Raw genomic sequence first — 144,179 nt, 5'->3', positions numbered from 1 at the left:
CACACAGATGATCACAACAATTACAGAACTTCCTTCTGTACTTAAGTGAATTAAAATGTATTAACACCATGAATTTAAATTAGCTTCTTCATCCTCTCTATACTTATGCTCACTTTGAAAATAATTTTCCAAGTTCTAGACAGATGATATTTAAAATATCTAACAACTTGTACTGTTGACCGAGCAGAAGTGGATGCCTGTAGTGCCAAACCACGCTCCCAACCTCCCTCTCTGCCATCTCTTCAGTTGTCCCAGGCATAAGCCCTCGAGTAGATAAATCAGGGGAGATCTGCGGAAGTGCCAGGGAGGATTAAGGAGGCACGTGGCAGAGCTGGGGTATTTACCAACCTGAACAAAAATATTTCAACTTTAACCACTGCTATAGCCATCACTGTACTTACCAGCTAACTATCAGCCTTCTTATAATAATATTACAAGACTTGGAGAAGAAAAGCTATTTCTTCAGACCAGCCAAGGTTAACCTGAGTTATTGACCCACTGACCGATTGTATAGGCACAGTGTCTGGTCACACAGTCCAAGATGACTTGAACCCGCACCAAAGATGATCTAAACGAGCCATTTTGGATGGCTGGATTTTAAACATCATAGTTTTTCAAAGAATTCAAGGCTCTGACAAATAATTTTTGATACTTCACAACCTTTAGTTATGTTCTCTGTTTGATGTTTGTTTTTTTAAGATTTTTAAAAAGATTTTGCTTTATCATTATCTTGCCTAACTTGTGTCTGGACTGGTTTGATCAGGCTGGAATCCTCTGAAAAGTCTGGTCACAGTCCTCCCAATTCTTCCTACTCATCAATTACCAACATGGACACAGAGAAGTTGGTTTGAAGGCGAAAGCAAAGAGCTTAGTTTCGGATGTGCCGCTTGTGAGACAGAGTCATACGGAAATGACCAAGAGGGTTAAGTTTGTAAGGTGTTCTGTGAGCCTGTCAGAGTCACTGAGTTGCCATGAGACCTTTTGTTGGAGCTTGGGAGGCGAGCATTCCCTCTTTTTTTTTTTTTAACTGAGTTTATTCATGGAAGAGGTGTAACTGGACCTTCAGGAAGCAATTCTGATTTCATCCGCCCCCTGATACAGAAATAACCTACCAGAAGGCAGAGGAGAAACACGGGCTGAGTTCTAACAATGAATTTGAGCACTAATCCTCAATATGCTGAACCAACGATGCCCTTGGACTTTTTACCTGTAAGAGCCAATAAATGCCCCTTTGCTTAAATCACGATGGGTTTTCTGTCTCTTGATGCAAAACTCATCAAAAAGTTTATTTTTATTTGGGACTCTATCTAAGTAATATATGAAAGAACATCTTAAAGTCAATTTCACAAACAACCAAAAAAAAATTTTAGCATGGCCATTAATTTCAGTGTCTATCCTATAGCTCTTACCAGCACAGCTTGCTAACCAACACTGAAATAACACTGGGAGGTTTGAATTTCACCTCCTCTCCTTTCCTTGCCCTCCTCTCTAATGGAGGTGCTTAATGAGTAGTGAAAAGTCCTGAAAGGTGAATGAGAAAGAGAACTGAGTAATCAATCCCAAAGGCAATGATCTCCAAAAATATTGTCAGTAAAAAATTCTTTGCCCTCACTGAAGTTATCATTTTCAATAGGTGGTTCTCCCTGGCACACAGCTGGAAAGTGGAGAGTATATTTTCTTTTGAATGCTAACATTTGAAATATTCAATACTATCAAAGAATGACTTAATGAGAAATATAAATCTGTTTCTATATCATTTAAGAAGACGTAAGTTAAGGAACTTCATAAAACTTATGGGGTTGTATTGGGTTTATTTCATGGTTTGTACCATGCAATGATATAATTATATAATTATTGACACACATTAAAAAATTATGCAATACATATGTAAGTTATGAAACATAGTAATTAAAATGTTACTCTAGGTTGAATATTTGTTTCCCCCTGCAAATCTGTATGTTGAGAGCCAGCAGCCAACATGATGGCATTTGGTGGTGGGGTTTAGGGGAGGTGATTAGGTCATGAGAGCAGAACTGTCATAAATGGGGTTAGTGGCCTTATAAAAAGACCCTACAGAGCTCCGTAGCCCCCTCCACCATGTGAGGACTCAGTGAAAAGACGGAACCAGGAAGCAGGCTCTCACCAGACCCAAAATCTGCTACAAGTGCCTTGACCTTGGACTTCCCACCTCCAGAACTGTGAGAAATAAATTTCTCTTGTTTCTAAGCCACCCAGTTTGTGGTATTGTATTACAGCTGCCCGAATGGACTAAGACAAACACTCGGAACCACCATTCGAGATAGAAAACTAGAACATTGCCAACACCAGTGAATTTATTTGTGTTTCCTCGGTCACATCCTTTTATTAACCCTAGATAAAATTATTCCGAATTTTGCGTTCAACATTCCCATACGTTTCTATATAATTTATTATATATATATACACATTATCTATTATTGTATATTACATATACATATATCCCTAAACAATCGTAGTATATGTAGTCTTCTATTGCTTGGTTTTGCATACAACATTATGTTCCTATGACTCATCTATAGTATTGCGTATAACTACAGTTCATCTAGTTTTCCCTGCTGTATATTATTGTCCTTGTTTTCTAGCCTGCTAGTATTGCTGTTCATTTTTTCCCTCTTTCCTCATGCTTAATGTAACCTGGGGGATTAGGGGTGGGAATATATCCGGTGTCTGTGTAAACAGATCACAGTAGGAGCATAATTTCTCACTCAGGCATCACTGAGATAAAAAAAAAAAAAAAAGCAGCCAACTTTCTATTACAGCCTTCCTAGAACAGACTGCAGTGTTCTCTTCATAAGAAACCCCAGCAGAAACTACGAGGAGCTAGTCGTCTTACTCCATTATGGTTTTCAAAAGTGCTTTTCAGAAGTACCTTTCAGAAAGTACTTACTGTTCCTCTTTCAAACACTTCATGTGTAGCTGTTAACAGTAAAGTCAAAGTTAGGTCCCTTCGTTGGGTACCTGTTTCCATGCTATGCCAAATACGAAATGAATTTTGTGGTATGTAAATTATACCTCAATAAAGCTGCTAAAAATTGAAATGCTGTCATAACGTCTCTAAAATACTAAATCTGATTCTTTTGTTGTTGCTGTTTGATTTCACTTAATTAAGGCAATCTACTCATTGTTTGGACTTTTGAAAAAACAGCTTCAGTCTGCTAACTTTTAACATTTACAGAAATGGATTGGTGCCCATTTTAAAGTAAAACTAGAACGGGAGAGACCTGGCAACTTGAGAAGACCTGCTGTTGCAGACTGCGTCTGAGTGAGAATGAGGCGGATTATTTGCTAAAGGGCCTAGAACATGACATTGGGGAGATAATCACTACTCCTCATACAAGTAGAGAAATCCTAAAACAGCAGCAGATTTCCCAAGGGATCCTATGTCATGATGAGGAAGGATTACAGGAAACTTCTACTAACACTTTATTTTCCTTCCCGGGGCTCCGGGACAGGTTTCAGTAACTCAGTGGATAGGTCAATAGCTCCTTACACTATAGAGTTACCCACAGCCCTCATGATAACTTATGTCTTGCCTCCTCCTTTTAAAATCCTCTTTCCTTTTGTCAGAGGCTTTTAAGTTTTGTGTTTCCACCAGTTTGCAACTCTCAGTTGAGTTTGCTTCCTGACGTGGTAGTTGTTAATTGAAATAGGACATCGTGCACCAAACATATCTTCAAAGAAAACTAATTACAGAAAGCCAGGAATAAAAGAATGATTTAGCCAAATCGATCCCACTCTTTTGAACATAATTTTAAATGAAACAGAGCCTTTCTATCTCAATATGAACAGACCTCAAGCTGAAATATAAGAAAAGAAAGCTAAAATAATTAAAAATAGTTTTAAAACTTTATAATTTCTGTTTGTGAAGCAGAGAAGGAAGGCAATTGTTTAGATAATTGAAGCTCTTTCCCAAAATACCAGTTTTGTCTCAGTTATCTTGATATTTCAGGAGGAAAAAAATGGCATGGGTTGTCCTAAGGATGAAAGTTCTTCTACTGGTTTTGCATCTGTAGAAACAATGTAAGTGATGTGTGTTAGTGTAGAGTTTAACGTTCCAGAAATAAGCAGTCAGAAAAAGACATTATCATCTCAACATTTTCCCTGTGGAGAGAATTGTGAGGTGACAGAGCATTCGACCTTCTCACAAATAGCCCTCAGCCTAGTTTGCATGACATTTTTCTTTAATGTTATAAAAAAATAGAATCTTATTCCAGATTTTTGGTTTCTCAGCAGCTGTGAGTTTCTATGGAAATCTGAATATTTTTTAAATAGACATCAGTCACTTTATTTAAAAATTCATGAGTATTCTAGGATGTGAGAAAGACTGCTTTATTCCTTTAATATTATTCTTTTAACTAGCCTCATATGGTATGTGTTAATAGCACTTCTAGTATCAAAGATGGGAGTCTAATACAATGTGAATCGCTTTTATATGCCAGTGTTTTATTTTAAACACACACACACACACATACACACACATCTGAGCCAAACATCACTAAGTAATTTAGTGATGATATTGCATCTAGAAAATTCCTCAGGAAGGTCACTCTTTAGAATTACTCTAACTGATTCAGTGGATTTCTATGTTAGCATAAGATGCTGTTCAAGATTTAAGTCAGTTCTCATATCTCACCAATGAACTCATAATGACAAGAGAACTGTGGACAAAAAAGATTTGCTTGTCATTCCTACCCTGTCTTCAACCCATCAAGGCAACTATATTTTCTAAAAGAACACAAAGCATTAAAATATACATTCACAGAAGCCAGACAGCTCATTGCGTGATGGTCCCATGCCCTATCTAGACTGCTTAAGGCATTCCATAATTCTTACAAACCTGCAATGCAAACGAAGGGCCTTACAGCACCTCTGCAAGGAAAGAATAGAAACATACTTTTATTTCCGTGTTAAAACTGTAGAAAGCAGTCACAAAGGTCACTGCGATTAGAATCTGATTAAAATCATTACTAAATAATCATTTTAACAGATCGCCATAAATGCCATAATTAAAGACAAGTACCAGAAGACATATCTGCTCTCTTACTTTCAGAAGATCCTTAAATTAAGGTTTTGCAAACTTTTGTATTCACAATGGAATCCTTGACTCAAACACACTTTTCTCTCATTTGTAACTATTTGATTTACTTATTTTCAATTTTACAATTAATGGTGCTTTGTAAAGAACAGATATTATTTTCTTAGTATCTATTTGTCAATGTTAAGATGAAAACGTTGTGTATGTTAAGAGTTTGCTATACTATGACAAGAATGAGAAATTCAGGGTTAACTATCTCCTACTGAGCAGTGAGCTGGATGTGTGAGCAGAGATGGGACAGGATAACCATTGAGCCTGCAAGGTAGCTGAATGGAGTGAACTGAGAACCTCACTGGCTCCTACCCCCACCAAACAACCAAACAATGTGGACACTTGCCTGTGCCCAGAACAAATTTTTATTTGTTGTACCATATTCATGTCATCTTTTAGATTAAAGATTTATTTAAAAATCTTAAAAGGAGAGTATATGCCTGACCTTTTAGGATATGTATAAAGGTAACAACACAAATTGAAAGAGCCCAAAGGGAAAAAAAGACATTTGCTTGACCAAGCATCTCTTTCTTCCACAGTGAGAACTATTATCACAAATAAGAAGAAAGAAAGAAAGAAAGAAAGAAAGAAAGGAAGGAAGGAAGGAAGGAAGGAAGGAAGGAAGGAAGGAAGGAAGGAAGGAAGGAAGAAAGAAAGAAAGAAAGAAAGGAAGGAAGAAAGAAAGAAAGAAAGGAAGGAAGAAAGAAAGAAAGAAAGAAAGGAAGGAAGGAAGGAAGGAAGGAAGGAAGAAAGGAAGGAAGGAAGAAAGAAAGGAAGGAAGAAAGAAAGAAAGGAAGGAAGAAAGAAAGAAAGAAGGAAAGAAAGACCATTTAATTTGCATAATTTAAGTAATGTTTCTAAGGCTATCTCTTTATCGTTTGAGAAGTCTATGAGTCTTTTGGTCCAATAGATAAAAGTCCACCAGGGATGGAAAGGGACACTACATTTATTCTATGATTATCTAGCATAAGATATTGACTTTGTACACATTTTAAAGGGAGGCAGTTAACAGGGAGCTAAGAATGCAAAAAATTGGAATCAAATAGAGTTACTTGGTGAAAACAAAAACTTAAAGGTGAAACATTTAAGCCTTTCATGCTTTTCTCGACATTACAGGAGACTATACTTAAACAATTCTTTTCCTTTTAAAGGCAAAATGATAAGCAATACATGCAATTATTGGTTCAGTTCTTGGATGATTTTTTAAGATTTGGTATTTTATGAGACTTGAAATATATATGCACATGAATACCTATATGAAAATTAAAATTAAAAAGCATGTATTTTAGTAACACTAAAAATAAGGCTTCATGATTTTATTGATAGTCTCCATTTAATGGGAAATCATAGGTAAATATATTATTAGAGAGGCATAATTATCTTTTCCTCCTGTTCTAAAAGTTTAAAATGTTTATTCAACAGAGTCCTTCAAAAAGGCATTTTTGGGTGTTCGGTTGGTTTGTTGATTAGGGGTTTTCCCACCATCACCAGAAGTAAGTTTGGCTCCATTTTCCATATGTGTAAAGATCCAATGCAACTCTAATACATTTCTTCATGATGCAAACCAATGACTAAATATGTTCTTTACCCACTTTGATTTTCTCACTCCATTGAATCCCAACCTGAGACTTTTACTTGTGGTCATATGTAGCGTAAGTCACAAAGCAAAAATGGAAACATGTAGCGGGTTGAATAGTGTTCCCTGCAAAAATTCATATGCCATCCTGAACCTCAGAATGTGATCTTATTTGGATACAGGGTCTTTGCAGATGTAATTAAGGTAAAGATCAAAACAGAATCACAGTAGATAAGGGTGGGCCTTAAATTCAATGAAAGTGTGCTTGTAAATGATGGAAAAGGATACAGAGAGACACAGACAGACGGCCCAGTGAAGATGAAGATAAAGATTGGAGTGAAGTAGCCACAAGCCAAGGAACAACTGGGGGTCCCGGAGCTGGAAGAGGAAATGAAGTATTCTTCCCTAGAGACTTCAGAGAGTGTGGTCCTATGAACACCTTGAGTTAGGACTTCTGGTCTCTAGAAATGTGACAGGATAAACTTTTGTTCTTTTATACAATCCAGTTTGTGGTAATTTGTTCCAGATTCCCAAGGAAACTAATGCAAGTCTTGTGCTTTAAAATCTCTAAATTCATTCTTCAGTCATGTATACAAGAGATAAGGATAGTCAAGCTGTTGGACTTTATAAGAATGAAATTAGAGGCCAGGATTCTAAGATATGACCATTTTGGCTTTCCGTTAGAACAAGTTTTTTTTTTACTGCTATTTAATTTTCAGTTAGTAATACAATACCAAAGAATAGGCAGCAGATCATCTACGTTGTGAATTCTTTTCTACAGAATTCAAACAGTTATTTAGAATTGGACTCACACCTGAGCAAAAGTTAAAATCTTTTTTTTCATAGAAGTTTGTCACTTTTTAAAATCACGAAAAAAATCAAAAGAGATGCTTTTGATCTTTTAAAAGCATCAATTTTTAAATAAGTATCCCAAATAAATAGCATCATATCTGCATGTTAATCTTTGCTGACACCTTGTTTTTTTAATTTAACTATTTGCATGATAAAAAAAAGTTGTGATTTTTACCTCTGGGGTCAAATAGATGGTGATACCAGTGACCTACTGTGAGGCCTTTACAAACATGCTATCTTTATTCCACCGTGGTCTGGACTTTATAAATTTAATTTGGAGGAAAAAAGAATGATTGCTAGTGAAATAATCATTTAAATCACTAGAAAGTGAAGGGAAAGACTAAAGTAGTTACAGCTGAATACTGAATAGATTTTTAATTTTGTGTCTGCCATCATGAGCTGCTTTTCATCCAAAATAATAGGATTCTAGATTTTACTGAAATTACTCCTCTCCTCCACACACATTTTTAGGGCTTAGTTTTTAGAAAGGGATTTCTTTGTTGTTGTTGTTGTTGTTGCAAGTCATATTCTTTGTCATCTTACCGCTAGCCTGGAATGAAAATGGGAAAAAAAAAGTAGAATGCACCTGTTATAAAGGACCATAGAAATCATTGTCGTGGTAACAGCCACCATCACAACAACCACCATTATTTATAATTGTTTACCATATGTTAAGCACTAAACTAAGCCATTTTATATATATCATCTTAATTAACACACCCCAAACACTAATAGACCCATCCCTGCTATTACCAGGGTAAGCAGGAAGATACTGAGACCCAGTAAAGTTAAATTCAGGGACTTGTCCAAGTTCGTACAACTAGTTCATTATATAAGCAGAACTTAGACCCCAGTCCCTTGATGGCCTACTTGCCGCTATAACATAAGAGAAAAACATGAGAATAAAGATCATATTTCTGTTAAGAACATTCATGTTTTATAATTTAATAAAAGGTGAGCATTATATTATCCATCCAACGTTTAGTTCACTCTTCTACTCAAATTCACTTGAGAAGTGTTATATCCACCTTTCCTGAGCAGATTGCTTCATGGTGGTCAGTTTTGCAAATGAGTTAAAAGAAAAAAGAACTTATTCATGTGAGGGGCAGTTTAGTATTTGCCTCACATTCTAGCTGAAAATAATACTGGCTTTATCTAAAATATGTCAGAGTGACCAGTTAAAGAGACCCCAGTACAGTCAATCAACTGTTTGTTTTGTCTATAGAGTAACCAAAAAAAAAAAAAAAAAAAAAAAGCAAATTTTATTACTGAATTGATCTAACCCGTGTCCTGGGAGTTGTGTCCTGGGAGTTGTGTGGTATACTCAAATGCACTGGATGAAGAATTCCTAAATTCCTAAATGGGTTCTTTAGAATTGATTTCAAGTTTCTAACTAAAGAATGGTCCTCCTTTCCCTAGGAGGATTGCCCTTGGCAAATTTTAAGAATGAGTATCAGATGACACTCTTCATCACAGTCCATGAATATGGATTTAAAGCTCTTCATCCTAATGAGCCCTCAGAAAAGAAAACCAAGGCTAACAAAGCCTGAGGCTTGCTAGTCTTACTGTTGTCATTGTGGCTGATATAACAACATCGGAACAAAGTAAACCCTCAAATGACAGAAGCGTCTTAGGTATATCCTGAGTAGACTGAAAGTTGGAAATAATAATCAGTAAGGTAAACCATTTTTCCAGTTATAATTTCCAAAGGTAAATGCTATGGACCAGTTTGTATCCTCCCTGCCCCCAAATTCCTGTTGAAGCCCTAACCCCTGTGGTGATTGTGTTTGGTGACAGGGCTTGTAGGAGGTAAGTAAGGTGAAGCGAGGTCAGAAGGGTGGGTCCAATAGCATTGGTGTCTTTATAGGGAAAGGAGGAGAGAATTTTCTGTTTCTCTCTCTGGAAGTACTCAGAGGAAAGAAGACCACGTGAGGACATAGCAACAAGGTGGCCATCTGGGCGCCAGAAAGCGTTTTCACCAGTAACCAACCAAGCCGGCACCCTGAGCTCTGACGTCCAGTATCTAGAATAGTGAGAAAATAAATGTCTGTGTTTAAGCCACCTTATCTATGGTATTTTGCTGACTGAAATGGTAAACTATTATCAAGCCTTAAAAGTACGTCAGACAAATAATTTAAAAAAAAAACAGAAGCTTCCCACTTGCTCTAAACCCTTATGTGCATATCTGCTGCATGATCGGATCAATAGAAATTAAACAAGCAACTTAGAGGGCTTTAGTTAAGATCTATAGTGGGTAGTAAACAGCCTTAACATGTGCATATTTTTACTAGTCATTCCTCAAAAACAGTAACTAAAAAAAACATTTTACCAAGTTAATGACGTTAGTTGGAATGACTCACATGGACGAATGTTCTCAGTTCATGTAGTCAGAGGTAGGTTGTTAAATATCTTTCAACTAATTCTAAGCTCCAACTAAGAAGTGAAGCCCACTGATACTTGACTTGAACAAATTATAAACTTCACAGAGAATTTGTGATCTGCGTTTTCTATCAGAACCAAACAAAATATTCTACTCTCTCTATGGTTAACTTCATCCTTTATGCTACAAATACACTAGCAGAGACTAAATGGGCTCCCTCTCTTTTTAACTAATGGACTCAACTCTGAGTTTAGCAGGGCGTATTTAGAGATTAAATTTTGAAACTTTCCTTGCAGCTAAAGAGGCTAATAGGATGGGAGCAGAAGTGATGTGCATAACTCCCAGATTAGATTATTATAAAGAACCTGCTTGCCCTCCACCTTTTTTTCCCCTTCTTGAGAGCTGATGAGTAAGCTGACTTCATCTATGTATGTGAAGGCATCCACCTGCCAAAGGATGACAGAGTAATGAGACTGAAGGAACCTGGGTCCCTGGGTATCTTTGTGGAGCAAAGCCACCCTTTCACCTTGGACCACCTGCCAAGGTCTGCATTACAAGAAAGAGAGAAGTAAATCTGTGGCTTGTCTGAGCCATTGTATGCTGGAGTTGTGTTTAGTGCATTTAAATAATGCACATATCTTACACTTTACAGTGTGCCTTCCACATGCTGTAGTCTAGAACTTTCACCCACTCATTCAGTTACTGTTCATTAAGTACATATTATGCCTTAGCCCTGCTCTAGGCTCTGAGCACACAACTGAGCCAGGCACACAACGTCTCTGAACTCATGAAGCTCTCATTATAGTGAGAGGGGAGGAAAGGAAGCATGGAGACAATAACAAAGTAAATGCAATAAAACACAATAATTTCAAAACAGCAACAGTAGTTTAAACTGAGGGCTCTAAGAGTCTGATTTGCCTGTTTTTAAATCCAGACTTTGCCATTTATTCACTGTAGTGGCCAGCCTCCAAGAATGACGTGCCCCTCTCCCCCACACAGTAAAACATATCTCCTCTTGTATAGGCTCCTCCCCTTGAATCTGGGAAGGCCAGATGACTCACTTTTGACCAATCAAATGAGGCAGAAGGGATGCTGTGTGACTTCCAAGGCTAGGTCACAAGAAGACTTTCACCTCCTACCTGGGTGTTATGGAATGCTCACTCAGAAGGGGGTCAGCTACCATGGAAAAAGTTCAACTGCCCAAGCCTGCCAGGCTGGGAAGAGGTGTGGAAAGGCCGCATGGGGAGAGGTGCCCGGCCAGGCTCTAGCTGTTCTAGCCAGTCCCCACTGAGACCCCAGGTGTATGAAGAAAGAAGTCACCTTTGATGTTCAGCTTAATTAATCCTTCAGATGACTCCAGATGCCTTCTGGCTGCAACTGCATGAGAGACCCCAAGTGACAACCAACCAGTTGAGTCCAGTCAATCCACAAAACCAAGAGAAATGATACTAGCTTGTCATTCATTTGGGCTGTTACACAGCAGGAGACACCTGGAACACCCGTTGTGAATTAAACCCATTTCTTCATCTGTCTGTGCTTGAGTATTCTCATCTTTTCTTTAATGTTCCTACCTCATAAGGTAGCTATTAGAATTAAATGAGCTCATCTGGAAAGTGCTTACAACAGTGCCTGGGTTGTAGTGAACACTTAGTAACTGTTGGCTACTATTATTATGAATAAGTAAAATAGGATGATGGGAGAGCAATATGCATCGTGGATGCTCAGGGAAGTTCTTACATGGAAGGTGACCCTTGATCTTAGACCTGAAAAGTAAGGACTCCACCATGCAGAGAGCCAGAGACAAGTACCCAAACAGGGAGAGGGGCAAGGCCAAGGGTCCTGGGGTGGCAATGATACAGGGTTTTTGAGGGACACAGACATGGCCAGTGTGGCTGGAGGGTGGTGAACAAGGAGTCATGTAAACCATGATAAGGAATTTGGATTTTCTATTAAACACAATGGGAAGCTTTGAGGGATTTCAAGCAGGGAAATGACTTGGATCAATCTGTTGAAGTGGATTTTAGAAAGACAAGTGTGGAAGCGAAAAGATCCTTTTGGAGATTTTTGCAGTCATCTGAGTAAAAGCCTTTGGCTACTTGAACCAGTGTTTAGCAGGGGAGATGGAGAGAAGAGGGTGGATTTGAGGATATGTTCATTGAATGAGTGGCCCCGGGATGCCCATCAAACCCCCATGGTAGAGATGAGATTTTATTTTAAAAAGGTCGTACATTCCTTTAGCCTTTTAGACAGGTTTCCAACCATGATCCCCCAGGTGGGCTCAGATCTATTTCATTTTGTTGAGTTCAGAGTTCAATTGCTACAGACCCTTGTTACTAAATAGGAAACATAAGTTTTCTCACCCATTTTTCCTATTATTCAGATAGGAAAAACAATTCAAAGCAATCTTGGCTTAGTGGTAGGCGCATTACAAGGCAAATCAAGACACAGATTCAAGTGGCAAGACTGTCGCTGAGCACTCACATGACCTGCACAGAATTCTTGACCATTTAAGGCCTCCTGGGTTCTCAAATCCTCCCAATTCTAACAGTCAATTACTCTGGGGTTCTACTTTAGAACACTGCATCACTCGGGGATAGTTCATGTTCCTAAAGTCAGGAGTCACAGTCTAAGTACTTTCCTGCAGGTCCGGGGATCTAAATTCCATGACCCTTGGCCCCTTGAAGCCAAGAGCACCTGCCACAGGGACATAATTACAAGGTGATAATTACCAGAAGGAAGCTGTGATTTCAGGGCCCATCTTTTCCTAATCTGATGGGAAGAGGGCTGACAGTAAATTGGCCTCTATTTGCTTTATTGCCATCCATAAACCATAATTAATACATAATGCTTTGTAGGTATCCTTCACATAATCCACAAGATTTATTCTCTTCGGAAAAATTTGGGAGGTATTTGCTCAGGCTTTCCATTAAGACAGAGAAAAGTCATCACTCAAGCAAGTTTTTCTAGAGCTTTATTGTTATGAGCAGAAAGCCTCTGACACACATATCTATGAAGATTTCTATTATTTCATATAGCAGCTCTTTCTTTAGTGGTGACAACAGAAAGGAGACATTCTACATAAAATAGGAGAATGGAGGCAAAGAACTTTACCTGGTACCTGACTGGAGAGGTGTTCAGGTTTCCCTCCCACCTTTCCTAGTATTGAGTGGGTCTTATAAAATATGCTAGTGTCAGGAGACTTAAAGTGGATATTAAACTGGATTTGCCTGTCACTGTCTGCCTGAGTTTCCTTCAGCTCACTTGCTCCTTAAGGTGAACTCTGTCCTTCACGTGCACAGATTTGGTTGCTTTCAGAGTTACACTACAGAGTACGTGGGATGCAAGATTACCTCTTGGATATAAAAACCACGGTGAGTCTTTCTTTGGGCTTTGTTGTTGTTGTTTGCCAGCTTTAAATCAGTGCTGAAGCATTGGCTCTACAATTCACTGAATTAAATGTGAAAAGGAGAGGGAGTGTTAGGTGAACACCAAGAGGACTTCTGAATACTGATCATATGTGACACTGAGCGAGGATGACATCACCATCACTGACATCCTTGGGTAGTCACCAGTCTCACTCACTAGTGCTGTATTCGCTTCAGCTGCCAAAATATAATAGGTCAACACCATTATAATTTGGAAAAAGTAAGGGGGGATAATGCTTACTTGACAGAATAAGTTAAAATGTAATTAAATAGAGTCAGAGTTCAGTGGGTTTATGAGCAGAAGATGGAAAGTAATCAATCAGCAGCAAAGGATACAGTGCAATGATGTCCAATGGAGAAAGAGGCATCAATTTGCATAGAAGGTCAGCATATCGTTGAAGTAGTGGTTGCTACCATCAAACACAGAGGATAACACATCTGGAGGTATTAATTAGAAATAAAAGAAAAAAGAGAGGATTGGTAGTTTTGCCAGTTTGCCAGCTTGTGTGCCTCCTGGTCATACAGTGGGGAGTATGAGAAAAGGATTAAAATTTGATTTAAAGACATATTTCCCTCGCTTACCCGGGAAAGAGATTGTGATGGTGGTATATGAAATCAGTTCAAAAGGAGCCTTGATGTTTTTCTTCCCATAAAAAAGGAAGCAAATTATTCCATCTAAGTGCAACTGAATCAAATTTGAACTTCCTGAAAATGTATCAGTTGATAAACCAGGATTTACGTTCAAGGATACATTCCATGCCTAATCTGCATTTTACTACTTTTGGAGATAAATTTTCCTTAGCACTGAAATCTTTCAAAGATAGCCTCTCTTGCAGAACAAATTGTTAGAAGTGTGCAACAAATTGGCCAGATGTCTCTGGGGCCTAAGTTCTCTCTTAAAAGTAAGGTAAGAAATTTAGTAACTCCCACGTGCTCACAAGCCACTAGTTTTCAATTTAGTTCTTTGAAACTGTAACGTTCAAAATATTTCTCTTGTTATGGAAAGAGTTAATACAGTTTCTCAAAAATGTTCTCTTCTCACAGAATATAGTTTATATTTGGGGAGAATTTGGCACAGCTTAAGTTATAGCTTAACTGACTTTCTCAGTAGAATCCAACAATAAGTCATTTCCCCCACCCATTTGTCCCTAAGTGTTTATTCGCAGGAATAGACACAAAATGTCAAGAGGAAAAAGTATTATTCATATTAATCTTCTGTCATCAAGACTGCACATCAAGTTACCTAAATAACAGCCTTCTTTGTATCTTGATCCCAAACTGGTAGCTATCCCTTAGAGAGTTTGTACAAACACCCCGAAGTTCATTATTGACCCACCAGCCCTTCCCAGCCTAAATGTATCACTGCAGGATAAGTGGACTTAATACTTGTTTATCTAAAACAAAATAATGCTAATTGCTAGGCGCGCGCACACACGCACGCACGCGCACACACACACACACACACACACAACCAGCTTTATGGCATGAAGCTAGTTTTACTCCTTTCCAGAAATTGCTATTTTTAAGTTTCAGACCTCGGAAAAATAGACAGATAGCAAAAATCTATTCGGTTGTACGTATGAGGATGATTGTTACTATCTCCCCAAACAGCTACAGCAGCTGACCAGCTGAAGTGTCTCAGAAAACCAGACTCTCTTCCTCTAGTCAGAAGAGTGCTCCAAGCAAAATCTTCCCATTTTAATAACCTGGTATGTGGTAAAGCCATAGTTCTGATTCTTAAATATCATCCCATTCTAGAGCCCAAATGAATAAATTATCTGCGATTGTTTTGCAGATAGCTCAGAAGATGCGCGCGGGCACACACACACACATGCTCTCACGCGCTTCACAAAGTATTGGCCAACCCATTTTCACATAGCTCTTTCAGTCTAAAAATAACTTCAACTTTCATGTTTTACCAAGACTAAGAAAAGGGAGGGCAAATCAAAGAAAAGCAGTTTGGGAATCAGAGGGGAAACGTTTAACAGGCCTGCTGGGTGTTCTCTTAATGCTGTCTTGGATCTCAGATTAAATTATTATACTTTCTGTGTTGTAGTACTGGGTCATTTGTGCATGAGGACAAAGGCAACTTCAACTTGATAGTTCTGTCATCCCTGCTGTGGGAAGAGTCCTTTTCCTGGTTTATAACATCAATCACTCTCGCAATAAATCTTGGTAGTGGATATGGTCATTTAAATCTCCACCTGCACAAACAACAGAAAATAAGAGAGCTCATAAATCTCTACACTGGTGATTAACAAATTTTGGATCCTGGGCAAAGATATTAAGGGGGGCGGTGTCTCACTAATTCATTAATAAAGACTGATTTGCTGACAATCTGTTTAGTTTACAGCACAGGGGGAAAGCAAACAAAACCCTGCTAACAAAACAAAACGTTAGAGGTTAGTGAATTCCCAGCTGAGCCCAGGATTAGAGATATGGTATCTTAATGCAGAAGAGGGGTGCAGACCCGGAGCCGAAAGCTCAGAAGCCACTCTGGCATTTTGCTCCAGCTTCTTGTCTGCATTGCCTACTTGCCAAGAAAGAAAACCTGGAGAAGAGCTAGTAAGAAAGATGCATGCATTCTGTCTTTCTGATTTCATTTCATCAATGTCATTCAATCCCTTGGTTTCTGGTTCCCTTTGCTTTTCTGCTTAACTCTCCAGATTTTCTTCTTTAGGAAGGATGGTCAGGGCTGGCACTGGGGATGGAAAAGAACATTTCCCAGTGGGATAATATTGGTTAGTGTTTTGTAATGTCAGCTTCACATGTGGAACCCTGGTAGCCAAGAGGATGTCAGGAGAAGGCAGTCAGCAGGCAGCCCTGGAGGGAGGAAACAAGAAGTCTCAGGCAAGGTGATGTCTGAGAGCAACTAACATCCTTAAGACAATATTCGATGCATTTCTAGAAAGAAATTTAGGGGCAAATTTTAATTTCATGAAGAAACGATGATCAACTAACAAAATAATTCCCACACATCGGTATTATTCTATTTCACTCCCCGCACTCCCCTAAACTGTGTGTGGTTGTGTGTGAGTGTGCAATGATCTGGTCTGTCTGTGTACACACAGGCAGTTCCTTGATATCTTTAAAGTCACCAGGTGCAGATGGATTTTTTGGTGCTTTCTCTGCCATCACCCTAAAGGTCCTATGAAGCTCTTCTTGTTTTAATTCACCTCAGTTAAGGTGGGAAGGTACCTGGGAAAAGCCAGAGTCTTCTTATATAGGGTGTTGGCGGTAGGCGGTTGATCCTTGCCTGGATTTTAATTGATGTTTTCTGGGGAAAGAGGGACCAGGGACTGCTAGTGAGATGTGTGGGTGGAAGGCCCAAAAAGAGCAAAAGGTTGTGGTCATTTTCCTAAAGTTCTCAGTAATCACCGGCTATGACCTCTTAAGAGGGAAAGCAGGCCTTGGGAGATGGGCCCCGGGAAGGGGCTGTGGGTGGGGCCTGCTCCTCCCCGCCGGCCCGGAGTGCAAGTAGGTGACCGATATTTGCGTCCTGCAATTGACTTGATTTACATTACAACTTGGAAATCAGGGGCTTTGCGTGAGAGTTTCCCTCCGGTTGTGAAAGGGGTCTAAGACCGTAGCTGGGGCCCGGCAGGCCCCTCCCCTGGGCTGCAAGGATCCGCCTCTCGATTCCCCAGATAAATTCCTAGTGTCCACCAAATTCCTCAGCGCTCTCTCACACTCCTCTAAGGCCACGACTCCGGGGGTGGGGAAACAGAGCGTCGGTTTCCTGCCCGCAGAAGCCCTCGCGGCTCCTTCTCACAACTCTGCGACGAGGAAAGGGGTGTGAGACCCAGCCAGACCCCCAGCTCCAGCTCCCAAACCGAGGTGGCCGCTCCTCACTCCATATTCGGGGGGGTCCGTTGGTTTCGGGGTCTCTCTCCTCTCTCCCTTCCCTCTCATCCTCTCCCCCAAACATGTCCACCGGCTCCCTCAGCGATGTGGAGGACCTTCAAGAGGTGGAGATGCTGGACTGCGATGGGCTGAAAATGGACTCGAACAAGGAGTTTGTGACTTCCAACGAGAGCACCGAGGAGAGCTCCAACTGTGAGACCGGGTCTCCCCAGAAGGGCCGCGGCGGCCTGGGCAAGAGGAGGAAGGCGCCCACCAAGAAGAGCCCCCTGAGCGGGGTCAGCCAAGAGGGGAAGCAGGTCCAGCGCAACGCGGCCAATGCCCGCGAGCGGGCCCGGATGCGGGTGCTGAGCAAGGCCTTCTCCAGGCTCAAGACCACGCTGCCCTGGGTGCCCCCGGACACCAAGCTCTCCAAGCTGGATACGCTCAGGCTGGCGTCCAGCTACATCGCCCACTTGAGGCAGATCCTGGCTAACGACAAGTACGAGAACGGTTATATTCATCCGGTCAACCTGGTAAGTTCTCCGGTGCCGCTGCGGCGTCCCGGGGGCCAGAGCGCCCGCAGTGGATCCCCGCTGTGAGTGTGCGCTCCGGGCTGGGACCCACGAGTCTCTGCCACCGCAGCCAGTGCCTCTAGGGGACCAGTGCAGGCGATCCCCACCCGGCCCTCGCTCTCAGCCTCACAAGCCGCCGGAATGCGGTGATTTATGCGAGGGTTTGACGTGGCAGCCCAATTAGGAGTTTGCAAGCGTATTGAGCTGGCAGAGGAGGGATCCCTCACACTCGCGCCAGCGCCTTCTGGGCTAGTGCGTGACAGAGAGAACACGGACAAGATGCTGCGGGCTGAGGAGGTATTTTGTGAATCCCTTTATTCTTTTAGCTGAAGTGTAGAACTTGATTTGCCCCTCTAATTCTTGTAAATAAAAACACCCGACTCCTTCTTTTCCAAGATATATAGGACCATTAGATATGAACACATTCATGCTACCCCATAATTGTACAATAAACTCCCAACTACTTCAATATTCTGCGCTTTTCTTAAAGGTGGATTAATATTTTCGAATCCCAGAAGGTCTAGAAAATATCAACACGATCAGTACATCCTCACGAATATTACTGTAATAAATAATATTAAAATAGGTCACTTCACCTCAAAATTTAAGAACATGTAACTTTTTATCTTAAAAAGTCACGTTCACTGAGCCTAACATTTTTCTCAAATGCATCTTACTGTTTAAGAAATATATTTTAATTCCCTTTTCCACTTGACTTAATTTTAAAACTTCCAGGCTCTAAAGAAAAACAACAACTAACTACCCTTCTGTTTATGTATGATAAGAAGGAGAGGCTTTCCTCTTGAAAGTGGTCTTATCGGCCAGCACTAGTGAGAGAGGTTTGAAGGCTTGAATTGTCTTCTCCCTGAATTGGTTTCAGGGACTGGGGGCAGGAGGGGGATGCAAAACCACATTTTGCTATCAAAAATATTTTTCTCTCCAATTAAGAGTCAGTTTCTTTTTTTCTAACAAGTTAACAGCTTTTTAAAATCTGTAACTGAAATGAGAGTAGTGTCTTCATCCCCAGCTGCCTCTGCTGCTTTCATCTTTGAATAAGAAACTTAAGTGAACTTTGTTATAAACATCACGGAGAAGGGAAGAGAAAGCTATGCTCGCTCAGTCCAGTGGGAAGAGGATCTTAAAATACGCGAGTATATTCTTTTATTAGCACTATTTGTTTTGAAGAGCTAGCAATTAATTTAGAAACGGTGGTTCCAGCCCTCCTTTGTGATGGAGGAAACGAAAGTTAGATGTGGAGACATGGCTGGGAAGCCTGACCACTGCCTCAGAAGAAGGGCCAGAAGGGCGCTTCACCTGGAACCCTGTGCCCAGTGGCGCGAGATCCTTCCCGTCTTCCCTGCTCGGGCTCACGGTGGCATCTGCCTCCGCTGGGCTGTGCCGAAGGTGGGAGCCACTCTGGCTTTTCCAAGGGTCTCCTCTCTTGGGTTTCAGTTCCAGCCTCTCTCTGCTCCACCAGCTCGAGCTGTGACTTGGCGTCAACGCTGCTCTTTGCTTTATCCAGCCACAGGGCTCACTAGGACAACGAGGAAACTGCAGAGATAACGGGTGTCTCCAAATCACTGCCTGCTCCCACCGCGCCCTCTCCTTTGGTCTCAGGCTCCCAACCCGCCCCACCCCTCCTCCAAGGCCACTTACCTCCACCCTCTTCTCCCCTGCAGACGTGGCCCTTTATGGTGGCCGGGAAACCCGAGAGTGACCTGAAAGAAGTGGTGACCGCGAGTCGCTTATGTGGAACCACGGCGTCCTGACCTTGGAGGTGCGAGTCTGGGAAAGGCGCGCTCCCAGGGGGAGCGGGCCCCGGGAAGGCAGACGACCCTTGCCCTCCCTGCTCTCTGTCTCTGCTTTCCCCTTGCAGCGCTCCTCTCCCTGTCCCACCCCGCGAGAACACTTTGCAGCGACGAGGAGATTCGTTTCCAAACCAGAGGACATCAACTGTACTTACAACGATTCCCATCTATTTAACTTTATTAACTTCTACCGTGAATGATTCTGCGAGCCTTGCTGGTCCAAGTGCAATATGTAATTATAAATATATAAATAGATAATAAGAGCCTATCAATGTGTATCTTTTGTATAATACGTTGTAAAATGTAGATCATAGAATAGCTGACTTTGACAGTCACATTTATAAAGTAATTCATTTAAAAATATATTTTTTTCAAACAAGTTTTGCTACTTTCAAAAATAAATCTTCCTTTATGTTGCTAAAAGCCCTGATATTTGGTGTGATTTTTAAAATATATATAGATATTTGGAAGAGAAAGGTGGGAGCTATGGGGGAGCTAGATAATAAAGTTGTTCTTTTGAACCTCTATCCAAACTTCTAGAGGTAGAAAATGATTCAGTGCGATTTCCACCATGAAGGTGTGGACCATATTTTGCACTGAAACCTCAAAAAGAAACTGGTCTCTCGGATTTGTAGGTTACTTTCAAGACAATTAGAAATGATGTAACTGTAAACAAAGAAAGGGTAGGATTAAAGTCATTAACAGTTACACATTTTAAGAGAAAAACACAGCAGAAAAGGAAAATCTTGATTTTCAGGTATTTCACAGTCTAATTGCTGACACCAGCAGGAAGGTAAACCCCACAGTCTATAACTTAACAGGCGCGGACAAGAGCCCAAGCAAGCTTTATTACAAACTAGTGAAGAAATAATGGGTACTGTGAAAAATGTAAATTCCATCCCTTTGGAATGTGTTTTATGATTTTCAAAGGGCTGCAACCTATACCATATATTTATTAATAATTGATAAATTACTTTTAGTAACGCACATGCCTGCCTTTCGGTTACGTTAGCTAGTGCGTTCAGCTCCCCTCCACAACTTCCGGAGGACTGGATTTTAATTTAAACATCTTCCAGGCTACGGAACAGCTCGTTGGGGAAGATTAAGTTGAGATAAACAGAGAGGCGAGTCCGAGGAGCCTGGGACCGGGTTCCCTCGCTGCCCCAGCGCAGCCCGCGGCGGCCGATGCGCCAGATGCCACCGGGGCTGTTTAATGTTCGGGGTTATGACCGCAGTGTTTACAAGACGTCTTCGGTTATTTATACTGTTATTCCTCGCAGAGGGCCTTGAAACTTCCGCTTCATTTGCTCTTTCTTTTAGATTTTTCCCCCTTTTTCTTGTCTCAGTTTGGTACCTGGAGGAAGAGCTCCCCCGCTCCTGCACTTACCTCCAACCAACCCCAAAGGCCGCTCAGGGGGTGGAGCCCTCAGCCAGGCCAGCAGGGAAGGAGCAGGCGATGCCTGTCTTGACCCGGGGAACCACAGTGAGGGAGGAATGGTCTCTGCCGAGGGTAGTTACCACATTACCATCCTCCAAGAGCTAGGAACACCGGTAACTCCTATCCACGTGCTTGTGGTTTGCAGCCCGGTCGGAGGACCGCTCAGGGCGTCGGTCTTCTCTACTAATCCCCCACCCCCTTCCCCGACTTGACCTTCAAGAGAGCATTCTAAGCTACGGCTGCCACCTCCATCTTTCCCAAATTCTACCCGGGGGACAGTGCCTCGCCTCGACGATCCGGAGCTCAAGTCCGAGATGAGTACGAGAAAGATTCAGTTGTCTGCAATTTACGTTCAGCAAATTTTCCAAGCTCCCACTGACGTTTTTACAAACAAATGCTCAAAATTCTGAGCACCCCCTAGAGAAGAAACTTCTGCTTGATCATTCTGGGTCGACCCTTAACCGCAAATGGATTTGCTAAAAAAAAAAAAAAAGTCCTCCTGCCTCCCACCGACAGTCTGCAGCCTGTGCTTTCAGCGTGAGGCCTGAATCTGTGTATGCAAGACGCGCAGGTTAAGCCCTAGTTGTGCGACTAGTTTTCTCCTGAAAAGGTTTAGGTCCAAAAGTGGGGATAAATGTGATTATAATCATAATAATAATCATACTCACTCTTTTCGTCTTGTGCCTCACAAAGCCTTAGTGGGGCTTAAAGGAAATCATATTTTGGCAACTGCTTTGTAAAGGAAAAGATCCGTGCAAATATTGGTCACTTTAACTAAGTGGCTGGCGGTAAGCTGTCTATACACACCGGACCTGAAACTGTTCAGGCAGGAAGCTCAAAAGGGTGTGTTGATAACACACAGGAGATGGTCTTTTTGTTGCAGGAATCAGAACATGTCTTCGATGCAATGTTGAAAGTTACAATCTCTCTCTCTCTCTCTCTCTCTCTCTCTCTCTCTCTCTCTCTCTCTCTCTCTCTCTCTCTCTCTCTCTCTCTCACACACACACACACACATTTATCCCCTCTCAATGTTCTCCAAATTTGTCCAGAGCTTTCTACCAACATGACTATTTCCTAGAAATCCAGAATCCAGAAACATTCAGAGAGCAAAAACAGTGTTGGGGACCAGTAAATAGGACTACACTGGTGCCTGGCTGTCAGGAAGCCCTGAGCACAGGGGCCTCAGCCTTCGGGCCTGGGTACACTTGGGGACCCAAGGGCTGTCCACTGAAAAGAGCCAGCAACATGGTGGGAATGACTGGGTGGTGGCTCCCACTAGTCCCAGAAGGTGGCACTGTGATGGTCCCACACCCCTCCACACACACGTCCACAGTCTAAACATCTCTCCTTCCCATGGGCCCTTCTCTTCCACCAGATCGTCAGCACTGCCACACCCACTACGCCCTACCTCCCAGTGTCTGGTGCTCTTCTGCCCCTCAGTTGTGACTGCAGGCTATCATGCCAGGTACTTGGTATGTCTACATTTCAATAGGCAGCAAGCAGCAGCTGGGGGAGTAGGGGACCCCTTTTACTACAAGCCAGGTAGTTAGGGGTGAGTAAGGGTTGGAGACTGCCCTGTCTGTAACCTCTTCGTTATCAAAACTATCTTAGAAGGTGCTTTCAGAAAGAACCAGGAGAATGACCGAAGCAAGTTGCAGAAGCCTGGAAGGAAAATGATATGTCTCAAATAAGCATGTCTGCGAGTTCTCAGGAGAAGAGACAGATATTGAAAGTGGACTGTAGCCGGAGAAGTCCCTTTTCTCTCCCTCTCTCTCTCCCTCTCATGTTGTAATCGCCTGTATGACTTTGCACAGGCAACTCATTGTGCTTCCTGCAGGTTTTCCCACTGTCACATCAGAGACTTCTTTCTAAAAGAAGTAAACAATGTCGATAGTTACTGTTATACTTAGCAATTAATGGGAAATACTGCCCAGGGAGGCTTTTAAGCCAGTGGTTCTCCAGCTGTGTCGGAATCACCTGGACAGCTCCTGGAAATAGATTGTTGGGCTCCACCCACCTGTATTACAGATCAAGAGATCTGGGGTGGGGCCCTAAAATTTCCACTTCTAACAAGTTCCCCAGAGATGATGATGTTGCTGGTCTGGAAATCACACACCAAGAATCACTGTTTGAGGATCTCTCTCATTAGATAAACAAAGACATTAAGGCAGAGGAAAGAAAATATTGGGGAATTATTTTTTCTTGAGGTTGCATGTTCTGAACTCCAGTTTCATTTACTTTCCTATTCACTCCATGATGGCATAGTGTATTATTAAAGCTTAAGTACCAGTCAGGACAGCAAACCATTCGTCTTCTGAAAATAAAAGATTTGCGCGACCCTTATGGAAGTATGTACGCGCTCCTCTTGGGCCTTCAAAGAGATTTCAGTCATCGGGTGATGAAGTAAAGACCTGGATGGATTAGGGCCCAGCTGCTGTTGGCTCCGTTGCGACCCCTCAGGGGGAGAGAAATCTGGGCACCTGGCACTCGTAACCCCTGCCACTTCTCGGTTGGGCACCAGGTCTGCAAAGATTGCCCCTTCACTCCAGGGGGAGTAGGTGGGTTTGCTCTGGGGTGGGGACCTGTGCTTCCGGCTGGTGGGAAGTCGGCCTGGGGTGGAGTGCGGCGGGGTGATTGCCAGACGGAGCTTGCGGGCAGGTGAGGGACCCGAGCCAAGAGGCGGAGTAGGGAACGGCTCCTCCGCGGCTTTTCTATCCGGGAGACGAGTTTCTGGAAGTATGCAGGGGGAGAAGAATGGAGGCTCCGAGTACCGAGCTCCAGCCTACACCGCTTCAAGCGTCCACATCACTTTCCGGGCGCCGCCTCCGAAACAGCTGAGAGCGTGTGCCAAGGCGGACCCGTCCCGCGCGGAGACACCGCTCAGGGAAGGTTCTAGGATAATAACCCAGCTCAGCCAGCAAGGACAGGAGTGGTCCCCACCCAGCTGGCGAGTCGAACTTCCTTTCTTAGCTTTGCATCCTTTTCTCCAAATTCTGGCCATGCCCTTGGAAGCTTGCGGGGTGCCAGCGGCATTCTTAAGAGCCCGGCTGGCTTCCTCCAGGCGTCTAGGCTCCAGGCGCCTTTGATCTTCGGATCTGGCAGCCTCAGCTGGCCCACCCTCCAGCCCGTTCACGGAAAGATTAACCACCCCGAGGACAAGGCTAAAGATCCCTTCCCAGGACAGAGCGAGGAGAAAGTGGTGGAAAGGGCGGAGGGAACAGTTCAGAATGTCATCGAGTTATGAGACCAGACTCCTCCAGGCAACACCACCGCATCCTTGTACCCAGCACTCAGCGTAGTGCCTGATACCTCAATAAATGTTGAATCGTGAGTGAATCATTAACTCTCTGAGGCTACCGTGAAGTAGATAAGATAGAGGGCAAACGAGGCAAAGAAATTGACGGTAGGGCTGTTGCCACGGTCAAATTGAAATTGAACCTCTTATTTGAAGTCTGTGTGCACATTTGAGAAAAGAATAAAGCAAGCAAACGTGTTGGGACCCGATGGCATAAACGGGATGGGATGTTTGAACTGCGCTCCCCGCCCCCCGCCCACTCAGATGAAGTCTGTTCTTTCCCTTTCTGTAGAAGATGACATTAGAAGTTTTGAATTTATATGGCCCTTAGGTCAGAATCATTAGCTGAAAAGGTGGAAGAGTGATGTTAATTTGAGACTATAATGTAGACTACAAGACTAAAAAGACCTTATTTTAAAATTAATCCAGTGGATAATAAGGAAGTAATTTGTTGCCTTTTACAGACATAGGTTAAATCTATATCTAGTGGATGGTGTACTGGAAAGAGCTTTTGACTGAGCCCTTGCACAAGAAATTTGACCATTTAAGACCTTGGCTCTTCCATCTGAAAAATGGGTATAATGATGACCACTTTAGTAAGATAATGTATGTGGTTATGTCTGGTTATGTGACAGGCACTAATTAATATTGGTTTTTTTCCCTCTCTTCTCCCCTTCTTCTGGTCATTAAGGTATAAAAGTGCCTAAAAGAATGATATGCATTTCCCCTAAATAAATATCTAGTGAATAGCAATTATTAAATAGAATAGTAATTATTATATAGCATTATTGAATTCTTGTGATAATCTAATCGCTTCAGGTTGTTTTGAGTATAATTAAAATAGATTATCATTCAGGTCTTGTATTTCTTTAGTGAGATCTCATCACCTTATCTTCACTGGATCCCACTCTATTTTAGTGCTTATAACCTGATTAATAAGTAATCATAATTTTTTTCATTCAGTTTTTTTTTTTAATGGAGGTACTGGGGATTGAACCCAGGACCTCATGCTCTCTACCACTGAGCTACACCCTCTCCTCATTATTTCTTTGTTTCTTTACTCAGTTTATATTTATCTTCAGTAGCTCCATGAGGGCAGGGAGCATGTCTGGCTGGTTCACCTTGGTTTCCCAGCCCCTAGCACAATGACAGGCACATGGTAAATAATGAAGAGGACTGAGTGTACAAAGCTTAATAATAAGCTTCTTAAAACTACCTCTGTCTTCTAGGTAAGTTCATGTTGTGTTGCTATAAATATACAATCTAATTTTAATTTTAGAATTTAGTAATAGACACTTATTCTATAATAAAAATAAATCTATAATGAAAAAAATCACCATCAATTCTGCTGAAGGGAAATTAACCTGAAATATTGGTCCTCTCTACACGTGGATTCCCCCTTTAGCCCTCAAGAAAAGGTCTATATTAAGTACGGTGTCTTTCAAAACAGTGCGTATCTCCCTTCAGTATTCTTCTTATCGCTGGGGTCCAGTCACCTCTAAACTTTTCTGCTAGGTTCCTGGGATTATTCACTAATGAATCTTTTTAGAATTTTTTTTCTTCTTTTGCACTTTATGGGAATCCCACAATCTTCTGCTGCCCTCTAATCTCTTATTTTCAGGCATCTGTCACCCGTTCAATAGCTCCTTCCACTATCTTTTTTTTTTTTTTCTTAACAAGCATTCTTTCTCTTCCCATCAAGGACTAAAAAGAAATCCAAGACATCTCTAAACCCAGGGGAATTTTTTTAAACCAATAGGGACATTTGGTTACAAGGAACAAAATTCCCTTAAAATTGGCTCAAATAAAAAGCGGAATGAGGCATTGTAAAGATAGTCCAAGGAATCTGGCTGACATCTCCAGGCAGAAAATAAACAGTTGGGAAAATCTATTGGGAAACTGAAAGCCAGGAGTAAAACTCCCTTCCTCTCTCTCTGGGGCTCTCTGGTCTCTTATCTCTGCTTTCTCTGCCAGTCTTCTGTGCTTTCTCCTTTGATTCTCTGCACTGACTTACTTTCTACTCCCTCTGAACTGTCTGTTTCAGATGGGACTGGTTTGTTAGGTTGCTGACTATGATCCCAATTGTATAAGAACATGTAGTTGCAGACTTCGCTATCTGAAATTTTAGTCTCAGCACCTCTTAATTGGAATTCTTATAGTAAGTAATATCCGTATGGACTATTGTAGGCTTGTTCTAAGTGGCTCTGATGAAATTCCTCAGATCAGTTGTATGCCTTTTGTCCCATCAGCTGTGGTTGGCTGGGGATGGGTGGACAGGTTGGCTGATGGCTGGGGAAGGTTTTTTGAGAAGGAGGCTCAGGGTGAGACAAGAATCCCAGATCTGTTTGCTACAAATGTAATCTAATGCAATCAGGGCTGAGGTGCCCGCACAGGGGCCACCTGGTTTTATTCTGCTGCACCAGTGGTGAGCAACGTGTTTGGGAAAAGATCATGTTCACAGGTAGCACTGTATTTGTGATGCAGGAGGAGGGTAGAGATACCAGCATCAAGAAAACATACATTCATACAACCAATGACCTGTTTTATGGAATAGAATAATTTTATTGAGAAAAATCACCACCACTTGTACGCCAATGCTATTGTTGGGAGTATCTAGGAAAATACTAAGTCGAGTAGATTTAGTTTCATTAATCTTCTTCATCCATTTGCATTATACAGAGCTCATTCATATACACTATCATATTTTATCTTCAAAACAACCTTAACCAGGAGATATTATCATGCTTGCTTTTCATACAAGGCAACTGAGATGCTGGGAGAGGAAGTAAATCACTGCAAGTTAAATGGTGGACAAGTGGCAGAAAGCTGAGTACAGAATTTTTCTATTTAATTAAACTGAAATGAGCTCCTGCCTTGAACCTAGGAGACTCCCTAAGGTAAAACAAATGAAGGATGGTTATCACCCTAAGAAAAAAATATTTACAATAAAAGCATGACATGAAGCTTTTTCTATTATAATTTTTATTTTATATTTATTTAAAGATCTCTTTTAGACTTACTTATAAGTATACTTTTTATCCTCTATCACCAGGAAGGATACAAAAAAGCAAATCATAGGCAAAATAAATTAGTTAATCCAAAAATCTGTTTTATATTCAGAATCCAATTCATTCCAAATTATTTATTTACTGTCATTAAAATCTGTGATTTTTCTACCCATTATGTATCAGTTTTTGTCATATAATAAACTACCTCAGAATCCAATGGCTTTATACTGTAAGAATTTGTTATTGCTGTCAGTTGGACAGTTCTGCTGATCCGAACAGGGCTCCTCTGTTCTTGCTGAACTTGCTTATGTAACTGTGGTTGGATGGCAATTTGTCTAAGAGCTAGCTGGTCAACAATGGCCACACTCACATGTCTGATGGCAGGCTGGCTCCTGGCTGAGATGATGAGAGTAACAGGGCGACCTATCTCTCATCATCCAGTAGGCCAGCTTGTACTTGCTTTCACGGCAACTGGGAAGGGAACAGAAACTCACAAGCTTCTTGGACCTGGGTTCAAAACTTGTATAATGTCACTTCAGCTGCATTTTATTGGTTAATGCCACTCACAGAGCATCCTAGATTCAAGGGATGGAGAAACAGATTCTACATCTTGATGGGGAAAGCTGCAATCACATTGCACTGAACATGGATACAGAGAAGTGTGAGATTTGGGACTATTTTTACAATTAATTTTCCATATCAAGGTTTTCCTAAAACTTCTTCTTATTCAGAGTCTAGTCTTTCTGAATCATCTCCCACTTTGAATTGTAAATATCTAGTGATTAACTACCCAATTTTGTCCTCTTGGTTACCAAAAACATTATTGAAAGAGTTCCCCTCTATTATTACTGTGATTTTTTTTCTAAACCACTGATACTCATTCTGCAAATTTCAGTGCTTACCCTTTCTTGATTTTGTCAGAAGGAAGAATAAAGAAAAGAAAGAAAGAATAAAGAACAAAGAAAATTAAAAAAAAAACCTTTCTTTTGCCTATTCTTAGAAATTTGGAGTTTTTTCTGACTCTACTTGTCTTGCTGAACATATATGTAAGGGGCTGAAATGGTATCCCCAAAGATATCAGATCCTAATCTCTGAAAACTGTTACCCTAATTGAAAACAAGTCTTTGCAGATGCAATTAAGTTAAGGATGTTGAGATGGAGAGATTATCCTTGATTATTTGTGTGGGCCCTTAGTGCCACTGCAAGTGTCTTTATAAGAAAAGAGGAGAGGGAGACTAGATACACAGAGGAGAAAAAGTGATGTGAAGACAGAGGTAGAGATTAGAGTGATGCAACCACCAGGGGTTGCAATAGATAAGAATAAATAGAAAGAAATAGATAATAGAACCTCCAGAGGGAGCACAGCCATATTTACACCTTGATTTTGACCTAGTGAAACTGATGTTGAACTTCTGGCCTTCAAGTGAGAAAGGATAATTTTCCATTGTGCTAAAGGACCATTTGTGGTCATTTGTTATAGCAGCCACAGGAAACTAATACAGCATGTGACAGACAATCTGTTGCCTGTATCTCAGTAACAAAATGTAATGGGGTCATCTACTTATGGTTTACTTCTTTTCTTAAGTTCTGTATAGCATTTGGATGTGGCTTTGTAAGAAAGTATGGAAATATGGATATTCCTTCAATGACAAATACTTCTGTTCCTACATATTAGTTCACTCTATTTCTATGCCTTGCTCTGCATAACAAAATTATATTTATTATTTATATAACAAAATAACGTTTTTTTCCTGATGCTGCGTAATCTTTGTAAAGACATTTTCAATGGCAATTAAGCCCAACATGGATGATATCAACAATATAGAAAATTCAAACAAATAGACCAATGTTAAGATGCAGCTCAGTTTTAGACATGTGAAAATAATGCATCTTAGAATGATGATATAGAATAGTTCACTTCATCCCATGAATCATCACTTAGGGCCCACTTATACAAGATCCTGTGTTATACACTGAAAATTGATAGGATGACACCTTCTCGATTTCCAGCTTAGGTCTTCCTCTCCAGTAGTTGCAGAATCTCTTCTCTGCAAGGACCTGAAAGAGCAGGGTAGTCTTGTGTTCTAAAAAGCACATACTGTGCCAGTTTCCAGAAGAATGGGCTACCGGGATATACTGGCTGCTTCTGTCACACTTAAGTTAGTGCTGCAGACACCTCAGCCTGTCATTCATGAAGCTAGCCCAACACAGAGCATGGCCTCTACTCCAGACTATCCAGCCTCCCAGTAGTGGACAAATATCTGGGGAAGTGATTTCTAAATGGCCCTTTCTGCTTCCAAGGTGGTTGTCCTGGAGGCTTTTATTTTCCTAAAGCTAAAATTGGATATCAGACCATTTGGAGATGGGCTACACATGGTGGGCCATCTTTATGCCACACTGATACAGGAAGTCATTTTACAAATATGTTCTCTTGGTCCAAAGGAAAGCATTTTCAGAATATGACAGGTGCATTAGCAGAAACTTATCTTCATTACTGGAAGATCAACATCAAAACTACGGATGATGGACCGTAAGGGTCAGTCATGCCCTATGATAGCTGAGCTTAACTTTTTATTTCTTACCCGCCTTCCCCTCAAACAGTTATGAACTTCCCAAAGCTTTTTGTCTCCAGTACCTGTCTTTTGCTTTTTTCTTCTCTTTTGAATCTTATAAATCAACTCATAAATTATATGATACTGAATTACACTATCTTTCTCAATAACACATTATCAGGAACATTCTAATTTACTAGAATAAGATATTTTTAAGGTGATATTTTCAAAAGCTTGTAGATAGGACTGAGCTTTAGGGGTTCTGTCAATAAGTTGCTCTGACCCGAAGGTAATCATTTAATCTCTCTGTTCCTTGATTTCTTCACCAGCAAGGTTTCTAAAGATCCTTTCAGCATTAAATTACAAAGTCATAACTCTAGAAAACCACTTCATGTGGTCTTTGAGCCAGACTGCTGGTATTTGGCCAGGAAAATGCCCAACCAGTTTCAACTAAATGTAGAAAATCCAGAAAATGCTGGTACCATAACCAGTTTTAGAATCTCTAATGGCCCTGACCATCAGAACCAAGAAAAAAAGTGAGATTTCTTCTAAGACTCTCTTTTATTAGAATGATTTCCTTTTCCACATGTTACATAATATTTAGAGAAAATTTAGAAACAAACTATACGTTCACATCTTTTTAGTTACCGTTCCAACCCTGGTCTGGGCTTACCTCCACCAATGACTGGATAAGCAAAATATGGCTGAAAAGAGGATGATGGCCCAAAGGCATGGTACTCTCTGAAGTCCTACTGAACCTTTGAAAGATTTAATGTCTTATCAAATTTTATGTATCCCGTCCACAGTTTAGCTAACCATTCCACGATTTTCAGGTAGTTAGGTTGTATTTCACTTTAGGGGATATCCATTTTAGATCTTTGTCTGCATTTTCCAGAAGTAGAATTCTGGGCCAAAAGCATGACTCATGCTTTAGGTTCTTCATACGTATTACCAAATTGCTTCTCATTTTACACCCTGTCAGCAATTACCTAGATCACTACTTGGCCTGAGTTTTAAATTGAACTGTTTTTCTCTCTCACCTGCATAGGGGAGTCTAACCATCGAGCAGGGAAAGAGAATGAGGGATTCACATGAGTTAGTTTCTCTCGTCTCTACTAGCTTATATCATTGATCCCTTTTGGATCAACATACAACTTAAAAAAAAATAATATTTGTTTTTGGGCAAGGCTGAAGGAAAACATGAAAAAATTTAAATTATTATAACTGTGCAGATGTTGAAGGAGGGAGTAACGTTCTTTCCAAATTTTTGCCTTTCCGTTCCATCCCCAAGAACCTTTAAAAACAACATTTCACCTTGTATGCCATACAGAAACGACTTTTACTACCCCCAAACCAGATGGTCCCAAAATAGGTGTTGCCAAATTAAAACAAACTGCTCCTAAGTAATTTTTTCTGATAATAAAAACAATTTATGATTATTTTAAAACATTTGGAAAGAAAAGGTTTACTTCCAGAGATATAGGTTGATAAACATAACAAAATTAGGTTAATATTGTACATGCAATTCATACTCTACTCTTCATCATTTAATTTTATTAAGCAGGCTTTTTGCCATATCGTACAATTTTTTGGAAACATAATTTTTAAAGACTGGGCAATTTTCCATTTAATGTATAAACTATAATTTATTAATAAGTTGTTTCTAATTTTTCCTATGCTAATTCTGCATTAAATATCCTTGTATCTTTGATTGTCTCTCAGATGATTACTTTGGATCGATTCCTGGAATTGGAATTCTTGGTTGGAGTCAAGGGAGCGTCTGACTTACCTCTTTCTCTACCTATTTAAGAACTTATTTCTCTGGTGGTGAGGTTGAAAAGCAGGATGAGAGAGGATGTTTCTTTATTGACTGTCTACCCCTGTGGTCCTCTATTAGTTGTTGCTTCTTACTTGCCCTCACTGCCCTCTCTGTAGCAAGGGTCCAAATATGTCCTCTCACTTGGATGCAAGAGTAAGTTCTTCTTCAGGCTCTTTCCTGGAAGGGGGTATATTGGGAGGGGAGAGGATGCTGTGAAGCCACCCTTCTGCACAGTTCCTTAAAGTGGAGTTTGTCTTTACATCTTCATGTCCAGATTTCCCAACCCATTTAGCACCTGCCTGGTTGCCTCTGGTATCCTCTCACCCTGTGGGCAACTCTCATCTGTCTCCAGTTCTGTTTTCCTGTTCATGTGTGTGTATGGGCAGATTGGTGAGTGAAGTGCTTAAGCTGAAATCCCCCAAATTCCTTCAGGGGACAAGATGCCAGTCTCATAGTTTTTAAGGCACCCTCAGTGTCTATAAGCAATTTTCCTGACCCTCTCTCCCTTACTTGATTTGTGTGTGTTTGGGGTGGGGGGGGATGGTGGGTAAGCATCATTCTTCCTTTTTCCAAAGGAAGTCAGTGGAGAATAAACAGATCCTACATAAACCACCAGCGTCTGACTCCAAAGACTTTCCCCTACACTACCACTACCCCCAGGTCTTCTGTAAGGGAACATTGAGATGATGTTTGAGGTTGGAGGAAGGGGAGTGGGTGTACTGGGGTAATGATTGGAGGCAACAGAACTAATTTGCCCAGTTGTTTTAGCCCTAAGAGAGATGTCAGCCCACAAATGTTTGCACTTCCTTGGAGGTGTCACTGTAGAACAGGTTTCTTGATGAACTTTTGCCCATAGCCTGTAGCCTTAGTTGCCCAAATCAATGGAGAAGCCTCACTTAACAATTTTGCTATGTATAGAACATACTATAAATTTTATTTTTCAGCTTGCTTTTTAAAAAGTCATATAATTTCACTTATGGATACCATATTAACCATTCCTCTATTTATGGATTTTTTTCTAATTATTTCCCCTATTATAAACAATGCTAAAATAAGCCTATTCTTTACGTATTCTTGTTAGTATTTGCGAAGAATAGATTCTTACAAGTAGGATTGCTGATCTTGTTCAAATTTCTGTATGGCTACTATCAAATTGCTGTCGCCAAATTTTGAAAAAGTTTGTACTCCCAGTACTAATTTCTTCATACCTTTGATAATACTCAGTGTTATCAAATTTTAAAACTTTTGCTTAGGACTTCTGCTTCCAGAAAGATGAAATAGATGTATTTTTCTCTATTATGACTATTAAGTATAACTAAAAGCTCTGGACATTTTATATAAATCAACCATAGACTTCCAAACCAGCTAGAGACCTTGGAACCTAAGAAACAATATGACGTAACTGCCCTGCAGTGTCAGTGGGGACCGTGTGAGGAGCCTGGACTTCCATTCCCACCTGGCAGTAAAGAGGTCGCCCTCCACTTCCCTGCTGAGGTGATGTTAGAGGAGGTCTACTAGAGAATCAAGACTTTTACCACCACTCAGCAGTAACAAGTAGGAACTAGAACTCAATACCACTTACATTAGCAACCCCCAAAATGAAATACTTAGGTATAAAGCTAACAAAACATGTACAAGATCTATATGAGAAAAACCGCAAAACTCTGATGAAAGAAATCAAAGAAGAACTAAATAAATGGGGAGATAGTCCACGTTCACAGATAGGAAAACTCAATATTGTAAGGTGTCAGTTCTTCCCAACATGGTCTCTAGATTCAATGCAATCCCAGTTAAAATTTCAGCAAGTTATTTTGTGGATATCAACAAACTGATTCTGAAGTTTATATGGAGAGGCAAAACAGGCAACACAATATTGAAGAACAACAAAGTTAGAGCTATCATAATCAAGGCAGTATGGTTTTGCCGAAAGAAGAAATAGATCAATGGAACAGAATAAATAGCCCAGAAATAGACTCACAAAATATAGTTAAGTGATCTTTGACAAAAAGGTAAAGGCAATACAATGGAGCAAAGATAAATTTTTCAACCAATGGTGCTGAAACAACTGGACATCCACATGTGAAAAAGAAAAAAGGAATCTAAGCACAGGCCTTACACCATTCGCAAAAGTTAACTCAACTGGATCATAGACCTATATGTAAAATGCAAAACCATAAACTCTTAGAAGATGACATAGGGAAAAATCTAGATGACATTGAGTTTGGCGATGACTTTTTAGATACAACAACAAAGGAAGAATTAATAAGCTGGATCTTATTAAAATTAAAACCTTCGCCTTGCAAAATACACCATCAAGATAATAAAAAGACAGGCCACAGACTAGGAGAAAATATTTGAAAAATACATATCTGATGAAGGATTTTTCCCAAAATACACAAAAACAATTTTTAGAAAATGATTAAGAAATGGGCCAAAGGCTTAATGGACACTTCACAGAAGAAGATACACAGATGGCAACTAAGCATATAAAAAGATGCTCCACATTATGTCATTAGGGAAATGCAAATCAAAACAACAAGATACTACAACACACCAACAGAGTGGCCAAAATCACCGGTCTTGCTATGTTCCCCACCAGCCTGAAGTGATTAGTTTGATGGAATAGAGGAATGGCTTTTCGAAGTCACTTACAGCCCTGGCTAAGTGGCAATACCTGGCTGGGTTGCGGCAGCGACCTCCAAGAGGTTGTATGTGCTCTGAATCAGCATCCAGTACGTGCTGTGCTTCCCATAACCAGGATTCACAGGTCCAGGAGTCAAAGGGTGGAAATGGGAATGGCTCCACTCACTGTTACCCCTGATGATACCTATGCACACAGCCTTAGGCTCTGTGGGCCTAGAGGTCCTAGTTCCCAAGGGAGGAAGGGTTCCACCAGGAGACACAACAACGATTCCACTGGACTGGAAGTTGAGACTGACATCTGGCCACAAGCAAAGAAGGGGTTATTGTGGTGGCTGGAGTGATTTACCCTGAGTCACAGGGAAATTGGGTTCTACTACACAATGAAAGTAAAGAAGAATATACAGGAGATACCCTTGGGCACCTGTTAGTACAGTTAATTCTCTCTATTTGTGGTAGCAGTGTTCTAAAAGCTGATGCAAACATTGAGTTAGTAAATACTGAACCACTGCTTCTAGGAGAAATATGTATATATTTCACACGTATACATATATTTCTCACATAGTTTACATCTTAATCCTAAAACAACTCAGCCTGGTAAATTCTATTTTCCTCATTTCACAAAAGTAAAAATCCTACAACGATCTCAAAAAGTTTCATTTTTTTTTTTAAAGTGAAAATGAGGTTCAGAAGTGTTCAGTGACTTGCCTTAGGCCACCCCACTAGCAGGTGCCAAAGCTGGAATTCAAACCCTGTCCCGCTGGCCCCAGAGCTGGAACTCCCTGCACTACACTGCACTGCCCTGCTGCTCTGTCTCCTGGTTATCCTTATATGAGAGTGGAAACAAGAAGGCAGAGTGGAGCCTTTTGTCTAACCTAACTTAGAAACATGCCCGGCAAGTGGTTCAAATTTTTCTTTGCTCTGTTCTTGTCTGCCAATGACCACAAGGCCTGCAAGTATTGAGGATTATAAATACATTTTAGCATAAGTGAATTCACAAATTCAGAATCCCTCAATAATAAGGGTCAACTGTACTTCTGGGCAGAGAAACAGAATGTATAGGACTATATATATATATATATATATATATATATATATATCTTATATGTATATGTAATATATTATGAGAAATTGGCTTACTCAATTATGGAGGCTAAAGAGTTCCACAATCTGCATCTGCAAGCTGGAGGCCCAGGAAGGCCAGGGGTGTAGCTGCAGTCTGAGTCTGAAGACCTGGAACCGCAAGAACCAATGATGAAAGTTCTAGTCCAAGTTCGAAGGCCTGAGGATCAGCGGACTTAACGGCGCAAGTCCCAATTCAAGGGTGGGAGAAGACCTACGTCCCAACTCAACAGTCAGGCAGAGAGAGGGAATTCTCTCTTCTTCTCCTATTTTGTTCTGTTCAGGCCTTCAACGGATTGGACAGTGCTCACCCTCCTTGGGGAAGCTGATCTGCTTTACCCACTTTACTGATTTAAACGCTAATCTCATCTGGAAACACCCTAACAAACACATCCAAAAATAACGTTTAACCAAATAACTGGGCACACTGTGATTCATCAAGTTGACACATAAAATTAACCATCCCATCCTGTAATTAAATCACTGGAAAGCCGTAAAAGTCAAGTTCAGCCAGGACTACTAATGGCCCAGACCCTTCAGGGATGAAGACTTGGGTCACTTCACCAGGTAAAGAACCACGACTAGCTGAGGGCCTTGCTGAGGGAGAGGGGAAGATGAAATAGGTAATGGGAGGAGGTAGTTGTAAATGCCAGCTACAACCGTCTAACCAGCTACGCAATATAGGGCTATACTAGTCACAGTATTTCTTCCTAGTTCTGTTAAATACGTTTGCATGTGTTTTAAGGAATTATTTTTGTTTTCTTCCCTCTCTTATTCCTTTGTCATCTAAGATAAGATATATTAATGGCAATTACTTTTTATCACATTTTTAAGCATATCAAAGAGAAGATTGAAAATCGCCCAAGGATACTGCGTCCCCTTCTGGAGGAAGGGTTAGTGTGTTTTGGTTGTACGCAGGATGTGTGATGGCAGGTGGAAGTCTGACTTTGTTGTCAGGTTTATGTGGAGGTTAAGTGTGGTTTATGGAGGCATGTATGTGAGCCAAGTGGACAAACAGTGGACTGTAATGGTCTTTTTGACGCATCAACTCGGCTAGGCTGTAGTCCCCAGTCACTAAATTAGAAGTCCTTAATCAATTAAAGTTGACTTTAATTAAGGGTAACTGTCCTGGATAATCTGGATGACAATTAATTGAAAGATCTTAAAGCAGAGCTGAGGCTTCCTTGAATAAAAAGACATTCTACCTGAGTTCCAGCTGCCCTTCCTGACAGCCTGCCTGTGTATTTTAGATTTGCCTACATAGCCCCACAATCACATAAGCCAACTCCTTGCAATAAATCTCTTAATATTTATCTCCTACTGGTTCTGCTTCTCTGATATACACGCCAAAAGAGAATTTAGGGTACGGATAGAATTAAAGCTTGCCAATCAGCTGCAGCGGACTTTAAGACAGGGGGCTTTAGCCTCGATCACCCAGGTGAGCTCAGTGCAGTCGTAAGGGTCGTTAAATGTGGAAGAGGGAGCAGAAAGGTCAGTATCAGAGGGACGCACATGGGAAAGACTGGACTACCACTGCAGGCTCTGAAGATAGAAATGAACCACAAGCCAAAACAGTGTCAGCCTTTATAAGCCGGCAATGGCAAGGAAACGGATTCTCCCCAAAGCTGCCAGAAGGAATGCAGCCCCGCTGACATCTTGATTTTAGCCCCGTGAAACCAACCAGCTTCAAATGTCTGATCTCCCAAACTGTAAGAGAATAAATTTTTGTTGTTTTAAGCCATGAAGTTTGCTCAGCAATTTGTTACAGCAGCAATTAGAAACTAATACACCAAATCTATAAAAGCTGTCTTGAAATCTTCCCTACACTAAGAGAGCAAAATGTAGAGAGTGAAATATATATATTTAGTTTAGAAATATATGTAGCCTATAATTATATAGTTTATAAAAATAAATATCATTTAGATTATGAAATATATACCTTTGTTTATATAAATTTTGATATAAAAATTACAGCATTGGCAACTTATTTTTTATAAAAGAAATTCAGTAAAAAATAATTACCACTAGGATTAGTCTTAGGTGAAAGAATGTTCAAATAGAAGTTTTCACTGAGGCAGTACAATCTAACAGATGTTAAGATTCACAGCAGAGCCCCCTATGAAGCATTTATAAAGAAAATGGTCCGGAAAAATTAGTTTCATGATCCTTGAATCCCTCAACCAAATCAAAGACTATAAAAGGGAACAGGAAAGTGTAGAGAGAAAGGAGATTGTTGTGTGAAGACTATCTTTGGAAGAAGACAGTGTGTGTGGTACAGGACTGAGCTGTGAGCCCCATCCCACCCCAACCCCAAGGGGGAAGGGAGGAGCCTGCCATCACATGGGTAGCAGAGGTTCCCCAGAGAGCTTCAGAAGTTAGTTCTTTTGGGGGGATAGGATTGGCTCCCCCTGAGGCCATAGAGGTTAACATTCCCTGTGGCAGAGCCAAGAGTGAGATACTGCACCAGGTTCTACATACCCAGAGTGTGTCCCCACAGGAGAGTGAGAACAGGCATGAGGTGGCCACGGGTCCAGTCCCAGCTGACCACCTGGAGAGGTAGAGGGGCCCAACAGTAAGTTGAGTCCACAGCTAGAGCCTGAAGTGACCACCTGACGTGGAGATGCATGTGTCTGGGACAAGGGACAGTGCCCATCACAGAAAGACTGCTCTAAACATCTGCCAGGTCCAGAGCATGTGGTCAGGTTATCACGATGCTCTGTTCCTGTAATGTCTTTCCTTTCCCTCACGTGTCTCCAGACCCACTCCTTCCCGTTTCAACTTCTGGGGGTCAGAAACTGGCAGGGTTAAGGGGTTAGAGGAGGAGAAAAAAGGGAGGAGAGACCGAGATGAAGCCAAGTATCTGCCCCCATTTCCACTCAGGTAGGTCTGAGCTGAGGAGCTGAGGTTTAACACACAGTCCAGTTCAGAATTTGTACCGCTATCTTGGGTTGGATATTCTAACTACTGAATTGAGACTCTATGACACTTAAAACTGTCTGCTATCTAAGAATCAGCACGTACGTTATAGGACTTGCCAAATTTTCATTCAGGGGAATAAGAACTCCCACTGAACGCTTTTTAAACAGGCAATAGGAGAATGGATGGATTAAAAAAGTAAATAAAATGTTTATATTACATCAGCATAGCAGTTAGGGTTACAGGGACTTTCTGTTCCTCATGGCATTTTCCAGCTGGCTTGGAAAATCAACACTAACACCTTCTCCCTATGAGCCCCCGTTTCTGTTGTCACACATGAACTGGACACTTAGAATCATCGAGGTTTCCTCTCTTATATCCAGCCATTCAGTCTCTAAGGTATTCTGCTTTTTTAATAGTTTTATTTATCTATTCCTTTCTTTCCATCGCCCCTGCCCTCCACCACTCTACTGTGGGTCCAGATTGCCTCCTATCTTGGCTACTATAGTAGTTTCCTCATTAGTGTCTTTGATTAGGTCTTAGGGTCACTTTCCAATTCAGTCTATTCTACACCGAAGCCATATCTTCATGAAAACATAATATCTCTCCATGTTTCTTTGCCTAACATTCAAAGCTTTCCATGATCCGACTCTACCTCCTTCCCAAATCTATTTCCACGTCTCCCCTAACCAATGTGTTTGTTCTAGGTCAACAGTTATGCCTCTGCACCTTTTCCTTATGCCTGAAATAGTCCCATGGTTGTGGCTCTATTTTAGGTTTGTAAAATCCTATCTCCTTCCTTCAAAGTCTGATTCAAATGCCACCTCCTCCATGAAGCCTTTCCCAATCACCTCAGCTGGAAGGTGTAAGCTGCAGTCTGAGTAAGGAGGATTCTAGAAAGGTACAAATCAGCCTAATTAAGTCAGCTAATAATTGGAAGAGGCATAACATTTGCAGGTTCCCGTTATTTTTTATTTTCCCACTTAGTGAAATGTATGCATCCGAGCCAAGGATGGACTGACAAAAGCGACGCGATTGACATAAAAAAAGCAAACCCTCCATTCCATTCAGAACTTCCCAAAATAAAAGACAGAGGAAATTTTGTCACGAGAAAGGTATTTTATGGCAGAACAGAGTTCACTAGGTTTCCACAGAGGCTGGATCAGCCCATGTCCAATCAGAGGGCAGAAACCATATAAGTTATCTTAACAGGAAAAATTCAATTTAAAAAGTTACTAACTGCAGCAAAAGATTAACTAGAAAGGGAGAACCCTGGGGTTGAGGGAGTATACACACAGGGGAACAAACGGAAGAGAAACCCCTTCCCAAGGCTAGGATTCAGGTTTTAGTGAGAAGTCCACTGGACGGAGAAGATCCCCGTGTTGTTCTGGACCAAAGCTAGTCCATAGCTGCTTGGAGCAGAGGCTGGCGAGCAAGGAACTTCAGCAGGGACCAGCATGCAGGGAACACTCCTCTGGGGTGGAGGCAAGCAGAGGCTGTCAAACTGGCAACCTCGGCTGGGACTCACTAGGAATTTGCCCTCTGGGAATTTTACGAGGGAAAGCCATCCACAAGAAGTGCCACTCCTCGGAAGCCGGAAGCCGCAGAGCCACCAGAGGAGATGGTGGGTAGAGGCCCCCGCAGGGAGGTGCTGTGTTCTATTGGCCACCGGATGCTGCAGGCTGCCACACATGCTTGCCACAGGTGCTGCAGGAGCCTGGCCTGCAGAAGCTGACCCATGGAAGGAAAACAAATGAGTGGAATGGAAAGGGGCGCCCCTTCCGCCCACAGTGTCCCTCTGGCGCCCTCTACTGACAAAGCTTAACATCCCACCGGGGCAAAGGAGAGATGCTTATAAAATCCAGCACCAGATGGATGCGTTTTGAGCTGAGCAGTCAAAAAGAGGGGATTTGGAGCCGAGAGGCAAGACACTGATGACTGGAACACTGCTAAAACCATCCTCTTCCTTTGTTTCTATTTGTCTCTTCGTCATACAAAATGAATATGTAAATCACCCTCCCAGGTATCCAAATCCCAGGGTTTCTCCAGACACCACCACCATCACCATCATCAAGAATTCCAAGGAAATAAAAAACATTTCTTGAGACTTACTCAAGAATAGATGTTTGCATACATTATCTCCCTGATGCAGGGTAACACAGTCTGCACTGTTACATAGTAAGCAGGATGTAAGTACACACTACTGTTCTTTTCAATAAACATATGAGGAATTTGAAGTTAGAGAACACACAGCTAGTAAGTGATAGATCTAAAAATCTGAACCTAGGACCAACTGACCAGAAAATTGCTGCTCTGTTCACTAACTCAGCCTGACTTTCTCACCAAGAGACTGAATTTTTTGTTATGTACTAAGAAATTCCATGTTCTAGGCAAAAACGTGGTGCCTCAGCTAAGGTCCTGCCTTTGAGAAATTCTTCTGGCAAGAATCTGCTACTTTTAGGATGACGCACTTTTCTTGTGAATGCTTAAAAAATACAATAGAACTTACAGCTTTCTCTATGAAATTCGATAGTTCGGTTGTTAAGAGTGCTTAAAGTCTAGTTGTACATACATCTCTGCTGCTGAGTGATCCTATAAACCTAACGTTTATGGAGCACTGAGTACATGCTAGGCATTGTGTTAGGAGTTACCAGCCCCATTTTTCAGATAAGAAAACTGAAGAGTGCAGAGGTTGAACAATTTGACCAAGTCATCACGTGAGTGCTGGCACTAGAATTTGAATCCAGAATTGATCTGACCCCAGAATCGATCTGACCCCAGAGCTCAAGTTCATGACCATGAGGCCAGGGCCCATCTAGCTGCCCCTCAGTTGTACACTTTCTTTATTTCAAATATTCTAGATTTTCAAGTTTTAAAAATATAAAATAGGCTGAATATAATTTTCAGTTGCTTTCAATTAATAAAAGAGACAGCTCCTTGAAGATTGTTAGGCTCCTTTAAGAATGTCAATCTATTTTACAAAAGGAAGCCCATTTCTAACCCCATAGATTAGCAAGGGAAGAGTTACTGACATGCACCCCTTGCCCGTTTTCATTAGTTGCAAGTTAGGTAGGGCAGCCACAAAAAAAGAATAAAATAATGCCATTTTCAGGAACATGGCTGGACCTAGAGATTCTCATACTAAGTAAAGTCAGACAAAGGCAAATATCACATGATATCACTTATATGTGGAATCTAAAAAATGGCATAAATGAACTTACTTACAAAACAGAAACAGACTCACAGACATTGAAAGAAAACTTATGGTTACCAAAGAGGAAAGAGGGTGGGAGGGATAATTTGGGAGTTTGGGATTAGCAGATACATATATAAATAGATAAACAACAAGGTCCTACTGTATAGCACAGGGAACTATATTCAATATCTTGTAATAACTATTATGAAAAAGAATATGTATATATATGTATAACTGAATCACTTTGCTGTACACCAGAAACTAACACATTGTAAATTAATGATACTTCAATTAAAAAATATAAATAGAAAAAAAGCAAGAATAATAAAAGGGGGGAAAATATAAATAAATAAATGCTTCACTTGACATTCATTAAATTCTATTTAGCTAAATTATCTCATTTATATAACATGTCTATCATGCCAGAAGTATCTGATTGTTTTTTAAAAAAGGCAAGAACAAAGAGAATTTAAAAAATTTAATATCTTATATTATTTTACTTAATTTGGTTTTATAATATAAAATTGCACATATTTAGACCTATTTTTAAGATTAAAAAAATATAGATCCCTAAGGGTCTTCTAGAGACCTCTCAATCTGTGGACATCCATCAGTTATATCTTCCTGGGACTTTAGGCAGCTCTATTGCTAAATCTAAAAGCTATGCTAAGAGTTCTTAATGTAGCTTGAATAGGATTTCATGTTCTTGCAAATCCCTCTACATGAGTCAAAATAACAATTATAGAAGTTGGTAATTACTATTCTAATTAATGGAAATTGACCTTGCATAATTTCCCCAGTCTCACACATCTTTGTATAAACCCCTCCTTACTGTTCCAGTATCACACCACACGGTGGCAGCCTTGTTTCTTGTTTCCTCCGGTATTTCCACAGCAGGGATCCTCATTGTTACTGAATGGGTTGTGGGTGTAGGAAGAAACTAACTGATTTAGAACTATGTCTGGAGGAAACTAGTAGGAAAAATTGTCTGAGTCTTTGTTTCCTTATTTATAAAACTGAATTGATTTCCAAAGTCCCTTCAAGCTGAGATTTATGATTCCAAAGTTGACTTGACACTGTCCTTGAATCTACTAAGATTATGAGAAGAGGACGATGGGTCAGAGCCTTCAGGAGCCAGCTGACCAGCACAGGCAAAAAGTAAGGAAGTAGCGAGGGAGGGCGTGAGGTGAGGGTTTCCCAGCATTTTTCAAATGGAAGGTAGGAAAACAAGCTCAGCAAACCTCTTTGAACGTTTGAGGGTCTCTTGATCAAAAGGAATTGAGGAAGAGTGTGGTGGAAGCTACAAATGAACTAGAAAACACTGATTGTAAGTGTTTAATTTTCCATACCCTGGAAAATGTGCTAAAATCAATCCTTATGTATAAAACTACCATCTCAGAGGAAAACCAGAAAGAATCAATTCCTAATGAAAGTGACCCTAACAGCTGCTTCGTGGAGAAATACAAAAACACTCCAATCCAATCAAGGCATAGTTTCAGGGGGGAAATCCAATACCTGATAAATAGTATTGTAACAGCGCTGAAGAAAAAATAAGTTAACAGAAAGACAGCCATCTGTATGATGTCTGAAAAATGGGGAGACAAAGAAGAATTTAAAATGTCTTTTGCAGCATTGTTTAGGAATGTCTTTTTTTTCATTCTCAGTATTTATATTTAAAAAACACACAGGGAAATGGAATTAAAAGAAAAAAATTGTCAAAAATAATATGTTACCAGTAAGAGAAAGTCTTGATCACATTGCAAATGTATTTGGTCCATTTGAGGTAAATGTACTTTTTCAGCTTTTTTGGAATTTCTTCTGCTTTTCTTTCTCTAATTTAATACCTCACTCATGAACTTTCAGGCTTTATCCTTTAGAGCAAATAAAAAGTTTGTTAATTGTGTTAGTTAAAACTCCTATGGCTTTATTAATTTTTATCTGCTTTCTCTCTCAATAATTCAGGGAGATTCATTGGCATGTCTGCTCTGATATCAATTTATCAATTTCTCATCATATATCTATTCATTTGTTTTTGTTTTGCCAATATTAACCCAGTATTAATATGGCTATTCGTTGTCAATGGTTAGCATTTTTGTGGAATCATTTCCATTTTTTAGCTTTCATTCTTTTTATTCTTTACATATAAAGAATCTTTAGGAAACAAGTAGTTTTAAGAGTTTATTTTAGTTTTTAATCTACCAGAGCATCTCTATTATTTACCTGATGAGCTTAATATATTTATACACAGAACGTAGTTGAATTATTTTTCATCTATTATCATATTTTCTGGTTTTTTTGCATGTGAAGTTAATCCATTTACATGTATTATGTTTACTGGAAATTTTGAAACTTGTTTTCTCTGGCTTACTTTATGCTCTTTTTTGTTCTACTCTTTCTATGTTTTGTTCTCCCTTGACTTTCTTTATATCCATTTAAGTATTTACTTGTTTTATTATTTTTGCCTTCTATTAGATGGGAATTTATACAGTCTATTTTTTTTTTTTTACTGTCTTTTAACAGTATCAGTAGTCCAGTAATCTTATTTACCAACTTAACAATATCTCACGTTAAGCATACCTTCACTCCTCTTTTAAACAATACAAGTCTAACTGCACTTTGCATCAACTTCCACTTAATTGAATTGCTAATTGAATTGCTCCCCCAATTTAATTGAATTGCTGAACAGCACAGCGAAATCTCCAGAGTGGAAATAAAGTAGACAACTTTCCCACCACTAGAGGGCAAGATGTATTTTCAAAATAATTTTTTATTTTATATATTACAAAATAATATTATTATTTACATTAGTTGTGAATTGACTTATTTATCCAATGACCAACTAAATTTTGTTTCAAGAAGGTGGCCGGCAGGGGAGGGTATAGCTCAGTGGTAGAGCACATGCTTAGCATGTACAAGGTCCTGACTTCAATCCCCAGTACTTCCATTAAAATAAACAATAAACAAACAAACAAACTTAATTACCTCTCCCCTGCAAAAAAAAAAAAAAAAGGTGGCCTGAAGACATACTTACCTCATTAGTGTTTCAAAATTCAACTAAATTAACAGAAGAAATACAAATGAAAATTAATTCAGAGCACTAAAAAGGAGTCTAGGATGCCAGAAGATTAAAACAGTGGAGAATTTCTGAACCATATAAAGGAGGCGTCACACTACAGTGTTAATTCTGTGGAGAGGTGGGATGGCAGGAGGAGGGGGATTTAAGGAGACTTAATTTTGTGTGTGTATGTTTGTGTTGTCTGAGTTTCTACAGAGAAGTGTATTCGTGTATTATTTGTGTAGAACAAAAGATTACATAGTTATTTATAAATAAGTGGGTTGGGGTAACTACCTCCAAGAGGCTGGGCACTAAGGGAGCTGCATGTGTTGCAGGAAACATATGCTCAAGCTGCCAACATTGTAGGAGCTGCGTGCGCTACAGGAACCTGTCACCACTCAGCTTCCGTAAGCACCTTTCTACAATAAATCAATGCTGTGTTTCTCTGTATTAAGGTACTGCTGTCCTTCTTACAAATGAAGTTCTCACCTTTCCCCTCAAATGGGCAGACACTGAGTCCTCTGAGTCGTTGCTGCCTATATTAATTAATCCTCAAATTCAGTCACCATCCCACTGAATATTCTGTTACCTAAAGCCTAACTGCAAAGTTACCCTGGGTAGTGAGTTACAGTGTGGCCTCAAAAAGATCCGTCCAAGTTCTAACCTGTAGTGCCTGTGAACATGACCTTATGTAAAAATGGGGTCTTTACATAAAAAAACAAATGTATCGTTATAAAAGGGGAAAGGGTGTGGGGGAGGAATAAATTAGGAGTTTGGGGTTAGCGGATACAAGCTACTGTATATAAAATAGATAAACAAAAAAGTGCTACTGTATAGCACAGGATATTTAATATCCTGTAATAAACCATAATGGAAAAGTATGAAAACGAATATTCATATGTATAACTGAATCACTGCTGTACACCAGAAACTGACACATTGTAAATCTACTATACTTCGATAAAAATTTTTTAAAAGAAATAGTCTTTAGAGATGTAATTAAATTAAGGATCCTGAGATGGAATTATCCTGGATTTAAAGTGGGTCCTAAATCCAATGACTGGCATCCCTTATAAGAGAAAGATGAGGGGGCTTTGAGACACAGAGACACACAGAGGAGAAGACAATATGAAGATGGAGGCAGGGATTGGAGTGATGTGTCATAAACCAAGGAATGTCAAGGATCCCCAGGCAGTTGGTCACCAGAAGCTGGGAGAAAGACATGGAACACATTCTTACACAGAGCTTCCAAAAGAAACCAACCCTCTCAGTACCTTGATTTCAAAATCCAGGCTTCCAGAACTGTGGGAGAACAAATTTCTACTATTCGAATCCACCAAGTTTGCATTACTTGGTTATAGCAGCCCCAGGAGACTACCATAATTTTTGACAACTTGAGTATAAAATAAAAATGGGAAGGAGAGAAAGGAAGAAAATGATAAGTAAGTACAAATAAACACATAGTTAAAATAAGTCAGTGGAGAATATACAAAGATGCCGCAGTCCTTGTTTCTGTAATTGTTCACAAAACCGTAATGAATATCGATGGCTTCCATTTTCCTCTGCCCTTTCTGTATTTCCCCTGCTCTCAGCCAGGACCTCAGCTGGTTGGGATTCTTTGCTTGGTGAAATGACTCAAATCTTCATTTCTGAAGGTTCTGAGTCATCAAGAATCCTACCTTTTATTTATGGCTGCTTTAATTTTTCATTAACCTTAGTATTAGACATGGAAGACTAAGAGGATCCCCGGAGAATCTTCTGGGTCCCAGGCTGCCCTCCTTGCCTCCGTTGTGTAGAATAAGTGAGCCAATTTCTCCTTGGTAGTCAGAATCAATCACTCCAGCCAGCAGATTACCCCAATTTTGCTTTTTGTTTCAGTGATACAAGGAACCCCAAATGAGCAGTTGGCAGCTTCAACTTCCTGTTTAGTGGAACCATTGCATTTCCTGAAGGAAGCATTCTCCCCTTGGGGACTAAGATCTCTACACCAGCAGCAGTCAGAGTTTTTAGGTAAGGGAAGAAAAATTCTGAGAGCGGAATATTAGGCGAAACTGTGAGAAGAGGCACTCCCAACCCACACTTTGATTCAAATGTGCTCTGGCTCTGGGAGAGAGTATCACATAATGGCCTCTGATTCAGAATGCATCCGGTAAAACAGAATGGCGTTCTTCTGGGGTGTTGCCCCCTAGTTGGACTGTAACTGAGTCTTCAGTAAGTCATTTCACCGTTCAGTTAAGCCAGCTGCTTCCAAGTGCTGGTGTATGTAGTCAGTTAATTTCATAGGCATGGACCTATCGCTACACTTCCTATGTTGGGAAGTGAGTACTCTGATCAGATGCAGTGTTGGGTGTAATTCACTGACAAGAAATAAACCACTTTGTGAGTTCACAGATTGTGGTGCTGACAGAAATATTAGGAGTAGCTGAGGCCAATCTATTTCCAAAACGTGTAATTATTCCAATGAGGATGAATCTTTGCTCCCTCAGTGATGGACAAGGTCCAATGTAATCAACCTGCCAGATGGTTGGTTCATCACTCTGAGGACCGGGGCAATATCAGGAACTCAGTGTTGTACTCTGCTCTTGACAAATTAGGCACTTGGCAGAAGCATCAGCAAGGTGAGCCCTCATATGGGGAAATCCAAGTTGTTGAGCACATGCGCAGCCTACATGCCTACTGCCACGACCACTTGGTTCCTGTGTCTTTGAGCAAGCACTGGGGTGGCTGGGCAAGGAGGCTGCTGATATCACAGAGTGTGCCATTCTGTCCACCTGATTATTAAGAGTCTACTCTACAGTAGATATGTTTAGTGTGCATTCGAATAGGACACAAATATCTTTTTTAAAAAAACAAAAATTTATTTTAAATATATACATTTGTATTGACATGTAGTTGATTTACACTGTTGTATTAGCTTCTGATTGAGTTAAACATATATGAATATTCTTTTTCAGTACAGGCTACTACAAGCCACTGAATATAGTTCCCTGTGCTACACAGCAGGACCTTGTTGTTTATCTGTTCTGTACAGAGTGGTTGGTATCTGCCAGTTCCAAACTCCCAATTTATCCCTCCCCCCTTTCCCCGCTGGTAACAATAAGTTTGTTTCCTATGTCTGTGAGTCTATTTCTGGTTTGTAAATAAGTCCATTTGTATCATCTTTTTAAGATTCCACATATAAGTGATATCATATTATATTTGGACATTTGGATATCAGAACACAAATATCTTCACAGTTTGTGCCCATTTCGAGAAATCCATTCATGTATTTCCCCACTCTTCCTTGTCACCAATCTTCCAATCCCATTCCATCTAGAAAACCCACTGGCGACTGCCCATTCTGGTCCTCCCTCACTCCAGACATGACGGGCAAACAAATATACTGTTCGAATTTATGCCCACTTGGAAGATTTTCCTTCACTGCCGACTGCCCTTCAGACCCCTGCATGGGGCTAGGGAAGCTACCTGTGTGGCAGGAGATGGATTCTAGAAAAGCCTTCCATGCTTCAGATGCCTGTCAGGGAAGCACACTAGAACCAGGAAGCAAAACCTTCTCCTACTTCAAAGTCCCTCCAGCGCTTTCTACTGTTAAACATCGTGAGAGCTAGCAAAAGAAGAATACTTAAAGGGCCAAGATCCACCCTCACAGAACAGGCCGAGAGTGGGAATCTGGAACTGAGAACAACAACACAGTCACAGTGCAGATCCTGTATGGTTGCCCTAGCTTAGCTCGGAGACCCACTCCTTTGTCAATCACTGTGGCTACTGCGCCTCCCATCTGACTCACCTTAAACGGGAGGCAGGCAAAGAGTCGAAGTAGTTTTCCCAAATAGGAGGGAAGAGTACTCTTCTCAGAAGGAGAGAGGAGTTCTGGGCTGACAACACAATAAGTGTACCCTTCATATCCCACTTGGCTGTTCAGTGTGTACACACACACACACATACACACTGTTTTCTCCATAGCTATACTTTCTCCTAACGTAAAGCAATGATCCCATATGCAAATAAAAATGTGTTCAATCCTTATTCAGTGGGAGGAGAAAACTCAAAGTCACATCCAGGCCAAATTCAGAATCTTTGAGTGTAGTCAATCTTGATCAGGTCCAGATGTAACTAAATGATGAATGATAAGTTTTCCCTCAATGCACGGATATACAATAAAGGAGGTGGGGGTGGGATAACAAAAACTAACGAGAAAGGACAAGAAGGAGACGCACTATGCAGTGGTGGTGAGCACATACCATATCCTGTTGGACAAGAGTAAGAAGGGTAAGAAGGACCTCCCTTCCCCAGCAGAGAACTGAGATCATTGGTGAGCCAATCAAAGCGCCAACATTTACTTTATTTATTATCCTCAAAGACCCGACCTTAGAGGAGTAGTGAGAAGGAATCTCCAGGGACTGCCTGGGCAATGGAAGTCATCTTTCTACAGATATGGAGACTGGGACATTGCCTTTGAGACAGCAACACACCAGCAGATGACTTTTGCCAGGCTGAGGACTTTCTGGCAGTACCTTCAAACTTACTTGGCTACTAGTCAGTGTCACTTGGGGGAAATCTATTAGCTTGTTATCAGAAATCTCATTGAGACCTAAGCTTTGAATATGGACTCTGCCCTTCCTGCATCTATCTCTTGCCAGGAAACTGGCCTGGCAACTCTATCAATCTCCCTAGATCTTAGTTCACTGTCTGTGCCACAGACTCTGAGAGCAGAGGGAGGGAACAGCTGGGATCATAAAGCCAGGTTACCCTATCAGACTCTGTCCTCTCAGCTGAACACACCTCGACTGGCATAATGGGGGGAATTACCTTTCTCAATTGGTAAGAGTGTGCACAGCAGGAGATATTGGAGAAGAATCGTGAGAAATGAGGATTCCCTGACTCTACTGCTCTTCTGGGACTCTGCATTCCTAGTTAGTGTGTTAACTTTACAAGAGGCAGACAATTCAGCTTTTCAATTGGCTGAGTAGATACTGGTCCCTTTCAGTACAGGATTACCCAACCGCTGGCAAAAAGCACGCCTCTTCACAACGCTGTTTCAGTACTGCCCCACTATCGCATGTCCCTTTCTGAAAGGTCATGTTGGACCACAGTTTTTCCCTCTCAAAGCACTAAGGGAGACAAGCAGTAGCCAACATATTCCAATTGTCTGATTTTTTTTTTAACCAAATTCATGAAGCTGGAGCCTTAGGGGGCATAACTCTATGGTGAAGGATCCATTTTTTGTGTATTTATTTTTAGTTACCAGCCCAACACAGACAAACGCTTTCTTAACTATCAAAACTGAATTGTTTAGAAGCCACAGTGATGTCAGATTACTGAAAGTTTCAAAATGCTCCTCTTGATTTCTGTACCTATTTCACTGCTGCTGACCAGTACAGTTTACAGACTGGCTTTGGTCTATATATCGCATTTTAAGTAGCATGGATCTAACTGAGAAAGCTTACTATTCTCTCAGCCTAGGTGTCAATTTCTGTACCAATCGAGTCTTGGTTCAAAACAGACACTATATATATTCAATAAGGAATAATATTATAACCTTAGCTGGCACGAATAATGGAGCCCATGATAAGACCTATGAAGCCCCTGGGCTTTATTTCATTGTCTTACTTCTTTCATCTTGAAGTGAATTCCTTGGTCAGAGAAATGATGTTTGAGCTAATGTGATAATGTATAAGCATTCAATAATAATAATAATACAAAAATTCTATGGAGAATGGTGCCTGCAGCAAAATCAAATCCAATGCCAGAATGGAGAATTACTGTAATGAGATAAATCATTGACTAATCGGTGACAAAAGGGGAGTAGAGTGCAAAGTAACAAGCTCAATACCAGGTATCTTGCCAGTCTCCTCATAAAGACCTGAGTCACTCTAAAATTGGCTTTTCATCAGTGGCAGCAATCATTGGAATAGAGCCTTTCCCCTGCTATTCCCTTGGTAAATCAGACTATGTCACTCTACAGATTAAAACCCTTCACTTCCCCTAGCACTTGAAGGAAAATCCAAACTCCCTTCTACTTGGCCCAAAAGGCACTGAAAAGTTCCAGGCCTTAGTTTCTCTCTCATCTCAGATGCTCTTCCCCTTGCTCTGATCATGATGCCCCATCCGCTAGCGCTCCAGCACAGCTGGTACAGAAATTGAAACAAAATGAAACTTCCATAATTCTGCAGTGCTTTTCAATGCTCAAATACTTTGCTTTAACAGAGCGGGAAGAAAAAGATCAAGAGGCGTCCTTGGAGACTCCGTAAGTAGTGAAATACCCAAATGGTCGCCTATTCCCAAATTCCCCCAGAAGTCAGCTTATGTCCTTTCTTTCAAAAGGACTGTGGCGTTACCATTTTTCATGCATAAGATTCACACCAATCAGAGTCCGGGCACCCAGGAGCCCGCCTCATGGCCTTTTATTAAATCAGAGCTGCCCATTGGCTTCATCCAGGACCAGAGGTTTCTGACTGCAGCCCAGCTCTGGAGCAGAGGCCTGCGCTGGCCTGGGAGTGGGGCTCCGGGGGCGCTGCGGGGTTCCGCGCTGCCTGGAGCTCCCGGGGCCGTTATTCGGGTCTCGCTCCAGCAGGCAGCGCCTCTTGGATCACCCCTCAAGGGGTCCCGAGAGCACCCGCGGACCCCAGCGCGTCGGTTCAAACTGGCGAGTGTGCGCCCCTCGGGGTCCCCCGGGTCATTCCAAGGCTACTGGGGCGCAGAGCGGCAGAAGGGTCTCGGTCCCCAGGCACCCAGCTTCCACGTGAGCCCCAGCCTGCAGCAGCCCTTTCCCACCTCCCATCCTTTTTGGATCCGGCTACGCGGCGTAAAAGCCTGTGAAGTGCCTCCCGGCTCCCAAGGCAGAGTCCGACCGCAAACCCAAGTTGAGTAAGGAATATCGACGGGACACGCGACAGAAGTGTGACCTACACTCCCTGCCTTTTCTGTCTCTGTCTCTGTCTCTCTCTTCATCCTATCAATCTATCCGTGTATCCATTCTTTCATCTCCTATCGCTATTAGGACTACGGTTACAATTCCTTAATGAGAGCTTTATCGCGAAGGCATAAATTAACGCGTTTATTTTAACCGAAAAAGCGAAGCAGGACTTTTTTCAGACAGAAAACATCTTCGTTAGAATCAGCTTCGCTAATTATGTTGAATGGCGAACCTTTTCTACAAATTGAATGAGCTAACGAGAAAGTTCTAAGGTTCTGGGGGAAAAAAAGTCTGTGTATAATATGCTGTACGCCAGAAATAACGTGTTCACGTTTAGCTACCAGCTAAAAATGCACAAGGGATATACAGTTCTTTCGAAATCTTTTTAGGCGATTCTCAAGCAAAAAACGTCTATCCTAATCATACCTTTCCCCCACTACCCCCAACAAGCTAAGCACTTCGGCAGGCGGGGCCCGACCTGGGCAACCAGGAAGGAGGAAGGGAAAGTGGGGGAAGGGGCGGGGGAAAGTGAGGGAGCAGCGAGAGCCGGAAGTGGGTGGCTAGCGAGGAATCCAGAGGGGCCCTGTCCGGCGGCGCTCTAGCCTCCGCACGCCGTCTCTATGCTCCCCCGCGTCTTGTCTATTTATTGTCGCGGGGAAGCGGCGGCCGCCCTGTACCCGGAACAACAAAGCACGAAAGACTGAGCCCGGGCCTTGGGGGCTCCTAGCAACGGGCCGGGGCGGGAGTTCCATGGAGACTGGGGAGCGCGCCCGCCTCATCATCATCCTTGTCCTCCAGCTTATCCTTCGCGTCCGCCGCAACCGGCAGCAGCGCTGCCGCCGCGTCCTCTGCCGCCGCCCACTCTTCCCACGGTAACTCCGTCGGCGACCCTGGGCAGGGGGAGCGCGGGCGGCCGGGCGGCCTGAGTGCCGGGTGCGGGGCGTCTGGGCGCGGGGCGGGCGTGTGCGGAGCCGGGGCCGCTCTGCGGGCGGGGTGTGCGGGGGCGGATGCCTGGAGGAGAGGCGCTCAGATGCGGGGAATCGGTCCGGGGGCCGAGGGAGGGTCCAGTTCTTGGGAGGACAGGGTGTTATTTGGGGATCTCATCAGGGATAACGGGGTGGGGGTGGGGCGTCACTGCCTGGGAGCGTTATCCAGTGGGGTGTGGGATAAGAAAAGAGGTGTATTTTTCCTGTTAGCCACCACTGCGAAAGACGGAAGGGAGATTGCCCATCTGTCTCTGTGGAGCCCTCACCCAGGGGAAGAGAAATCGTGCAGAGATGCTAGGGGTCCGTCGCTTCCCAGGAAACTTGCAGCTGCCTCTGCCGCGGCTGGAATGCTCCCAAATAGCACCTTCATCGGTTCCTGGTTCTGGCAATGCCAACAGCCTCGCCTTATTTTATTATTGGTAGCAGAAAAATTAGGCTTGATGAAGAAGGATGAGGAACTGAGAAAGATAAAATGAATTGTAGATAGGGCTAAGGAGGATTGAGAGTCGGGATATGCTCTGAGTGATAGCCAGTAAGAGCCCTAAAAGTGAATTTAATTGGGAATGACGATTTTTAAAACTCCTTCCGCCGAGATGTGCATCTGCGGGCTATGTCAGTGTGCTCATTGTAATAGGATTCAGACTGCAGCCAATCCACATCTGTGAGCTCTCTGACTGCATCTGTCACCTGCAGTTCCAAAGCGACACTGGCAGTTAACCAGCGTGGGCTTGTGAATTTAGGGTCAAGAACAGTGCCTTAAAATTGGCTCAGGGAAAGAAAAGGAAACAAAGCTTGGTGTGGTTTTTGTGTGGAGAAATAATGACAGATTCCCTGGGGAAATTGAGAAAAGGGAAATATGAGAAGGTTCAGCTATTCTAACATAATCTGCAGTCTCTTTGAAAGTTTGAGAAAATGGCAATTCATTCACATTGAGAAAGGACTTTTATCTCTATGCGGTTTGAGGAATTATTTGCAGTTGGTATGTCCGGTTACATACTCATCAGTTTATGATCTCTCTTTAAGCTTTACATCACTAACTGCTTAATGGTTTTATGCTTTCCAAAACCATTCCAGGACAATAAATGAGGTTTTCCTGTGATGTACTGAAATGGCCACATTACATACTACAGTAATACCATTTTCTGTCCAGTGGGGAAAAAGCTCCTTATATAAAGTTGAAGATTAAAGATGAAAATAAAGCTGATAAATTGCAGAATCAATTATGTCAACCACGGTTTCTGTTTGTCCTTTACCTTTTTCACTAAGCCTGGCTTGTCTGAAACAAAAAGGTGTCATCCTTGTTCCCAGCCCCCTCTTTTTGTACTCTGCCCTCAAAATCCGTCTCAGAAACTGTAGCGATCTGCTGCTATGTGCTCTTGACTGGTTGACTGAAGCCAGAATACAGTTTATGACTCACTAAATTAAGGTTCAGCATCTCTTGTTAAAGGAATTTCATATATGTGCAAAGAGGTGGACAGTTTCCTTTAACAAAGATGGGAAGTGTAAACACTGGAAAACTTAAAATTGCATTTTAAGCCTCTTAAGAAGAAAAACCTGATACTGTCATCTTTAGGTTAATGAATCAAGGACTGTTGCTTCATCTTTTCATATAGCTGTACTTCTGTGAAGGATATACTGGAAGATGACCACATTTGAGGCTGTTGGATGTTGAGTCCCAGGATTTTCTTAGTGCATCTGAGACTTAGTGAATTCCCTCAGTCTCAAAGCTGCCATCACAGTCAACGTCACCTAGATCTTATTTGCTGCTGCCTCTGTCCCTTATCCCTTCCATATTTGGGGGAGGGGGGTGTTTCAGCCCTAATTTCCACCTTTTTTAACAATCCCTGTTTTCCCTGCTCTCTGCTCCAACACTCCCAACATTTTGTGTTGTCTTAGTTCCTCTCCTTAATCACATGCCAATCAAAAATGATCTTTTTTTGGTGGGAGGGTATAGCTCAGGAGTAGAGTGTGTGCTTAGCATGTATGAGGTCCTGGGTTCAATCCCCAGTACCTCCATATAAATAAATAAATAAATAAATACCCAATTACCCCCCCCCAATAAAGTTTAAAATGTTGTTTTTCTGTTATTTGTTCTATTTCTGTTTCTGTGGAGTTTTTCAACATACGTCCTTGGCCTGTGTATCCTTTTTATTAAGTGTTACTTTGTCTGTTGCATTTTCCCTCTGTATCCCTCCCCTTTATTTGGAGAACTGGCGAGGTCGTATCAGATGTTCTGTGTTCATTCCGAATCACTGTTGGCTGTGCAGTGATGTGTGCCTGATGTGGAGGCTCAAGACCGTATTGAAGAAAGGCGTGTAAAAATGTTGCAACTTTTTGAAGTGAAAGATGTTTTAGAAGTCCAAGTGGTGATACTGTAATTGGAGATGTAGTCACTTTTTTAAAGAGTATTGTAAGACTGCTGTGTGTTTTTCATTGAACCTTAGATTTTCATAATTCTTACTCTAAAACACTTTTCTTAACACCTGTCTTTTCTGATCATTTTGCATCTTAATATTTGACTGAAATTAAATTTTGCCGAATTAGAACAAGTTTTTTTTTTAATGGAGGCAGCGGGGATTGAACCCAGGACCTCGTGCATACCAAGCACGCACTCTTCCACTGAGCTATGCCTCCCACCCCAGAGGGAACAATGTAAGTGTGTCCCACAGTTTTTTTTGTGTGTGTAGAAAACTCTGAAATAAAAATTTTTTGTCAATGTATACATATATAGAATGTGCAGAATTTGCTATAAAGTAGAATGGATACATACCAAATACACAGCTGAATATTTTTTCCAGAGTATTATTTCTTATCATGGATGTGGCACATTATTTAAAAATTAGCAAGTATTGTATAATCTGGTTGAGTGGGTGTCAGTGCTGTTTTTAGGTGAAGGAGGCCCGTAATTACCTGGTGACTGATTTCCTTCTGTTGCATCATAAACCATGTGATGACTTATTATTGCTATGAAAAATAAAGTTTGAATTGAGAGTAGAATGTTCCCATAATGGCTGAAAATCTGTAATGCTTTGAAAGTTTGGCTGTTATTATGAATTAATAAATAAAGATTTCCTGAAATTTCCACCCATATTTGTTTCCCCTTTAATATGCCTGGTGCCACAACAGGTGTGCCAAGCTGATGAAAGGTATTTCTCTTCAGGTGCTTTTTGTGCACTTGTAGATAGCAGAGAAGTGACATACATGGTTACCAAAATGTGACAAATAAATTTGAATTTTAAACCTGCTATTACACACTGCGTAGTGCTACAGTGGTTGGTCATCGTATCTGCTAAATTAGCAGTTTCTTGAGCATCAGGACTGTAAGTCACCATCATACTGTATATTCATGTTTTGTGTGTGTGTGTGTGTGTATTTTGAAGATTAACATGAAAGGATATTTATCTTTTTTCAAAAAAATTTCTTTCACTTCAGGGACTTATCTAGTGGATAAGGGGAACCTTTGGGCATCGAATCTAATTAGGAGTCTAATTCTTGGTGCCTAAAATTAACTTTTTACTGGCTGTAAGTTTTCTCAAACATGATTATGTTTGTTTTTTTTTTTAAACCAATTCAAATAATAAAAATAATGCTTTACTGCCTTGAGTAGATACAGTATCTGTTCTTGTCACATAATTACCACTTTGGATAATTTCAAAAGGGTGAAAGAGTGTATGCATATCTGAGGTCTTTTCAGGCCTTCTAGACAAATTTGATTTCTGTGTTGTGACACAATCCATCTTTTAGAAGAGAAATGGAGTGTGTGCGTGTGTACAGTGAAAAAGCAAGACTCCATAAGTATGTCATTCATGGTAAGGAGTCAGGTCCTATCAAAAATTGTACTCATCTGATCTTGTGACTAAAGGGTGATAAAATTCACGGTTTGGTTTAAATGGCTTGTTTTGTGACGGGAATCATGCTGCTAGGGACCCCATTAAATGTTAAAAAACACACTAAGATCAATTCTGGGAAAGCTCAAATCAGCCTTCTTGTAAGGAATCAGTAATGAAACTGTCTAAAATTTCACCCAAAAATTGCAGCACAAAACTTTGGCTGGTGACTCTGACCATGCAACATTCATCCAACAAGAAAGACAGAAAATCGGGTTGTGTTAAGGACAGTCTTCTCAGGACATGTATGGATGGCTCCTGTTACTGTCGTATTTACCTTTATAGACATCTGTCTATAGATGCTGGCCCATGATATGTTTTTGCATTTTAACTCACTGAGAATTCACAACATTTTGAAAGAAGTCAAAATTTGTCTTTATTAATTAAGTGGTTCCCAAGAAATAGGCATTAGCCTTTCTCCTCCTGATAAATTATAAGTATTTTCATATCAAAATCAGTTACGCTTTCTTGGAATTAAGGTTAGTGTAGCACTTAAGAGCATGGACTCTGGGGGGAGGGAGCAGCTCAGTGGTAGAGTGTGTGCTTAGCATGCACGAGGTCCTGGCTTCAGTCCCCAGTACCTCCATTAAAATAAATAAATAACCCTAATTACCACCCGCAAACACACACACACACACACACACACAATTTAAAAAGAAAAAAAGAAAAAGATAAGAGCATGGACTCTGGATACAAGCTGCCTGTGTTGAGCATGGTAGCTTTGTTGCTTACTAGCTGGTTATGGCCTTGAGCAGGTTTTTTCACTGCCTTCGTTCCCCAGTTTCCTCATCTACAAAATGGAGTTAATATTAGTACCACCTCATTGGGTTGCTGTCAGAAGTAAGCATAAAGCACTTGAAACAAAGTTCTGCAGAGTTAGCAGCAAAACTGCTAGCTGGCGCTAATCGCAGTGATATGAAGTAGCACGTTAAAGGTGAACCCTTAGACCACTTGAATACTTTGTTTCCTTCATTTGGAGGCTATTAAAACATTGAAATTCTTTGTGATCACTGACTGTTGGACTCAACTCTGCTGTTAGGTCTTGAGAGCGGGGAAGCGCTTTTTGTTTTAATTCTGAATTGTCACACGGGCATCTGGTTATCATGGCAGATGGACTCAGTAACAAGAGACGTCTCTGTTCGTTGGAAAAGGAAGGCCAACAAAGCCTGGTCTGGCGCCATGTTGCAGCTATTCAAACGCTATTTCCCTGCGGACTCGGCTGCTTGTTTAGCTGTATGGTACTTCTGAATAAAAGGAATAGCCCCTGATGGTTTCATTTAGCAGAATTAGTCTTTTTTTAGAAGACACTATTTATTACTTGTATAACCTTAGGTGATGGTAAACTTGAAACTTAATTGGTGTCATTGTCAAGCCATTTAACTTGAGTTTTCTATGTCACTGTAAACCTGCTCTACATAGTAGCGTCCTCGTAATTTTAGAGGTAGCTGAATCTGCTGCTCTGCACCAATAATTCAAGGTTGCAAAATTATTTGATTATGGTACAGCTCACACCAAATACTGAGGCTATCTAATCAAGGAATAATCTGATAATTACATAGCTTTGTTTATTAGGCTGCTATTGAAATGGCTAACTTTTTAATGTTAAGTCCATGTGTTTTAGTTTAATTGTATGTTCCTTTGACACTGCTGACTAGAAAATAAAATATATCTGCTTAAGTATGTAAATCACAAATTCTTCTTTCCTATTTTGGCTAATATCTAGGTCTTTGTTTTTAGTTGAAATAATATTTTTATTAAACATATAGAAGTTTATATAAAACATTATTAAAAATATGTTTTGCTTTATATGTACAAGGGTAAAGTTTTATAACTCCTTCCATATTGTTTTGTCTTTATTTGTTTCAGCTGGCTTACCTTCCTTTCCCCACCCAAGAAGATTGGCAGATATGCTTGTATTTAGAGGTGTGGCTTTTGTTTTCCTGTTTAAAGAAAGTGACATGTAGTTGCTACTGTTGATTTCACTGAGAACTAATAATTACATCGGCTAGAGTAGATGTAGTATTGATATAATATTGTTAGCATAATTCCTGCAGCCATTGTGGATTCTAGATCTAAAATATTATTGAGATAAGCAAGGAAATGATCATGGCTGTTTCATGTATATACTTGCACATGTGTATATCCTTAATTTTAGATATTCTGAGAACTGTATTGGGAGATTTTTAGAAAAACTGGCTCTCTAGGTTGTCAGTACTATCGTCCAGAATAAAACCTGCATGTTTCATTCTAACCCATTGTTTGTGTTTCCCTGGTGTTCTTCACACCACCCTTTTTCAGGGACGGGTGTTGAAGAGGCTAAAGCCAGTGTGTAACCCAGAAGTGCAAAGCTGAAGATGGGCATTTGGCTTATAACTATGGCTAACACTTATAGGCTCTGTCCCTGTTTGAACTTCTGCTAAGATTCATGATGAACCTGAAGCTTTTGTGGAACAAGAACCTCTCTACTCTTCAATTTGCCAGATACTTTTGTTGAACCACAAAGCCTTTTTCTCACCTGCCTGTGGCTACAGTGAGCGTCTTGGGTGTCTCCATTTGCTTGTATGCATGTGCAGCCTAGTGAGTTTGTAGTGAGCATCCCTGAATTGCTCATGGGTTGACTACATCCCAGGATCTCTGCTAGTGGCAAGTTAGGTTGCTTGTAAGAGACACAGCCATGTTGAAGGCACAGTCACCAATTCATCAGCCCTTCCTCAACACAGACTTGGTGTGCTCATCTCAAAGGTGCCCCAGATTTCTTAACTCAGTTCTCTGTTCTTTTTTGTTGGTGGGGGAGGACCTGAGATAAAGGATATGACGTGGCTCAACAGTTCACAACTGATAAAAAAGAAACTATGAAAGATACTTTTATCATCCTCTCAGCAGCACATTGCTAATGTAAATGTTTAGAGAAAACCTTTTGCTGGCCAGTAATCTTGAAAATTCTGCTTCAACGCATAGGGTAAACCCACTTGGGTAATTGTTTAATTTGTGTGTATGTTAAGAATGTGTGCCTTTTAATGAACTCTTTCTAGGCTTTTTTGTTTGGGGCCTGTTAAATTGGAAGAGATTCAAATGTCTCAAACTGTATCCTTGACTTAATTTGTCTTGTGTTATATCCTCACTCTCACTTTGTAAAGACAGGCATAATGGCTTTAGTATTAAACCCTGTTCACTAGATGGCTGATGTGCTGAAAGTCAATGACAGGGTAGCCAGTCTGTAACCAGCTGTCATGCAATGAACTCAGGATATGGATGAGTTAGGACCCTTGCAGGTGAAATGGAGAGTGTAACTTAGGGCAAAAAGAAGGGAATATATATCAAAAGTGCTTAGGGTTTGTATGTGTGTTTTAGTTAAAATAAGTCTTCCCTTACGTCAGAATCGTATTACATTTCTGTATTTGTGAGAGTACCTGGAACTCAGTTGCCCTGTAGGATTTGAGGGTCTGAACTAAGACCAATAATGACTTGCTAGGTGCAGGAGCACCAAGTGGAACTTGTCAGAAAGTGAAATGAGATAGTAGGACGCCGTTAGAGAACTTGAGTGGGCTGGGGCTACTAAGAGTCTTACTGTTACAGTGGAGGATGTCTGCTCTTCCCACTGTTCCCCAACCCCACAGTTCTTTCAGTTGTTCTTATTCATTTAATTCAGCAACTGTTGATTGAGTTGATGACCATTTGCCCGCCACTAAGCCACATTGTAAAGACACATGTTTATATTAAACAGTTCTCTTCAAGGAGCATGGTGCCTACCATCCAGTAGACAGTTTTAATACAGTCAGTACCTTCACATTTGCTGTGCCCTCTGCTTGGGAGTGTCTTCTGTCAGTGTTCCCTGTGACTGGCTCCTTGTCCTTCAAGATCTCATTTTAAAAATAATTTCCCATCTCCAAGAAGTTAAGAAGCCTTCCTGGATGATTCTGAAGTTTTTCTTTTGTCATCTCATTTCCTGGAATGTAAGACATATCACATTGTCTAATTATTTTCATTGCTTGTCAATTTGTTGTCTGTTTCTTCCACTGAATACAACTGCCATGAGGGTTCTTTACCCCATCGTTTTATTCTGAACCGGTTCCCAGTGTCTGGCTGCAGTGGTACGTTCACGTTAGTTGCATACTAAATGAATGCACTTAAGAGTGAGAGTTTGTTAGTTGAAGGAGTGGGGAAGGGGCATCCTAGGCAGATAGAAAATCAGGAAAGGGTCTGGTATTGCAAGAGGAATGGTGAAAAGTTGCAACTGTTAAGGTGTGTTGGAAGTGGAAGTTTAGGTTACAAAAGGTAATTTGGAGACATGAAACTGACTGCATTCCAAGCCAAAAAAGTTGATTTTGTGCTGTCACAGTAAGAGAGCCAAGAGAGGTTGCTTAAGCAGGGGTGTGACACAATGAGGAAGACAGTTCTGGTAGCTTGTTTGGTAGACGGGCTAAATTGTGGAGGCTGCAAGCAGAGTTCCACTAGAAGGCTGTCGCCGTCTTGACATATGAAAGCCTCAAATAAAACACTGACTCTTGGGCTGCCAAAAAGAAGCGAGATGAAAAGTTACTGGGGTGTAGGAGAAAAAGAAGAGATGACAGATGATTCTGCAATTTCTGATTCAGATGTGTGAGTGTTGGGTGGTGGCTCTGTTAACTAAAATTAAGAATCTAGAGACAGCAAGTATTTCTGAGGGGATTAATTATGAATTGTGGATGTGTTGGTTTAATTGAATGAATATGCCTCACCGACAGGAAATGGATTCAGATCTCTGATAGGTCAGGATTGAAGTCAGAACCGTGAATTTACGATTAGCAGTTGAAGCTGGAAAGCTTAAAGAAGAGAAGGATTCAGGGCAGTGGTTTATTACCTTCCGGGATCTTAAACTCACTTGAGAATATGCAGAAAACAAGGGCCTTCTCAGGTACACATCTAAATTTGTGTTTCTGCGATTTCAAGGGGTTTTGCATCTTTGGAACCAATCGTTGAGCTTTTCAGGGGCCGTCATGGACTTCACTGAAGAATTTGATGATTTAAGGGGCTGACAGAGCAGTATTTGAGATGGGAGGAGAACCTGGGAAAGGAGCCTCAGAAGCCAAGGTTAGGGGATGGTGAGGAAGCATTTTGAGAATCGGGTTCCCAGTGCTGTGTGCTCTGGAGAGGTCCAGTAGGAGGAGGTGTCAGCCGTGACATTGGATTCAGCAGTGAGCCGTTCATTTCCAACATTTCCTGCCATGCAGAGGCAGGAGGCAGATTGTGACAGGTTAATGCATGAATCCGAGTTAAGGAAACAATGCATGGTAAACAGAGTGCAGAAATCTTGATGTTCTTTCTCTATGATAAACAGCCCTGATATGAGGCTATAACCCATTTTAAGGACTACTGAGAGGGAAATTCCATTATTTTGATGACCTTTTGTGGTGTTTCAGCCCAGTAGTTCTCAACTGACTGCACATTAGAACCAATTTGGAAATGTTTTTAAAATCAGGGCCCTACAAAGGTTAGTTAATCAATATCTTTGGGGCTCATGCCTCCTTATAGCTTTGATTTTGTTTGTTTTGGCTTTTTCTTAAGTTAAGAACCAGTGTTCCGATCAGAAAACTTCCTTATCGCTCTTGCTGTGTGTTCTATGTAAGAATACTTTCTTTTACTTGTACCTTTTTATCAGTTACTCAGTTTACTATTGTGCTGATTTTAAATCGGTATCCTTTAGTCCTTCTCACAGACCTTAGTTTCCAATTTTAAAAATTGTATGATTTTCTTCTTGTCTGTAGCCAAGTTCTACATATTTATCTTTTTTGAGTGACACAGCCCTCAATCAATGAAAGATCTGCCCATTTCTGAGTAAAACAAGAAATTCTTTATGGTGTTTACATGTGGAAAGAGTATTCACTCTGCAGTCCCATTTGTTTTCATTTAAGTATGTTGCATTTTTTACTAAGCAGTAGAAACTATTTTTTAACTAGAAAAGTGAACTCTGTTCACTATTTTCCAAGTAGCTAATTTCATAACCTCATGTTCTTTTCTTTTTAAAGGACAGCTAAACATGACCTAGACCTTAAACAGGTTGTCTACATAAGAGCAGACATTTTATATGAAGGGTAAACCTATAAAAGCAGTTAAAAGGAATCTGTCGTAATAGGAAATGCCACCTGTTGTGTGTTCACCTTGCAGTGCTTTCTCTTGATTCAGTTCTTGATAAGCAGTTAGCAGTTCAAGTTTGAACCCTGCATTCGTACCCTTGAAATAAAAATCAGAGTACAGAGAAATTTGAACTTTATGCATGCCAACCCTGACACCACCCACAAGCTGAAAGAGGGTATATTCAGTTTGGTAGTGACCCAATGAATTAACTTTAATACTTGCAAAGAAAGTAATAGTCTTTTAAAAATTATGCTGTATTATAAGCATCAGCTTAATGGCTAAACTAGTCTCACAAATTGTAGTTAGTCATGATGCGTAACTTAGAACAAATATTAGGATTCTCTGTAAAGAGATAAACTTGGTGGTTTTTAAAATGATAGCTCATAATATGGGAAAATACACATTTAAGAGCTGCTGGGGAAAACTGAGGCCTTGCACTTGAAAAGAGCATGATAAATTTACACTTTAAATAAAAGAATATGATAAGCAGTTGTGTTGCAACTTAATATTCAACTTTCCTGTTTTGGCAGGTACTCAGCTAAATAAAAATCAGCAAAATACCAGTTTTGTAATTTGCAGTAGACTTGGTCAGATTCTTTCTTGTCCCCGTCTCTTCCCAACGCGCATCCCTCCCATCCAACCCTCCCACCTCCAAAAAAAAAAACCCACACAATCAACAACTACCTTTTATTGGTTTGTAATCGTTTGGTTATTATTGGAGATTTTTTAAAAATTCACTGTTGAATTTAGATGTTTTTAAAATAATTTTATTTACCAGATACCTCAAAATTGTATTCTTTATTTTTATCCCTTGCTTTTAGACTTGAAGCAACATGTTCTGTTTTTGTGTTACAAAGCTGGAGGCCCAGGACCACAAGGAATAACTGAAAATCCTTTCCATTTTTGAACATTTCTCTATCCATGGAAGATGAAAGAAGGAGATAATAACAGTAGCAATGAGAATGGCCAAATTTGAATGTTGACCATGTCCAAGCACGGTGCTAAGGGCTTTGCATGAAATTTTAGTTTGCCCAACACCGTGGTAGATGCTGTTATGGGCCTTACCTTGCTTTACAGCCGTGCACATTGAGGCCCAAAGGCGTTGAATAACTTGCCCCAGGTCAGATGACCGGTTAGGGTTAGAGTCTGGATGTAATCCAAGTAATCTGCTCCAGAGCCTGAGCTCGTAAATTTGTATGTGTGTGTGTGCGTGTGTGTAGATAGTGCTTTTTAATAATCTCAAGCTAACAGTTAAGCGCGCACAGACATTTTATTGAATGTGTTTCATGCCTTGGGAACCATGCCGAGACTTGGGTACAAAAATGAGTAAGATCCGATCCTGCGTCTGAGGTGTTTATTGTCTTCCAGGGAGACACACACAAATACAAAGTGACTGTGCCGGGGGCGGGGAAGGGGGAGGCCTTTGGCGGTGCGCTCGGTGGCGTGGTCGGGAGTGTTCATCGGGGCAGTGGAGGCTCTGGCTCAGCCTTGGAGAGCAGATGTCTTAGTTCCTGTGATTTCTTATTTTACCCGTCGTGGTTTTAATTACCTTCTGTACGAGAGTTCCCACATTTTCACCTCTGATCTAGACCGAGGCCTGTCCTGAGGAGTGGACTCTATCTGATGGCCTGCTCTGTGTCTCCTCTTGGATGTCTCCCAGGTTCCTTCAGTTCAGCATGCCCAAAACTGAAGCCCTCTCCCCACCCCCACGCCACCCCCCTGCAGGCCTGCTCTCCCTCCAGTGTCCCTGTCTCAGTCAATAGTATTTTAGGCCACTGGCTTGAGTCATCCTCCATCTCCCTTTCCCCGTCCCCGTATCAGTCCCAAAGCTCTGTTCGGTGTGTCTGCTAAAAATCCTCTCTTCTGTCTGCTTCTTTCCATCCTCATCCACCTGGCCCCGCTGCCGTCACCTCTTCCCAGGACTGTGCTGTCACCTCTCCCCAGGACTGCTGCACAGGACCCTGACTGAGTTTTCTGCCCCTCTTACCTTGCAGCCCACTCTGCTGTTCCAGAAGTGGCAGTGGTCAATTTTCACTAAAGGCACATACGTTATGTCACGTCTGGCTTCTCTTTGGCCCACCACTGCTCTTGGGGAGCACATGAAAATCCTCCACGTGTCCTGGAAGGCATGGTTGAACCTCCCTTCGTCTCCAGCTGGATCTGGTGCCACTCTGGCCAGGCCGCCCACTTCACCTCACATCTGAATCTTCACTCTAAACTCCCCTCGGGGCTGAGGGCTCCTGTTTTCCCTCTGCGGGTCTTGGTGCCTGCTGGATCCGCACCCCCTGGACGGGGCCTGACGCTTCGGTTTCCATTTCATCGTTTGAGAACTGATTGAAGGAGGGTGGTGCCAAGCTGGAGAACAAGTCGGAGTGAACCGGGTGTAGAAGTAGGGGCTGATCATTTCTAGCAGAAGGAATAGCACAGTCAGGCAGCAGGCTGCTTCTCCTCCACATATATGAGCGCTTAGAAGTCAGTGAGACATCTCAGAGGGAAAATGGGCAAAGGAGGTGAGGCAGTTCACATAGGATAAATACAAGTATTTAGTAATATTCGAAAAGTTCACTTTCCTTAGTATTCAAGGGAAATCAATTCAGTATTCCTATTTTCCATATCTCAGGTTGAAGATTTTTACAAAATCCTTTGTTCAGATACAACAGTGTATGCATGTGATCCCAATCTTGTCTAATATGCACAGATAAATACATGGATTTAGCCAACCTCCAAACTTGTGCCTATGTGAGCATAGAACAACAACAGTAATTATCACTGTGGTGGGGTTATGGGTGAGTTTTTTCTCTAAATATTTCTTACATAATCAGAAAAATGACATGCCATCTTTAAAACTCACATGTTGACTGTTTATTTGAAATACTAAGAAATCTATGTAAAATAAATTTTCTTTTACATAATAAGGGATCTTTGTGCCAGATTTCCCATCTTTGAATTTAAATTCCTACACTTCAAGTTGTATTCAGTAAAATACTTTTTTCTCGTATAATAGTACATTAGTTAAAATTAATCTTAATGATAGCATTGGCTAATATATTACTTTTATGGAGCATATTATAATGAGGTACTCATTAATCCCTCAAATCAGTCATATGGTGAGTAAATAGTGTTGTTTGTATTTTGCAAATAAGGGTAGGAACAGTTCAGAGCTGGTCCCCATCACATAGCTTCCATTAAGGTCCACATCTTACATCCAAGTTTTCTTACTTTATAGATACACTTTAGTACATGTTAAAATAGTGAAATTCTTAAGCTGAGTACTGTTTAAACATTATTACTATGGAATAAGCATTAGATTATGTATTCTTAAGTTGCAAAATACTTCACTTTTTCTACTGGAACTTTTTTATGACAGTGTAAACCACTGACATATCTTTCCTTAAGCCCTCATTCAGAAAATCAGCATCATTCAGATCTTCCTGCACCACCTTTTAGGCACCATTACGAATATTTTTATTGACTGAAACATAAAATACATTCTTCTTTATTATTTCTCAAATAGATAGTTGCTGGCAACCCTCACAGTTGTTATTAAAAAAAAAAAACAGTGTCTTTGTAATTCTCTTAATATTGATTTTTTAAAGTTGTAATAACCATTTTGATGCCAGTTGTTTACATGACTACCACCTACTTACCAGTCTTCAGAATTGGTATTTAGATTGAGTCAGGGATAGAAGGTGGAGACATATGAAATGAAGATAGTTTAACTTTCTATTTAACTTAATGTAATGATGGTTTTGTACATCAACTACTTTAGCTTTTGCTTAAGCATTTCTTAACTGTTTTATTTAATACAAGTGGAATAATATATAATCCTTTCCTTCAAAGTATACAAGGGGGTTTTTGGCCAGGCATACTGTTAGTAACTTTTTCTTTATATGGCTAGAAACACAAAAATGCCAACACCAAGGACTGGCTCCCAGTGTATAAGCTGCTGGGCTGTGCACAGAAATGTCTTCATGATGTGATGTCACCATGCCAGACAAAGATGTTGCAGTTTCGGTCACCTGCCTGTGCTGTCGCCCCGTAGTACATCTAACTTTCTTCCTTTGCTACCCACTTGAACACAAATGTTTGTTGAAGGGAGAGTGGGAAGTTCAGAACTGGGCTGTTCATTTAACTAAAGGAACACAATTCTAGTTCTAGTATTAAAATTGCAATTCAGTATACAATTTCTAAATTTGTAGTATGTCTTCATCTGAAATGTTGGAATCCTGGAATCTGAAAATTAGATGGGATCTAAGACACCATCTAGTCGCATCTTCCACCTACCAAAAGTCTCAGCCTGGAGCATTCCTCACTTGGTTAATTATCCTGTCCTACCTCCCTTTTTTTTGACACTTGCCTTCTGTGGAGCCTGCTGCTTTGCAGGTTTTCGGTTTTTGGTGTGGCTTTGTGAGGTCTGCTTCCCTGTGACTTTCATTGGATCTTTCAGTTTCCTTTTTATTCAGACATTTGAGAACTACTGTCTTTCTTGCGCTAAATGTCCTGAGACTTTCCTCACACAACTATTTTTATATCTTTTGCCATCCTACTTTCCTCTGGGTATCTGGATATCGGTGCCCTCTTTAAACGATAAGGTCAGGGTATTCTAGATGTTTTAATAGCAGAGAAGCTAGTACTTCCTTTGCTCTGAATACTTGTATTTAATCTTTTTTTTTAAGTAATGTAATTAAAACCCATGTTGTCTTAGTGTGACCTATTGTGAAGAAAATGTTTTTCATTTTAAACAACTCTTTAAAGTTATTATGGAAATTTTCAAACAGAAATGTAGGGAGAACTGTGTAATGAACACCCACATATCCTTTCGCCTAGATTTAATGATTGTTAAGACCCACTCTCCAGATCTATTCTGTGTTCAGAATAGATTGTCCATATTTGTTTGGTTCCTATGGCAGGATTCCAGATATTGAGGGAATTATCTGAAACTATCCAAATCTATCCATTACAGAGTTCAGATGGTGAAAAATTCCTGTATCCTAAAGTGAATTACAGACATGACATTGCCCACCCCCTGAATATTTCAATATATATGTCTAAAAAATAAGCATAATCATCTACATAGCCATTCTATTATTTCACCAAGCAGAATTAACAGTAATTTCCTAGTATCATCTTATCACACTCAAATTTCCTCTTACAGCTGTTCTGTTCAAACCAAGAGCCAGTCAAGGACCATGATATACAGATGCTTTATTCACTTTAATAAAAATGTGAGCTTTACATGTATTAGCATTACATTTTATTTTATTGATATTGCCCCACTGGGCTAGCCTAGGACTCTGGGAACTTTTTCTTAAAGGACCAGACAGTAACTCATTTTAGCCTTACGGGTCCTTTAGGCTTTGTGACACTACTCAGTACTCAGCTCTGCCACATAGCCATTACATAAACACATGAAAACACATGAGCATGGCTATGTTTCAGTAAATTTTTTGTTTTTTTTTTTACAGAACAAACAGGCCCTGGCCCATTGATTGTAGTTTGCCAACCTCTGCTTAACTTGTTAGGATCTCTGTTTTTTCTATCTGTTAATGTGACTATTCTCAAAAGGTTTGTTTATGTCAATTCGAAAAATACTATCTGGTTACAATATTCTGCTACCTGTGAACCTGTATTAGACCTAATAGCCACCATTTAATGAACACATGTTGTGTGCTATGTACTTGACGTAATCATGTTTAATACTTAAAAGCACCCTGGGAGATGGAGTGATATTATCACCAATTTTCAGAAGAGAAAGTTAAGACTTACAGAAGGGAGGTAACTTCCCAGTGTCTCATACCTAAATATAAACACTAGGTCAGCGCCCCCTTTTGTAAGGTTTATGCAGATGTGCAAGAACACCCTCTTTCTACAAGACAGAATGTTAGCTTTTCTCCATCTTGGTCACAGGCATGTGTTAAGAGTCTGTGACGCAGTCTGTTGGAATCAGGAGCACAGAATGTCTATTTCCTACACTGCTATTTTGGGAGCTTTATAAAGAATATGAGGTTAGTTTGGATGGCATGTCTTATTTGTAGCATGAATGATCTCTAGGAGACCACCTGGGTTCACACTGTGTTTGCAAATTGGTCTATATCCAGTCTCCCCCCACCCCCACCATTTCTCAAATCATGGACAGTAATTCTGTGGTTAAATCTTTGAGGACTCACCCACAGTGAGTGCATCCTCAGATGCAACTTGCATACACTTAAAAGTAGCATGTCTACTTTTCTGTATTCTCAGATTTATTTAGTTCTATTGTTTTGGCTTTTAATTAGATTTTAGAGTTATTTTTGCTTTGTTTTTATAACAGTGTTTATTGTTCCCTTTTAGTTGAAATCTTTTCTGGTGTGGAAAATTTTTAAAAAGTAGTAGTCTCGGATGTAGTTTGTCTTAAAAGCCAGGAGGTGGCGACATTTTCCAAGTGATGCTTTAAAGTTGCAGTATGAATACCACTAGAAAGAGGACAGAGGGACCTAAAATACCACTTGTTTATAAAAATCATTGAGAGAGGAAATAGCTGCTTCAGCTTCTATAGTGTATTTTAATACAATGCGAGAAATATGTTATTTCCTGAAGTTAAGACAGCATCAACTTTCAATTTTGCTTTTTATTAGGAGGAAATATTTGACAAACTCGTATTAGGCATTTACTTGAGAAACAGGAGAAATCACCTTATTAAACCATGTCTTAATATTAGGCCTTGGGCAATGGGAAAATTGTGGATAGTTATATTTAATTAAACTGAAATTAATTTTTCTTAGAGTGAATCTAATATATATTTGTTTTAAAAATTTAGACTCTACAAAACAATAGAAGAAAAAATTGTTTTAAAAAGTGATTCTGATGTGTGTGTGTGTGTACATACACAATGGAATACTACTTAGCCATAAAAAAAGAATGAAATGTTCCCATTTGCAATGACATGGATGGACTTGGAAGGTATTATGCCTAGTGAAATGAGTAAGACAGAGATAAATACTGTATGATATCACTTATATGTAGAATCCAAAAAAAAAAAAACACAAAATAGTGAATATAACAAAAAAGAAAGACTCACAGATACAGAGAACAAACTAGTGGTTACCAATGGGGAAAGGAAAGGGGGAAGGGCACGATGAGGGTAGGGAATTAAGAGGTACAAACTACTATGTATAAAATAAATAAGCTACAAGGATATATTATAGAGCACAGGGAATATAGCCAATATTTTATAGCTGTATAATGTATAAATTATACAGTATGTATAAATGTAACCTTTAAAAATTTTGAATCACTGTGTTGTATATCTGAAACTTACATACTATTATTGTAAATCAACTGTACCTCAAATAAAGAAAAAAAAGCTTAAAAAAACCCAAAAATAATGAATATGAAGAATGAATAAAAACAAAATAAAGCCTTTAACTTCCCCCACCACTGCCGCCCGGCAAAAAGGTCACTCTGGTACCAACTCTCTGAACAGAGTAATTGTTAAAATTTTGGAGGTATAAGTATATAAGCACATACATAGATATATAAACCAAAATGAATTTTATCAGAGTTTTTTTGTTGTTGTTGTTTTTACGTTGTGGGCCTCCATCTACATCTATGTAGTTGTAATTTATAAAGTCTGTTCAACAGTCTGTTATATGAGACTGTGCTGTACTTTATTTAATCAGTCTCTTCTAGATGGACATGTAGGTTTCTATTGTTAATAGAATTGCAATATATAATCTTATTTATACTTTTGCTCCATTGAATTGTTCCTCCAGCTGTATTCTTAATGATTGCCTGCGATTCAACATACGTGCATATTTTGAATTATTTGAATACACACTGCCAGATTATCTCCTGTAGAAAAGGTTTTGTACCAAATTATGAAAGAATGCTGGTTTACTTAACACCTTCACCAGCAATGTTTGATATTTACCAGTGTAAGTAGTGGTATCTCATTCTTTTACATTAGCACTTCCTCATTACTAGTGAACTTAAAAACTACTTATTTCTAAAGGCCAGGAACTTCTAAATAAATAACTAATTAGCCCAAGAAAAATAATAATGGAAACTTACATACTGTTAGAGTCAAGGGATAATGAAAACATTGTGTATCCAACTTCAGACATACCTACAGCACTTGGTTATAATCACCTTAAATGTTCATTTGAAAAAAGAGAAAAAGTTCAAAACTGAAGTATTAAGCATTCAACCTAATTTCCAGTACAAGAAGTTAGGAAGAGTAGCTCTGTAGAAGGAAGGAAATGATGAATATAAAGCAAAAAATTTAATAAAGAGGATCAACTAACTGCCGATAATTTGTCCTTTGAAGAAACATAGAAAAACCTCTCAGGAAGATTGATGATAGGAAAAAAAGCAGGGATAAGTGATACTATAATGAAGAAGAGGTAAGTATACTAAAGTAGAGGTTTTAAAATTTGTAAGAAAACTGTGAAAACTTGTGCCATTAATTTTTAAATTTTAGAAGAAATGGAAAATTTCCTGGGAAAATATAATTTAGGAAAACTGACTCAAGAAGAAATAGAAGACATCATCTCTTAAAACTCTTAAATTGACTTAGTCTTTTTAAATCCATCGAGGAAACAAACGAGAAACAAGTTCAGACAGTTTTCAAATAAGGTCTGAACCATCTTCCAGAGAAATAAAATTTAAAAAAAAAGAAGAAGAAAGAAAAGAAAGAAACCAGCCTAATTTGTCTAATAAATCTGGTATAACCTTGATACTCAAACCAGATAAGGAAAGGAATATTATAGGCTAATTCTACTTACAAACATAGACATATTGACCCTAAATGAAATATTAGCAAGCCAAATCCATCAGTGTATTTTTTTTAAATCATGACTTAATTGGGTTCAGGGATATAATATATATGGAGTAACTTTAAAAGGAATGTATGAGAATGATAAAACACAATTCAGGGTAGAGCTTTCATCCAGAGGGAAGGGATGAGGATGTGATTTGGGAGAAGTGCGTGAGGAGACATTAGTTGTTTTGTACATTTAATTTTTTAAGGCGGGTTGTGGGTACACAGATGTTCATTTTTGCCCTTTTGTATATTTTAAATATTTCATGCTGTAGTGTTAGGCTTAACAGCTTGGTGAGTGTAAACACCTCTTTGAAATACTGTTCTTTTTGTGGAATTGCTTAAACCCATTTCCCTTGGAACTATACAGACAAGTTTTTAAATGTTTGTGTATAAATCTGCGTGAAATAAAGCATACTCCAAATGAGTGTTCATGGACTTCGAGCATTTCAGGGGCTTGTAGGGAAGAGAAAAGACTCTCAGCTCTTTTGTATTCATATGAAAGTAAGTGTCTTTGGAGGTAAAGTTTCAGGCTTGCTAGAACTTAGTTTTTTCTATCTCTAGTATTAAAAGAAATAGTTTGGAGTTCTAGGTAGATGAGAAGTTTAATACAGGCTAGGAATTGACATGTTGGAGTTTCTAGCAATCATTCACCAAATAATAACAGAACATTTACTATGTGCAGATATGGTGCTGAGCTGTGGGTGTGTATAGACGTGTAAGTTGTAGTCTTTGACCTCAAGAAGCTCAGAATTTAGTAGATGAAATAAGTGATCCAGATATTTAACTATAGGTACCATAATAGTTACAAGCAATTTGGAATATTTCTTCCCTGATGGGAATTAGTTTTCCCCATCTTCCCTATTGCAGTTTGTGTGTGTGTGTGTGTGTGTGTGTGTTTAAACTTTGTTTAAAAAGTTATGTGTATATTTTGGAAAATAATCTAAGCCTTTTGTACTACTTTTAGGGGAAATCAGTTCCTCTTTAATGCTGAAAATAAAGTTTACTCAGACTTTTTTACCCATTGATAAATGATATAGCTTCACTCAGAATTAAAAGGGGTATGATAGGCTGTCAGATGCACTGTAGAAATTGAGATTTGTCTCTTTCATTGGATTGCCATTCGAATTATCCTATTTAAAAGGTACATGAAGTGTTTAGCTTTAAGAAGTGAATCTTTGCTAACATTCAATACTGTCTTTTTACGAGATAGATAAACTGTTTGCAAATGGCTCTTTTTTTCTTTTTTTTTAGTACTGCTTCAAAATGTGGGGTCTTTCATGTAGGATGCCTTGCCTCTTTTTTCTCTTCTTTTAAGTACTCACGTCTTTATATTATATCCTTGGTTTAAGACCTATTAAAGCAGTGATACCTTCTGAGACTGTTTGCAGGTTACTCTTCTAAAATGTGAGTATTCCTAACTTACGATGATCTGTGCCCATGACTTCATTTTTAGAATTTAAGTTGCATCTGATGTATAGAAACAATCATCGGTTTTGACTTAATTTCAAAGTTTCTTTACATTCTCAAAGATTTATTTTACCCCTTCTTTTTTGACTTGTTTTTACTTTATGTATTCTCCCTCAGACAGTTCAGTAGTTTAGTACTCAGAGTAGTGGATCTGAGTCAATTTGTTTGAGCCTGTTTGATGTAGAAAGTCTCTGTGAAAGGGTAAATTTGACATAGTTTCTTCATGTGTAATTTCTCCTTAAATAGAGCATTTTGTAGCCCCTATCATGGGATGCATATCATTGGCTGCATATAACTTAAAGTCCATCATGGGGGCTGTAAGATAAGAAATTGATTTTTCTCTCATTTCATGAAGTCTAGAATTAGAAAGTGCAGAGGTAAGAAGAAGTTTTACAGTATCAGGGAATCAGGCTGCTTTTGTCTTAACTGTTCTTCCATACTTACTCATAACCTCATGAACCCAAATGGCTACTTGAGCTCCAGCTGTCAAATCTAGACTCCAGGCAGCAAGAATGAAGAAGGGCAGAAAGGCAAAAGGGTCTTGGCTGCATCTGTTGCCAGGGAGGCTAAAATATATAGTGTTTTATTTCTGCCACAGTGCACCTAGCTAGATATCTGGGTTGTGTTCATTGTGAAGGAGTGGTGGGATGGATGTTGGGGGGATCAACTTGGGAGCCTCTACCTCACAGTTGTTTCCCAATTTTAATAGGAAAATAGCAGAAAACCTGGTGGTGTTCAGATGGCTCAGTATTTGGGTTATGCTGTAACCATGGGAAGTGATGCTGGGGAACCTCCATTCTGCCTGTTAATTTGAACTTATCCTAATCACTGTCATTTTTATGCTACTATTTCTAGCTGTATGTGCTAAACTCTTCATTTTATGTAATTCCCACAGCACTACCTGGTAGTCACCATCCATTCCATGTCACAGCTGATAAAACCCAGACACAGAGAGATTGTATAACTTGCCTAAGTCCTCACAGCTAGTAGGTGGCGAGTCAGGCACACAGGCTGCTGCATAAGATCAGCACTGCTAATTGCTTCTGTGCTCTCCTTATTAATCTGCCCACCTGTGTATCTGTCCCTCAGACCCCGCTGCCACCCCGTCCCTCCTCTTGGACATAAAAATCATTTGAGCTTGCTCAAACATACACAAAGAACAGAAAAACAAAAAGATAAGCAGATTGAAAACAACAGAGTGAGAAAATGTAGTGAAATTGAGGTATAATTGATGCACAGAATTGAACGCTACATGATCCTGTAGAGGTGCTAAAAGCCTTGATCTGACTTCACATTGGGTCCTATCAGAAACCAAAAGACAGAAAAACAAGATTGAAATTTTTGACATCTTCATTTTTTCAAGTAATTCATATTTTCATATGTTTATATTCATATATTCACATTCATACAAGAATTTGAATCCTTATCAAGAATACTAGTTCTTCATATTATGGCTTCAGGGAATTATAAAGATAATTATAATATTATTACTAGTATTTGCTGATTTTCTCTTTGTGGGGTAGGTGAGTTGAATTACCATTAGTTATTTTTTAAGATGTGGAAACCCAGTCAAAGAGCGACTGTTTTAGCAGGATGTGAATCACATTCTTAGTAAAAACGAGGGGTCATTTTTGTTTGTTTGTGTGTAGAAATACTCCTGTCATAGTTTTGAAAAGATACATATTTTGGAAGATTGGGATCTTTGATAAAAATGATATTGTGCTAAGTAACGATTTGTTAGCGCTGTCAGCACACACGAAGGTTTGTGAATTCCTTCAGCACAAAGCCTTTGTCTTATTCCTTTTTCCTCCAGTATCCTCAATGTATAGAGATGTTCAGTAAGTGAAGAATGGATGAATGACTAGTGAATGAGAGAAGTCTGTCAATAGGTGTTATAATTAATATTGCTGCCTCTTTAAACTTAAGTAAGTTAACGGCTCTACTTGAAATAGAGGGAAAATGGGTTATCCTTTTTATAGCCCTTGGTTGTATGAGGTGGGTTATAATACCATCAGTGGCTGGACATTGGGACCACAAGGTTCAGCCCGTGAACGTGGTGTCTTTGGAGAATCGTCGTAATTTGGTGCACTTGGAGCACGGTGGTTGTAGAGGCGAGTCGCGGGAGGGAAGTCTGGCAAGCTCCTGGTGTGGAAAAGTTACTTATTAATTTTAAGGAATGAAAGTTAGGTCCAGAAGGATTTTATGACTTGTTATCTTTTTAAAAGTGACATTTTTCGTGGGGAAAAGAAGGGACAAGATTCGAGTAACACTGGATAAATAAATAATAGAGATTCACTTCCTGCATTTTAGTTTCTAAGATTATTTTTGAAAAATAACATTTAACGGAACATTTGAGTTTAATCATTTTATTTTGTTTTATTTCTCAGGATGTGAACTTCGTGGTGGGAAGCTAAGTTTTTAAACTACCCCAATGGATGCTGACAGTGATGTTGCATTGGACATTCTAATTACAAATGTAGTCTGTGTTTTTAGAACAAGATGCCATTTGAACTTAAGGAAGATTGCTTTGGAGGGAGCAAATGTAATTTATAAGCGTGATGTTGGAGTAAGTATCTGAATTTTGTCATGTGTGCTACATAGCCTAATTTTATAGAGCCATGAATGATACACTAAAAGTTATTCATTCTACAGATGGTTTATGAGTACCTTACCGCATGCTGGTTGTACGTGATCTTGCAGGGAGCCCTGTAGAAGTGGCCTCCCCTCTCATGCAGTGGCATCTGTTGGAGATCCTAGTCTCCAGGTCTTGGCAAAGAACTCACCAGCTGCTAGACTTACTGTTCTCTCAGTTTCTTTTCTTGAAGAAGGGACATTGATACTTCCATGTATGCTTATCCAAATAGAACTATAGACAAATACCCTAATATGTATATTGTAATTTTTGTAGTATGTTGTCATACCCCTTTTGAATTAGCTGAGGTACTTGATATTCTTCAGTAACAAATTACAGAAAGCAGTATGGTTCATATCCTCACTTGGACATTTTAAATTTTAGTTTTTATTGAGCCTATAATATTTAAAATAAAAGCTGATAACTTGCTTTTAACCTTAGTGTTTTGAGATTAACATAAAATACAATGGGCGTTCATTTGGCTTTTATGGAATGAAGATTGATGACAGTATCTTACACATTTATTATAAACATTAAGAATGTGTATGAAAGGCTCTAAATATTTAAGCTCTAAAAATCAGATGCCAGTATACCTTCGTCAATTTTCATTAGTTCTTATTACTATAAACTAAGTAAAGATGAATTAAATTCAATTAAAAATATCAGTGGGTCACAGAGATTTTCAATCCATAATCCCATCTTCACTTTAAGAAAGGAATAAATACATCTAAAAAGAGAAAAAGGCTTATTGCTGCTTTCGAACTTTAGCATCCCTGGGGCAGAGAAGTCATTTTTCCTAGGCAGGTTAACTGAAAAATCTGAGTTGATGGACAAGCTGGTAGTGAAGGACAATTAAACGTGGAATAAACTCAGCCACTTATGTATGAAGTTTTATCATGTGTTTTAGCTCAGATTTTACTTTGGGTTTGTGGTAAGCTTTGTCTCCCCAGATTTAATTCCTAGTTTGATAATATGGCATATGTCAGAGAAAGGGAGGAATTCAAAGTGTCACAAGAGTTTTAAGGAGAAATGTCATTTATTTGTTAACCAGTAAACATTTCTCTCTCTTATGCATAATGGACAATCTAAAATTATATCTCCAGCTCCAACATTCCTCCCGCATTCATGATTTGCACGTCGACCTTGAGTACATGATAGGCATCTCAGCGGTAAGACACAGGATAACATAGTCATGGGAACCAGGAACAGAATAAAGCAGGGTTAGAAGTCAGAGAGCGAGGAAGGGATGGGTGTTTCGGTTGAATGATCAGGAAAGGCTTCTCTGTGGAGATGACATCAGGTGTGAGAGACCTGAATGAAATGAGAATACTGAAGGGAGAGGATTCCAGATGGAAGTAACAGCCTTGCGAAGCCCCTGAGGTGTGGACAAGTTCAGTGCTTTTGAGGATCCGGGCAAAGTGCAAATTCTAGTTGTGTGAACGGAGCAGAATGAGAGGACGTGTTCCTACAGTGGTACATTGATTTCAAGTCTTAGAGGGTGACAGGTTTATACAGACCTTGAATTTTTAATTAATGACATGTCCTCTTGGATTAACATGTTCTTTGTGTTCAGTGTAGTTCTTGATTTCACAATGAGTGATTTGGAGAACAGTTATTTCAGTCTTGGGTAAGCTTGCAGTAGTATTTAAGCATTAAAATGACCACATAGAGCAGAGCTGTGTGTGAAAAGTAACATTTATTATGTAATCAGGTTATTGGTTTTTTTTGGTTTTTGTTTTTCCAGAAAGTATTAATGAAGCTTAGAAAACCTAGAATTACAGCTACAATTTGGTCCTCAGGAAAAATTATTTGCACTGGAGCAACAAGGTAAATGTTACTTGGGTTTTTAATTTTAATTTTTTAATTTCCCCCTCATGGAAAGGACATTTTTCTAGACTTAAAAACAAAATGACCTGTACAGGGTGCCTTGTTCCTCAGTATAAAATTTATTTCCTGGGTAACTGGTAACCTTTCTCTTTCTTTCAAACCATAGTGAAGAAGAAGCTAAATTTGGTGCCAGGCGTTTAGCCCGCAGTCTCCAGAAACTAGGATTTCAGGTAACATTTTCGAAAAAATATCCAAATTGCAAATATTCAGTGATTTATTTTTGTAAAGTTAATATTTTTCATTTAATGGGCTAAAGAAATCCCCACAGAAAGTCCTCTTATGATTGACCTTTTTCTGGGTTTTATTATACTGTCCTTCAGCGTAAAAATTTAGTAGCAAAACTTGCCCCTGTGGCTGTTTGTAAAGGATCCTGGCTTTTTCCCAGATCCCTTTCCCATAGAGAGACTTGTTCCTTACAAGTGAACTGCCTTTTCAACTCTACATTTTTCACTTCTCATTTTAAAAAACAGCCTGTTTTTGACTCACAAGAATGCAGTGTCAGGATGATGATGTCGGGGTGTTGGTGGTGGCCGAGTGCAGCATAGACAGCCGTGATCGACAGTGCAGCCACCTCGCACGCTTTGTGACTTTCTCCCACTGCCTTGTGCCAGTACTGAGATGGTGGATGCTTAGTTCATTCAGATGTGTAGTTTTGCTGGGAACAGTTGAAAAGATAACAAGATACCGTTAAAATATTGGTAGGAGTGGCTGAAGTGTTTAACATTGAGAGGACATTATTTTTAGCCTTAGACCCTTTTCTCTTAGCATAACATTGGAAGTGTTGAGAGAAATCCCAATGAGTTAAAAAAAAAAACCTTATCACTCTGTTCCTCGTTCTGTCTCCCCAAGGAAACAAACATCTGACTGAACACAGAAATGTCATTTTACCTTACTGCATATAAGAAAAACTCTGGCCTTTGGAGCTAAGTGTCCACTATTTTTTGTGTTTTAATGACAACTTTTCCATTTTGACTCTTCAAGGAGGACTCAGCTTTAACCTTTTCTTCACTGTTCTCCTTCCTATCCCAGTAGATTAAATATCCCATTTAAAAAATTAAATATAAAATTCAGAAGACCCCAGATGTACTATTTTAATCATGCAGTTATCTCACACTTCATTTTTTTAATGCAGTTTTTGAGCCTTCCCCCCACACCCTTCTAATTATAGTATTAAGGAGTCCCTGGTAACTTAAAATATTAAATCCATGCTTTAAGTGTTTGTTTTATCTTGTTTGCCCTTATTTTTAAGGATTGAAATTTAATGATTAAGATTGCCCTGATGAGCAGATTGTTTGTTTTGTCTCAAAGTAATTCATTGGTTTTACTTCTCTCCTGAAGGTAATATTTACAGATTTTAAGGTTGTTAATGTTTTGGCCGTGTGTAACATGCCATTTGAAATCCGTTTGCCAGAGTTCACAAAGAACAATAGACCTCATGCCAGGTAGGTCTTTGAAGAATCAAGACAACTTACCAATTGTGAAAATACTTGTCAGGCTATAAGTATTTAGATTAATTGTGGCTTTTCTGTGTGTAGTTACGAACCTGAACTTCATCCTGCTGTGTGCTACCGGATAAAATCTCTGAGAGCTACATTGCAGATTTTTTCAACGGGAAGTATCACAGTAACAGGTATTTTATGACATTGACATCAAGCTTGTCACTTATGGATTGAGTGTGATAAGAGGTGTCCAGGCCAAAATAGAAAATAATGTCTGCTTTGTCCCCTTCAGTCACTTGCCCTTCTCAGGTAGCCAGTCTCAGGACTTTTAACACAGGAGATTAGTTCTGCCTGCTTTTAAATACTATTGTGTGTCTGTCTGCTGTATTTTCATCATGATCTTGCTGAGAGTCATCTGTACTGTTCCGTGCAGTTGTACATCAGTCTCTTGTATTGCTGTTTAGTACCCAATGTGTGAATACATTGTTCATGGGCATTTGGATAGATTCCAAACGTTTGAAATTAAGAATGTTCTAGTATATATTTTTATATGTAATTTTTAAGTTTATGACATCTTGCTTTTAAAATACTCAAGAGAAACCCATTTTATGAACTTCATGGAGGTTTCAAATAAGTGAAGTATTTGAATATAATCGGTACTTATTTGTTATGTTTAATGTGTTTTTTGTTACATCTTTTGAGCCTTTTTAATTGTTTGGAAGGGGTGGTTTCCGATGACGAGGCATAGATGTCAAAGGGTTGCGTTAGCATGCAGGGTGATTTTTTTTAATGGTACTGTGGTTATAAATTGTACAGAGATGTTAACTTGGGAGTCCCACCCAGCCTTTGGCAGAATTGAATTAAGGAAAATTCCTATAGTATCCTTGAATTTTCTTCTTATTCCTTCAATCCTTAGAGGAAACTAAAAATGATTGAGTAACACCTGTAAACCTTCAGCGAAAAAGCTTTAGTTTTGATTCATTCATGGATTTTGATATCTTCCTTGGAGACTTTTAAAGGTTTTTGCTAGGGTCATGGCCTGAATCTTAAAAATAGAGTGGGGAACAAGTCTATTTATTTCTGTCTTTTGACTCGCTGCTTCCACACTTTGGAGCCCAGATTTCACAGAGTCCCCAAGATCTATTGATAACTCCCTAAGTGTGGAATAAAATAATGCCTATGTAAAATACATATTAAGTTAGTAAATAATGAAACAGTGCAGTAGCAAGCTGACGACCATTGACCTGGTCAGTTAGTATGCATTGGACAGTAACATCTGGAATATCCTATGGAATGTGAACGATTCAGCAGACGCGTACTGAGTGGTTCTCGTGGACACAGCCCTGTACTGTGTGGACGGGCTGAGGTGAGTCAGGAAGGGGCGGACCAGGGTAAGACGTGGTCATTTCCTCCAAAGGGGTCACAGTGGCTGCGTATATACACCTTTAGGATCTTTTAAAAGGTAAGTGTACATTAGTGAAAAAAGACATTTTTATTCAAAATCAATTTTATGGAAATGTTTTTCGTTGTCCTTTTTTACATTTTTTCTAGCTGTCTAGATGAAAGATTACATTTTTTTAAAGTCATTCCAAGCATTATATGGATTAACTAATATATAGCATCACCTCATTCCTTTGTGCTTTTTTTTTTTTAATTGACAGAGTAAGCTGTGAGGGTGAATGGCCAGATGAGTAGTAAACACATGAATACTGAAGGGGTAAATTTGGGGGGACGTTTAGACCATGCGGTTTGTAACAGCCCCCAGGTTTTCCAGCACCTGGGTAGCAGCTCTGTCTAACACTGCTGGGATCCTCGGTCCTCCCTGAGCTTCAGTCGTACCCTAATCAAACGCCAGACAACAGCGAGCAAGAGGCTAAGCCTTATCTAGTCTCGTTTGTCATCCCTTCCTTTAATACGCCTGTGATAGCACTTGGCATTCTCCGTGTGCATCTGTGAGGGTTTTTATATACTCTCTTCTCAGTGGTGCCCAGAACAAGATGAATATCATCATTTTGTGTTAATTGTCCAGAAAAAACCCTTATTCTCTTGGTTCTTACTCTATGTGTGTAATTATGTAAGTGTAGATTGTTTTTAGAAGACACTTAACCCGACATTCTAAACTCCCTGGGTGTCTGTAATTCTGGGAATTCAGCGCTCTCTGCTGCTTCTTCTCACCCCGGCCTTCCTCTGCTGTGTTTGCTCCAGGGCCCAATGTAAAGGCTGTTGCTACTGCTGTGGAGCAGATTTACCCGTTTGTGTTCGAAAGCAGGAAAGAAATTTTATAATTCATCACTTAATTGGTTAGAACCCCTAACTGAGCACCTTTGAAAACCTGCTGCACATTGGACTCAAAACAAAAGGAAAACTGGACCAACAGTAATTGAGGAAATAGACTCTTTTATTCATTCACGGCTACAGTGTAAGCTCCAGTCTCTTTGGATCTTATTTCAAACCTTGCTGTAATATAAAAAGGAAGTTTACAAGACATGACATTGCTGCTTTTACAAATGGACATTCTATTTATTTTCGCAGTAATTTTCATGTCCCCATAAGCAGAGCTGTCACAGTGTGCACTACCTTAAATTGTTGTGTTGTTGTCATTATTTTTTTCCAGTTTGAGCTAATGTTTTATTTGTGAATAGTCTTTTACATTTTTGTATGCTGAATATGGGCACCAAAGAACCTGTAAAAGTTATCTTTTTCAATTGAATGTGCACAAATAAAAGTTTGGAAAAGATCTCTCTTCATATCCATTCTGTAACTTTTATTCCCCATTTTCTATTTTAACAAAAATTGTACTCATAATTCTTTTTTTTTTTTAATCTATGCAAGCTTAGACTTTTGCTGAAGTGTGTTGGCTTCTTTTTGAAGTGTATTTTGTAAATATATATATATATATATATATATATATATATATATATATATATGCCACGTGTGTATAGTATCTTTTAATGCTCTGTTACCAAATATCAAATAGAAATTTTTTTCTCGCAGATTAGAAATAAAAACATGTATATAAATTCTAGGGAACCGGAGTAGAGCTTTATAGATTAAACATAACGTTTTATGTTGCTAATTTAACATGATAGAAAATGTTAACTATCTTTTAAAAGTTGCAGAATTGTAGTTTTAAAAAGAGGAACCTCTCACCTACAAGATGAAGATGAGAAAGAAGCTGTGACGGGTTGTACCTCAGATGTACCTTTGTTACTATGGAAAAACTCAACTCTGGTTGTTGGAAAGGAATCATCTTAGGTCGGGACTCAAGGCTAAACTGAGAGTCTTGTCAGAAGTTGAAACATTGTGCTGTCTTTAGCAAGAAGTGCCCCAAAGCTGCCTCTGTGCCACAGTGTAATTATAATAGAGTTCAACTTGAACTTGAAAGCCATTTTGCAAGATACGTCTTTCCCCTGGCTGTGTCTTATTTAATGAAGCTCAAAAGTGACTACTCAGTACACGGGATTGCTACTCTTAAACTTTTAATAAATATGCATCTGTGAAACAGTGGCTCTCCGGCTCACCCGTGAGCCCAGGAAGAGTAACTCAGGCTCATACTGCAGTCACGTTCTGCCATCTGTGTTCAGGAGTTTAGTATGACTAACAGTGATCTTACCTAGAAATAAAGCCGAGTGGAGATCAAATTAGCTTCCCAGTTAAAACTTATTAGAGATCATACTGCAACACAATCTTCCAGTAAAACCTTGAACTTCCGAAATGTTTTGAAACCTTTGTGTAACATCTTAACCTCCATACTCTAGTACATTTTCCTTACCTTCTTCTCATATCTCGAAAACTGCACTGAACAATACCTACTAGTTTATGTTTATCGTCTTTCTTCCCAATGCCTTCCCTTGCTCTGCCTCTCACTCTCTCATAAGTGAGAGGGCAGAGGTTAACTTTTATATTTTCTTTCTTGAGAAGGACTGGATTGTGATTTTCAGACTTCTCATTCTTTACGTTTGTGTTCATTTGCTTCATTTGAAGATCCAGTAAGATAGGCAACCTTGTAAAATACACAGAATAAAATTCAGTGAGAGTTACAGGTTCTGGGCAGACAGTTTCAAACCTTGAGGTTTTCCACTTACATTGAATGAATTTAATAAGTGACCTCCTGTTTTGCTATGTTCACAAAAAAGAAAAAAAAAAAAAGGAAAAAAAGAGAAGAACTATAGAAGAGGGGGTAGAGCACGATTGTATAGCCAGGGTGCAGATCCAGATGTCATATATTTTTCAGTATTCATGTGACTTGAAAATAGGTAGGTCAGTAGCTCATCAAAATGCTTTCTCAGAAAGAGGAGGAAAGACAATCTGATCAGGTCCGAAACCAGGTCTGGTTTCGGGGCTGCTGCTGGGGCGCGGCCTGGCATGGCGCCGTGGGTGACCTACTACACGTGTCAGAGCTGGTAAGAAGTGAGCATGTCTGGTGTCTTCTGGCTTTTCACAAGTGCTGTACTTTTTTTTTTTTATAAATAAAAACTGAATATCTACATACAAATTATCAGTATTCCCCCTTTTTTATTTTTAAAAGTCATTAAGCTCTAATTGGGGGTGTACTGGGTAAAAATTAGTTTGAAGACAGAATTGTTTCATTATAGGCTCTGGATAATAAAAGGAAAATATGAGTGTTGAAGATACTGAAGTTGAAACCACTTAGTGATAAACCTACTAGGTTTATAAACAGTTTCCCATTTGCAGCGCAGGGCTAAACCAAGAAATAGCTGAAGTATATACAGTATTTGAACTTCACAGCCAATATGTAACAGTTTTGGTAGATATCTTATAATCTGTGATGCTTGGCAAAGAAAAGAAAATTCATATTGATTACCTGTCTTGATTTTTTTTAATCTCAGCATATAATTCCACTGAAGGTTCATAATAAATTTAAATTGATCCTCGACAGAACACATTTTTTCCTTCTCCTTCCAAAACAAATGAACAAAGCAGCGTTTGCTCTAAGTGGTGTATGAAACACACCGTGTAGAATGGAGATGGCAAATCTCCTTTCCTCATAACTTCCACTGCCAATTTTAATTTAGATACTATGTTTCAGAACCAGGTCTTTGAGTCATTCTCCCGAGTTTCTGATAATGCAGTTTTACTATTGGTCACATAGATTGTGGTCTTACCACTTCATTACAAGGGACTGCAGTAGATCATATACCCTTATATCAAACTGGGACAGTTGGTTACGGGGCCAATAGAAAAATTTCAATCTAATAAAAAGGAGTTTTGACTCTTGGGATTCTCTTTTCTTCAGGTTAATCATTTCTGTATTCTTTTTCAAGTTAGGTTGTTCAATACTTTTTGTGTTTCCCATAGCTTATATTACTAGTGGTTTAATGGGTCACTACATAAGTGGTTTAAGATTCTTTATTGTAGATTCTCCATCATCGTATCCAAATTCAATGGGTAAAATGCCTCCCCAAGTCTTAAAATTCAACTGGAGAAATACAGAAGAGTGCAATACACTGTGGTGTGGGTGAAACCCAAGTATCTGGTACACTCAGTGATCTCTATTTGATCATAGAGAAGAGCACAGTGAGGGAATCGTCTGGATGTCACTCATTGTGTCTGCAGTCGTATGGAAGTCAGCATCAATTATTGCCCATACGCCGTAACCTGAGGTAGTGATATTCCTGAGGAGTGTGGAGTTGTGGGAAACTATGGACTGCGGTTGAGTTACCATGAAAGCCTTACAAAAGAGAGAATTTTATAAGCTTGACTTAATAACTCAAACCTAATTACTTCCAGATTTGGATAAATATCCTAATGGCCTGACTCCTTTTCTCATGTCTTAACTTACAGGTACTTCTAAATAAATCTGGTCCCATGATTTTGAAATTCTTCTTACTATTGATATTCTTTTAAAAAATGGATGGAAAAATGTTTATTTTTTTCAACTGCTACAGAATCGTTTCTTTTAATACTTTATAATACTAACATCAAATTCATGAAAGGATATTTTGCATTACATTGTAGTTCATAATTCATAAAATAAGATGTATAATCTCTATAGTTGTTGAACTGTAATTAGGAATTATCACTAAAATCCTAACCAGGACCCTGTCTAACCCAGAAGATGTGTGCAATTGTCCACACTGTGTCCTGGTTCTTTTTCACACAAGACCCAGTGCAAGTAGTGTCTTCATAGGCAAAACCTATAAGCTTATGTTCAGACCACTTCTGTGTCTGAATGATAAAGCCACAGCTGGCCTCTAGGCATACAAGCCTTACGGTAAAAGGTAATGGCATCACTAGTTCATAGTCTTTCAAAGGCTGCTCTGAAAAAAAGTTGGAAGATACTGAACCAGCTGGTATTATTTTTAACCTGGTATTCTGCTCAGAGTAGGAAAGAGATCACTTGGAGCCTTGTACCTCATCTCCCTTTTCTGGTTGCTTTTGGGGTGTAGAGATTAAAGATTGTTTCTATAAAACTAGCTCCCCTGAAACTGAAGAGAAAACATGGGAGTGGCCAATGTGTATTGGTGGGAAGACACTCGTAAGTGTCCTTACACTGCATCACCATCTGTAAGGCTTTGAGACCACTAGGCCTCCGGAGAAAGCTACATTGGTTGTCTCCTGCCCCGCAGCTTTTTAGACTCCGAGAACTGTTCTTGGGGTTTTCTTTTTTGAAGCGGTTTTGGCACTAATTCCTCTTGGTGATGACTCATAAAACAAATGTTGTTTTTCACATAGTTCCTGAAAGAGAAAAAGGCACTAATGAAAATGTCATTCTTAGTTTACAGTATTTGGGGGGAAAAATGTGCAGGCTATTATTTTTTAATCACTCTGGGGCTTTGATGTTTTAGCTGTGCAAAAAAAGACCAGTGTTTATTGCAAAGCATTGATGTGTCGTGGAAGTGCATCAACAGACCTTTGCTCAAATCTCCTGCAAAGAGGTGCAAGGTGGGAGGTCTTCTCAGCACATAATCAGGGCATTCCTGTCTGCAGGGAAGGATTCCAGGATTCCAAGGGTAGTCTTACATAGAACTGATGGAGATAACATCCCAGATCCTCTCATTTTTTTCTCTCTTCAAGCTCTCCCAGTTACACCCCCCCCCCACACACACACACCCACACATTCTGCCTTCTGCATTATCCCCTTGCTCCTGCATTAATGAATTCATGTCTACAGGATCATTCCCATCAGCATAAAAACATGCTCTAGTATTTTATGTCAATTTTTTTAAAAGACCACCTTGGAACCTCTCTCTTTCTTTTCAGATATCTTTTCCTATAATTTAACCCATTCACCGAGTGGCCACAACATGCCGGCTGCTATGGCTGGTGCTGTGGATGAGTAAAGACCCTTGCTTTCAAGGAACTTAAGCGGAGACAAGCACACAAGCATGTAATTTCAAGAGTGCTAAGGAGAAAAGGAAACTGGGAAAGGGATAAAGAAAGACTTACTTGAGGGATAGGGGACTGTCCCACACTGCTGGCATCTCTGAAGATTAGGTGACATTTGATCAGAGATGAGGGAACCGTGTGAAGACCTGCAGCTCAGCACTGTGTCAGGAAGCCTAGCGTGGGGGCGAGAGCTCGGCGAGCTGTGCATGGTGGAGGGGAGGCAGGAGGGGAGGCTGGAGGGGTGGGCAGCAGCCACAGTTAAGCAGCTTGAATTTTGTCTGAAGTGTAGTATGAGCCATAGGGTTTTGGAGGAATGACATTTTTAAAAGATCCATCTAACTGCTGCATGAGGATAGACGAGAAGGCAGAGAGAAGAGAATGAGGTCCAGGACCGAGCCCTGAGTTGAAAGGAAGACAGTTTAGAGGCTCATAGAGTCCAGGTGAGAGACGGCGGCTTGGGTTCAGAACACTGCTGGTGGGACGTATATTCGTGTGTTTTGTTAACAGAGCTAACAACTTGCAGATAGTGTCGACGTGGGGTGTGAGGAATAATGTGGGTGACTCCTAAGCTTCTGGCCCGAGGAGCACCCCTGGCCCGGTTACCCTAAGCAAAAGCCTTGTGGAGGAATGTAGGTTGGGGGTGGAGAGGTCAACGGGACTGGGAATCAAGAGTTTTGTGTAGGTCATGTTAAGTTAGAGATACCTGTCAGACATTCCAACCGAAGAGGTTAAGTGGACAGTTAGATTTGGGAATTTGATAACCAAGTAAAAGGTCAGAGCCTAGAGATGTACATTTGGGAGGCATGACTTGATGGCTTCTCAGCCCTGGGAACACATCTAAGAAGTGACTGTAGATAGCGATCTAAGGGTGTGCCCTGTGTATTCAAAGGAAGGTAGGAAGGAAGAGGAGGCAGAGGAGACCACGGAGTGGCTAATGAGGCTGGAGAAAAACCAGGAAAGTATAATATTCCGGAAGACAGGTAAAAAGTTTAAAGATAGGGAGCATGAGGAACTGGGCACGTGCTGCTGGGAAGTCCCGTAGTACGAGCACTGCCCCTGAGGTGTGATGACTCAGCAGAAGCCGTGGGAGCCCGGGGAGTAAGAATGCCTGAGTGGAGCAAGGTCTAGAAAGAATGGGAGGGGAGGACACGGAGACAACAAACACAGAGCACCCTGGAACTGAATGGTGGGGGCAGGGAGCTGGTGGGCACCCGGAGGGAGTTGGAGATTAGAGTTCTAGGGAGGTGTTTTGTTCAGGTTGGGAAATCCTGCAGCTCTGTGTGTGTGCGCTGATGGTCCCACAGAAGGGGGACATCGATGACCTACTCAGGACAAATGGAAGAACTGGCCTTTGTAACAAGGCAGAGAAGGTGGGCTCAGAGGTAGGCAGTTTAGTAGATGGCGTGGAGGATGAGGTGGTCTCTCTATTTGTTTCTCTTTGTTTTCTCAGTGAACTAAAATACCAAGATCAGAGAGTGGGGCAGTGGGAAAGAGTGATGGAGCCTTGAGGAGAGAGAACAGGGTGTGAGCTGACCAGCTTGGACGGTAGGAAAATCAACTCACCAGGGACATGGTAGATTGCAAGACACTCCCGAAGACCTACTTGAGATGTATGTTTGTCAGTTTAAAACTAGACTCGTCAGCTTAGTTAAGTGTTTTCTCCAGCCATGTGTAGATGCAGGGATAAAACAAGCTAAGAATTGGCTTCATCAGAATTCAGGTTTGTCTGGATGATGGAGGCAGAGAGGACAGGGTAAAGGGAAGGGTGGTGCAGGGAATCCAAGCAGGGCAAGAAAGGGAGTAAGGACCTGGGTAATAGCTGTTTAGTGGATTCCCCATCCTGGTGTGTTTGAAGTGCAGGTGTTTGAAAAAGTGAGCTGCAATGCAGAGTGGTCCGAGGGTGAGTGGGATGCTTGTGAAAGGAGCAGTGATGGGTACAGAGAGTCTAGGTTATGAGCTTCCTGTTGGCTCCCCTTCGCAGCAAAACTCAAAAGCATGGACTGTAGTTGATGTCTTCATGAACTTCTGTCTCCTCAAATCTCAGTCCTCTGAGACCGTGCCCGACAACTGATGGCCACCCCTTCTTTGTCCTTGGCCACTGAGCGGCATTCAGCATCATCCAGTCACGCCTTCCTCCCGCACTCCTCTTGGCTCCAGTGATACTGTATTCTCCTGGCACTTCTCCGGCCTCACTCACTGTTGGCTCCTTTTCAGTTGTTTTGATGCTCGCTCTCCTTGGCCTGATCTCTAAACGTTGGCACGATCTAGGGCTTGGTCCTGGACCTCATTCTCTTCTCTCTGCTCTCTGATGAGATGACCTCATCTGGTCCCATAACCTAAATACCACTTAGTCCCAAATTTGCCCTAACCCTGAATGTCTCCAGAATTACATATTTACGTATCCAGCTGCCAGTGAATACTATTTCTACCTGAAGTCTATTGGCCATCTGTGTAATCCTTCCAGCCCTGAAACCTGTTCTTCTTTCAGGCTCCCCTAGTTTGCCATCCATGCACTTTCTCAAGCTGAATTTTTTTTAGGGATCACCCTGACTACCTGATTGCCTCACTCCTACATCCACTTCATTCATTCATTTTTTCATTTATTCGTTTATTCATTTCAATAGTGAGCTTCAATTACATGTGAAGAGATGATTCCAGGTGCTGGGAAACAACAGTGAACAAAGTACACAAAATTCTCTGCTCTCCAGGAACTTAATATAGCAAGGGGAGAGAGACAAGAGACCAAGCAAAATGCAGAGGGTACCAGCTTTAGAACAAAGCAGAAGGAGAGTAGAGGCAGAGTTGGGATAAGATTGGGATTTTAAATAAGGCGACAGGAAAATTCTGAAGGGGGTAAAGCCATGAGATAGGTGGATGGACACCTGGCGGAAGGGAATCTAGACTGAGGAAACCAGGACACAGACTCTGAGTCTTTGGCGTAGCTGGTGTGTTTGGGATGCGTCAAAAATGCCAGTGCAGCTGATGAGCGTGAACGAGCAGGCATGTAGCAGGAGATGAGGGCTGTCTGGGCCATCAGAGCCCCGGGAGGATTTGAGCAAAGGAACCGCTTAATCACATTTAGAGGGATCACTGGCTGCTGTGTGGAGAATAGATTGGACGCTGAAAACAGGACCAGGCTGGTGGCTGCTAGAGTAACATGGGAGAGAGCATGGTGACCCCGATCAGGGGAGGAGCTGTGAAGGTGGCCAGGCTCAGGATCTATTTTGAAATAAGAGCCAACACTGTATTTTCTGGAAGACTGAACACAGGATGTGAGGGAAAGAGCTTCAGGGAAGACTCCAAGGTTTGTGCCCAGAGCAACTAGAAGGCTAAATCTGTTGACATCAACTGAGGTAGATAAGACAGAGGAGTGGGGTAGGTTTGGGAGACAATGGGTTCAATTTAGAACATGCTAAGTTTGAAATATTTGTTAGACCTTTGAGAAGAGATGTAGTGCAAACAACTGAACAGAGAAACCTGAATTCAGGAGAGGTGTCGAAGCTGGAGATGGAAATTTTGGATTCAGTGGCGGATGGTTGGTATAAAGGCTGTGGCTTTGAGGTTGAGTCAGTGAAGGTGATAGAGAAGCGGTCAGAGGATGAAGCCCTAGGGCACACCAGCTTTAAGATGGTGGAAGATAAGATAGAGCCAGAGAGGATGCTGAGGAGTGACTGGGAGGAGACAACCAGGAGGTTGGTCCCCGAATGCAGTGAAGCAAGTTTTTCTGGAAGGAGGGCTCGCTCACCTCAGTCATTGCTGGGGACAGTCACGATGCCAGCTGCTAAGACAAGGAGTAAGAGCTGATCACTGGGTTTAACAATATGGTGGTAATGAGGATATTAAAAAGAGCAATTTCAGTAGAGCGGTGGCCATAAACATCCCATGGGAACAGGCTCATGAGAGAAAAGGAAGAAAGGAATTGCTGACAGTGAATATAGACAACTCTGGATGACTTTGCTATAAATGATAGCAAAGAAAAGAGGTGCAAATAAATGATAGGAGAAACCTAGGGAGGAAAATGGAATCAAAATGCTTTTTTCTTTTAAAGATGGGAAAATGGTCAGGCAAGGCGTATATGCTGGTGAGGAGTGGAGATCCAGGAGAGGGGGTAAGATGTAAGAGAGGTAAGATTTTGTTTTTCATCTGACAATGCCGTTCATATTCATGACATCATTTGGTTGTTGTTTTGTTTCCTAATAATAAAGGAGGAGATTTAAGGCTGTTGGGCTGATATATATTTGGGGGTCCTCCCTCCCCACCTCCCCCACACACTACCGGGGTGAACAGGAGGAGGAGAAGGAAGGTCAGGGCCCACAGCAAAGTTTCATAATCTTGAACGCAAGGAGGGAGGAGGAGAGGAAAGGAAGAAAAAAAAAGCAGAAAATACAAACCCTATAACACAGAGTAGGGACAGTATGGGAATGGGGTAGACATGAAGCTGAGCCTGGGGTGGGCTGCTGGGGGCGGGGTGATGTGGACGTGGGTGACACAGGGGTGAGCAGGGAGGATGGCTGGGGAATGTTCTGGGGAGGGGAAGGAAAGAGGATGTGAAGTGGTTGGCTTCACACAGGAAGGAGTAAGAGAGAGACCCCGGAGAGGTGGTGGTGTATCTGGGATACAAAGCCTGACGTGCGGGTGGAGGTGGCAGGTTACTGGGGTCCCCTTTCTGATTGTTTTCTCCACAATGCTGATGTTGGGCGAGGCCATCAGTGGGAGTGAGGAGGGCTAAGGAGGTGGGAGTTTCCAAGAGAGCGGTTGGTGTTGAGCAGGAGACAGTTCCCGGATGAGGGCCCTGGGGAGCTGCAGGCCAGCGTGAGGGATGAGGGTGGTTTGAAGTGAGCCTCCGCCCTGGGCTTGTGTGCCTTCTCAGCCACGCTCAGCTGTGTGCCTGCGGACGCTCGCTTGGCACGCCTCAAAGCAAATCGAAGCACATCACTCCCCTGCTTAAAATACCTCAGTAGCTTCCTATTGCGCTTAGAGTGAAATCCAAAGTCAGTCAGCCCTCCCCATCCGTCTCCACTGACATTCTCACTGGATCTGAAAGACCACGGGCTCCTGGGCTTCTTTCGGTTCCTGGAACAGGTCAGGTGTGTTTCTGATTCAGCCTTTGCACTGGCTGTTCTCTCTACCTGAATTCTCTTTCCTCCCTGTCTTCTCAGGGTTATTGTCTCTTTATTACCACTCAGGTTTTATCTTCCACGTTACCTCTCAGAACAACCTTCTCAGATCACCAACCAAAGGAACCCCCCTCACACACACATCATCTTACCAGCACGTGTTAATTGTCATGGCATTTTTGCTTGCTGGCTGATGTCATTCTAGCACCTAGAACAGTGCCTGGCAGGTAACAGATCCTCAGTAAATGTTAATTGAATAAATGAATTTGGATGAACGCATGAAGGAATGACCGCATAAAATGAACTGCTGAAAGTGAAAAATAATCTAAGCCTCAGAACTAAAATATTTACAAAGCTTTGACTTGTTGGGTTTCTCTAATTGTTTCCACTTACACTGAGGGAAAGAATGAAAGTCACAGCTGAAATAGCAAAGATGGCAAATGGCCCAGTTTGAGTTTGTAGCTGGCAGGGCAGGAGTTCAAAACGAAGTCCTTTCAAATTACATTACTGCTGAAATCTTTTCTGACCTCTCCACTGAGTCATTGTTTATCTTACAAGAAACTTAACAACTTTGGAAAGATATTTGTTTTCTCAGCCTTGTAGAAATAGGAGGGAAAGAAGCCAACTCCCAGTATGAGAACAGAAAATGTTAAGCGGTGGGAGTATCAAAATTGAAGTTGATTTGATATTATAAATAGTTTCCTTTCTTACCACTTAGAAGAATCATTGAGATGCACACCTCAGGGCTCTCTGTTTCCCTGGTGACAAAAGTTGATTCATTGTTTCACTAATTCACAGAAGACTCACTTAATTCAGGAGTAGCCTTCCTCAGTCTTCAAGTTCACTTCAGTGTTCCTGTCCTTGCCAGTTCCAGGGCGGCGGCTTCCCACCGGCCCCCATTCATCGAACTTAACTAGTTGGATAACTTTTCAATACTATGATGTATTTTATTTCTACTTTTGTCTCTGACATTTCCCTCCAAGCAACCTTGTTTAATGTACATACTTCATACCTACTTGGATCGATGTACACAATCCAGGCTGCTTTTGTTTCATTCTAGAAGTATTTGCCAACCTGCTGCTTCAAGTTAAGACCTGTCCCAAGTTCTCTGGTGTTGCAGAAGTCAGTCAGCCAAGATTTCTGAAATTTCCTTTCTGCCCCCAGGTACTGGGCTTCCCCGCAAGAGCGCATCCCTAGTAGGTACTGCAGCTGTGGTGAGTGAGTTTAAAGTGCAGAAGTGTTTGACCGTCTCTCCTGTCCTAATTCCCACCAGTGCCCTCTACGTGTATTTGTCCTCCCACACCAGCCTCCTGCTGCTCATCGTGGAATCTGCCTAGAGGTGGGCAGTACTCTTGTCTTTTCAATCTCTTCTAATTCGCCACTTAAAACTTCCTTGGAGAGGGTCTGGTTTTAAGTTTGTGTAGTTGCATGACTCAAAAGTAACAGAAATATGATTCTTTTCAAAACACTTCATAATTCAGTGTTTTGCTAATTGAGACAGACTCCTTCCCCCGACCCACGCCCCCCGAATTCTGAATGAAGACATTTTGCTGAGTTTTAGGCGCCCAAAGCATGCGGTCCTTAGGGAATGTTCTGGAGGTCTACTGGACGGAAAAGTTGGCTTTTTTTTTTAAGCTTTGTCTTCAGTTTTTCATTTGGCTTAAAATTTGATACATTCTGACAGCCCCACATGAAAAAAAAAAAAAAAAAAGATCTAAAAGTTTCTTAACCTTAACTCATCGAGAAGAACATTCCACTTTCAAGTTAGATTTTTTTAAAAAAAGAGCAAAATAAGAAGCAGTAATGGGAGAGGTCCTTAACTTTGTTCAGTTAATTCATAACTGCTTTCTCCCTGCCTCCATTTTTTAGTTAGTACTGCTCACAAGAATTTTAACAAGGCTTCATTTTTAAAGGAATTCTCCAGCAGCTTAAAAGTTATGGGTAGTTTAAAAAGTTATACGCAAGGTGGATTTCCATAAAGCCAATGAAACTTAAGACTCAGGGCCTCTCACCTGCACAGCCCTTCCCAAGATCCACACCATCATGCCTAATCTTGCATTCATGGTTTATATTATTTTTCATAAGCAGGGTCTTCAAAAGCTTAGGCTCCACAAGATGGGTCTGCCCCTGCCTATGACCCTCTGTGCTGAGGACCACATCATACCCAACACAGATACTTCTCCTCAACTCCAGCTTCCAACTCACCCGTGCTTTCTTTCCCCTTCATATGATCTCCCACAGGCGCTTCCTGAAACAAGTCTGTTCCAACCGAGCTCAGTGAACTCTGTGTTGTTCCCGACCCCCCACTGGACTCCTGCCTCCCAAACCTACACTTCCTCCTCCTCCGGTCTTTCTTCGCTAATTCTCCCCGTTGTATACAGGACTCGCTCTCCAAGCTAGAGAGAGATCCCAGTTCCTTCCTTTCCCTCAGTTCGTTTCTCCTACCTGGCTCCAAGTTGTATAGGTTCCATCCCTGCACCCCATCCAGCCCCAGGGATTCCCATCTGCTTCCTCCAACAGACTCTTCCTAGGTCTCCTCCCTCAGCATCTCCCCTCTCCATTTGCCATTTTTTGCCAGAGCGCTGCTTCAAAAATGTCACCTTTCTCCGCTGCTGTGTTGGTCTAAAGATGCCCTGCTGCCTTCAGGATAAATCCAAATTTTTTACCAGGATGGATGAGACCCTTCCTGATTGCTTGCTCCCCTTTGCTCTGGGTTCATCTCTTGATTCCCCAGCTCAGAACCTGCCCTCTTTATACGGACATCTGCATGTGACCCCTCCTCCTCTGACCGCCACACATTCCTCTTTGCCCAGATAACTCTTTCAGGATTCAGCTTTGGGATTATCTTGTTCAGGAAGTTAAAGAATTTCTAGAAAGAGTGGGTGTGGTAGATTTAAACAAAATCTTTGTCCTTTATTTCATCAAGACATTAAGTCAATCTCTAAGCCCCTGGAATCTGGGCTGGCCTTGGGACTTGTACTAACAATAGAAAATGATGGAAGTGATGTAGTGTGACTTCCAGAAAGGAAACCGCACGGAGCCTTGCAGCTCCTGCCTCCACTGCCGCGGAAGGCTGCCCCGAGTCTGACGGGTGAGGAAGCCATGTTAGCCTCCTGGCGGATGCGGCCACTGGAAGAGAACTGAAGCCAGCCCCCTCCCCGACCCCGGCACTGTGTCAGCACCTCCTGCCACCTTGTGAGTGAGGCTCTCTTGGACCCTCCAGGCCAACTGACCGTCCTGCTGCTGTTGTAACCACATGAGTCAGCCCAGGTGACCTGAGCAAGGCCCCACCCAGTCAAACCAGAGAATCACGGAAAATGGTAAATGGCGTATTTTAAGCCACCACATTTGGAAGAGTGTTTTATGCCCAGACAACGGATGTGAAACAAGCTATAGGAAAGGATGAGAAATGAAGAATGACCAATAGATCAAGTAACTGGAGTAATCAGTGTCCTGGCATCTCAGATCTGGGAAAGGCCTGAATCTGTCAGATATGTTTCCAGATTACAGGTCAGTGCACTGAGTTATCATGGTCTGAGGCTATTAGTTATTGAATTGTGTGTGCAATTAACTGTCTTTGTTCAGGTTCTGCCCCTCGTCAAGAAATCCAATTATTTGACTTCAACTTACAGAGAGCCAGGCAATGCTCTGGTCAGGCCAAGGGGCTAGCCGGCCTTCCTGACAACTATCTTTCTCTTTGTAAGTATCTAATTTTCATTTTCACTGAATATTTTTAAAATGGGGCCTTCTCTGTATCAAAAATTAGCCCTATAGTTGACATTTACCTTGAATTAAAAGAAAAGTTTTTCTGTCTACTGAAGTGAAATGCCTTTTAAAATGTAAACCATTTTAAAGTAAATAAAGTACAAAGTACAAAAATTCCACACTCCTACTTACTGTTTACCATAATAATAAAAAATTATTATTGTGTAATAATAATACACCGAGATTAGCAGCTTGGTCTATTTGTACACATATACCAACCATCAATTCACCTATCCGGCTGATTCTTCCTTCAGATAAAAGCTGAAGAATCACTGTGTCCACAATTTCTGTAGCCATCATACATTTCTCTCTCATGTATGGAAAGTATTTTTAGAAGAAAGTCACCAACTGTAAATATGTAGTTTCCTCCCATTATATTAAAACTGAAGAACAAGTAACCCTCCGTTTTCAAGTTGAGTGATTTCGTCCTAGGAGGAGTAACAAGTTCCCATTCATTCCTGGCCCCTGTGGGTCGCCTCCTCCCCCGGGCCAGTCTCAGCAGTCAGAGCTGTGAGTTCTGCTACTAAAAGAAAAAAAGGAGCTCTCCCCAGCCCACTGCTAAGTTAAATTGTTTAAGCAATTTCTCCATGTGAAATTTATTTAACCAGGGTTCTAACTGCCTATTCATACAGGAAACTCTTTATCTTTCTTAATGTACTTCGTGCCATAGTTGGAATAATTGTTGACATTTAAACCCAGGAGTTTTCCTGATAACCTTAGCCTTCATAAAGGTTTAGAGCTTAGAGACCTCCAAGTGTGACAGAGGTGGAAGGCTGAAGTCCACAGTCTTAGCAGAGGGCATGCATGACATTCCAAGACCTACCCGAAACCCCTCTTTGAAAGGTTCACTTGTTAGAAAGCACTGGTTATTCTAATTCATTCCCTGAGTCACTCAAATTAAACACATGGCAGAGAAACTGGAATTATGCCTTGAGATATGGTTCCCCACCAAAGGGAATATCCTAAAATAATTTCCGATGTTATTATTATTTCATTATTTCTTTGACCAAAGAGTGCTGTTCAGAGAGCAATGCGCATTATACTCACTCTTTTGCCAGCTCCATTGATATTTGTTCCAAAGAGCATCCCTTTGTCTCGGGTATGAACACAATAACAAAAACCAGGGATGCTAGACTCATGATTGTATATATAAAGCACACCCACGGCAGGCCAATGAGATCTAGAGAGGACAAAAGAAGTTGGTTAGAGATGTGTTTTGTGTTGCTCTGATCCCATTTGTGGACAGCCGCTTCTTGGAGCCCATAGGAAAATGTGTACTTTCAAACATGCCAGTAATATCCCGGGAAACGGCAAATACAGATTAAAAATACAGCCAGCCTCTGAAAGTTTTATTTTCACGAACTATCCCAGCTTTCTCTGGTAAAGTAAATAACAGTCTTGTAAGTATCACAATTTAAATCCAATGCCATCTTCTTGATGAACATGCTTTTCGTTTTCAAAATGGTAACAGAGATGCTTGTTGTGAAAAAAAGAACCTTGAACAACACAGAAACACATAAAGCAGAAGGCAAAATATCTCCTCTCTCCTCCCCCCTCCACAGGTCCTCCCTTGGGAATCACTGCTGTAGCAGTTTGGTTTCTATTTGGTAGACGTTTTTAAATACATATTTATACAGATGGACGCTTCTTGGCATGTGCTCCCCCTTCTTCACTCTGATTTGAGTAAATCATTTCATGTTGACAATATTTCATCATTTTGGTAGCTGGCAGTGTATTCGTGATGCTGCTTCCTGGATTCAGAGAAAAAAAGTGATAATGGCTCGAAGGAAAGTCGTTCTCTTTTAAAACGCATCTGCAAGAAGTAGCATCCTCACCTGCCAGCCTACTTTTCCCTCTAGATCGCTTTTAGCCAGAGGTGCAGCTCCTCTGTAGTTACTGACCAAGGTCAAGGGATGTTAACTGGTGAGAGGCAGCCCCCAATGCACCAGTCTGCCCCTCACAGTGTGTCACCCTGGGCTCAGAGGCAGAAAGTCCAGTGTGACCAGGAACAGAGAGGAGGAGGCTGGCCTTTTCTGAACACAGGCTCACACCAGCCACAGGATGAAACAGTGCAAATAGCCTTTAGCGACCACAAATCACAACTGGTCACTCAGGATCACTGACCGAGCAGTTAGGCAGTAAGGCAGTTTGGTAAATGCAGTGCGGAAGGACCTATGAATATTAACCACTCCAGGTCAGTAGTTCTGAGACTGGGAGAAGCCAGGAGAAGAAACAGCACTGCAGTCCTTCCGGCAATTTTAATTAAAGCCCGCTCCCTCTCTGCTTTTCTTGCTCCTGGCACAGGGTTTTGCCCAAGTGAATGCTTAATAAAGTGCTTGTAGAATTGGTCCTTCTTCCTTCTCTAGGGCATAACACCAGAAAATAAAAAGCGGAAAAAACCCAGGTGGTCGTCTGATCAAATTCATCCCCGGTACCGTTTGAGCCCTTTCAGTAATCGGGAGTGCATCACTTTTTAAGGATGTGCACTGCGTTGTGAGACAGCCCTGCCTATTGAAAATGTATTCCTCACGCATTCCTCAGCCCAAGTCTACCTTCCGGGAACTTGGGTTCAGAAGTGCTGCTTTGTCCTCTGGATCAGCCTTCCCCATCCCTTCTTCAGGACAGTGTACAAAGACTTGAATGCACCTCATCGCTTCCTGAGCATCCTCTTGTCCAAGTCAAACATCTTGAACTCTCGCAACCGTTCTTCACAGGCCGTAGGTCACATGCCCCAGTCATCCAGATTGCCCTCCCTAGGTGGACACACTGCAAGTCTAAACATTTCACTCAAAGCTGAGCACAATACTGCAGCTGTGTTATGATCATGATAGAGTATGTCTGTGTCTCTGGAACACTCTGCTGTTAGTGATACAGCTGAAATTGAGCTAAAAGTTCATGTCTAAGGGCTTGTCACCAAGCAGAACTCTTATCAATTTTACTTGGAAAATGGATTTTTGAAAATAAGTATAGAATTTCAAACTTAGTCAAATGAAATGTCATCTACAGGTTTTAGATCATTTCAGGATTTTTTTAAATGAATATGCTTTCCCAATGTTTGTTCAAAAAGCTCATGCAGAGAAGTGGGTACAGCTCAGTGGTAAAGCACATGCTTAGCATGCACAGCGTCCAGGGTTCAAGCCCCAGTACCTCCATTCAAATTTTTTTTAATTAAAAAATAATAAAAAAAAATAAAAGCCCATGCAGAACTTCTGAATCTGTATTAGTTCATCCTATGTATTAGCTATCTGTCCAGAGGTCTGTGCCATCTTTATTCATCCTTCATCATTTCCATTCTTTCTTTTATATTTCTTATTCTCCGCACAAACAACAGATAAGGGCGTGTGTGTGTGTGAAGGTGAAGGGCACAGGTCTATGTGTGTGATCTGAGCAGGAGAGGTATGTTTAGTGCAAATGACCAGTTCCTTTGTTCCCTGTCATCTTGGGCTATTTCCAAAAATAACTGGGTAAAACCTAACCATGCTTAATAATGCCAAAAGTTAACTACCAAAAGTAGATGTATTCAAAAAGAAGAAAGTGGTTAACAAGATTCAAAGTGCTATATATAGATATATACTTTTTTTGTGTATAAATCCATGTTTGAAAATGAATATATTGTCTCTATATTACATATTATTTAATATTTATACATCATATATGTATTATTTTGAAAACTAAAAAATAAAGAGAAAGTTTCAAGCATTAATTTTTTAAAAAAATCTTGGGGGGTGGTAATTAGGTTTATTTATTTATTTTAATGGCGGTACTGCAGGTTGAACCCAGGACTTCATGCGCGCTAGCATGCACTCTACCACTGAATGATGAAACGAAAACAGCGGATCTGGGTCATGATGCTCAAAGGATACAGGCAGAACGAAGTGGGAGACAAACAGACAGGATGTGCCTCCAGTGGCAAGACACTGACCACCACCTGGGATGGCGTTTGCAAACAAACAAGAAAATCGAAATCTTTTCCAGCCTCTAGATCTAAATAGCAGTTTCCAGGAAACACGAAGGACAGAGGGTCATGTGATGTGACTACAATCAACAAAATCCAGCCTGGGGAAAACTCTATGAAACAAATGACCCAGTTTCTTCATTAAAAATAGAAAGTGTGACGGGGGAAGGGTATAGCTCAGTGGTAGAGTGCGCGCTTGGCATGCACAAGGTCCTAGGTTCGCTACCCAGGTCCTCCATTAAATACATAATAATAATGAATAAATAAATGAATCTGACTACCTCCTCCCCACTAAAAAATTAGCATAAATAAAAATATTTATATATATAGAAAGTGTAGGGGGAGGAGAAACTACAAACTATGAGACAAATCAAGCAACTGTAAGTTAGGTCTTTGGATAGTGATTCAAACGAAGTATGAAAAATAACTATAAGACAATTGGAAGGCTGTGAACCCAGACTGGATACTTGATACCAAGGGAATACTATTTAATATTTTTAGGTGTGATAATGATATTGTAGTTATAGTGTCTAAATGTTTTATCTTTTAGAGGTCGCTGCTGAAATTTTACAGACAAAATGATATGTCTGAGATATGACTCAAAATAACTTGGGGGACAGAGCAGGAGGGGTCATACATGAATTAAGATCAATAACTGTTTAACCGGCGGTTGGTACATCAGGTTCATTGCCACTCTCTTTACTTTTGAGCATGTTTTAAAGTGTCGATGTTAAAAAAGCACGCTCTCAGGTGAGTGTGCTTCCCTAAATTTATCCTAAGAGCACCCAAGGCATTAGAGGAAAGGGAGCTCTTACCCGTCACAGTCAAAAATGTCAGAGAGATGAGAAGATTGATGCCCCAGTTCATGCTGGAAGTTAGAGCCATGGCTCGTCCTCGAATTCCACCAGGAAAAATCTCGCTCAGCACCAGCCAGGGCACTAGAAGAAAGGCAAGAGTGGGTGCAGGACAGCAAAATGATCAAAACTCATTGAAATTGAGGGCCAGCCCGCTGACCTCTGCCCGAGTCCTGCATGACTTGTGGTCAGAGAGCAGGGCCATGTCCTTTTACAGGAGGAGTGCGGAACGATGGACTTTCTCCCCACCTCCAACCACGTGAGGAGGGATTCAGAAGAAACACTCAGAGAGCTTGACAATTGTCGGTGGATGTCGGGGGGACATAGGGCTGGTAGGTGACACTGGCCTGAGAAATGCACGTGGCATGGTGGGTGGGGTGGGGCGTGGCTGGGGCCACCTGCCAACAGCAAGAGAGGCAGCTCTGGGCCTCTGCCAAGCACAGAGCCTCAGTGCCAGAGCCCGGCTCTACCGGCTTTACTCTGGGCCTTTTCTGGTCATTTCCTTTGTCCCCAACCTTGGGGAAATCCAGCACCGTGGCTACTGAGTGGGAGGAGAGAGTAAGAGGGCAGGAGGAAGGAGGCTGGCCACGCGCCCTGCTCCCACTTGGGCTTTCTAGCTGGTGGCAAGCGGGGTGGAGAGAAGCTCTAAATTAAATAGAGCTCTAGGATTTGTTATTCTACCAGACCAAACACTCGACTTTCTGAAAGCAGACTCTTCCTGGCATGAAAACTGATCAGAGAGCTTTTTATTATCTGAGAGTGACAGAGAGCATTCTGGGACCTGCCTGATGGGATTAGAGAGGGCGGCAGAGGAGCAAACTGACTTTCTTCTGCTCATGGCCTCTCAAACCCAGTTTGCCTAATAGCTACGAGTTCTTACCATGGGCCGAGCACTTTACCGGCCTGATCTCATTTGATCCTCCCTAAATTCCCACAGACAGGAGCTAATATTACTCTCGCGCTCTCATAGAAGAGGAAACTGAGGCTTAAAGGAGGTGATAATTTGCTGAGGCCACAGAGCTCCTAAGTGGCAGAGGTGGCACTGAGCCCAGGCAGTCTCTGGAATGCATGCTTTTTTTTTTTAAATTGAAGTTTAGTCAATTTACAATGTTGTGTTAGTTTCTGGTGTACAGCATAGTGATTCAGTTATACATATGTGTGTGTGTGTGTATATATATTCTTTTCTAGATTCTTTTTCACTGTAGGTTATTACAAGATATTAAATATTGTTCCCTGTGGTATACAGTAAGACCTTGTTGTTTATTTGCTTTATATAGTAGTTTATATCTGCTAATCCCAAACTCCTAATTTATCCCTTGCCTCTCCTTTCCCCTTTGGTAACAATAAGTTTGTTTTCTATGTCTGTGAGTCTCTTTCTGTTTTATAAATTAAATTCATTTGTATCTTTTTTTTTTTTAGATTCCACATATAAGTGGTATATGATATTTGTGTTTTTCTGTCTGACTTACTTCACTTAGTATGATCATCTCTAGGTCCATCCGTGTTGCTGCAAATGGCATTATTTCATTTTTCATGCCTGAGTAGTATTCCATTGTGTGTGTGTATATATATCTTCTTTATCCAGTCATCTGTCAATGGATATTTAGATTATTTCCCTGTCTTGGCTATTGTAGATAGTGCTGCTATGAACATTGGGGTGCATGTATCTTTTCAAATTAGAGTTTTCTCCAGATATATGCCCAGGGATATATTGTGGGATCACATGGTAACTCTATTTCTAGTTTTTTAAGGAACCTCCATACTGTTCCTTGGCCTGCCTGTACCAGAATCATAGAGCCGTCACCTGTGTCTCTGAAAGTTTACCTCTCATGACGAACTCATGCTCTGTAGAGAAAAACACCTGCTCCTAGTAAATTTGCTGTTTTGAAGTAAGAAAAATAACTAAATTATACAAGAAGGCTGGAAACACATTTTTTTTTTTTCTGGATAATCTTCTCCCAGTGAATCAAATACATTTACCTTTAGGGCATGGAAGATAATTGTAACAAACAGAACATGATTATTATCATTCTAATTAATCGGGACTTGAAAAATAATATTTCAGATCCTTCTCATCCACTCTGTGCCCTAGGTTCTTGCAGATTATATCCTTGGAGACCAGTGCAAAGCTCAGGGAATCTTGCCTTGACCTTTGCAAGACTGGAGATCTGGCTCCAAGTAGAAAGATCGCTGCATAATTCTGGGGAAACCTTTGTAATGACCTGTCCTTGGGCAAATACAAGATAGAAGTATGTACGCACAATCTGTTGAAGGTAAATAATCCCCGCCACAGGCCAGTCCCTCTAGGCCCCTTCCTGCTTTGGATATTTGATGAGGGTACAGGTGAAACAGAGGATTCCTTACGGCCTTCTGCTCTAGCAGCCACAGGACACTCTCATTTTCTTTGAGTTTAAGAGGTACCACCAGTTTCCTTGATCTACTTCCAACCTACTTCATCACCTCTGAAGCCTCCTCCTTCTTCCTCTCCCCACCTTGCATCATGATGGCTTCTTAGAATTATTTGATGGGATTTGGGGAAACTCGTTTCCACATTGTCCTAAGACAAGAATGAGCCGATCATGCTGTTATAGAGAGTGGGAGATCTTGCCAACAAGAAGATGGGAGAGCGGCACAAAGCACCAGGTACAAGGGCTCAATCTAGACTGTCAGGGACTTGCCTACAAGAACCCCACACCCACAACGAAGCCTGCCCTCGGCTTGCATTCAGTGCCACAGCTGAGCCAAGTTCTTAGGCAGTTTAACCAGTCGGAGAGCAATGAACTGAATAAGGAAAAAGAGATTTCCGTCAGTCTCTGACGGGTCCTTGTTGTCAGGCAAAACTTACACCTGACGTTTCCAAAAGTGAAGTATCATTGCTGAAAGCACCTACTTCTTTTCCCATCTAGTGGAAAGAATTCAAGAATTAATGCCTTGATTTATCTAATATTGACAAACTGGATGTTGCAGCAAATGACAAGGGTTTTGACAAGGATTGTTTAAAATCCCCAGTGTGGAACCCATCAAGTCAAAAATAAGAATATTGTTTTAAGAATGATTTCAGAACCGTAAGATCACAGCTTTTCAGATCCAGAGAGAGCGGAGTGAAATGGAGATTGGAAAATGGTACTTGCAGAAAGACAGAACTTGCTGAAAAGGTAAAGTCTTTTCCACCGCAGACTTAGGAGCAAGGTGGTGCCAGAGTCTTACAGGCCTCCATGTCCCCTGAAAAGGGCTGTGACTACCCAAAGCAGAAGGAATGGAGATGCTATTTCAGTTAATAAGTAAAGAGCACAGAGGTCCAGAGCATCACATGGGGATTTAATATGTTGACATTTACAATAACAGGTAGAAGTGGTTTGTTTTTTTTTTAAATCCCTACTGTTTTTCCAGTGAGATGGCCTGATTTCTTACCAACAAAAATCAAGTTATGGCCACATGGCACAGGAAAGAAGTGGTGGCTCTCTCTAGGTGTCCTCATTATCCCCCACCCTCATGAGAGGCCCGGGGGATGCTTTATGCTATCTGCTGCTGGTGACGCACCCCCAGCGTAATTCAGAGACACAGTAACCCTTCTGCAGGGAGCGCAGCTGCTCGCTGCAGGTCAGCTGGCCCTGCCACTGTTGTCCTTGACCCCTATTTCCTCACCTTTAATCCCATCCCTCCAGGGCCACCTCGGCAACAGATGCCTCTATCAATGTCAGAGTCTGCAGTGTGTCTCGAAGGCCTTCTCTAGGCTGCCAGGATTGAGGAAATCTGGACTCGCTGGGAGAAGACTGTCCACAAATATTCGAACTTGTATTTCACGTGCTATTAAATCACCAAGGCTGCCCGTCAGAACTTGCCTGAGCTGGATGAAATCTGCAGACAGAGTTTATGACTGCACGAAGTGTCATAAAAAGACCAGGAAGGACAAGTGCGTGGGAGCATCTCTGTGTACAGTGGAGGACACAGACTCGGATTCACAGGGCAACCAGTGGAGATGGCTGAGCTGTATTACACGTAAACTGCGGGGCTCATCTCCCTCCACCTCCTGGTTCCTGCCACTGCTGCAGTCCCTCCCCTCACCAGCTCTCACTTCATTCCCTGTGCTTTCAGATCTAAACCCCACCGCTCCAAGCAGGCTTTTCGAGTGGTTTGAGCATTTCCTGAACCACCCGGCATGCTAGCCTCAAGTTTGAAAGACTCAGTGAGGCCTTGAACTAACTCCCAGCAACTTTGGAGGAAGTTGCTATACTATACTCAGGCTGCAGAATTCTCAGCAGCTTGTTTGAGCCAGGGTCCTATACTTTGTAAGAGCGAAGCCAAATCTGATGGCTTTTATTGCCTTTTCAAGCAGCACACTGCAAACATAGCTCTTCTCTGACTGCGAAGGGGTATTTAAAATGTGAATTTGATCTAATAGCCTATAATAAAGAATATGAAAAGGAATATATACATGTATAACTGAATCACTGTGCTGTACACCAGAAATTAACACAACATTGTAAACTGACCATACTTCAATAAAGAAAAAAAATGTGAATTTGAAAGGGGTTATGCCCATTTCCTCCCAAACATATGTTTAAATTATGGTCTTATACATTCCTTGAAGTAGGAAAATTCTGTTCCTTAAAAAGATACTTCGCCCTAGGCCAGCATCTCCAACATCAGCAATGATGTGGTAGCATTAACTTATTTTTGTTTTTTGTAGTTTCCCTTCTTTCAGTCTCTCTGAGTTTTGCTCACTCCTGGCCTCTTTTAAAATGAATACTTTATTCAAGAATATTATCTCAGATTACTTAAATAACAAACCAGGAAAAGTAATGAAACAAAGACTCAGTGTTCCCCCAATCTTTCTGTCTTAATGATTTCTAGCCACAACCAACTGAAATGATTCTTTAAAAATATTTTAGGGGAAATTGGATAAAATGGAATAACCTTTCATAAAAAAATGCCAGTTGAAAATGGAACCCTTTTGTGAGCAGGTACCAGCTGGGAATTAGAACTGTGGCAGTGGTCTTTAAACGTTCTTGTGTGTGTAGCCTTTAAAATAATTAGAAAAACTAAGCACTTTCATTTATAAGTCAAAAATCTAACTTTTTTTTTAGCAAACGTTGCAACTCCTAAGGTATTAGAAACTCTATATTTAAAATAGAGAATATTTGTATCACTCTTAAAAATTTCCAGTGGAATTTAAATACTATACCTATTTGATACTTATCACCATCCACTCAAAAAATATAGAAATAAGGCATTTAACATAAAGTTTACATTGTTTTTAAATAGATGAAATGTATTTATTGTTCTCAAGAACAATAAAAGTAAGTGGTGAGTCAAAACTTTTTTATAATAGTAGTGTCACTTGATTCTTTAACAACAGAGTTTGTTGTAATGATGGATCAGGTGACAAGTTGATAAGATCATCCTGTAGCTTTACTGAAAGCAAGTTATTGGAAATACCTAGGCTTATTAAAGAATTATTATTTAGTCATTAGAGTCATTTTTCTATACTACATCTATGCTAATATTTCCAGCTATCTTTCTGATTAGCATTCCTGAGGATTTTTTAATTTGGGACAAGTATCATAATAAGATTTTTGATGGGTAACAGGTATGCTTTTTTTTTTTTTTAAAGTGGAAGAACGGTTAATTCTGGGAAGATGGGAAAGAAGCAATTTTAGAAAACAGATTTTTCCTAAAAATCAAGAAATTGATTTCCTTTGATGTATCATTGAAGGAATATTCCAGAAAGTAATCCCCAGGAGTATGCTTATCCCAATTTGCAGATTTCTGAACTAGATAGAGTTCAAAATGCAGAACAAAAAAGGGAAGGAGCTCCAAGAAATCAGCCTTTTCTGGTTTAAACTATAACTTGAATGTCATGCTTCAGAGGTAACATTTTATGTTCTGCTTTTTTCATGAATGATGCTTTGGACTTCAATCAGAAAAGTATTATAGTTTTTAATGTTGCAAGTGTTCCTTGGAAAAATTCTTAACATTGTATTCTGAAAAACAATAAAGTAACAAGTGAATGCTGTGTTTAGGATAGTGTTAAAACCTTAGTCTGTTTCTTTAATGTCTTTACTGCAAGATATTCATAATTTTCAAGGGCATGGGACTATGATTATAGTGCAGGACGGAGAGGAAAGTTAAATACTGATGTGTTATATTCTGTGAAGTGTGCTCATGTTAATGGAATAAATGGTGTTACTGCTCTGTGTTTATCTGTGTTCATGTGACAAAAATGTAGTTTTAGACTTTTTGGTTCTGTTAGGGACCACTGCTGCATCACTTAACTCCAAAGAGGAGAATGGAATTTAATTAGCTAAAGGCACACATTTCTTTAAGCTTTCCCTCTTTTGCTTGAATGAAAATTTAGCATAAAATCATTCAGATACTATTGTTTGTTTACTTTGCGTTATTATAATGACTAACACCAGAGGACTAAATAAATCACCACTTTAATCAATCAAAATAATATTTAACTTAAGTAATTGGAAAAAAAAGGAACATACTGGTGTGAATATTGGTAAGAACTGAAACCTAAGATTTAAAAGGAAAAGAAAAAAGATTTGGAAGATCTTAAAGGTAGACACACTTAACACAAACCCATTATGTGAATATGATTAGGTAATGGCTACACTGGAAAATAAAATTCTGTTTAATGAATAATCATTTAACCAATACGCCTTTCCTCTAAAGGTATGTGATTACCCCATAAGAATGGTAGAAAAAGAAAATAAACCCTAAAAAAGCCTTTGACTGTGATGGTTCTGAGTATTAGAGGCTGAGGTCTAGGAGGAAATCTGAAGACTGTAGAGATCTCTTCGGAAACATTTGACGTACTTCTGGTCTGCAAGCCTCTTTGTTCTAAACCCAGTATATCTTGGAGTGAAGCAGCTAAGTAAACTTCCAAATTAGAACCTGCTGTTCCACATCCCTGAAGCTGTCATCATCTTTAGCTGTGCAAATATCCCATGAACAACTTCTTTTGGAAGAGCGAGAGAGTTATTTAGGCATAAAACCTAAATTTAAATGTTATGGCAGATGAGTTGTAAGCTGCCTACTGACACCTATCCTCCAGAAGGCTGGTTAAACTCCCTAAAGCCAAACAAAACAAAAAGCTAGGCTCTACAATCGTTGCACCTTAAAAAGGTCCAATTTCTTGTTTTAAGCAGAAAAGTGGTCTTTTTAGGATATTTGAGCTGAAAGATAGTTTTCTGTGGGTCTCTTGCATTTCTGTGTGTCTTGTGAGAAAAGGCACTGACTTTGCTCCAGGCCGTCTTTCTAAGGCTGTTCATATAACAGCCTTGGAAGATAGTCCCTCCTGGAGCAGAGGTTTGTTTACTATCCAGAAAATTAGGTAATGCCTCCCTCCAGGGGAAAAATCAGGCTGGCTTACTATCTATTATAAAAAATTTGGCTTCCCTAAACTCAGGGCTCCTCTCCCCTAAAATAACCCATTACATTTGTGTTACCTGGTCCAGTTATTGTTGCTCTGTGGATACTGGGGTTGGGGGAACTGGTATAAATGCTATTGGTATAAATGCTAAACATTCTGGCTATTGCTATTGCTATGAGTAATAAACCGTCCTTTGTCTCTGACTAAGGAGTCAGTGTCTTTTGCCAGCATCCATGGAACTCTGATAGGCTAACTTGTTAGCTTGCAAGTGGGCTGAAATATCTGCCAGTTTACAGTAATTGAAGGTTTGATTACTTGTGGCTTTGGTATGATTTGTCTACAAAGATCTTTTATTACTATTATTGACATTGGACTGCCTACTTACACTGAGAGATTTAATGTGATTCTTAAGTCTGAGATAATCCTTTGAAATATTTCTATAAGCTCTAACGCTAATTAAGTAAGAAAAAAAAATTCCAGGTTCAGATTTTTACATATTTCTCCTAGGAAACCATGAAAGAATTGTCTCAATTTTTGTAGAAGAGTCGTTTTAAAACATTCAATTACTAAACCAAGGCAGGAATTATTACCCCATGATATGGCTAATCTCAATCTTTTTTTTTTTCCCTTTTATCCACTGCAAGGGAAGGACTGAATCTTGTATTTGGAGAAACAGGTGGAAATTTGGAAATGAATATTCTGTCCAACACCATACATTTTTAAAAATGGCCTTAATTTTAATAAATTTGAAACACGACCTTCTTTAATCATCAAATGAGTTAGAAATGACCCTGAATCCTCAACTGGGTAGCTTTACTCAGACATAATTTTTGGCCAAATGTGCATAGGGTTCCACACAAACCATATTTCGTTCTGGTTTCCTAGATATTAACACAGATTCATACCAGAAGAGATCAGAATATGTCAACCTCAGAGTAGACAGGGGGCTCCTCTTAATCACAGAAGCTGAGAGAGTTCCAGAAACTCTTCTTGACTCATCTGACAAGTATTTATTGAGCTCCTGTTGTGGTCCAGGCCTTAGGTTAGGCTCAAGGAAACAACAATGAATGAGACAACGTTTGCGTGCATACCGGACATAGTCTCAATTAGTTGCCCCAAATTAGAAGACTGAACAGTTGGGTACTTCCCAGCCTAAATCACACCTTTCATCTAAGCCTCAGAATTTTCTGATATCCTAGAAAGCTCTCGTGACTGTAGGTAATGCAGAATTGAACCATACTTCAAGCAACACATTTATCCTCTTTTAGTCTTGACCTGACTAACTGGACTGCGTAGAAGGGAGGTGAGGAGGACCACAGCACCAAAGTTCAGTCGGAGGCAAAGGAGCACTTTCTGTGTCTCCCAGCTTGGCTTAAGCACAGTGCCTGCTGAGTTCCTTGCTGGCATTACCGGAATTATTCATTTCCTGTCTAGATCATGGCCAGATATTTACTAGCACTAATAACTAAGTGTATTGAGTCCATGCTGCACTCCAGGCACTTCACTGGGCACACTTTATACACGTGGCTTCATTAAACTGCACAATTACACTGTGAGCTGGGTAAGGATGCTAAAGCCAAGAGAGATGATGGATTTACTTGCCCAGAGTCCTACACTGTGGAGCTGTGATTCAAGGTCAGGGGACCTGATGCCAAAGCCAGGTCCAAATTCAAGCACTCCATCGTACAGGCTTTCTTGCTCTCCTCCTGCACCTCCAAGTGCATGTTTCCCTGAAGGTCGTTTGACATGCTGTTACTCCTGATCCTTCTTTATATTTCTTCATCACTCTTCCCTCCACTTCTCTCCTCTGGAAGTTGCATTACACACATAATCATTTTCTGGTTTATTGCCTGTCCCTACCACTAGTCTGCGTGGGCGGGGTGTGGCTCTCACTCGTCCATCCCTGAATCGCCAGCACATGGCACTGTGCCCGGTGAGTCGTGCGTGAGCAATCCACATGTCCTGGACCAGTGAATAAACCAGTGAGTCCCCGCCACTTTCTCCCTCTCCTCTCTCTGATCACTCCAGGATGCTTTCTTGCTGGGCCTCCTGCCTATGTGGTAGAAGAGATTGGGAGAGGTGATCTGATGTCGCCTGTTATTCAGTCTTCAGTGTCAAGTTCCGCTTGAATGTGTAAATACAAAGGCAGTTGAAGGAAGACAGGCACAGCCTCATTACTGAACTTGGTATGTGACCTTGGACAAATTCCTTCCATCTGCTCTAATGAAAAGATATTAGTCATGAGATGAAAGCAGTGATTAATTAATTAATTTGTGGACACAGGAATTTGGGGATTTTTTTTTTAAAAGCCCTAATAATTCTTGTGAAAAGAACAGTCACACACACATTTTTTCTGAGTTACGGAGACTATCTGAAGGAGAGTGGCCACACAAGTATTACCTCAAATGAACTCATGAGATAATAACTTGACGCCTCGGGTTTGGGCTCATCTCTGCTTTACTTTAGAAGTCTGAGAAGAAGAGAAATCTCCATGTGGCTCTGTGTCCTCATGTCAGAAATCTTGATTCTACTCTGAACTTGAACCACGACAGAAAAGTACTCAGTTATTAAAAGCAGCTAAAATGATGAGGACCTTCCCAGAAAGACAGTAGAGAGTAAGGTTAAGATTTTGAATATATTTTAAAGTGAAAGAGAAGGGGTAGAAAGCAAAATGATTAGTAAAAGTCTCCAATAAAAGCAGTGGGGTCTATTTCTGATTTTATTTGATGGAAGAGGTTTAGTGTCAGTTCCAGAGAAATGGAGCGTGGAGGCTCTTCTCTCTGGGCTCTGGGCCCCTTTGGCAGGCTGGTGAAGCCTCAGGAGTCTTTCTCAGAATGATATTTTTAGTGTATAAAATAAAGTACAGAGGGTTACTTAGTACTGAATTTATGCCCCCTCCTGAATTCTAGATTCGAGGGTAACATTATTATTTTAGAGTCAAGGAAACAGAGGACCAGAAAGTACACTTTTACCTAAAAATAGAAACACTTTTTTGACAGGAGAAACTGTGTGTTGTGATCTGATACAATTAAGACACGTCGTTGTTCTTAGCCAACCCATATTTTAAAAGATTTAATACGGATGATTTAATCTTGCTTTTGATTTTCCTTTAGAACAGCAAGTACTTTTCCCTTTATCCCTCTGTTTACACAAAGGATTTACTTCTATTACAAGCCATAAACTCTAGAAATGAAATACCTGAGCAATAATCGCATCAGGTTAATAAGTTTTATAATGCATTCAGGATCTGGTATGAAAACCTTGCTCTTAATAAAAATCCTCTTTAAATTCCAACTGGTTCATGCCAGTGCTCTAGAATACAATTGTTGGTGATTGAATTGGAATTCTTATGGTATATTTCCTTTAGAAAAGAAAAAATAAACTACAACATGCATATGGACATAAATGACTAATTCTTAGCAGGTTGAAATGAAAAAAGGACAGTGATTCAGATTCCTTTTAAAAATTCTGGGAGAATTGATAGGATGTGAATTAAGTGCTTGTTTTCCTTAGAGGGCAAGTTAGGGATTCCGTCTCCCGCCGACTACCTTCTAGCCTCAGGCATGGATATCCCCCACAGCCCTTGGAACAGCAATTACAAGTTGAAGAAAACACACGATGAAGAGTTATTTCCTTCTTTCAAACCCAAACCTCCTTCAACCCTGAGATATTCCACCTCATCAATATTGCTTTCATTCTGAGAAATGCTCCAAAAAGACTCTCTTCTCCACGTGAAAGCAAAAGGCTGAGGTGTCTAACAAAATCTGGAACTTCTTTTAGATTCTCTGTGTCTAAAATTTCCCCCAAATTCTTTGTCTTGACAAAGAACTGCCCTCAACGCCTCCAACTACTTACTCGTTTCTGAGCACGGCTAACACCCCAGCATCTTTTCTTATAGTCAAAACCAGGGAGAGATTTTTAGAACTCATGCCCACATGGTGGATTGTTTTGCAAAAACTTGATGGTTTCAGGAGGAACAGGAGTTTCTGTGGCAGCCTAGTGTGCCTAGCTTCTGTGATAATTAGCCTACCCACTAGATAGAGAGCTTGACACAGGTGGAGAAGCACACTTCGAGATCTTTCTTGCATCTTCAGCTTAGTTTTAAAGTTCTTCTCTTCCTCCCCTCCTTAGAAACAGAACTGCAACTCTGCATGGTTTTCAAGCAGATTTATACAGTGCTCGCTTAAAGGGACAGAAGGAAAAAATATGAGATGTCGTTCCTCCCCTCAAAGAGCTCACAATCTAGTAACCACATTGTGGTTAATAAACCAAGTAAACCTGCAAAGCAATACATTAATACACTAAATACACTATTTCACTAAGGACTAAATTGTGTTATCACAGGGTAGCTTCCATTTACATCATATGTTACAGCATCCGAAGCACCTGCACATGTGCTTGCTCCCTTGATGCTCGCCTATACGCTGCGAGATAGGACGGGTATTATTATGTCCAATTTACGATTAGAGGCAGCTTTGGAGGAGATAGATGACTTAAAAATCACATAATCAGTAGGCAGAAGAACTGAGATTAGAACCTAGGTTTTCTGACTTTAGACTCAGGTTCTTTGTAGTCCAGAACTGCTCTATGCTGGAAGTAACTAGTACTTCATACAAATAAAGACCTTGAAAAAAAAAAGAAACTTTGAGAGGTTGAGATCACACAGATTTAGAACTCTGAGCTTCTGAAGCCTAATTCCATGATCTTTCTACTGTATCTCTCATCCTGCAGGGAAAAGTAGCATGATTTTCAAAGTTCCCCATCATCGCCCCCAACTCCAGCAGGGCATCTGCACAACTCCGGGGGACATCACAGTCCATGGAGTTGTGTTCCAGGGCAACCACTCACATAGTACATATAGATCCCACACGGGATACAGAGAATGGTGCCCCCGGGCACCTTGTTTTTTTTCTATAAAAGAAAAATGCTGGGCCAGATAATTTCTGATCTTCTTTCCGTCTTGAAAGGCATTTGACTTCTCTGATATGGTAGAAAGTGGGAAGCCATGGAAGATTTGTGAGCTGTGGTGACATGAGGAACCAGGTATTTAAGGAGTACTGGTATGGAGGATGGATGGGCATGGGAAAAGCCTGGAAGGGGAAAGCACCACAGGAAGGGTCTCCCAGTAATCTAGGAATGAGATGGGAAAGGGTAGACTGGGATGGCAGAATCGGGAAGGAAAAGATTAACACAGGAACCATTTGTGAAGGAAAATCCAAGAGCATTTGGTCATTGACTGGATTGAGAAACGGCCCCAGAACATCAGACCTGAGTGACTGACTCATGGGAAAGAAAGGCAATTCCCCCTGGCCTGAGGGGAATGAGAATTCAGCATTGTCTTCTTTGTGTTTGACTGACAGCGAAGCACCAAAATGGAAAAGTCCAGCACTCATTGGGGAAAAAAAGAACAAGAAGTCATGTTAGGCTACAGAACTGGAGATACGTGACAGTCATCAGCTCAAGGGAAACAATTAACGGTCCTGAGAAAATAAATAGGAAAGTTTTTGTAATGCATTAGCTAAAGAGTGTTTTTCGGTTTTATAGCTAAAGAAACAAAAGCCAAGAGACACTAATGAAATGACCTCACCTCTTTTTAAGAAGTGAATGGAATGGAATCTACTCATATATTTTATAAGACATGTTTTAATGAAAAGAAATAAACGTCTATTACAGCAATTGAAGACAGACTACAGGGCCTTTGGCATTCTGACATATTTCTTTCTAGATTCGCATCTATTCTCTTAGCCCCGAGTGCATCACTCTGGCCATTTTGTACTGGGTCAAAGTAGCTAAGCTGGAACTACATTTCCCAGAATTCCCTCCCCTGTGTAGTTCTGGGTGAGGGTTGGCAGGAAGAGAAACTAGCATGAGATTTAAAAGTCCAAAGTGACACTCAGCCCTGTGCTTGGGGGTTTGGTGCCCTGGACAGCAGTGCAGTTTGGACACACTGTTATGATCTGCTGGTTCTCCTTGCTGGCGTGGGGGAGCAGCTAGTGTGCCCAGATTGCCTCTTCCAACTTCTTGGCAAAGCTGTGTGGAGGACGACACCAGCTTTTCTGTAGGTGGCCCACATCGTTAGAACTGACGCGGTGAGACAGATGTGGGTTCCAGTTTCTTCTTACAAAGTCCAGTTTGTCCTAGCAGGGTCCCTTGTCTTTGCTCCCCTCTGCTCTGAGTCCAGCTTTTCCTCCACCTACCCTGCTGACCTGCAGAGACGTCAGGCTGCCACCAGATGCAGAGGCCACAGGCTTCCATGGTCTCCACCCGCTTTTCCCTGTGGCCCTGATTAGTGACTTCCTCCTTTTCCTCTAACCATCCCCTTCTTGATCTTTGCTTTCTCAGTGGCTGCCACAATTATGTGCTGTCCAATCCCTGTAAGAAATTCCTTGTCTCATATCACTCACAGTGGTTTTTCTTTTCTGATAAAATTGCTCACACTGTCTTCTTATCCAGGCCTTTCTACACCCAGCCTCCCTTTAATTGACTGTACTTTGTGCATTTCACCTATTCTCAAGGGATCATTAGCTATCAGAAAATGATGATGAAATTTTAAAATGCATCTTGGTATTTCTAAACATCTGGGATGATACACTGAGAGCCAGTGTTAAAGCACAGGCTACGGGGAGGCCTGGAGACACTATGGAGAGGCTTCCGGTACCTGGTCTGAAAGCCTCCACAGCACCTAGAAGTGCCCAGTTCCTGCTGTTAAAAGAGAGGGAGAGAAACTCTTATCTTGTTTAAGGCACTGCTATTTGGGGTCTTTGTCATAGCCGTGCTTGAATTCTAACCAATATACACATTGATCACTATTTGAATCAAGTTCAGTTATTCAAGTAAATGCACACCAAAACCTTCTGCATTCTTGTCATTTATTTTCCTCCTTCTCCACCCTGCAGCTCAGCCTTATGAAAAAGGTACCTGCTCACTCACCTAGCAGAGCTTTGGAAAAGGAGAGATTGTCTCTATCTTTTTATCAAATGCAGAGTGGCCCATTGAATAGCCTCATGCAATGGACAATGATACACTATTTTCATTCATTCTTATTTCAAATGTATCTTCAAGGAGAGGACTGAACTAACAATTATCAGTTACTCTCAACACCAACACAGTTCTGCCTATTCCTGTCTTGGACATTTCAGAAGACAAGAGATGTTTTCATTTATTTGAGCAAGTCCCTTAACTTCTCTGAGATACAGTGTCTTCATTTATAAAATCTGGTGAATTCTTTCTTCCCAAGCTTGTCGTGAAGATAAAATGAAGTACTCCAAAATATGTAAAAAGTTCCTAGCACAGTGTTTGACATAAGAGGTATCAATAAATATTAGTTGAATCTAAAACTTAAATTATATTTTTTTAAAAAATTAGCAGAGAACACTATATGAGGAATTCTAAAAGGTAGATAACAAACAGCCTCCCATCATTTTCTTCCAAAATCAGACTGAGTTTCCTGAAAAGGGGAAATCTTGCTCTAATACAATAATGTATCAAATGATATGTGAGTGACTGAGAATTTACTGCACTTCTCAGAGTTACCCAGAAAACAAAAGAGAAGAAGAGTAGGATGAGCTTGGGAGGACTCTTACCATGAAGAGGTTGGTTCTGGAAGTTTAAGTTCAGTGTCTCTCATAATATAATGTGTGCCATGTTCTGACCTCTGCCAACCTGAGAGGTTCTCTGAATGAAAACAAAAAGAGCATCCTTTTCTTAGATTCTTTGTTGGTTCTTGATGTTTCAAAAGATTAGATCAAGAAAATGATTGTAGAAAGAAAATACATTTAGTTCTAGGGTGAACAGATGTGGGGGGGGTAGGGAAGATGCTGGCCAGGTAACTCAGTGGAACAGTAAATACCACCTGAAGTTTATCACAGGAGCAAAGCTTATTGTACTTACTGATACAGAAAGGGTCACAGACAAGGTTAAGTTGTTCCTTGGTACAAGTTGGCATTCATATCTTGCCCTTCTAATAGACTTTAGAGTTTCTGAAAATAACAATGTAAAAAAATGTGCTTACTCAAATTTCATTAGATTTATGTTATCAGAGGAGCTATGCATGTATTGTTATTGACTGAATGTTTATGGCTCCTCAAAAGTCATATGTTAAAACCCTAATCCTCAGTGTGGTGATATTTAGAGATGGGGCCTTTGGGACGTAATTAGATCATGAGAGTGGTGCTTCCATGATGGGGTAGTTACCTGATGAGAAGAGACACAAAAGACCTAGTTTGCTTGCTCTCTCTCACTCTCCCCTCCAGAGAGCAAACAATCTGCCATCTACAAACCAAAGAGGGCCCCACCAAGAACTGAATCTCCTGCCACCTTGATTTTGAACTTTCCAGCCTCCATACTGTGAAAAATAAATGTTTGTTGTCTAAGCCATAGCAACTCAAACTGGTTAAGACAAATATCTCACAGGTCCACACCCAAGATAGCTGAATCTTGACATAATGGTAGAAACCTGTTTCCAGAAACCTACTCACTAATGATGTTTATCATTTTCAGTCTTAAAAAGCAAGCTCAAGGTCCAGGAACAAGCCAGAGAGATCAGAGGCTGATAGCATTGTAGTGTTTGCTCTGTCTGCCCCTGCAGAGTTTTACAGAGAAATCTGTCTACTCATGGTGCCAAAGGAAGGGACAGTCTCTGGTCATCCGTGTTTTAGATCATGTGGTCCAATCTTTCCACAGCTGATTGGATGAGAACAATCGTTTATGACTTGGCACAGCAAAGATCAGAGTCGATCAGATTTCCTGTCAGGAATTTGAATGAATCAATATCTAGAGACTGATCTCACTTAGAAATGGGAGTAGAAACTGAGAGATGAGGAAACGGAGTTGGAGGAGAGGCTGTATGGGCCACGTGCAAATCCAGTTACTAATTAACTGAGATTAAGCAGGCCCAACCTGCTGCTCCTGGCCAGAAAGAAGCAGACACTGGGGGCACAGCTCAATCCATTCAACCATTCGATTGTAATCATCTTGAAGACAGGGACAATACCTGTCTTGTTCATTACTGTTTCCCTAGCATTGAGCATTGATCCTGGTTATTAAAAAAATTAGTCACTCAGTACATATCGTCTGAATGAATAGTTAACAGTGGATCACTAGAGCAAGCCCTTCCAGAAGCACAGTCCGGTGCCAGCACCAGAAACCTATGGCCATGCGATTCCTTCTCCTTCCACACAGCCTATGTTTTCTTATTGTTCCTGAACATCCAACATGTCCCTTCATTTGAGCAAATTTGTCTGCTCCTTGATCATTGCAAACAAAAGTTACAATACCAACTCTGTAAGAGAGGAAAGTGAGGAGGAAGGAAGGGGAGGGAGAGGAATGAGAGGTGATGGTGGGAGTTAAGGGTGGTAGACGGAAACCACCCTTGATTTTTAAGCACATCATTTTCTAGAGAGATGTAAAAAACCTCACAACTTCCCTACAGAGAGGATTAGACTCTGCATGTGAGGTGAAAAATGAAAGAACTGCAACACACAAACTATTCAAGCAAATTCTAGAGAGTTTGCTCAAGAGAAGTGTTTTAACTTTGTCTTTGGAACAGACTGACTATATCAAATCAAACCCCCTTGAGCTACCTCCCTGTAAACCGTTCGTACTGTGTTCCATGGGTACTCCTTGACTCCCCTTCTCCTGTTTAAGAGGCAGAGTAAAGTATCCTGGGGGGTTACTCTAGTGATCAAATGTACTTAAAGAAATAATGCATCTTCTTACCTGTAATAATTTCTTTTAAATTCCTTTCTTCTTCATTATTACTGGAATGCATCATGCACTCACTATTGTGTCTTTTTTGTTAAGGGGGGAGGTAAGTAGATATATTGATTTATTTAATTTTTTAGAGGAGGTACTGGGGATTGAACCCAGGACCTTGTGAAAGCTAAACACACCCTCTACCACTTGAGCTATCCCCTCCCCTCCACTATTGTGTCTTTAAGGAAATCTAAACACTTTTTTTTTCTTCCACTTATGAAAAAACTCAGAATGATATGAAGGGAAATGTTGTCCCAGCAAACTTTGCTTTCATAAAACAATATATTCTCTTGGGCAATAAGTATCTTTCAGAGTCTGATTCATTCCCAATCAATTGGTATTAAAGTATCCTCATGTGACAGATAATGAGAAACGAATCCTTGCTTGAGTACTAGCCCTGCACATTTCCCAAAGGAGAGATAAGCCAAATGTACTTTCCTCATCAACAGAAACATCAGGTGGCCAATATTATCCCCATCTTGCTTCTGGTAGTTCTATGTATGAAGTACTATAATGGCAGGAGGATGCTTTGATTGGTCAAAAGTAATACACGACATTCATAAGGGCAGAGAAGGAAGGAATGAAAAATTAAATACTTACTTGGTCCTAGCCCAATTGAAAATGCAGCAACATAAACAAGCAAGCTGGCTAAGGACAGCCACTTCAAAAAAGCTGGGACATCGGCAGCGTCTGTGACCATCTGGTACTCAGTTTGGCTTAGTCCAGCATTTGGTGAGGATGCCAAGGTCATCTCTCCTCTCTTATCCATGTCATTTCTTGTGGGCATTAGTGAGCTTCTGCTGTGGGAAGTCATCCCCTTAAAGGATTCTCTAAGACTGTCGTTGCTGGCTGACAGGTTACCTGGTCCATAAAACACAGACTCATCCAAGGATTGGTTGATAGGACTATGGTGTCTGCAGATATTGGTGAAGTTCACGTGGATTTTGAGATTCACAGTGCCCATGGTCACCAGTGAAACTGCCATCACAGAGGAGCCGACACAGAGGAAGGTTTTGCTCCCAACGTGGTCTACAAGAAGGGTGGCCGGGATGGTGCTGATGACCTTGACAACCCCAACCCCCGTGGAGGCAAGGCTAGCTGCCTCATTGCTCTGGAAGCCAACGGACTTCAAAACAGTTGATGCATAGAACAATATGTTTGGCTGCCCAGTGACTTGCACAAAAAATACCAGTGTTAAGCCTATCATTACTCGAGCCCTCATGTTGTCCTTGGAACGAAACAGATCCCAAAAACTATACTGATATTCATCTTTCAGGGAAGACTTTATCACAGTGAGTTCCTCCGTCGTATCGGAGATGGCTCTCAACTTTCCGAGAACCTTGCTAGCAGCTTCCTCGTGTCCCTTCATCACCAGAAACCGAGGACTCGGAGGAAGAAAATACATGGCAATCGCTTGCAAAACTCCCAAAGGAATGACAAGGCCGAACATGTACTTCCAGCCGTGGGAAACATTGGCAAAAGCGTAATTTGAGATGTAGGCAAAAAGAATGCCGATGACGATCATCAGTTCGTTCAGTGACACAAGAAGGCCTCTTCGGTGTTGGGGAGCAATTTCCGCGATGTACACGCAAGTGGCGATGGAAGAGAGTGAAATGGAAACCCCTATAGCGATGCGTCCCACTATCAGAGTCGTGTAAGATAAGCTGAGGATCAAGACTAGGCTTCCAAGTCCAAGCAGGCAGGACGACAAGATGATGGCGGCCCTCCTTCCATACTTGTCAATCAGGACCCCTCCGACGAGAGAGGCCAGTAAAGCCCCAACGAGGAGGGAGCTCACAACCATCTCCTGCTCGTGGCAGGTCAGGGCTAAAAGGGTTCTTATCTGAAGGAGAGCCCCGGAGATGAGCCCGAGTTCATACCCCACCAGGAAACCGCTGACAGCAGCCGTGACAGAGGACAGGAGAGTAAACACCCCGCAACCTAGGAGCAGAGAGGAGAAATGGGTCAGTTCTGAATTGGTCGGATGCAGACTTAACCTTGTGTAACTACAATTTTCCTAGTGCTGAGTATAAACACACCTATACTTATAGTCATATAATACACTAATCAAAGCACGATTACATAAAGAAGGAAAAAATCCTTTTTCTTTCATTCTTGGGAGACAAAGGGATGGAGACATTTAGAGAGTTATTTCCTTCCATTTGTGATTTGCTTTTGGTTTTAGTTTCGAGCAGACAGATATGCAAGATAAGCAGATGATAGATGATGAGAATTGAACAAACAAGAACACAGTTTTGTTCCTGCCTTGGCGCTGGATCAGAAACTCAGCCAGCCTGGTTTCTTGGGTCCCACTCTCCAAGGCAAACCGTTGAGGGCAGGATAGCAGGGAGGAGCCTCCACAAGGGCTACAGTCCACACTGTGTAACCTGGGGGAAAATGAAGCACAGTCTCCCAGAAACCTGCCCTCTTGTCTCCTTGTGACACAGGGAAGAACAAATCTGACACCACACGAGATCTGTTCTTTTGGCTCTAACCCTGTGCTCTATTTCCTGTGCTTAGTCAAGCTAGTTCTGCACCTTTGGTAAAAGAATGTTGCCTATAGCCTGAAATATGCAGGAGAGCCCATTCTCAAGCCTCTGACCTTTAAGGGTATAATACTCTCCCATTCATACAGAGATTAAAAAGTTGCAGAACAGAGAATAACATTTGTCTTGTTGGAGGTTTACAGGAACATCATGACCTGACCTAGGTGGACAGCTGCAAAAACAGGATTCCGACACCAGGAAGTCTGCAACAACCAACCACACCCTTCCCCTTTTTAGTATAAAAGGAGCTTGAATTCTGACTTGGGTAAGATGGTTCTCCAAGATGTTAGTCCCCTGTCTTCTCGGTCTGCTGGCTTTCCATATAAAGTCATTATTCCTTGCCTCAACCCTTCATCTCCTGATTTCTTGGCTTGTGCTGAGGCAAGCCGAATGAGTTTGGACTCGGTAACACTTGGCCACAATCAGGTTACCATTGACTTTTGCTGAAACATGTGAGCGTGTTGGGGGAGGCTGGGCTGTGTCAGAAAGGAGGGAGGAGTGGGTGCAGAGCCGGGACCAGTCAATACCCATGACTCACTCTGAGTGAGGAGGAAGGGGCATTTGACATGGGGAAGAACAAAAGGGACTTCGTATTGTTCCAGTCTTTCCAGGTTAAAATCTGAAGGAAAATGGCAAAATGTTAACAGTCATCAATTTTCAGTGGTAGGTACCCAAGTGCTTGTTGCATATTCGTAACTTGTCAAAACAGAGGCTAAAAGAAATAAAAAGTAGAGGGAAGAGTATCATGGGCAGAGGATGCAGTAGTTTCCAGGGCCTGAGCTCAGGGAAGCTCTCGCCGTGTTTCAGGAACTGTCAGGTGCCAAGCCACATGTGGGGCACAGCAGGAGCGTGGAGAGGGAGGTGGGAGAGGGCATCAGGGTACATGGGTAGGCACAGAGGGGGCACTTCATGCAGGACCTGACCTGGCCAGTCACAGTGACAACTTTTTACTGCATTCACAGTACAGTGGGGTCAATGCCCACTGGCCAGTAAGAGGGAAGACACTCCGAGTTTCTTGCTGCTGGGGAGAGACTAGTCCTTTGAGGGGCAAGACTGGTAGCAGGGAGTAGTTTGTCACCTTAGTCTTGACAAGAGATGGAGCTAGATTAGACTTGGGTGTAAGGAGTGGAACTGGTGATGAGCAGACAGATTCAAGATTTAATTGGTGGGGAGGGAATAGCTCAGTGGTAGAGTGTGTGCTTGGCATGCATGAGGTCCTGGGTTCAATCCTTAGTACTTCCATTAAAATAATAAAATAATTAACTAATTAATTAATTAACCCAATTATACCCTTTACCCCCCAAAACAAATTAAAACAAACCCCAAAATGTGTTAATTTGGAAGTTAAAATGATGAGACTTGCTCATGAGCTGGCAGTGGATGGTAAGGAAGTGGGTCAGAGCCTACATACATATACATATATACCTGAATCACTGTGCTGTACAGCAGATATTAACACAACATTGGTTAATCAACTATAACTCAATAGAAAGAAAGAAAAGAAAGAAAAGAAAGAAAGGAAAGAAAGGAAAGAAGGAAAGAAGGAAAGAAGGAAAGAAAGAAAGGAAGAAAGAAAGAAAGGAAGAAAGAAAGAAAGAAAGAAAGAAAGAAAGAAAGAAAGAAAGAAAGAAAGAAAGAAAGAAAGAAAGAGAAAGAAAGAAAGAAAAGGAAGGAAGGAAGGAAAGGAAGGAAGGAAGGAAAAGAAAGAGAAAAATTTTAAAGCACCGAATATTTAGATGGAGGAGCAAATAAAAATGCAATAATCCACAACAAAATAAAACTGATGTTTGAGCATTGTGAACACAAGCCATTAAACTGAAATTAAATCAGCAATTTATGCAGCTAATCACAAGACAAATATTTAACACCATTACACAGCAGGCATTTTCCTAGGTACTAGGAGATATCTCTGTATATCTCGCTATATATGTATCACAATGAAACAAAACATGTGGTTCTTGCCTGCCAGGAAACTGAACATTCTGGTGATATCTCTATTTTCTATTATTTATTATACACTGTTTTAATTTTCACTTGCAAAAGGACTTTTAAAGTACTCTCACACCCTCAATTTCCACATATTCTTTTTTCCCCAGGTGATCTTAAAATCCTCAACAACAAATGCTTCTACCACAAGGAGAACTGGGTCAAATTTTCACATTTGGATAGAATATTGTTTTGTAGCTCTTCTTGTCATTGTTTATCTGTTTGATGTGTTGATTAGGGTGTGTGCTTTGGCAACTGGTCTCCAATATTTGGATTGGAGAAATAAGTGATTGTGGAGGCAGGCTGAATGAGGCACCCCAGAAGCAGATTTAGAGGGACAGCGGGCAGCATGGGGATAAGGAGTCAAGGACATGGGGGAAGAGGTGCCAAAGCTGCGTGAGAAGCATAAGACGGTCTTTGCACCTTGTCCTTCTCCTTCCCCTTCTTAGTTTCCCCCTTTTGTTAGATGGGAAATAGTGCTTCCCTACAAAAAGAAGACCCCTTGAGATACAAGAGTTCCTTCCTTTGATGCTCTATTATCCTACTTTAGAGAGAGTCTGAGGTGGTAGGATAAGGAGGAGAAGGGGTAATGGGTGAAGCAAGTCCCAAAGCCAGCTGCTTGTGGTCTGGGGGAAATATCTCCAGACAGAAGAGAGACTCAGCTTTTTCTTCTGCTTTCTGGGCTTAGCTTCATATGCTTAGTCCTTTTAGTCAGCATTCACAGGACACTGACAGACCAGGATGTGTGCAAAGGGTCTGGAAACCACCCTGGTTTGTCAATATCCCTCTTGAGATCCAGCAGCTAGCACTGAGTATAATTCTCTAGAGATATAACAAAATTGTTTCCATATGAATTGATAAAAAATTTCTTTTTATAAAATTACAAGTTAAAAAACTATATATCACAGCATTATCTATCTATCTATCTATCCATCCAACCAACCATCCATCCATCCATCCACCCATCCATCTAGGCAAGTTGTCTTCAAAAGCTTAAAAAATTGCAGGATATTCTGTGACCTTATTCCTACAAGGGAGAAAGGAGGGTGCCAACATAGGCTATATGCTACATAATTAAGTTAAGATCTTCATTTTCTGAATTTTATTTGAAAGGTATAGCTTCCCCATTATATACTTTAAAGGCTAGTGCCCCTAACTAGCTTCCCCACTCATGTCACAATGGCTGCTTATTACTGCTGAAATTCCATTGCAGTTCTCAAGTTGCTCATTCAGGATTTGGAATTCTAATTCATTGTGAAGTCTAGTCCCTAAAGCATCCGAGATTGTAAGACTGTGACATCTTAGGACTTACCCCAAGGGTTTGGTGTTTTTCTTTTTTTTCTTTTCTGTGTCTACTTTTTAGTTAATGATGATAGAAGCAAGATGTTAATGCCAGAAAGCAGAGATAACTTTTCCAAAAAATCTAATGGAAAACAAGAGGAAAAAGAGATGTTTGCCTAAACACAAATGTCGGAGTCTGGGGCAGCTGGGTGGACTGAGGAGAAGTCAGTGCTAAAGGAGAGAGTCGGGTGAGGAATCATAATTAGAGCCTTTTCAAAAAACACACAGCCCTGAGTTCAGCCTGTACTTAAGGTTCATGGTGAAGTTTAGCATTCCTGGCCATTTTGTTCCTGACCTTGCTTCACAAGGGCTCTTCCTTTTACATCCCTGTGTTCTCCCAAAGTGTCACAGGGAATTCTCAGCCTTTTGTGGACATCACAGAAGTAGAAACTGTCTGGAAATTTGCAAGTGGTACCCACAGGCTATTGGGTCACACCCACACTCCAGGTCTTGCTGCCTGGCTAGACCAGCTGTGTTCCTTTTGATGCAATGAGGATTCCTTAATAAGATAATAAAGGAAAACTGTTCCTATTGAAGATGTGATCACAACCAAGAGGCTTTATGCAAATGAGCACTGAGACCCACACAGAAGGCACAAAGGACAGGCAACCCCCACAAGCTCTGAGGCTGCAGCCGCTTCCACCACAATAGCTGCATTGTCTGCTGCTCACGGAGACTCAGATGAAACCACAACTTTAATTGGCACTCATGCAAAACACTCCATTTTTCACAATATTTGAGTTTCTGGCCGCTTCCTTCTTTGCTTTCTTTCCCATATGCCTATCATAGCATATGCACATAATGGACACACAGTAAACACTTGCCAACAGACTGAATCCTACAGCAGACTGGAAAGCGTGCACTCCCAGGTTTTTTTGGCAGGCAGCCAGGTCATTATACAGCTTGACCAACTGTGAAGGCTTCACACATTTAAAAGACCCCCTACTTTATGTTTTGCTCAAGAAAAATTTGTAGCAGTGGCCCCTGAATGGCTTGGCATTTGCGCCCTCCCCTTTCTCTGCTCCTTCTCCCTGAATACTTTTAATCCCAACCCATCATTCAAGAGTCATCTCATGAGCCGCCTCTCCCATGACGACCACCCTACTCTGCCACCTTCTGCTGCCCCACCCCCAGACCCTCTCTTGCGCTGGGCACAGAATGTGTGTTTTCAGATATATGAAGGCATTTGATTATCTTCCCCTCTTCCACTAAGAGACTTTGTAACCAAGCAGGACTCTACTGTCATCGGTGACCATTTGATATCTCTAATGGTGTTTGTCACGGCTTAACTGAATGATGGTTTAAAGGGTTTTTCCCATGCTTTTGCTGACCAGGGTTAGGCTGCAGAGGAGGGAGGCTTGGGTGGTCTGCCCAAAGCCCTTGAGGTGCTGCATGAGGTGAGTTGTTTTTGGCCCTTGGTGGTTTCCTTGTATCCTGTTGTTCCAGGTGGTCCTAGGCTTCAACCTGCTTAAAAGGCTAAAAGCAATTATCAGCCTGAATTTAAACTCCACAAGTTTTTCTTTAGAGCTCTTTTCCACAGAGCCCCTTCCCATGCATCCTTTGTTCTAGGTACTAGAATATAAAGAGGGTCCCAAAGCCAGAGGTGAACTTCATATCCAGCAGAGGAAAGGGACCACTGCATCTGCAAAAATAAGAAAAACTGCAGTAATTTGTTACCCTGTATGCAATCTCTATGGAAACCAGCTCTGCTCGTTGAACTCTTGAACTTTTACTATTAAACCCCTTGCCTTTTCTCCCCAGTAGGCTCACAGTCTTAGAGGCATTAGCCCACTGTGACCTCCTTTGCCTGGCAAAGAAATGAAGCTGCCTTTTCTACTTCATCCAAAACTCTGAACTCGAGTCTCAATTTGGTAAGCAGGGTACAGAAGTCATCTTTCAGCAACAACTTTGAAGGCAAGAACCCTGCATTCCTTATATCTGTATTCATATCTCTAGTCTTTGGCACAAGTTCACTACTCAATAAATGTTTGTTGAGTGAATGAATAAATGAATGAATGATAACAGCACTGCAAATACCAATCCTTGGTCCTCAGTCCTCTCCTCCCCACAGTTTGTCAACAAAGATTAATAACTAGTATTATTTAAGGGTTAGCATATGGAACTTTATATTTACATAAATGCTTAGCATCTGAACAGCATGCTACTAGCATTTCCGTCACCGAGCAGGACACTATGGGGCCATCCCAGGACAGACCCCCTCACCCCATATCTTCTCCTTTAGTTCCACTCTGAAGTACCTAGATGATAGTATCTGATGCACATTTCCTGAGTTGTTTTACAGATGTTAAACCCCCACCAAATGGAAGAAATTAGCTACTTGATGACCATAAGCACACAGCCCCCAGACCTCCTGGCACCTAAGGATCGATAATGTTAGCCGCCCTGTTACTTCAATATCAACTAATCAGAAAATTGTGCATGAGCTGATCACATACCCTGTTACCCACACCATCCCCACCCCCTTCCTCCTGGCCTTTACAGGTTTTTGCTGAAACCCATCAGGGAGTATGGGCGTTTTGAGCACTTGCTGCCCTGGACTCCTTGCTTGATGCCTTACGATGAACGCTACACTTCCCTTCACCACAGTCCGGTCTCGGTACATTGGCTTGACTGCCTGCGGGCGAGCAGACCCAAGTTTGGTTTGGTAACATTTCTATAGAGCTTTCAGCACTATTATTAGCCAGTTAATATAGCACCATTGCAGGGACTCTAAAGTGTTTCATTGTCACCCCTATATTTATATTTTAACATCAACCCTGTGCATGGACTTGTTCTTTAGTCACTGAGACCCCATGTTTAGCAGTCTCCTTTCTGAGGACAACAGAATTCAGGTGCCAATTCTCCAGCCCGTCTGCACCACTGGCTGTTTCTGAAAAATGCCTGCACTTTCCCAGACTTGGGCTTCTCTCCATGCTGTTCCCCCTCATAGCACGTCTGGCCTCTTTCCTTCACAGCTTAGGGAAACGCATCCATCTCTGAAATCCAGCTTAAATATCACCTCCTCTACAAAACCGTCCAGACACCATTTCTTTGGTGAGCATTCATCTCTCTTCTTGCTCCTGCCTTTGCGTCCAGGGCCTCACAACATCCTGCATTAATCTGTCTCCTGCCTTAGACTGGGAGCCCCTTGAGAGCAGGAGTGTCTGTATCAGGGGCCCACACAAGGCCCAACCCCAGAGCTCAGCAGAGGCTACTGGATGCCACAAGAAGGAAAGCACTGGCTTAATCAGAAAATTCCCTTGCATGGAGAGTGCAGTGTTGTGGTGTGGTGTTTCCAGGTCCCAGACGCTGCCGCGTCTTGCCCCTGGTCCATGTGTGGTGCTCCCTGTGATGGTAAATATTGGGCACTAGTCTTTATCTAGCCACTCTCCCCTCACCTCTCCCCTGCACCCCAATCCTCTCTTTCACATGCAGTGAAACTCAGACTGACAGAAAATTTGGCCTCCCTCTAGACCTACTATTGTTTGAACTTTCTAGGACAAAAAGATAGGAACTTTGCCTTCTTTTTCATTTTTCCAAACCCAGGTTTGATTTAGTAGCACTTTCACAGACACGCTTTCCTGAAATGAATCTTCTCCAAATTCTGTTGGCTGGCGAGGTACAAGAGGGGGCACTGTTTTCATTTGCGTGCGAGCACTTCCCCGAGTTTTGCTCTGTTGTTAACACTCCTCTTCTGCCTGATCACTTGTAGAACTTCCATTCTTTTCTTTCTTTCCTTCCTCTCTTTTGTCTTTTCTTCAATTTGAAACTTTCACCAGGACATGTCTGGGTATCTGTTTTTTCTACATTGTTTTGCTGCTGGTTGAATTCTTCTACTCAGAAAAGATTTCCTCTAGTATTTTGGGATTGTTTCCCTCCTCATTTGCTTTGGAATAGTTATGTATATATTAGTTTTATATATACATACACATTCATTTCCTTCCCACCTCTGTCTTCTTGCCCTTTTTATGTGCATCCCAGAATAGCTTTCTTACTTATCTTCCACATCGGATATTTCAGAAAATAATTCTGCTCTTGTGGTTTTAGTCTCCTCAAACCTTACACGTCTCATACTAGGTCTACTTGCATCTCCAATCTTAGCTGGCTCCATCTTCACCTCAGATTACTCTTACCACCAGATGTTGTTCTGGACCTCTATTTTCACAGAGTCCACTTAAAAAAATGATAGAGAACAGAAATCAGATGCTTTCCAAAATGTATTTGTTTCCCATAAAAATAAATCTTAACATGCATGCTTTGCTTTTGCATTTAAAATGTACTTGCCAATAACCAAGTTGCTGCCCTCTCTTTCCCTGGCCCCCAGTTTTCTTTTCTAGTTATATATTTTTATTTATGATATTTTTGACTGCAAGAAATCAAAGACCTGATAAAAAGGGCAGTTATTGTTTAATTAGTGAGAAGATCAAGTTGTGTTTGGTGTCTCGGAGGATTCACACTTTTATCCATCCTTCTGTTCCTGCTTCCCCAGAGGGTTGGCTTTTGTCCCCAGTTTGTCACCATATGTGCAAGGTGGCTGTTATAGCTCCAGGCATTAGATGCTCTCACAACCAGATTCAAAAGCAGGAGACAGTGGAAGAAGGCTTAGGGTAAGGGCTTATCTTCATATGCCTCTTTAATTTTATCAGGGAGGGAACTTTCCAGAAGCACCTTGGAAGACGGTAGGTTCAAGACATGCTACCCCAAAATACAACAATTTGACATATTGAATATTTTAAGCTTAAGGAATTTGAGAAAATGCTAAAAGCAGGAAGATTCTTCTGGCCTTCTCTCTGCCTTTTCCCCCAAAGCAGGTGGTAAAACCCTCACATGAGAGGTGCTCTCCATTATGTCCAGGAGAAGAGCATCCTTATCTCCAAAGACAAAGGGACACCAAGAAGAATTTGGAAAAACAGCCTTGCTAAGTTTCCCCTAGTTAACTACACTTACCTCGTACTCCTTGACCTCTCATATTTTACAGGACTGTCCACTCTTCATCGAATCTAGCATAAAAATACTCAGGTTTAATCACTTCTTTGGGTCTTTATTTCCTGATGAAGGCTTCCATGCCATGTAAAACATATTAAATAAACATGGATGCTTTTCTGTTCATCTGTCTTTGTCAGTTGAATTTTCAGAGTCAGCCACAAGCCCTAAAAAGACGGAGGAAGACTTTTTTCCCTCCCCTATTAAGCCTTACCCTAAGTCTCATTGTCTAGGACCAGTGAATTCCATAGTCAAACTTGGCTGCAAGAGAGACAAAAGTGAAGATCTGACTCTTCTAGATCCCCAGAAGAAAAGGGGAAACAATTAGAAGGGATCTGGGACAGCTGTTGGGTTTTCAGTGTCTGACACACCTTATTCTAGCCACCCAGTTGCTGTTGGAAACTCTTAGTTGGACCCAGTGGAGCAACTGATGTGCACATCTGGTAGCCAAATTTCTGCTATCTGGACGTTATTTTTCTGGTGTGGCCCCACTGAACTGGGAAAGGAATTTTTTTGCTTCCACTTTTTGCTCCCCTGACTGTGAACAAAGGGTATCATCCCTGCATTGTGTAAAGCAGTCTGTAGTTCTTTATTTGTCAAAAACAGTACTTGCAAAACAACAACTTTTAGAATGCACAATTCCAGTGGCTCTTCTGGGCTCTGTCGCATCTTAACACTGATTTCATATTCTAGAATGCAACGAGCCAGTCTCTCCTGTCTAGGCCAGAGTTGCTGAAATCCTGGAAACCGTTGTTCCTAAGAGATGTAGAGAGAGAAATAATGGTAACAGGACAGGGTGGGAAGAATTGGACTATGGAGCAAAACCATCTGACCCTCTGCAAAAGCAGCTCCGGGGGCAGGGGGTCTGCGGAGATGTCATCCTTTGACTAACGAAAATTCTCTTATTAGGGATGCTCAGTGAGAGTTTGTGGCAAGCTAAAATATTACTGCCTTAGTTTGTTCATGAGGCCCACATTTGTATTTTATTTAGGGTTAAGTTCTTATTAATTGATGAATTTTTCTGGCTTTAGTGCTGCTGTAATTTTGCATCTCTTTCCATCTACTCAAGGTGGTTTTCAATAGACAGTTAAGGGGTGGGGGGATCTAGAAAATAAACCAACAGCAGTTTTACCTAGAGACGTCTGATGTGTCCAGGATGCAGGTTCTCGATGTGCATGGGTTGCGGTGAGCAATGGGCATTTGAAAACTGACAAAATCTTTAAAAAGGATCCTCATCCCATCAATGATTATTGAATGTTGGAAAAAATAGCAACATACATATCTGTACATCAAAAGTTTGTACATACGTAGATGTGATGAAAAATGTTTTTAATTCAAAGAGCTAGTGAATGCAGAATGGCTTTCTGTCACTCTCTATTTTCTAATCAATAAACATACAACTGAAAAGACAACTACGTGAGGATTTGAAGCTGATTTTCTGTTTAAAAAGTAGTCCAGTACTCCAAAAAGGTTGAGAATCACCCTTAGTGCCTTTAAAATGTTTTAATTAAGGAAATTAAAGGGGGAGAGAAAACAAATACTATTGTAAAGCCTGTGGATTTTATAAAGCTCTTAGGAAGAGCCCTTTATTTACTAAAAATAAATACTTGAGATGGTCATCTCAGGGTTAAGGGAGAAGTCCTTGGGAGCATGTCGAAAACATATAGGTGGGCTATGGGAGAGGGAGCAGACAGGGAGAAAAGGTGAAAAAATGAGAGGTCTGATTCTGAGGGGGGTGTGTGTGTGTGTGTGTGAGAGAGAGAGAGAGAGAGAGAAAGAGAGAGAGGGAAAGAGAGAGAGAGATCAAGAAAGAATGGAGAGTATATCTCAGTGGTAGAGTATGTGCTTAGCATGCACGAGGTCCTGGGTTCAATCCCCAGTACCTCCATATAAGTAAACAAACAAACAAACAAACAAACAAACAAACAAACCTAACACCCCTACCAAAAAAAAAAAAAAAGAGAATAGCTAAATTAATAAATGAATAAATAATCACTAAGAACCCAGAAATAGAAATGAAAGAAAAGGTCAAGAGAGGTTATAAGGGATGGTGATGGGGAGCGAGCGTAAGGGGACAATAGGACAAGAGGCCAGTAGATTTTAGAAAAATTAGTGTACCAGAAATTCCCTATGGTGGATTTGACAGGAGAATTTTATGAATGAGTCCACCTAATATTTAATTGCACTGTAGCCCTCTTCAGAATCATCAGTAAGAGTCTACAAAGAACTTGTATGAATGTATATGAAGGATTTGAGTATGTGAAGGAAAATGGGCTGAAATCCACTCATGGATTGGAGCAGGGATAAGAGAAAAGACCAGCTGCAGAAACTAAAGGGCAAGAATCCAGGGGAAATGGGAAGTTAGTGCAAATAATCAGAAACCGTAAGACTCCTAAGGTGTACTGCATGTGTTTGAGGATGGGCACAAGGGTGGGGAGCAAGGAGGCACGTGGATTTAACTTTATGAGGTCTGGAGCTATTTTTGTTTAAATATTAAAAGAAGGGTGACCCCATAGCACTGGAGGATTAAGAGCCACGCAGGTGGGGTTTTCCCCCACCTAGTTCTGTCACCACTACCATCACTTTCAGAAACTTTTCTTGATTTCTGTAAACTAATATACTCTCTTCCTAAGAGTTCCTCCTCTCATGGTACTTATGACACCAAAATTTCATAACATGGCCCCTTCCATCTTACATCTTCAGATTCTTTTGTAATCTTCTTTCTCCCATTTTGAACTCTGTGGTTTCATCATACAAAAATATTTGTACTTCCCTGAATGTGCCATTCTTTCCTCTCCAAACTTGTATACAAGCTATTTTCTCTACTTAGAATGCTCTCTGTAAAGCTATTGGCCTCGGTGATACCTTCTTGACTCAGTTCAGCCGTGTTGTCTTCCAGGATCCTTCAAAAACTGGCTGAGCTGCCCCCTGTGCACTACCATCGTGTTACGTGTCTGGCCACCTCCTTCATTGTAGATGTCCTGATCTCTTCTCTCTCATCACCCATTGGTAATAATCCTTTGCATTGCTTGGATGTCTCTGGTTCACCATTGGACCCAGGGTCTAGCATCGTGTCTGAGTCCTAGCAGATGCTCAACATTTGCTAAATGATTGTCTTGTTATTTAGATTCTTAGCTTTCTGATGAGTTGGTTAGAACCTATGGACCCAGATAATGTCTTAGACATCTTTTCTTTTTTTGTAATCCTGAAGTATCCGGCAGCCCACCATACTTTTTATCCACATGTATCTGTGCCTTTCCCACAGTAGGTAGTCAGTAAGTATTGCTGAATTAAAATGCTTACTTTAGTTCAGCTCAACAAATACTTCTTTACTCATTCACAGATTTAACAACTAAGCATGCACTCTGTGGCAGCACTGTCTTGGACACAGATGGCAGACAGGTTCATCTGGATGGACAATGCAATTAGCATGGTGGTCATTCCGAGCACTGTGTTGAGGCATTTCCTAGGTTCCATCTGGATGTGACAGCACAAGATGGCGGGACTTGTGCCACGTACGTGCACATGATCCCAGAAGGAAGAACAGAGGAAAAGGCATAGCTCCTACCTCTTAGGAGATGCACAGTACTTTCCAAATACTTGTAGTTGGCTCAGAGCTTTGATAGGTACAAGAATAAATATTTTATCCAGGAACTTAAAATCTTACAGGAAGAGACACGTTAGGTGCAAAATTAGGGAACTAGCTAAAACAGAATGCAATTAGTTCTGAAATGAGTATAATGGGTACCCAAATCCACAGATCAGATCACGGGACAGAGCAGGAAGTAGAGACATCAGTACTGGATGGTGTTATTTGTCAAGTCGGCAAAACCTTGGCTTGGATCTAGGATACTGAGGTTCCGATGTCTGTGCTATTATCTGTGCTACCTGGAGCAAGTCACTTTGCTTCTCTCCTGGAGGTGCCTGGGCTTAATGCTGAAGGTACAGTCTGGAACCAGAGCACCTAGTTAATTACCAGCTAGGCCCTGACATGTCCCTTAATCTTTCTGTTTCTCTTGGCCCTCATTCCTAAAATATAGATAATAATACTACATAACTTCATAAAGTTGTTATGAGAATAGGTGAGATAGAAAAGTGGCTGGTGTATGCTAGTAAGTGCTTGGTAAATGTTAGCTGTTGCTGTCTTAGCCTCAATTTCCTTATCTGTGAACTGGGGGCAACACTACCTCATTGGATTGCCCTCAATAGTCATTCAACAAAGATTTGTTTAGTCTGAACCCATGGGGTAAAATCTCCATAATATGAAGGTAAAACTTTGAAACAGTCTCTTACTAGATAGCAAAGGAAGTAAAATGATACCTTGTTTCCAACATAACAACTAGGCCTTTTCATAAATTCTTGTATTCCTTGGTTTTCGGCAATACCTACATAATAGGGCTTACATCATGAAAAATCCTTCCTGTGATTTTTTTTGCCTTGGACTTTCCACAGTTTTGTGTCCCAATAGAAATGAAACATTCATTAGCGTGGAGATATTCTCTCACGATACAAACTGATGCTAATTACAACTTCTTCCCTTTCTTCTTAAAAAGCCTTGCACATCTGAGGCTGAGATGCCATTTTTAAATTAGCATTGCACATGGCTCCCGACTCCAGCTTCTACAAAGTGTGGAGACAGGTGCATTCAGGAATGACACAGTTGGGATGAAATAACACGATGGAACTAACAGCCCCAGCACTTGCCGATGTCAGGCAGACCTCCACCGTGAATATTCTGGAGAAATGATTACTTCCAAGGGAAGCACAATTTAATAGCTTGAAGTTAGGTAACATTGGATTTACTCCTGTAAGTCAAAGAAGTGACTGTGTTTTTCTCCCTGGTATTTCGGTATAAAGTGAGTCATTGTTCAAAAAATAATAAAAGCTCCTAAAATGAGAACAATGTGATAAATTATTAATCTTATTACTTCTACCTAAATTGTATAGAAAAATGAATATATCATGGAGGCATAGCCATTTGGCACCTGCGTAAATGCGTGGGCCACGACACAGGAAGAAAAGTGATGCCACGGAGCCAAAACAAAACAAAATAAAATAGGGAAAAAAACCTGTGTGAATTTATGATTTACTACAAAGGTAATATATTAGGCTCAAATTAGCTGGGAAATATTTGCAGGGATTTTCGGTTCTGTGTCTTTAACTGAGATTGGGTACTTTTTGAGGGAAGGTGGGATGGGAAATTATCCTCATTTGGTATTTGGTCAAATAGCCCCTTGGGAAGACGCTCATTCCAGCTTTTCCCCTTTCTCACCACCATGACTTGTGTACTTTTACATGGCTTTCACTGCCTTATTTCACTAACTGATCCTCTTGGGGAAGGCTGTTCTTGAGAAAAAAAATTAAACTAGGGAGCCCCGACTCTGTTCATTTTTAGAATCTTATGAAACCAGTTCTGGCTCATACAATCTGAATAAATAGTTGCTTCAAGCTCTTAAAAACCCAAGCCAATCCCACCCTAATGGAGGGTCTTTTGGAGCGTTTAGAACTTTTTAAACCCTGGGGTGACATAGCACTTCAGTTCCTTCTGGTGAGAAGATGCTACCTACAAAACCAGATTCAAGAACACTATTCTGGAATGAAAACCATCATCCTACACATCCATGGCGATTAAGAATTGTGTTTTAAAATTGGCTGACTCATCTTTGATACATACACGTAACTGGAGTTTCCACAGGGTGGACTCAGAGAATAGGTTAGACCCTAAAAAGTACCCCCTTGGGAATTCACAAAGACCATACCTGAGGGCCCACAGTAGGGTCCTATCAGCTACCACCAGGCTTGTTCCTAAGAACTCAGCTGCCTCAGGTTCTGCTGGCAACCTTACCAGAGAGAAGGGTGGTGTTTAAAGTATTTAACAACTGGGCAGAGGCACTAATCTATCAAAACAGATATTGGTTGTAAAATCTGTCCAGGCACGCTCATGTTTGCTGGTTAGTTTCAGGCCCTCCAGGCCAAAGGCACTGCTGGCAGCTCCTTGGCCTGGCCTTGTCTGTCAGGCCCGGCATCCACAGGATCCCACCAGTGCATGTGTGCGGCTGCTATAGTGGCCTGGAGGTTTGTGGCAAGTGGCAATCCTCTGCTCTCTCCAGGTAATGTGAGAGGAAATGTCCTCTAGGTGGAAATGTCACCTCTAGGTGATGTGGGGTGTGTGGGGAAGAGAGCCCTGCTGTCAGAGCCAACCACCACCAGGGTTGGCGGTGAAACAGCTCCCACCATGTTGGTTTAGCGCCTTCTCCCTTCCTAGACCCTGGAGAAGCCATTTGCCCAGGCCCCACTGGCACAAAAAGCCTCCAATTTAGACTTTTGATATAATTTCCAAGCGGGGTTAAATGTACAGCCCCAGAGATAAGCTAATTGAAGAGAAAGGAGAGATGGTTGTCTTTAAATCTGGTCTTATTTCCAGACAAGAGTCTAGAATCTCTCATCGATTCCCATGTTTATAAATCCTGTCATTTCTTTGGGGATATCAAGCTACACACAACATGTTTTAGTTGTTGTAATTACCATTAAGATGTTAAATATACATGTTTTTAAAACACAGTCATTTTTCTCATGGGTTTTGTCACTATGTTTTGAATACTTGCTGTATATATTTTATTAAAAATTTTTTTCTTTGCTTTATTTTATTGAAGTATAGTTGACTTACAAGATTACATTAGTTTCAGGTGTCACATTTTAATATATGGCAGGCGGGGAAAATGGGAATGGCGAAGGTCCAGGTCTTCCCAAAGTGACTGGTCTGTTGGTCTCACAACCAAAGCTGTTATCACGTCAGGCTAGTTGGCCTGACCTTCTCTTTTCTGGTAGTAGATTTGTTCCCCAAAGTCTCCTCAGTCTGTCTTACAAATAGTCTTCCTCTTGGGCTGCCTGAGGAAGCCGGAGAAGACCAGGCTGATTGAATTCAAGGGGGCCCAGTTTAGGCTAAGCCTGGGAGTCCAAGACTCACAGTGGGAGCTCAGTAAATATGCCCCAACCTCAAAAACACGGCCTGCATACCCAGAGTAGTGATGGAACTGAGGTTTGCTAATGGGATCCTGACCTTGGGGCCAGAGGAGTGGGAAGGGAGCAGGGAAGCAGCCAGGCCCCAGGCCCTTCTTTCCCCACCTCCCCTCTTTCCACTACAGAGGCGCCATGTCTACCTGACTTACTGACCACCTCCTCAGCTTCCATTTGTGAAAAGGAGTTCACAGCTTCAAACATGTTCGAGAACAACTGCCTTAGGATGTTCACCTGGCTAGTGGAAGTGTGCACGTCTTAAATCTCAGACTGTGGCATCTTGAGTTTAGAAGGGTCTTAGAATGGATGAGGTGCAGCCCTTTAAGCTGGGTTCTAGTGACCTGGGTTCCAGTGCGTTCGGCAGAGAACCTGCGCTCATATAGTGAATATTGTTCTTGGTTTCTGACCTTTACGGGGCAGATCTGAGTGGAAAAAGGAGTGCTGGTGGGGTAATGGGGCTGCTTAAGGAAACCCTCCCCACAGCCAGTTGTTTGAATCATGAAACTAGAAGAGCCTGGGAGACCCAGCTCCTGAGATGGAGGAGCAGGCATGGGCCTCCTGGGCCAGAGGCTGCTAGGGTCAACTTTGCACCAGCCACTGTGTGAGCTTAGGCCAACTGCACATCTTCTGGACTTCTGTTCTCCTGTGTGAGATGTCCCAGATGGCCATGTTTTCCACCTCACCTATCTGTTGTTGGCTGCAGGTACTAGGATTTTAAACTGAGCTCAACCCCACCCTATCAGCTCAATTATAACGTGTCTATGAACGCATTTACTAAAAATGCACTCACCTTGAGTCATAGCTTCTTGAAAATGAATTTAAATTCATTAACTTCTAGTCATTAAAACAAAGCATTCTTTCCATTTCAGAGGGGTTGGCCAAGGAAGACCTGCAAGACTTTTCATTACGCACAGTAACATTAGGGGGTGCAATCAGAGAGCTTAGGGTTTTTGTTTTGTTTTGTTTCATTTTTCAGTATCTCAAATGATTTAATTACCTTGTCCTGGGTTGCATAACTCATTCCTCTTTGTACTTTAATTTTCCCAGCTAGGAATATAGAAAAACTTGCTACCTTCAAGTGCAGAAATAGTATGATAATTATTAAGCACAGTTTAAATATTCAGAATTTCCTGGCTGAAACTATGGTTTAAAACGTAAAGAAGTTGTTAAATATTTCATTAACCTTCAACATCTTTGTAAAACAGACTAAAATATAATCCCAAAAGGAGAGATGAAGTTAACTTTTCAAAACCATAGAGCAAGATATACACATATATCTGTATAATTGCCTCTGGGTACCAAGAGATGTTTAAGACAATATAGGAAAATTTATGAAAGTAATAATTAAAGGTTTGTATTTATCTAAATATAAACTACATATAGCACACATCAAAGCTGTATTCCTTTAGGATTTTAGGAAAAGATTTAGGCTTCCTCTCCTGCATAATAAAGATTCACTTAAAATTAAACGTAAAAAATAATTTATGGGATTTATTCATTTATCATTTCTTTTCAACAACATAAACTGTTGCACTTTAAATTGAATCTTGTGCATACATTCAACCTTTACAAGCACACATGTATCTTACCTTCCTTTGGGATAATTGTGAACTTGTGCAATTTAACCAATTAAGAGTATGCTGTGCTTTCAAAGCCATATCAAAATTAAATAGTCAATTTTTAATTGTTATCATGAAGTCCCCTCCAGGACAAAGTTTCTTTTCATCTTCTTTGTGACAGTAGCACTGACTCTATGTAGTTAACCCTTTTGTCGATATCACCACCTCAACCCGCCCTCCAGCACAATCTTGCCAGAATTCAGAGAACTCCTCCTCTCTTTCTCTTTACCCCTGTTTCATTTGTCTGCTCTCAGACTTAGGATCAAAGGTTACACTTAGAGAAAGGGGCAGCTCTGCTGCAGAGAGGGCTGGGCTGTCTTAAAAGATGACCCAGGTATTCATTCTTGACTAGAAGGAGGGAAGCAAGACAAGGCTAAGCAGGGAGTGAACAGGCGAGGAGGAGAACTTCCCAGTTCTGAAGGAGGTGCCACTCAGTGCCTCTGTGAGAGAGATTGTGGGTGCAATTCAAGATCAGACAAACCCACAATGTAAACATAAGTATACAGACCCATCCCAAGGTACAAGATAAATGCCCTTTGTACCATTTAGTGTTTTGGATTATTCATGAAATTCCAATACGTGGCCTGGGGATGAATTATAACACTAAGGGGAGCAGAGCAGAGGGAAGCAGTGGGAAAGAAGGTGTTATTTGTGTTTATTTTCATTTCATATTATGATTAGTTTCTATTCCTTTGAAAACTAACTGAATAGGAAAAGGCAACTAAAAGTGTGCTGTGTGTTTGTGAAAATTGTCAATGTAGATGCAAAGCAAAGTGGTTTAGCGAAGATAACTGAAATGAATTAAAACTTTTCCAGATTTCGCCTCTGGAAGGAAAAGTAGGAAACCTCAGTCCAAAAGGCCAGTTTTAAAGAAAGCAGGAGCAAATAAGCAGAGATTTTAGGCTGTAAATAATGCTCCAATTCATTACAAACAGATGCTGGGAACTTAAAAAGAAAGTTATGTGTATTGATTATGTAACTAATCATTTTATGAAGCCCACTTAAAATGCTGATTTTTAAAAGCGTGATTGTTACAGATTGTCCATTTGTTACAGTAAATGAAGATGTGTGTGTGTGCCAGTGTGGATGTGTTTACACGTGCGATTATCTTGCCGGTCAGTCTTCCCCACGTGAAAAAGATTTGTACATCATAACGTCAACACAACTGGTGGGACCCGGCTTATTAGTGGTGGGACCCGGCTTATTGGTAGTGGGACTCAGTCTTCACATTAAGGCTGCTTGTCACTCCTGCCACCAAATCCTGTCCCCTTCTCTCCAGGCACCTAGCACTCTCACGTGTGCGTCTCTCTCTCTCACACACACACACACGCACACGAGTGAGACAGGCGACCAGCTGGCTTCTCTCGCGGTCACCCGAGCCCAGCTGCCTCCCTTTACCTCTCGCCCAGGGAGGATGCCGGCCGCCGCTGGCTCTGTCGCTGCCATTCGTCTCCGCTGCTCGCCCCTTGGGTTTCAGCAGACTGGGGCCCTCTGCGTTTTCAACAGGTACCATGGTCACGTAGAAGTTACAGCCGTTCCCTCGGCACCAAACCACCCCAACTTCCCCCACTGACAGCAGCAGTTACTTGCCCCATGGTCGCATGCTAAAGAAAGGTGGGGGGGGGGGGAACTTCGGGCAAAGCCAATGTGATTTGTGACCAACTTTGTTTCTATTTCCGAAAGCTTTGCCCTTTTCGGTGACACAGGCTGTTGCTATTCCAAGCAGCCTATCACAGGCAGTGGGAGGGCCGAATCTCGGAGGATTGTTTTTGCGTTCAAATGCAGAGTTGGAAGCAAAGGGTTTCGAGGCTTGGGAACGAGAGCTCCGAGCTCGTGCTCTGACAGCGTTTGGCCATTAGCTGGGCGGGGGCAGCTCTCCTCTTCCTGCACCTTTGAAAAGAGGCAGGGGGGTGGGGGGAAACGTGCAGATTTAAGCGCAAACTGAGAGTTAGTGCCCGGAATACTCACAGATGGTGTTAGTTACTCTTGCAGAGGGAGGAACAATTTATGCAAAGACATACCAGCAGGGAAAGTGTGTCAATTTTTCAGCAAGACTGTTATTCCACGAGTCGTGACACTTAGCAGCTTCAACAAAGTATGAAACATCTTCATTTTTTCCAACCTGATTCTGCCCTTCCTGAATGTGGTATATACTCTCTCTCCAAGGCGGGTCAGACAAATCAGGGCCCGAGACCAAACATGCACAAGCATAGAAGGCGCAGGTTCTTTGGACTTTTTATACTCTGGGGTTACAGCAACGTGATCCCGTTTGTTTATTTAGAGTTGTCTGAATAAACAGACAGAGTTGAAACTTCTGTCGGGTTCTGTGATAGCCTAATTGCAGGACGGGGTATTTCTAATTCAGACAGACCACACTAAATGGCCCATTGTGTGGGTGTGGTGATCACACGATATGAAACAAAATCAGAGCAGGAGGAGGAGGATTTTTTTTTTTTTCTGATTTGTGAGTATATTTATGTAAAATGTCTTACGGAGTTCTGACATTTTTACCTTCAGTTAAATACTTAGCAGATCAAGGAGGGAGGGTGTAGCTCAGTGGTAGAGTGTGTGCTTAGCATGCATGAGGTCCTCAGTTCAATTCCCAGTACCTTCATTAAGAAAAGAAAGAGAAGGAAAATATTTAGCAAATCATATTTATTGAAAAATTTTAGGAAATTGGGATCACTTTAGAAAAATCATTAGGAGTGAAAACAAATGTATGGAACGCTGATTATGTCGGAAATTGTGCCAAGGGCATGAACTCAAATGATTCTCTTGGAAAACAAACAAATAAACAGACTTGCTAGGCAGGTACCCATATTACAGAATAGAAAGTGGAGATTAAGTGCATTGCCTCAAAACTCACAGCAAGTCAGTGGCAGAGCTGAGACTGGGAAGCCGGGTGGTCTCATAGCTCTCCTAACTTTCCAGCCTTGTTCTTCTCTGATTTTCGTGGTTTTCTTCACTTTCAGCCCTTTTTGACCTTCAGAAGATGCCATGAAATACGGCTTTCGGTCCTAGTCATTCCTCTGGACCGAGAAGTGAGTTTGTGCTTGTGTCGGCAGAAACTGAACCATCCGCCTTTTGGCTGGATCCTAACGCTGCTCGGCTCGAAATGAACTTCTGATTTGTACATCCCTTTTCTCAGCACTAGATACTTCACTAGATATTCCTTCACGCGATCAGGTAGCAAAGGGAAACAAACCTGTATTAATTATACTAGTATTTATTATGAACCTGTTGTATGTCTGCTGCTTGTGCTGGAAAATGGAAGTTCTCCAAGCATAGCCCAGCCCCCTTCTGAATAAGAGGTGTGTAGTTCAGAACCCAACAGATTAGCTTGTCCCAACAAAGAATGTGTTGTGCAGTGATGTTTTGGTTTTTATTTGTTCCCGGGATGTGTTACCATTGTAGGAGCAACAATTTTTATCTGTGAGACACATAATTCTCATCAGCTCTCTGTACTCTCTTGGCTTCCATCTTCTCTCTGCTGGAAATCCATGACCTCAGTTGGGGGACATGTTCTGTCATATAATTGTTTTGTTTAATGATCTCAGGCTGTGTGTCTCCAGCAGCTTCTTGGCACCCTGGACATGGTATTGGGGTATTTACTGCAGTCTTTGAGCAGGCAGAAGATAAACCTCATTCCAGAATGCCTTACCATGGCAAAGAGCAATTCAACAATTCTCACTTTGCTTTCTATAGCCAAGCCATACCGGAACCCCTCAGGCAGAAATCAACAAGAAATCAAAAGGAATGAGCACAAATGTGACCAGCCACATGGCTCCTGGCACACCTATTTCTGTCTTCATTCCATCGTTGACCTGATGTGGGCCACTGGCTTTCCCTGTCTCTGCTCTGTGCTCTCTTTCCTCTCTTAACCCCGAGAAAAGGTTTGGAGAAAAATTCTTTTCAGCCCAGCTGAAGGGGAACATTCTCCTGCCTAAATTTCCTGAAGAACTCCGTACTTCTCCTTCACAGTATTTTGTGCACTTATAATGTCACAGTTTTGTCAGAGTTACGTGCAGTGATTTGATTAAGTCTGCCTCTTCTGCTGGCTAGCAAAGCTCCAAGGGATTGTGGACCATGTCCGTCTGGTTCATTGTGATAGTCCAAGGGCCTGGCACAGAGTGAGCACCCAGTAAATATTTGCTGGCTCACAGACTGGTTCCTGTAAATCCAACTAAATTTAGCATTACTACAATTTAAGCTTCTCAGGGGCAGTTGCCTATGTCCGTCCTGGGCATCTGTTCATCTGTCTCCCCAGCTCCCAGCATAGTGCCAGGCATGCCGTAGACCCTCAATAAATATGTGTTAACTAAATTAGCGCTCACAATCAGAGCTTTCAGTGAGCTGCATAACTCTAGTTTTTGAATATTAAAACCCATTTGACAATTGTAACACATTGTTCTTTTTCTCTCTTTTCTGTTACTCTCTTTAGAGCAAGTATCACTGCAGGCTGTTCCTCCTTCATGGAGTCTGAGCTGCTACTATTGCTATAAAGTTGTTTCTCCACTTAAGTAATATATAATCAGCAGACAGACAGTTCGTGTTGCAGAATGCCAATAACTTGCCTACATACCGTTTCAGACCACCTGCTCATGGGCAATGCTACCAAATCCAAAAATACGAATGATGGCCTCCAAACTGACAAGGCAAATAAGAGGGCAGGAAAGAGAAGGCAGGCAGCCTCACAAAGCTCCGAACCTCTACTAGGAGATGCCAGGCTTGTCTTTAATGGCAATTTTTCTTAAACGTCGCAACAAATTTGTGAAGTAAATACTATTACCTCTGTTTTGCAGAAGTTGAAACTGAGAGGTTTATGAAATATGCCCCAGACTAAAAAAAAAAAAAAAACACAGCACTTTCCAGTGCTTCATCAGGAAAATTTTCAGTTATACAGGAAAACTAGATTCTATAATCAACATTTTACTATTCTCACCCTTTCACCTGTATATCTATATTTCAATCCCTCTCTCCCTCTATTGATCCATCTTAGTTTCTATGCATTTGAAAGTAACTTGTGTATAATTAACTTGAGTTCAATATTTGTTTAAGTTCTTTTCTTTTCCCCTCTTGAGACATTTTACATTCAAGGATGTGCACAAATCCTAAGGGTACCATTATATAAATTCAGAAAAGCACATATGTATGTATACTCCAAATCTCCCATGACCATCATCATGACAGCATGACCATCATCCCAGAAAATCCCTTTATGTCTTTTCTGCTTAAATTCCCATCTCAACCTCTGGAAGCAACCGGTATTCTGGTTTTTTCCCACACAGTGGCCTTTCTGTGTTCTATTTCTTCATATCATAGAGCATGTACTCCGGGTAAGGCTCCTTTCGCTGAGCAGAATTTTGAGAGTCATCTGCGTTTGTCTGTGTATTAGGAGTATATTCTGTGTATTGCTGACTAGTATTCCCTGGGTAAATATAGCATGATTTATTTATTCATTTTCCTACTGATTGGCATCTGGGCCGCTTTGCTTTGGCTATTACAAATAAAACTGTTAGGAGCATTCTTGTACAAGTCTTTTTGCAGAACATAACATTTCAAAGCACAGCGGTCCAAGTCCACTTGATTCCAAAGCCCACATGCTTTCCACTGCACCCCGTTGCTTCTCTGCGGTATGTCCCATTACACTCTGTTTATGTGGAATGTACCTCCTGAGATTTTAATCCTAAAATGGTTCATTACCGTGTAAACACAAATGGGGAAATATGACCTTTAGACAAAAAACATCCAGATACACGTTCAGGTCTTCATTAGCCATGCTCCAATAGAATATCCACCTTGGTGTGAGTTTTGGGGAAAGATTTATTATGTTACCTGTTTCTACTATCTAAATAAGTCCTTTTTCTAAAAGTTTTCAAATATAAATTTTTTTATGTGTAGACTGTTATCAATCATAAAATATCAATTAAAGGTCCTCAAATTACAGAAGAAATGTGGTTAAATTCATTATGATACATTCACTTGACATAAAATTATAAAAGAACTCATTAAAAGAAAGACACTGTAGCAACATAAGAAAATGTCATTGCTATTATTTTAAATGGAAAAATCAGAGTAGAAAATTGCACGCTGATTACTTTGATAATCTTAAAAAATATATATATGCATCTTGGTAGAGACTAGAAGGGAAGTTGGAAAAAAATGAAAATAACAAATGCATTGGAATGGCCCTCTTAGGTCACAGAAGGAATTTAGACTAGTCCTAATCATGTGTAAATCACATGTAAAAAAATATTTTCTGAAAAAAGTGTTTTCTTGGTGTTGTTATTGTATATCTGATAAGTATAAATCTGAAGAAAAGGTCTTCAAAGGTAGGGTTACCACAGACCATTGTGCACTTTACACATTGAACAAATACAAATGCTCCATTCCCCTTCATATAGACGGCAGAAGCTTGTTTCCTTATGAAACTAATCTTCCAGAAAATGAAAATGAAACTGTTACAAAGAAGAGCAGCCTTTTCTAATTTGCACAAAGATGCATTTGTTCAATTGATGGGGTGGTTCACATTGTAATCTTTCTTTAAATTACGCTCCATTGTCTATCCAGTTTGGCCTATATCTACTTTTGCTCTGCTTACAGGAACTGAGGAGCCTTCTCCATTCTGTTAGCTATTTTTTCCAAATGAATTATTTCCAGTTCTAGAATTTCCCTCAGCACTAGTACCACGCTCTTTGGAATGGCGGCACCCACCGAGAGTCGTTCAACGACTAGGCCTTTCCTTGGGGTTATCGTTCCTTTTCTGCTGTAATGGCAGAAAAAGTTGCTCAATCCTATGTGACAACAACAACGTTTATTGGCTGGGGAGTCTGGTCCACCTTCATTACATCTCCTACTTGCTGGTCAGTGAGAAGGTCATTGCATAGAAAATCCACTGTCTCCCATACAGAATTTGGAAACACCTTTTTCCTGGCTTCCTGTCCACTTCGGTTCAGGCTCTGCCAAGCAGATCACATACTCTGGATTTTTGCATCAGAATCTCATGGCACAAGGCAGCAGGATTTGGTGGCTCTGTTCCAGCAAAGACAGTGCAGTGGTTCTGGCCGCCACGCCCGGTGTTCAAGGTTGCTAGATCAGCTCAGAGCAGGGCTTCGGGACTTGTTCGTGACTGCAGAGTCTCCACGTTAGGACTGGCTCCTAAACCATCTAGCTGAGTCCTTTTTTACCTGTGCAGGGGAAGATTAATCACAAAACTAACAACGTTTAAGCTTCAGGGCACTTCACTCACATTGGCCCTTCTAAGGCCATGGACAGAGCCCAGCAATACATTCATAGAATCATATCTTTTTATAGAATTTGCAAACGTTAAATATCTAACTGTAGTCAATTAAGACCATTAACTCATTGCACCCTGTCACTGATATTCTTTTTGTCACATTTTCCTTGTGTAGGTGACCTAGGAGTGGTCATGGAATAGTTGGGATCTTAACTGCCTAGGGGCAGTTAAGTTGGAAAAATATTTGGTTTGGGTTTCACTTGGATGACTCACAGGCACTTTGGTGTCTAGTTAAGCTCTTGCTATCTCTCCTGGTTAAGAAAGGACTTCCTGGAATGCTCCTGCTACCCACAGTGCCAACTCACGCTGCACATTTTCCACATTATCACTCGTGTGGGACGATGAGGAAGAGGTGCAGGACTGGAGGTTGTCTGTCAATATCCAATGTCTGTGTCACACAGCTCCCAGCGCCAAGAGTATGTGGGTCACGGAGGAGGGCCATGCCAGGGAACAGATTGCGTTCTT

At 41.0% G+C, this 144,179-nt stretch overlaps 3 protein-coding genes, 1 long non-coding RNA gene and 1 other non-coding gene across 13 annotated transcripts in view; 3 read left to right on the top strand and 2 right to left on the bottom strand.

Moving 5' to 3' along the window:
- LOC141578347 (uncharacterized) overlaps positions 1 to 3,019 on the top strand; it is an 11,082-nt gene extending 8,063 nt beyond the window's left edge. For both annotated transcript variants that reach the window (XR_012508582.1, XR_012508581.1), the window contains exon 3: positions 1 to 3,019. This exon is cut by the window's left edge. This is a non-coding gene — a long non-coding RNA (uncharacterized LOC141578347).
- Positions 3,020 to 16,904: 13,885 nt separating this feature from the next.
- Positions 16,905 to 20,004, top strand: TCF21 (transcription factor 21). 2 transcript variants are annotated; one of them, XM_010965598.3, is made up of 3 exons: positions 16,905 to 17,734; positions 19,453 to 19,550; positions 19,650 to 20,004. In XM_010965598.3, exons 1-2 carry the CDS (start codon positions 17,285 to 17,287, stop codon positions 19,540 to 19,542), a joined length of 540 nt encoding a protein of 179 aa, XP_010963900.1. In that variant the 5' UTR covers positions 16,905 to 17,284; the 3' UTR covers positions 19,543 to 19,550; positions 19,650 to 20,004. The 2 variants fall into 2 exon arrangements, with proteins under 2 accessions (XP_010963900.1, XP_010963897.1); XM_010965595.3 differs by having other exon boundaries at positions 16,912 to 17,734; positions 19,453 to 20,004.
- Positions 20,005 to 51,517: 31,513 nt separating this feature from the next.
- TBPL1 (TATA-box binding protein like 1) lies at positions 51,518 to 81,487 on the top strand. Its single transcript, XM_074368325.1, has 7 exons — positions 51,518 to 52,410; positions 75,180 to 75,358; positions 77,169 to 77,251; positions 77,418 to 77,481; positions 78,650 to 78,753; positions 78,847 to 78,941; positions 80,956 to 81,487. Exons 2-7 carry the CDS (start codon positions 75,224 to 75,226, stop codon positions 81,033 to 81,035), a joined length of 561 nt encoding a protein of 186 aa, XP_074224426.1. The 5' UTR covers positions 51,518 to 52,410; positions 75,180 to 75,223; the 3' UTR covers positions 81,036 to 81,487.
- Positions 55,087 to 55,158, bottom strand: TRNAT-GGU (transfer RNA threonine (anticodon GGU)). Its single transcript has one exon. It is a non-coding gene; the product is annotated as a tRNA-Thr (tRNA).
- A 729-nt stretch (positions 81,488 to 82,216) lies between the features above and the next one.
- Positions 82,217 to 138,122, bottom strand: SLC2A12 (solute carrier family 2 member 12). 7 transcript variants are annotated; one of them, XM_045524715.2, is made up of 6 exons: positions 137,816 to 138,117; positions 117,526 to 118,866; positions 114,756 to 114,846; positions 99,753 to 99,875; positions 96,030 to 96,162; positions 82,217 to 85,449 (listed from the first exon to the last, which is right to left on the bottom strand). In XM_045524715.2, exons 1-6 carry the CDS (start codon positions 137,928 to 137,930, stop codon positions 85,345 to 85,347), a joined length of 1,908 nt encoding a protein of 635 aa, XP_045380671.2. In that variant the 5' UTR covers positions 137,931 to 138,117; the 3' UTR covers positions 82,217 to 85,344. The 7 variants fall into 7 exon arrangements, with proteins under 7 accessions (XP_045380671.2, XP_010963902.1, XP_074224424.1 ...); XM_010965600.3 differs by lacking the exon at positions 114,756 to 114,846 and having other exon boundaries at positions 137,816 to 138,113; XM_045524716.2 differs by lacking the exons at positions 82,217 to 85,449; positions 96,030 to 96,162 and adding an exon at positions 96,174 to 96,733 and having other exon boundaries at positions 137,816 to 138,122.
- Between the last annotated feature and the right edge of the window lie 6,057 nt (positions 138,123 to 144,179).

The sequence above is a fragment of the Camelus bactrianus genome, chromosome 8 (genome assembly GCF_048773025.1).
Source record: "Camelus bactrianus isolate YW-2024 breed Bactrian camel chromosome 8, ASM4877302v1, whole genome shotgun sequence".
Classification (NCBI taxonomy): domain Eukaryota; kingdom Metazoa; phylum Chordata; class Mammalia; order Artiodactyla; family Camelidae; genus Camelus; species Camelus bactrianus.
The sequence above is the reverse complement of the archived record's forward strand: the minus strand, read 5'-3'. Positions and strand labels throughout refer to the sequence as shown.

Coding starts and splice junctions, on each gene's coding strand:
- TCF21 (XM_010965598.3), top strand. CDS start 17,285: ATGTCCACCGGCTCCCTCAGCGATGTGGAGGACCTTCAAGAGGTGGAG. Junction 17,735..19,452: donor ATATTCATCCGGTCAACCTG/GTAAGTTCTCCG, acceptor TCTCCCCTGCAG/ACGTGGCCCTTTATGGTGGC.
- SLC2A12 (XM_045524715.2), bottom strand. CDS start 137,930: ATGGTACCTGTTGAAAACGCAGAGGGCCCCAGTCTGCTGAAACCCAAG. Junction 114,847..117,525: donor TTCAATTGGGCTAGGACCAA/GTAAGTATTTAA, acceptor GTTTTCATTCAG/AGAACCTCTCAGGTTGGCAG. Junction 85,450..96,029: donor TCAATGGAGCTGGCAAAAGA/GTGAGTATAATG, acceptor TTTCTCTTTCAG/GAACTATGTGAAAAACAACA.
- TBPL1 (XM_074368325.1), top strand. CDS start 75,224: ATGGATGCTGACAGTGATGTTGCATTGGACATTCTAATTACAAATGTA. Junction 77,482..78,649: donor TCCAGAAACTAGGATTTCAG/GTAACATTTTCG, acceptor TCTCTCCTGAAG/GTAATATTTACAGATTTTAA. Junction 78,754..78,846: donor AACAATAGACCTCATGCCAG/GTAGGTCTTTGA, acceptor TTCTGTGTGTAG/TTACGAACCTGAACTTCATC.